At 43.7% G+C, this 103814-nt stretch overlaps 1 protein-coding gene and 1 long non-coding RNA gene across 2 annotated transcripts; both read left to right on the forward strand.

Moving 5' to 3' along the window:
* Nucleotides 1–7479: 7479 nt before the first annotated feature.
* Nucleotides 7480–79825, forward strand: WTIP (WT1 interacting protein). Its single transcript, XM_010213510.2, has 8 exons — nt 7480–8764; nt 36705–36806; nt 63258–63325; nt 73960–74022; nt 75762–75892; nt 76967–77018; nt 78084–78152; nt 79654–79825. Exons 1-8 carry the CDS (start codon nt 7480–7482, stop codon nt 79804–79806), a joined length of 1923 nt encoding a protein of 640 aa, XP_010211812.2. The 3' UTR covers nt 79807–79825.
* Nucleotides 79826–79863: 38 nt separating this feature from the next.
* LOC148591899 (uncharacterized) lies at nt 79864–81401 on the forward strand. Its single transcript, XR_015913985.1, has 2 exons — nt 79864–80126; nt 81236–81401. It is a non-coding gene; the product is annotated as an uncharacterized LOC148591899 (long non-coding RNA).
* Nucleotides 81402–103814: the final 22413 nt, after the last annotated feature.

A 103814-nucleotide genomic window follows, 5' to 3' on the forward strand; every position in this document is an offset into this window, starting at 1 on the left:
AGCACTCCATTTTGGCCTTAGAAAGCAGAGACAATGAGCAGATGAGATTTATTCTACTTTAGTTTGAAAAATGACTGAATTATTAATAATGGAAAAAAGAGGATTTAAAAGAATTATTTAGGTTTCAGTTCTGCAACTGGTTCTGTCTAGTACAAAGGCCACTTTTTAATTAGTATTAATTTGTCCACGAGGTGCAGAATTGGTGGATTCTAGAATGCAATTAACGTTTCATCTCTTCTTTTAGGTCATAATAGTCATATGCAGTGGCTTGTCTGGAGACATAAACTTCTCTGCTGTGAAACTGTAAAACCTTTTGAGTTAGTTGCTTCTTGGCCACCATCAGTGAAGACAGAGGTAAAGATGTAAATGAGAGGATTAAAAGTATTTTCAACATTATGGGGAGTTTTTATACTTTTCTCCCTAACTAATTAAAGCACTAGAATTTCATACATCTCAGATGTCACTAAAATGATAGGTTGAGATAATCTGGAAAATCAGTATTTTCTTTCAAGCTTTATTAGAAATTAAACTTTACTGGTTTATAAACCTAATTGTCAAATTGCTTGTTAGCTGTGTGGTAGAGGTTTGTCAGGTCACAGTGAGGAGCAGGTGCCATGTGTGACATGTCTGGAATTCGATCTCACTTACTACCTGACAGAATTCCCTGCTTGCACAGGGCTGCTTAAGGGAGTGCAGTTAAGGTAAAAGCTTTAATTCTGGTAACTTTATCAAATCAGTTTTACTGAAGTTGACAATTAAAGACTTGAAAGATGAATGAGATATGAGCTTCTTTCAAGCATTTTTTTACAATAACATGCAGCACCAACAAATTTGGCCGCGAAAAAGGTGAAGGATAAGAAGGGAAATTTTTATTCAGTCTTGCTGACTTCTCCTTAAATTGTATAGTGTTTCAATTGATGTGTAGTGTCAGTGTAAGATTACAGTTTCTCTAAGAATCTGGTGGTACTCTGGGGGCAGTTGACGAAGCCAGGTTGCACGGCTGCTGAGCAGTAACCACGCATTGTATCTTGGATGCGAGGGGCCACGGCAGGGCACTGATCAGTTAGATTAGATTTTCGAGCAGCACAGAATTTAAACTACGTGTCCTCTGGTTTGTAGCATAAAAGGTAGCCTAGAATTTAATTACATAAGGAAATACATATTGATGTACTTAGGAAATGTAATTGTGCTGCTCTTGTTTCTTTAGAAATACTCAAGATTGATATAAATGCTCCAAGATGCTTCCTGCAAAATATTTTGAAGTGAGACAGTTTTTAATACATTTCCTTTAAATAAGATGCTTCTATGGAGCATATGACAGGGGCTCACTTAATATCAGCTCTTTCTTTGGATTCTTACTAATTTGGTAATACTGAGTGCACCAGTAAAATGCAAACTACCTCTGCTAAATGAAAAGTTGCTTCTCCAAAAGTGATGGAAGTGTCAGGATCCTTAATTGCCTACTAGTCACCATTCAATTTACGCTTTCTCTTGTTCTGGGGTGCAGATTATAAATTAAACCACTTAATATAATTTTATTACTTGAAAGCTTATTATCTGTCTTTGTATGCTATTAGTTCAGTATGCCTTTTCTGCACTGGAGCATAGAAGGGAGTGTTGACCACAGCACAGCAGTTAGGTAGAGATTCCTGAAGTTTTTCTCACTTAAAATGAAGAAATTTGTGAGGACTTTCCAACAAACTTACTGTACATAAAAATAAACTTTGCACAGAAACACAACCTATCTGATCCTCGAAACAGGCCATCATCCAGGTACAGTATTTGTTCCTTCAAGATGCAATTAATAGCCATTGCAGTCAGGGGAAAAAGCTTTTGGGGCTATCATATTGCAGCTTTGTATCAGCCTATTTCTTAAAAAGCAACTGTAACCTGTAGCTATTGCTGTGATGCTTGTAGTAGAGCTTTGTGACATTTTAATTTTGCCTGTGAAACCATTGCAGCACGGAAGCACAGAGATGTGCATGCTTTCCTAGCCCGTTGGCTCCGACAGCTGGCAGGCAGCTTGATGTGCCGGTTCAAGTCGTGACCTTTACACAAAGACCTCTTGCTAAGCGTTTATTAGATCGCAGAAGGTAAAGCGAGGTTGTGTTCAGTTAGTATTTACCGCTCATAGTGTCTGTTTTGAGCCTTATCTCTACTACACGAAAGTTGTAAATGTGGATTAAAACACTGAACAAACAATGAACTATGGAAAATAAATAGGGGGCGAAGGGGGTTCCTCTTTATTCTGCTTTTCTGTTGGTCTGGGTGGAGATTTTTCTTTCTTCTCTTTGCAATTATAAGGAAAATGACTTTGGTTTTGAATATCTGAAGTACTCCTGAATATTCAAGAATGTGAAAACTGGGATGAAAGAAATGTAACAAATCTCATATAAGCCAGAAGTCTTGGTTTTATTGTTTGTCTGGTGTCTAAGCAGAATGATTACAGAGGTCACACACCTACAGAGAAAGGGAGAGGAGGAGGAGGCAGTCTAATGTCATGATGTGGAGCCTTGATGCTTCTTTAAGGGAGCAACAGAGTGTATAGATCTAGATGCAGCTTGATTGTAGTTTAACAACAGAATGTTGCTGTTTATAAATAACATCATTATGTTTGCCTTTCTCATCAGCATGCTACTTAATTAACATATGAGAGAAAAGTGAGACATTTTCACTATATTTTTCCTAAAGAAAAGATACGGATGGGATTGCTCTGCCAGTTCTTTCCAGCAGCATTCCAAGTTGAACACGTTTGTGATCTCAGAGCTACTGCTGCTGTCCAGGTAAACGTGGGCCCTGTGGGGAGCTTGGCCCGGCTGGGCTGTGCTCGCACCTGCTGGCAGCCGGTGCATCAGCCAAGCGAGCAGGGCAGGTAGCTGAGGGAGCAGGGAAAGAGGGTGCTAAGAGGCCTAGCAAAAAGCTTGGAAGTGCTAGGAGCTGTGGATAGTATAAAGGGAAGACTCAAGATAGACCTGGGAGAGAACTTAAGATGTTGTAGAGAAGGAGTTTTGCACACAGAAGGGAGGTGACAAGCCTGCTGAGGGAGTGGTGGAGGGAACCACTGCACATAGCAGCTGAGGGCTCGGCGGGCTATGGGCCCTGTAGCCATGGGGGAGCTCCAAGGGACAACCTTTAGCTCTGGAGAATATCTGGTTTTAAATATTCAAGTCTCTGAAATAAACTAAATTTATTTCCTGAAGAGGGCTAAGTGGGTGCACTGTTAAGTGAACTGGCTAACTTATGCAAATGTAGTAGCTAATATTAAGTTCATAGATCACTTGAATAAGCACTGATTATGTCCTGTGATTGCCAGGAAGACTAAGACCATGTGCTAAGTCTGGGCTAATAGGTTGCTTTGTTCAAAAGTGCTATTTGAAATATCTAAGGGTAGCAAAGATTGAAACCATAGAAGTAAGATCCAATGGTGCACTAGTCCTAAAAGCTTGGATGAACATTGTCAGTCTAACATAATGTGTTTACAAAGCGGCTGTTGTAACGGGAATTTTACGGGGTCTCTCCCTGGCTATATTCATGCAGCATGATAAATGGCTGCATTTGCAGTGAGCTATGAAGGGAATAAGAAGAATGTAAAAAATGTTAAATAGTGTTTTATTGCAGATTTAGCGTGAGAAATGATCTACAAGCTTACAGAACACTTAGTCAAAATATTTTAAATAGTTTTGCCTACTAGTCAAAAGGTAGCCATTCAAATACAATGTGTTCTTTCTACCAGAAGATGGTGCCCTAAAACACATTCAACTTTTAAGGTGTATCTGAAAATGAATATGATATCTGAAAATTGATATTTTTAAAAATATGTTAGAGCAAGGTGAAAGTCCCCAAAATTAAGTAGTGAAGTCTGGGATGCTTGAACTCTCATTTAGAGCCCAAAGTAATAGGATATAAGCAACACAACTTTTTTTTTTTTTTAATGTATTTGTTCAAAACAGACAAAGGAAAATGAATAACCATTAGAAGAAACATTAACAAGAAAGTAATCAAATTAAAAATATGAAAACTGAGGCTGTAAAATCCTAAATAATCTGAACTTTGAGGTATAATTTAATTGTTTTCTCAATGCTGGAGAGGAAAAGGAGGGAAGTTGGAAAAAAATCAGTTTCTAATGTGATAAGCAAATTGTAAAGTAGCTTCATGATGTTCCAGTCATAACATTGATAACAAATCTGCTGTGTATTGTGACAGTAAAAATAGGTATAATATAACATGCAGTATAAGAAGTCAGAGGGATTTTTGTCATTGCTTTCTATGGGAGCAAAGTTGCACCAGTGAATTATTTATTTTCAGATTCTCTGCTTTGTTGTTAATGAACTATTTGCAGCCCAGGGAGACACAATCCCCAGGCAGCCTGTCAATTCTCTGTACAAGTTGGCTCAGTCAGAGTTTCCTTGAAGGCTCTGGCAATTAGAAGAAATAGGAGTCCACTGACTGTGAGGCCCAGCCGGCTGATATTCACAGATCAATAACTCCACCTGGCTTTTTTGCTCCCTTTAAGTCTTAGACAAAGGAGTTTATTTAACAGAAGCAGCTGCCTTTCCTTAATATCTGATTTACTGATATAACTTCAAATCAGGCACAAGGATTAACACACCAAATTACGAAATGAAATTCAGCTTTTATAATACTGTCAGGTGGCTCTATGACAGCTATTGAAGAGGGGTTTCCTTTGTCTAAGAGGGAGTTTTTACAATACACATGCTTTGCTGCTGGTTGTTAAAATGAAGCAAATATATTTTAAATACTGTTGAAAGGAAAATATGTGGTATTGTCAAACTGTAATTGCTACTTTTATGTATATGTATATGCACATGGATATATCAGGAAGGAGAATGATGAGGGTACTTAAAGCAGCAACAGCAGTTTTAACTCTAAACTTCATGTTTGCACGGCCTGGTACATATGGTCCTTTATGAAAAATGCAGCGGTGCGCAAGTGTGTTAAGTACCACTGCAAACGTATTTATATTACCCACGTGGGCTACATCTGTGGCTATAGTGTGGATAAATGCTATGTTCATTATGTGCATGACAAAGCACGATTTACTGGTGAAGAGCTGGTTTGTAGTGTTGCTCCGATGGAGGGCTTAGACAGGAACACTGTGCAGGAACACACAGGCCCTGGGCTGCAGCGGGTTTGTCTGTGCCTTGCTTTGAGGATTTACTTACTGAGCATAAGCTTTCAACAGTAACAGTAAGGGATTCTTAATCATTTGATCCACATTGCTTACTAAAAGGGGCTGTTTCTTCAGATTCCCCAGATACTCTCGGTCCCCGGCATGTTTTTTTTTCCATGAGTTCATCCTAAAGAAAGCAGATTCTTTAACCACTTCTGTACCAAAAGGCTTAACATACAGACTTGCTACCTAGGCCTGAGCAGCAGCTCGCGAGCGTGCTTGGCAGGCCGTGCACCTGCACGGGGCGCCGCATGGGGCTCGGGGCGACTTCTGCAGCTCCCTGGCAGTAACCGGTGCTTGGTGCCATAACGCGGCACGTGTCGGCATTGCACAGCTGGCAGCAAAGCTCACGTCTTTGCTGAGGGTTTTACCAGAAAGTCCAAGGTTTGAGAGGGATGGGGAGTTGAACTGCCCCTTTGATCTGGGTCAGCCTTGCGGCATGTTTGCCAGGACACCTTTGCTGAGGACGCCTAGGGCCTGCATCGTGCTGGTCATTCGCAGTGAGCACGATGACACACAGCAGCAAGAGGCACTTCCAAGACTTGCAAGCTCGAGACGGAACCTAACCCATGGAGTGCTAATGTCCACACGTGCAAAGCAACTTAGGAGACCAGCAAAACTTGCAAGGAGAGCATTAGAGATGTAAAAACAGAGCAGAGCTTGACTTCAGAAGTGGCTGCATTTGCAAGCGCAGCTCCTTAGCAAAACACCTCACGTGGGTGAGGTGCCCCTGTGCTCACAGGTGTTCTTTGCGGGTCTTGTGGGTGCATTTAGATGTTTTTGGGGGCGGTTCTTAGCCTGCTCTCCTACCCCGCACACAGAAACAAAATAGATTGCCAATTGATTGCCCTCCAAAGCTGGGGACATTTTTAAGGACAGAGTTACTTTTAATGTTTAATTAGGTACGATAAAATGTTCTTGGCAGCGTGGCCCGCACTTCTCCCCTCGCGGGCTGCTGCGCTGCCCCGCTCAGGTAGCGGCAGCCAAGGCTACGTCAGCGCTGTGGTGGCAGCGCGGGCTGCGCGGAGCCGCGGCAGAGCTGGGACAGCCGTGGTGGCTGCAGTGTCACAGGAAAGGTCTCCCCTCAGTGACCGCCTCGGAGGTGTTTTCTGACATTATATACGCATCGGAAGGGCGAGCAGCACTGCACTTGCCTCAGGATTGCCCGATGGAGCCTTGGGGGGGCTGCACAAACAGCAGCCACTTCTCCTAACTCCCCTCAGCTCCGGGGCGCCTCTGGGCACGTTTGCTGTTTTCTAACGACCCCACCGCTGCGGTGGAGCGTGGCCGGGTCCCCGCAGCCCCTGGCCGGCAGGTGCCGGAGCCCGCTCTCCTCAGCGCCGCGCGGGCGGTTGAGCGGCAGCCGCTCAGGTGAGGCGACGGTTTAACGGTCGCGGGCGGGGCGTCCCGCGCCCTCCCCCCCCCCCCCGCGGAAAGTTCCAGCAGGGCGGGGGGGTCTGGCCGGGGTCCCGCAGCGGCTGCGCCCCCCGCTCGCCTCCCCGTCACGGCTGCCCAGAGGGAAGCCCCGCGGCCGCCGCCGCCCCGCGGATGCTCGCGCTGTCCCTGGGCCCCGCCGCCCAGCGCGGGGCCCGGCGAGCGCTGCGCGCGAGAGGCTGGTCCCCGCCGGAGGCGGCCCGGCCCCGGGAGGCGGGGGCGCGGCGGCGGGGGGCGGCCCGCTGGCGAGCAGCGCCTCGGCCGCCCGCTCCCGGCCTGACTCGGTGAGAATCATTGTTTGGCTCCGGCATTAGCTACATTCCAGCGGGACGCAGCGCCCCGTCTCCTTCCTCGCATTCCTGCCCCACACAAAGGAGTCCCCGCCGCGCCGCCCGCCCGGCCGCCGGGCCCGCCGCGCCGCCCGCCCGGCCGCCGGGCCCGCCCCGCCGCCGCCCGCCGCCTTCGCCCCCCGCCCGCGGGCGCCGGCCCGGCCGCGGCCCCGGCCCCTGCTCCGGCCCCGGCCCCAGCACGGGGCGGCCGGCCAGGGGCGGCGGGGGCAGGGAGCCGCCGAGCGCAAATTCCTCCGCGCAGCGCGCCATTGACTGGACCCAGCAACTTATTTAAGGCTGGAAAGTGACACGGGGGCTCCTCGTCTGCGCCCGCCTCGCCGCCGCGATGCCGCCGAGGTGACCGCGCGCTGCGCCGCCGGGGCCGCGAGAGAGCGAGCGAGGGACGGAGCCGTCCCGCCGAGGCCGCGCAAGGGGGCGCGGGGAGCGCTGTTTCTTTTTTTTCTTTTTTTTTTTTTTTGCCTTTTTTTTTTTTCCTCGCTTTACTTTTTGCTGGGGCGGCCGAGCATGGAGCAGTACGAGGAGGACGTGGCCCTACGCGCTGGGCGGCTCTTGGAGGACCTGTCCCTGTACGAGGCGTGCGCCGAGAGCGCGTTCGGCCGCGCCGCCCGCCGCGAGCCGCTGCCCGCCGAGCCCGAGGAGCCGCCGCGGGGCCGCAGGAGCAACGGCGCCGCGCCGCCCGCCGACGGCAGAGCGTACGCGGGGCCGCCGTGCTGCGACGAGGGGCTCTGCACGCGCTCCGAGGTGGCGCTGCCTTGCTACAGCGGCTTCGCCGACAAGGGCAAGCGCTACTCGGCCGAGGGCTACCGCTGCGGAGGCGCCTACGAGCCCGGCTACGTGGCCAAGGGCGGCGGGCGGGCGCCCGACGGCAAGTACGGCGCGGCCAGCCCGCGGGGCAGCCTGGCGGCCGCCGCGCCCGCCGCCGAGCACGGCAAGTTCCCCAGCCCGCGCTGCAGCCTGGGCGCCGCCGCGCCGCCCTACGACAAGTTCGGCAGCCCCCGCGCCAGCCTCGCCGTGCCCGGCCAGGACAAGTTCGGCAGCCCCCGCGGCAGCCTGGCGCAGTACGACGGCGCCGCGCTGAGCCCCCGCTCCAGCTACGCCAGCACGGCCAGCGACACAAGCAAGCACTCCAGTCCGCGCGCCAGCCTCACCAGCTACGACGGCGGCAGCAAGCCCAGCAGCAACCGCACGAGCGGCATCAGCATGGGCTACGACCAGCGGCACGCCAGCCCGCGCTCCAGCACGGCCAGCCAGTACTCGGGCACCGCCAGCCCGCGCTCCAGCTACTCGGACTGCAGGTACGGCCCGCCGGGCAGCGCCGAGCCGGACGGGGCGGGCGCCGCCGGGCTGCGCCTGGCCAGCCCGCGCTCCAGCGTGTGCGGCGCCGCCGTGGCCAGCCCGCGCTCCAGCATCTCCAGTCAGAGCTCGCGCAGCTCGCGGGGCTCCATGAGCGCCTACCCCGAGCTGCAGCTGCCCTCGCCCCGTGCCTCCCTGCTCGCGCCCGGCCTGCAGGACGACGGCGCCGCGCCGGAGCCGGCCGACGTCTACCACGGCATCCGCGGGCAGTCCCCGCCGCGGCCACAGCAGCACCCGGCCGCGCCGGGCCCTGACGCGGCTCCCCCCTACTCGTACAGCCCGACCAAAGGCTCCGCTTCGGCTCCAAAATTCAAGCTTCCCTGCCAGGTGACGCCGTGCCGGGAGAGCGGCCCCAGCCAGGCGGAGCGGCGGCTGGAAGCGCTGACGCTGGAGCTGGAGAAGGAGCTGGAGATGCACATGAAGAAGGAATATTTCGGTGAGTGGCGCTTGCGGGGCACACAGGCCCGGATGCTGAGCCGCTGCAGGAGGCTCTGGCTGTCAGTGGGGCAGCCACACTGCTGCAGGCTCTGCTCCTCACAACCGCTATCAGAGGTGTTTGCGCCAAGAGTCTTCCTTGGCATCTCTTTCTTCTGCCTGGTGCTTGCAGTTCGCTGTGATTTGTAGTGGTTCCCCTTCCAGGTGCAATAGGAAACTCGTCTGCAGCAAAACAGAGCCCGTTTGGGCTGGTAGAGGTCAGATAGTGCTTGCAAACTTCAGCCTGTCAGAGCCTCTGCAATAAGCTCTGGTATTTTCAAGGCTGTGGTGTTTTCTATGGTGTTTTCAGGCTAGCTCTAGTATTTTAATTTCTGTAGACAAGCTGGACTGGTAAAGCAATGTTCAGTGCCTAGTTCAGTGAAATCTTTGTCCTCGCTCAGAGCACTCGTGGGAGCCTGTGACATTGTTTCTGGCCTGTGGGGCCTTGCAGGGCTTCTCTTAGTTATCACATGAGTCTGGCAGAGCTTGGATTTCCCTCTGAAAAGGGAGAGGAGTTTGGGAGAGAGGACACCTCTGCCTGGCCCTGGTGAAGCTGAGTCAGCCTGTTGTTGGGGGAGTCTCCTTAACTTCCCTCTTGCTTCTTTGTAGAACAGTGAACACATTTTGTAGTTGCACCATTTAGATTAAGCTCTTTTGCCTTTTTTTCTTTTTCTTCCCCCTAATGGATAGATAAGGACAAGATGCCTGTTTTGGGAAGAATCCCTAAGCATGCAAACACTGTCCTATTCCTCATAGGTACTGGGACCTTCAGGGTACCTCTGTAGATAGCTAGGGCAGCAGTATTGTGGTGGCCTTCAGAATTGGCTTGTCTGCTTGAGCTAGGGAGGTGGGTTCTGGGAGCTCTGTGTGCAGCTCTTCATAGGAGGAGAGTAAGAATGGAAGGACAAGGAGATCCAGGGATGTGTCAGTCCCCTGCTCATCCCTGCTGTGACTCAGTGGTACAAAATGTGGCCTTGGGATGGGGAGTCAGTTATGGCTCCCAGCCTGTGTATGCTGAGAGGAGAGGCACCTCTCTGATGGACTGTGATCTTTGGCTGAGACAGGTATCTCAGAGAATGGAGATGCATGTGAACTTAATTTATTAAAGGATTTCATACCATTTTCAGTTCAGTATTAATGCGTCCTCCACGGAAGGGAAGTGTTGCAAGGCCCATTTCTGAACATCATCTGAGGCAGTTGAGCAAGTACTCTCTAGTACCAGGTAAACTTGTGTTGTTAACTGCATAGCATTGTGTCCAAAGGCAGCTGAATCCAGTGCCTGCTTAATGCCTGACTCTTATCTATCTTCTGGTTAATGTGGGGCTGAAGAATAAAGCTAATTGTCACCAGCTGTGTCTTCTGCAATGCCTAGCACCTGGCGAGAGGCTGTACGGAGCTGCAGGAACATAATCAGCTGTGGATAATAACAGATAACCCCCGAGTGTCTGCAGAAGCTGTTTGGGGGTGTTAATTAACATGTACCAAAAATGTGTGCCTCCTAAATGCCGGGGTGGGGGCACAGTGAAAGTTGGAGAATCAAGATACATTTAGAGCAAGAAGGGAGAATTATAGCTGCCTTACACCACTGGGAAGGGTGCACTAAGGGGGCCCGGGTGTGACTGGGGGCTCCAGGAGGAGCCTTACAAAGGTGTGTTGTGCATGGCAGTCCCCCCACCCCACTTTTATTATTTTTTAAGAATTTGCCTGTTGTGTTACTACCTGCAGGTATGTTCTCTGGTAACATGTTGCAACATGCCTTAAGCCTGGGCAGATGTGGTGTGTGTCAGATGAGCAGCAGTAAGTGCTTAGAGAGCCTGCGGAGCTGCCCTGGAGCTATTTGTTACTGTAGTGGCACAAAGAAGTGCTTCTGTGACTTCCCTGTAGCACTCCCAACCTAGAAGGCTGGAGTGCTCTAGAAGACAGGAATGATTTCTGTGAATTGCTGCTGTTTTAATGAGTCTTGATGAGCTTGATTCTGATTCAAGGCAGCTGCTGAGCAGAAGGATGAGCTTTGGCTACATAAGTGTGGCACGGTTTGGCCCAGTTTGACTGCATCTGAAGGGTTAAAGACAAGGAGAATGAGAAGAGAAGGGAGAGAAGTTTGCTTATGAATGAGACTAAAGCAGATTGACTGACTTTTCTGAGAGGGTCTTAGTACAGCCTTTGTAAAGGGAAGCCAGTAGAAATGTACTGGTTCATATCTCAGCCATGTGGCCCAGTCCCAGCCAAACTGGTGTTGTTCATATCTCAGTGTCACTGCTTGCCTGTTTGTTGCCTCCTTGGACACTTACCTGGCATGCTTAGAAGGCAGTTGAACAGTGTTGGGTTGGAGCTCAGATGCCTGCAATTCCCTTGGAAAACAAAAACACCGAGCCTAAGAGTCTAACAAAGTAGCATGAGCAGAGCAGATGTTTAATACTCCTTAATTAGATGAGATGAATTGTCTAGTGAGTAAATGCTCATATTGTGACACTGCTAATTTTACCATGCCCACTCCCAGCCCCAAACAATCCTGGCTTTGTCTGCTCGGAGGGAGGGCTGCTCTACATGGGGCTGTTCCATTATGCTGTCCACAGGCCACTCTATTTTGTCATATGTCCAAATGCAACTTTGAAAAATTGAACAGCGAATTATTTTGAATTTGAGGTCAAATGACTAATCAGTCCTCTTTGGAAGAGGAATAATTCTACTTTGCTTTCATTTTGTTTGTGGGTCTGTGTGTCTGGGTGTTCCCCCAACCACAGTAGTGCTGGCAGTCCCTGGCTGCTTTCCCATACTTTGCTATTCCACTTCAGAAGAAATCTCTAATCTGTGAAGAAAAAAGAAGAAAAAAGCCCATGGTGTTGCTGCTGCAGTTCTTGCCTTTCCGCTTTGCTTATGTGGGCTCCCTGAGGAAGTGTCCACAGCCCTCTTGGTGGGGGCGAGGGGTTGGGATTTCCTCATGCCACTTCCACTTGGAGAAGTCACCAAAATGTAGATGACCAGGGCATTAGAGCAAAGGAGAGGGGAGAAGAGGCACTCTGGATATGGCTTCTGCACTAAGTGAAGGCCCTGCTAAAAGTGCTCGCAGAGAAGAGGCAAGAGCTGGCTTTCTTGCAGTGCTTGCCAGGCAGTGGGAAGCGGGGACTGCCTCTAGGAGGGTGGACAGCCTTCCAGAAGGCACCTAGGAGCCCCGCAGGCACCCAGGGCCTCGTGGTAGATGGGATAGGTGCAGCAGTCAGGTCCTTGAAGGGGTCTCTGGGGGAGCCAGGGAGTGACAGATGCTGAGAAGAAATTAAGTATTAAAATATAATTTCATTCACTTTCATGTGTGTTCTCAGCTGTGCCTCTGTATGTGGTGGGCTAAGCTGTCCAAGCTGAGTTTCATGGATGTTTTCAATTGAATGTACATCCTAAGGTGTTAACAAGTTATTTGTGGGTGTTGGAGACTCACCGGCTCAGGCTCTACTCAAATTCTGTGTGCTCTGTGGAGCTCTTCAGTCTCATGTCCAGGCAAAAACGGATTTTTGGCATGCCCATTCAAATCCAAGCAGTGCTTTTGAGTCAGCCTGTAAACCTATTGCTCGTCATTTTACTGACCAGGGAAATGTCATACTGATGTGGTGGTTGTGTTAGTCCAAGACCTGCGTCCTGTGGCTCCCCAGCAGCACTGTCAAAATTGAGGGCGAATTGAGAGGGAGACTTAGACAGCAGTTACCTGCCTCTGTGCAGCCCCATGTGTCTTTGCAGCTGCCCATGCTGTGCTGCAGCTCTCATCCAAAGCCCTCATCCTCTTCTGCTTCCAGACAGGGTGCAGGGATACAGCACGAGAAGTGATTGAACTGTCTCACCATTTTGGCTTAGAGAGGAAATAAAAAAGACGTTGCGAAACTGGGGAGGTGGAAGAGAGGAAATTGTTTTAGTTTATGCAAACTCTTAAGAGAGGAAAGTGGTATTTGCATTTTTTCAGACATTAGTATGTTTGATGACATTAATACTGTGCAGCATTCCTTTAGTAAGAGTGTTTTTTTTTTTCCTCAGATTTGTTGGGCATCTAGAGCGTCGTCTTACCTCTTCCTGCTTGCTACTTTGTCCTTAGTATCTCGCTTTTTATCTCTGTGTAGAATATGGAAAGTGCTTAATAGTGAGAAATAGCTGATCCTGACACAACGAGCTGTCACCTTCCTTTGTCTTCCGAACGTACTTCCATGTGGGGCTCTGCCATTCTGAGGAAGATGGCTCCTTTCTCAATACCCAGTGAGAGGTCCCAGTAAGCAAAGCAGGGGGTCATTTGATGTCTCAGGATGAGATACAAAGTCCAAATTCTGTTAATTGTAGTAAACTGTCTAGTAAACAAGATTTCTCACTCAAGCGAGTAGCCTTGCATTTCTAGATATCCTGGATCTTTGCAGAAGGCCACCCAGTCATACTAGCAAACATTTTTGGAATGGAACCACCAGGAAACACTGCTGATACCGTCCTGTTGAAAAGCCCTTGGCCCGGTGTGTAGGTGAAGGGAGGAAGTAGATACCTAGACCCATCCAAACCCTTTGTGCACTTTATGTACATAGTCATCGATGCAAATGTGTGTCTTTGTATTGAGAAATTTTGCTGGCATGACAAGCTTGACTTTTGAGCCCTGGAATGTGCTTGCAAGTTCAGCGTTGTATGTTCACGTCTGTCTTGTGAGATCTCGCTCTTGAAGGCGATAGGCAGAGGGCAGGTCGCAGGATGTGGGTGCATGCGTGAGTGCACAGTGCTATCTGCATGATTGTAGAGCGCAGCCCAAGAGTGAGCAGAGGGCTAAAATAGTGGTGAAAAGTATGGTGCATGAGAAAGCTTGGACCTTGAGGATAATGCCGTGGGAGGAAGGAGTAGGAAGGTGTGGGGCGAGAGAGGCAGTGATGCTGATCCAAAAGTGCTACAAGTCAGCAGAGCACTGCTGCTGTTGGAAGAGAAATCTTACTGCTATCACATGGAAACGTGGGCGTAGCCCTAGATGGTTTCTTGAAATCCCTGCTAGCCGTAGGTACATTCCTGACTCTAGATGAAGCTGGAAGGAGCCAGACCATGCGGTAGGGGGAGGAGAGAGATGCAGGATGTAATAACTGTATTATTTTCAGTGTATATGCTAGTTGTGTAACATGCATTCAAATAACATGTATTAAATATAAAGTTGAGTGACTATCATTGTCTCAAAAACCCTTATTATGAGCAGACACAAACACTTTCCTCTTTTCAGCTGCAGGAAACTTGACTGTGAACAGAGTGATTATTTGATGGCTTAGCGCCTTTTTGTGTGTGTGTGTGTCTACTCCCATCCTCCCTTTCTCTAAAGTAGTACACGTTGTACATATTTACCTTTTCTTTCAGTCTGTGTTGTGATAAAATTCTGGATGTAAAGCATGATTATGATTCCAAAACAGAAAAACAACAACAGTTGTTGCTAACATAAGATTTTTGATGGAGATTTGGATGTACTATAGAGCTGGCATGAGTGTATGCACTGTCATAATATAACAGGTTTTATTTTAATCCTTAGCCTTTTCTGTCACAGTATGGTTTGGTACCTGTGTGTGTCCCTCTCTGAGTGTTGCAGCATTCCCCCTGCCCTTTATTTATTTATTATTTTTGCCATGGACTGATGCAGCCCATGTGTCAAGGGGGAGGGGAGGAACAAACCACACAGTTCCTCAGATCGGAAATAAAAGAGGTTGTTTACATTCAAAATGTATGTGGATAAGGAATTTACTTTTGCCTCTTTCAAAGAGTCTGTATCCTTGTGAAAAGGCTGTTGGTTTGTGAGTGCTGAGTGCAGCCCATGCCTTAGTTTGCTTTGGTTTGGAGTGTGCTGTGCAACTGGTAATTCCAAAGCCACAGGGCTTCTGTATAAAACACTAAGCAATTCATTGGATCTGCTCATTTTTTAGGATACAGTCACAAGTTCCAAGCCAGACTTGCATTGCATTCCTAAAGTAAGAGCTAGTCTAATTCCCAGCAGTAATATGAGGTTTTTATCCACCCCCTGCCCCGCCCCCCCCCAAAGCCACCCTAGCCAGGTACACCGTCTGGAGGGGTCCAGGAAACATCTGAAGCAATATTCAAAGTGAAAAGCTGTTTATCTGAGTTTAGCTTCTATTAGCAGCTGTTTGTTTAGCTTGTGTGCTTGACCCTCCACCAAGATTTATATGTGTGAATATCCCGTTTTGATGTTAAATCACACGCTCAAAATTCATAAGCAAAGGAGTGAATCATTTAATGGATTTGGTGATGCTCTGTTTGGAGGAGTAGAAGAAAGACTGGGTTTTGAAGGTTCAGACAAACATCAAAGTAGCTCTAGTTACGATGTGATCAAAGTTAACAGTTTTTAGTGGAAAGTTTCTTTCAAATGTAAAAGTTACCTAATTTGAGGGAATAGTCCTAGTGCCTTACATTCGGAATTTCTGTTCTGCTCTTGTGTTCCTTCTGCTGGTTTTGTGGCAGAAGCAGAGATACCAAGGATTTCAGCCTAGATGAGGTATCTATGATTAATAAAGTAGGAGATAAATGTCTCTGTTACAGCCATGTGGATATTGAATGTTTATAAAGCCTTCAAAGCAAGAGATTTTACCAAATACTAAAGTAATAATAATAAAAAAAAGCTTGACTGGAAAATGATTTTCAGATGTTTAAAAACGTTGTTCGGCAATGGAAGGGAAATAGCAATAAATGAAAGAAAAATCTAGCTTTGCATGAGTAAACAAAAAGCGCAGGTTTTGGCCCCCTACATACATGCCATGTGCGATGCCAGGCCATGGCAGGCAAGCGCGTGACAGCCCTGGGGCGCGTGTGCAGAGCGGCTCTCCAGCCCTGCGCGGGGCTTTCGCTGCTGGGCGCGGGGGCCGGGCTGGCGCTCCCCCCAGGGACAAGGCTCCCGGGCTCTGTCCTCCTGGGTCCCCTCACAGGAGGAGCCTGGGGGGTTGCTGGCGGAGGCCATGCAAAGTTGCTCTTAGAGCCTTTCAAAGTTCGTGTTCTGTCACAGCGCATAGCAGGGGGCAGCTCTGCTGTTGGAATTAGTTGTGTCCAAAAGTGTTGCCTAATTTGAGGCTGAAGAAACCGAGTGTCCCTTAGTGCGATGGAGTATGTGATTTATGCCAAACCTGGACAAAGTGCCTCTTTCCTGACAGCATTGGGAGTATATGATGTAAAGCAAGACTGAAGCAACCAAAGAAAAACAGGAATGTGCATGTTTGGTGTCTGCAAGCTTTATTACTAGCTTAGAAATGTTCTTGCTGTTTAATCATTTCGGAGCACTGCATTCAACTGCTTGTGGTGTTCAAGTTCTGACAGGAAATAGGTATCTGCAGCCTGTGTGATGTGGCATCCCTTGGAGATGCTCCAAGGGTGTGATCTGCTCCTGCTGAAGCTGGTAGCAGGATTCCTGTTAACTGAGCTGGGAGCAGAACCACTCTTCAACTCTTAACCAAATTAGGAGATGTGCTAATTGTTGACCAATAAATGTCAGTGTTTGGCTGAATTTTCATACGAATTTTTCACCATGTCTGTATGGATGGTATTTCTTGAGGTGGGATTTTTTCCTACACTGCTGCAGAGAAAACCCATACCACCAGAAAAATATATTTCTATTAACCTTACTATATCACTTTACCTATCAGTGTAGCCTTGTTTTAGATGCACTGTGAGACAGAGGAGCGCAAGAAAATGGCTAAGCAAGGCTTATTGCTTCCAGCTGGAGTATTTCACATTGTCTGAAAGTTCATTCCTTGTTTTTGGAAAAGTTTTCCTAAATCTTTACTGTCACATTTATGTATTCCAGCAAGCTTTTAAGAAAAGGCCTCTGACTCATTAAGGAAAAAGAAAAAGCTAAAAGCTCAATACATCAGAGCACAAACATTCATGTAGTGCTCAGCTGAGAACTACTGTTCATAAAACATGTAGGGACTTACCCAAACAGACTTGGATGGTGGTAAGGATTTACTGCTAGGGACACCTACTTCCAAACTTGAGATCTTGGAAAAAAAAAAAAAAAACTCTCTGCAGGTTTTGGGTGCCTAAAACTTGTAGGTGCTTGGGTGTAAACCTTTGTGTTGCCTACGCTGAAGTGAAAATTGTGCATGTGTGTACAAGCGCAGCTCATCCATTTTGCCGCACATGGCTTAGCTGAAAGCTTTGACCATTTTTATGTTTCTGGAAAAAAGAGGGCCGTGATGACAGCTACTAGCTGATTTGGAAGAAGAGATCTTGTTTGGTTGATTTAGTGCTTGTGGAAGAAGAGGCTTCCCCTGTGTGATAGGAGATGTTCTGAGCACCTGTGTCCTGCAGAATATGAGGTGTGCCTAAGTTACCAAGCTGAAATCCACCTTACAAGCCTTGGAGGACTCTGCTGTTAAGCACCTAAAATGATTCATATCCAGCAGTGACAGAGCTGCTTGGGGTCCTCCAAAGAAGCTATTGCTCTATACAGGTTGAGGAAGAGGTAAGTGACTTGGTTTCCACAGCCAGGGAGAGACAGCTCTGTGCTTGAGCTCGGCTTGTTGTGCTGGCAGGCCTGGTGCTGCTGAGACCATTGGCCCTGCTGGCTGGTGCTGCTGCCGCTCCCTGTGTGTGACTGGGGCAGTTGTGCTCCAGGTATCCCCTATGATTAGGTTTGGGGAGCATAGCTCCTTAGCAAAGATATTGTGGAAAATCCTCCAGGGCCAAAATGTCTATAAATCAAAGTAACCTGGATAGTTTATCCAGAGTCCTGTCTCTATAAGAAAAGTTAAGTGGAAGTCTAAAGGGCTGCTGGTGCTGACTTTGTATGGAAAAGGGTAGTGATGAGAAGTCAAATGATTTTGAGCAGGGATATGATCTGGTTGGAATAATAACACAAATATACTTAAGACTAGTTGGGTGAGAGAATAAATTCTAATGTCTCTAACTGCAAGCAGCAGCACTGAAATGAATTTAGCTTGTTGTGAGGATTCGTTCATGTATTTGTGAATACTTTGAGAACTACAGGGAAGGCAGTGTGCAAAGGTAAGGAGTATTAATACCATATATTATCATAAAATAGGGGGTGGATTGAATGAGCAATGAAGAATCATCGAGGTTGCACAGGGTCAGGTTTGGGTCCATATCGTTGTTGTTTTAAGTGTTTGCCTGAACAAGATGCCTTTAAAGTCAGAACATAAAGTTTTAGAGGATCTGCTGGGGATTCAGTCATGTTTTCATGTCCATCCCAACATTTGTTTAATTGGCTACTGGTTTTAGTTAAGACACCGCAGAACTTCTGGAAAGTGAAAACAAGATGTTTTCCCCCTTTTAATGTGACTGGCTTTAAACAAAAATAGAAATTTTAAAAGCAAGAGAAAAGAAAAGCTATTCTTAAATGCAGTTTGACATTCATGTGGATTTAGATACTTTTGCAGTTGCTCTAGCTCACTTGGATCATATTTCCTGTGATCCCTGGAGACCCTGTGGCCTATCCCAGTCATGGGAAATACCCTTTAGTTTTGGAGGTCATTGCATAAACTTTTCTCCTGTGCTTCAAACTCATCCCAAAGCGTACACAGTGGAGAGAATTGGGATCCCATGAGTAAAGCTCATGGGCCAGAAGTTCAGCAGTTCTGCTGGGCTCTTGATGTTCTTGAATACTACTTCTGTGATGAAAATCCCAGCCTGCAGGGCTTCAGGGAGCCTTAGACAAGGTTGGAGCAGGACATGTTGTTGGATTTAGAACACCTGGGCAGGTGATTGTTTTTGAATGTCCTGGATTAACCTGCTAGTAACTGGAGGTCCATTTGTGAGCAGTGAGGTCATGTGTGCCTTGGCTGTGTGTGTGCCAACCTGCAGCATGCAGGCAAGTTAAAAGCACATCCAGGGCTTTTGCAGATATTGGTAAGAGGAAGAGAATCTGTCCTTTCTAGGAAAGGAGGACAGGCTGCCCTTGGCATGGTGAGTGTTTGGTAATGTAAATCTTACTCTTTAAAGAACTATCATTTCTTTTAAAAAGGTCCTGTGGTTTATTTTGAAACTCACCTTGCAGTGTAGTCAGAATTTGATAAAGGAATGAGAAGAAGCAGTGGGTCAAATCTCACTTTCATTGTATTCCTGTGGTAGCAATGCGGCTGCGGTCATGTAACAGAGCAGAGCTTGGGCTGTTTGAAGTGACCAGATCGGAGCTTTATGTAATTGATCGGAAAGCTTTGCTGAAAAGAGAGATTTCGATGGAGAGAAGTGGGTTTGGTTGTATGTTTGGTTGTTTATTTATAACTATAATTAAGTGCTGACCTGACTGAATTGAGGCAGTATTGTTTCCCTGGAATTGTGGAATGTGCCGTTGCCTTCACTAGCAGTAGAGTGGGATTTTGGCTTTTGTGTCCTGTCTTTGCTTCTAACGTGAAATTCCTATGAAAATGCATTTGTTTGGGTCAGATGTTGAATGTGAGTGACTGACTGGAAAAGAATCACTGAGGGGACTGGCTCTGAGAAGTGGAGTAACAAATGAACTTTGTTCCTCATCTTAGATTCCTCTGCTCAAAAGAACTGTGCTTATTGACCTGGCTATCTGTTATTGGCAGCTTCCTTGCTAGTTTGCCATTGCTATGAATTACAGCAGGATTAGACCCATGATCTCCGTTGACTTTCTCACCTCTCTTCTTTCTATCTCCGCAAGACTAGATGGGTTCAAAGGGAACACTGGTGTTTCAAAATGAAGAAGCAGCGAAAGCCCAGCAAAATCAGCTGAGTCTCACAGAGCTGCCGATGGTACTAGGCAATGGGAAAGAGCTGTAATTTGTGAAAATGTTGGCGTGTCTGAGTCTTTAGTGTTTATCTGCATTGTGGCAGTTGCTGTGCTGTTAACCTTTAGTAGCCCAATCCTCAGATGTCGACAAGGGAAATAGGTAATTCCTTGGGGCAAGGGAAAAATTTTAATGAATGGCTAATACTACTGCAGCTCATCTTTTGCCAAGCAGTTATGTGAAAATTCTCTGTAATTGGTGGGCTGCCCATTTTTAATCAAAGCCATGTTTTTCAAGATCTAAATAGACAATATAAAACAGAGCTGTACAACAATCAAGTCCATTGGAGTCCTGATTTGGAGCTAGTCTGAGAAATGAGCGTGTAATTTTCTGAAGCATAGGTCAGTAGCTGGTATTTTTAGAAAGTATGTTGGCTTGTTCTACCTGTTCTTGGCTTGAGCAGGGCTGACCCTCAGTGCTACAACCCTGTAAATCACTTGCTGTGGAACCGCTCCTGGTTATCTTTGCACTGGAGGAAGAGCCTCCTGGGTGATGTGGAGGCCGCAGTGGCCTCACGCAGGGGGAATGTGGGAAGCAGGAGGTCGTGAGGCAAGAGGGGGGCTCCCATGACGGCCGCTCTGGCGCCGCAGCCTTGCCCTCAGCAGGCCGAGCGGGCAGCCTGGCTCGAGTGACCTGGGGCTCCGGGAGGAACGTACCCCCACTTTCCTCTGCATCTCCAAAGTTCCTTTCTTCAATAACCGTAATTACTCAGAGAGCAGTAACTTTGCTCTTCTGGCAGAACAGCATAAATTGCATTTTCATGTGTGTACATTTTTATTGTGCCCAGTCATCCACAGATTTTTTTTTTTTTTTTTAATCCTTGCATCAGCTCTATATTTCGGCAGATAATATATGAAGTGTTTGGAGGTTTTTGCAGTGGCACTTGAGGGAATTGTAGTTTTTCTTTGGACATTTTGAAGTGTTGGATTCAAACTTTGTGTAAGTAGTGCTAAATGTAAACTCTCAGATCACATTAAAATGTTGTAAAGGTGAAAAATTAACAATTAATTACATTTTAACACAGAAAAAGATGGTTACATTAGTCTCACCTAACAAGAATCTTGCTTGGAATTTCACTTAATGAAGTAAATTTGTCTCTCAAAATAAAAATATGTACCAGATAGTAACTAATTAATTAGTTACTTGGAAATTACAGTCCTGTTCTTATGCCATGGGGGCTTGCTTGACTTGCTTCTGTTAGCTTGGAATTGTCTTTAGCTCTTCTTTACTACAGGAGGAATAAGTATTTGTTTTACTATCGAGGAATAAATGTTTGTTTTGTTTTGTCCGCTCTGCCCTTTCCGCCCCTCCTCCTTTGCACCTTGCAAGATGTTTGCACTGTGCAGTGATTGGGTGGAAGGCTGCTTTGGTTTTAGTTGTGCTGTTTGCCTGAGAAGTTGACAGACACTTATTTTCTGCGGAATTATTACATAAATAACGAAGAGCAATGCAGTTTGTATGAACTGCAACAGTTCTTTTTTATGTAACTAAGTTAGCTATCAACGTTTAGTTTTCAAATCATTCTGTTGGCTTGCAGAAAATGCATTTATGGAAGACGAATTTGAATCCTAACAAAACTCCTCATTATGAAAGCTGGGATCATGCTGTCTAAGGTCACTAAAGGGTCACTTTGAAGAGACCAGATCCAGAGAGTGAATTTGACTCTTCTGCATGTGCATTTGGGAGGGCTGGGTGGACTGTGTTGCTGCGGCTGTGGCAGGCAGCTTCCCTGGGCAGTGGTAAAGATAAAGTTGGGAGGGCCACGAGTGCTGCCTTCTCCCTTCAACACCTGCGGTAGCTTCTATCTTCTGTTTCTTTGTGCATTCACTGAACAGGTTTGGCTACACTGGCTCCTGCTCCTTCCTAAAAGCAAGGATATTTTAAGCTGTGGTAGGTACCTTGTGTTTCCTCGTGGGCTGACTTTCTGCATCTCCATGGGCATGGAATTCAGTTCCCTTCTTTTAAAAAGGGTCCTCTTAGTCAAAGTCTTAGTCTAAGCTCTTGTTTCCTCTGTAGTGCTTTAAAGCAGTGTTTCTCCTCTTCCCAGCAAGAGTTTCTGTGTTTTTTTTGTTTTCCTTTCCCCCCCCCCTCCCTTTTTTTTTGTGCTCAGAATACAAGTTATATAAACCTGGGCAGGAGGTAAGGAGGAGACAGAAATGGGTTCTAGTGCTAATGGTACTTGTTGGTCTTCTGATCTGCAGATGATCATAGAGAGCCAGCTGATGCTGTGCTTACCAGCAATGTAATGCTTCCAAGTATTGCCATTCTTTTCTTTGACTGCCTTTTTATCAGCAAAATAATACAATTTTCCTGAGACTTTGGAGTTTATCAGGTATGGATTTAAACATTGTTTTATAAACAACTAGTGAAAAGCTCTTCATTTTTGTCTGACTTATGAACAGAATCTCTCAGTGTTATTTTTATATTCAGGTATTGAAAGAGTGATGGATGTTACTGCATAAGATCAGGGAATGCAGCTGTGCTGTGAGGAGTTGCTCAGGCCCCAAAAACTGAGCAGGGCTGCTTGGCAGCAGCACGAGCACCACCTGCAAAATTGGTCAGTGCCCAATTAGGAAAGAGAGAAAACGAGATCCATGGTGCTTGTCAGCTCTGTGTGATCACTGCGCAGGGCAGGTGGAAGCAAAGACTTGCCCCTTGCTGTAGTTTCTGGCATGAAGATATGGTACCGCGCTAGCCAAGTCCTGTGTATCCCTTGGAGCTTAATAGAGCTCTGCCTTTCCCTAATGTCTCTACTTGCCTCTCTGCAGGGACTTGGCTTCCTCTCGGGATTACTGGCAGGAAGGGTGCAGCAGCTCGGAGCTGTCTGTTTGCAGAAGTGGCTTCAGCAGAGGCTGAACACCCCTGCCTAGTCTGTGGCTATCTCGTTTATTTCTGTAGCTCATGGAAGGAAAAAAAAATACAGAAAACTCACAAGTTTAAGGCCTGGCTTGGACTCCTTCATGAGTAGAGCTTCCTTTTAAAATTATTGAGTGTTTGGCTTGAATAAAGACCTGCAGAACTAGGCAACACAGTGGGATGTCATTGCAGGTTCAGAGAAAGGTTGTGTCATAATATTCAAGAGGAATTTATTTTGATTTTCTGATAGAGTTCCCCATGAATAACAAGTATTTTGCTTAGAACCTTTTCATTTACGAACAGATCAGTCTGTTCAGGTGCCTGTACAGAGAATTTTTAACCCTGGTTTGTAGGGGAGCTGACAAGCTGAGGAATTGCAGAGGCCAGTCTGCCTGTGTGAGGACTGTGTGTGGAACTGCCTGACCTGACCTCACCTTTCTTAACAATGTTCTGGACCTTCATGTCTAGGGACTCTACACATGTGGCTAAATCCCATCCTCAGGACCTGGAAGTCAGCAGGCACATGACACCTGTAGGCTCTGGGCTATAGCTGAGAGTACAGAATTAAGCACTGGACGTGACTGGACGTGAATCCATAAATGTCAGAGTAACAACTCACACGGATTATAGTGTTTTTTCTCCCTCTCCATCTGAGTATTTTCTTTGCCCAGCTCCTCCACACCAGGCAGTTCCTGTGAACTTCCTGGCTTCATCTCACATTGCAGGGGGAGCATGATGTGCAGCAGCCGATGCAAATAGAGTTCCTTTCTTTTAATACTTTTTTTTCCCTTCTTTTCTTGCAGAACAGGGGGTAGGATTGAGCCTGTCTTATCTCCTATCGTCTTTCAAGCTGCAAATAAAAACGGCTAATGCAGAAGGGTTCATTCTTTTTTATCCTCTCTTCACCTGCCTCTTGTCAGGCAGGTGGGTTGCAGGATATTTGCATGTTCTTTGCCCTTTAGAAGCCTTCAAGCCCTGGTCTTTCCAAGGCGGTAGCTGCTGTAGTCCCTCAAGGCTGCTACTAATTTTTCTGAGTTACCTAAAGCTAGAGAGGAACATGCAGCAGTGTGGTGAGGGGAGCAGCTCTGCAGAGGATGCCTCAGTCTCCTTTTGTTTCCAGGTTCTAAGTAGCCTGCTGCAGCAGCGCCACTCTTGAGCCTGTTTGACAAGTGCATTTAAGGAGCTTTAAAATCAATCTCTCAAATGGGCATATCTTATGCAAGAGAATGTGTTTTTATTGTTTGTTTGTTTTTAAGCTTTTGCTATATCAAGGCATTGTTTGTCAGTCCAGAACTGCCAGCAACAGGCAGTAGTGCAAAGTGTGAGCTGAAGGTGAAAACAGGGGGTGCCAGGCCATAAAATCTGTTCACTTATATTTGTTTTAAAGTGAATTCGAACTGCAGCCAAACTGCAGTGAAATTGGTAGGAGTGTTTTCTTCAGTTTCAGGAGGCTTAGGTTAGACCTGCTTCCTGTAATAGTGGGAACTGGGAATCCTGGTGTTACCGTTTGCACTTAATACTGACATTAGAGCTGGCTTGCCTTTTTTTTTTTTTTTTTTTCCCTCCTTTCTTTCTCAAAAAAGAGTGGTAATTACACACAAATAATAAGCCTGAGTATGTCAAAATGTCCCCCTAAAGGTGGGTGTTCCATTTTTTGCAAATTATCTGTTTTTTAGGCATCATCAAGAATAAGGTGTCAAGTACATGGGAAACCTCACCTTAACCATCAGCAGTGACATCAGCCAGGATCTCTTCATGCTACTGTGGCAGAGTTGATTCTCAGCACACCTCACTTCATTCTGTAGCTGTTTTGAAAAAACTAATTATCAGCTATAAAAGTACTCATTAAGCCCACAAACAAATTGTTTACTGAGTATTTCAGAGCACACAGCTTGCAAAATTAGAATAAGACTGACTCCACGGTCAAATGCGACTATTTCATAACAAATAGTCTGATGTATGTTCTTATCTTGCAGCTCAGGGCCAGGGCACTGACTTTATGCTGAGCAGAAGAAAGTGAAGTCAGGCTTTTGTTCTGTACAGGCTGGAGCATAGGTGTGAACAGAGCATTGCACGTGCTTAATCCTAAAGAGAAATAAAATATTCTAAGGTTATTTTCTCCCTGCTGAAAACTCTAGGACCAGATCACTGAGAAAAACAGTAAGAGATAGTAAGATATTGGTTAATATTGTATGGAAGGAAAAGGGAATTTTGAGAAAGAACTTATGAAGTAAGTCATTATTTAAGGCATATAGCGTTTCCATTTTGAGGTGAAGATCTTTCTCCTGCCATTAGATACCTGGATCTTAATTATGTATCTTAGTAAAGAAAAGATAGTTATCTATCAGGATTTAAACCTAGTATTGAGAAAGGAAGCAGTGTTTTTTTTGTTTGTTTTTGTTTGTTTGTTTTCTTAAAGACAAGGTGTACATTTTGAAGGTGTGAAAGCTAGAGAAGGAAGCATGTTCAACCTGCATTCATCCTGCCAGAAACCCATGTGAGCCATTGCTCTCAGCCTGAGTCTTTGAAATCAGTGAAAGATAAAAAGCTAAGGCTTTCATCAGCAAAAACCAATTGCAAGCAACCGTCTGAACCCATCGCTTAGTTTTGCTTGCTTTGCTTTGCTTGAAGAGACTTCTTTTTTCATTTCTTTTTTTCTCTTCTCTCCCCTCTTCTTTGTCTCCTGGCTACATAAGGCAATGAGAGAAGACATTTTTGACAGACATAGATTGAAACTGAATCTGCCTAATGGCAGGTAAACAACAATTTGTTCTGTAAATTGGACAAATAGCTCCTCTCCAGGAATGATAAAATCTTTCATCAATGGGAGAAGCAGAAGCCGTGTGTAAGCACCAGCTCAGTGCATGCTCTGCACTTCAGTTAACCTTACAGAGACAGCACAGTAGAAAGATTCTTCATTGATATATTAAAAGGTGCCCTTATTTCCATGGATTTAATTACAGAAGAGGCTAGATTCATCTGGAGATAAAGGCTTCTCCAATTAAAAAAAAAAAAAAAAAAAAACTTTTAGCTAGCTTTCAACAGACAGGTTTTGTTTAATTAATAATGAGACATTTATAAATGTATTTTTTTGTGGATTAAGTGAAAGCAAAGATTTCAAAAGGATGTTGCTGCAGTAAAGGGGAAAGTTGCATTTGCTTGTGCTGCAGTGACGTAGAGAGTAAGAACTAAAATCCCACCTGAGTGATTTGCACATTGATCCTGAATGTTCTGATTAAAGGTCAGATTCACAAATGTGTTTATTCTTGTTGGCTGAAGAGAAATGTCTGTGAAGTTAAATCTCCAAACAGGAGTTATGTGAGTATCCATGTAGTTCTGGCCTTACCTGTTTTATTTGGGGCTTAATTTAGCATTAGGTAAAACTTTGCTTGAAGACTGAAACCCCCTCCTTAGCAGTACATACACTAGGGCCTGTGGACTGCTGTAGGGTGTTGCATCCAATCTCAGCACCTTTATAACAAAGGAGTTAGAAAGCAGAAGAGGGGACACAAAAGAGGTGTTTGTTTATTTATTTATTTTCTTCAAGGATCACAGGATCACCTTCTCTAGGCTCAAGAATGGTCCATGTTGCATATTGGAACATGCAAGAAGCCAAGCAAGAGTGGCAGGAGGCCCATGGGTGTGAACAGGGACCCTTTAATTAAGCTTAGTAGTAAAAAGGAAATCTGCAAGAGATGGTGGCAGGGGCAGGTGACCTTGGAGGAATATAAAAGCACTGTCTGGGCATGCAAAGTTGCAGCTAGAAAAGCCAAAGCCCACCTGGTGTTGATTCTTTTGAGCGATGTGAAGGGCAACAAGAGTAACTTGTATGGTTGCATGAACACAAAGGGAAGAGTAGAAAAAGTGCAAGTCCATGACTGAATGGTGCTGAGGGCCAAGAAGGGCCGAGGTACCAAGTGCTATTTCAGCCTCATTTTTTACTGGTAAGGTTTATCTTCAGAAATCTCAGAGCCTTTAAAGCAATAGGGAAAGTCTAGAGGCAGGAAGATGCTGTCAGTAGAGGAAGATCAAGTTGGGGAACAATTTTGACAAGCACAAGTGAGTGGGACCTGTTGAGATGCATTGAAGGAGCAGGTCGCACGCAAGCCGGCCATGTGCACTTGCAGCGAAGCAGCCCAGCAGCCTCTGCGCTGCAGTAGGAAACATGTGGCCAGCACGTCAAAGGAGGTGATTTTCCTGCTGGAGGAGGCCTGGAGCCTAGCAAAAGGCCACAAAGGTGTTTAAGCCACTGAAACATCTGAGAAGAGCCCCTATGGCCTGTGTCTAAGTGGGGGACCCCTGAGCTCCTCAGTGTTCCCAGTTCTGGCTGTGTGCCCTGGCTCTCTGTGCCCAGTCAGACAGAGCGGGTTGTGCTGTCCTGGTTCTGCTCGGCACAGGTATGTCTGTCAGGTGAGAGATGCACAACTTTCTAAGCAATCACCACGTGGAAAAATGCAGCCAGAGAACATCAGACACGCTGTGGCCTGAGCCTGCCCAGCAGCTCAGCATTACTGGGATCCAGTATTCCCAAAAGCAGCCTCTGAGCTGCCTGTTCCTCAGGTGGTCATTTTGAAACCCCAGGCCACTTAACTACTACCACATAGGTCATAAACAGATGTGAATTATCTTTTATTGCTTATGTCACGATCTAGACTCAAACCACTGCTTTAATATTAGAGAATTTTAGAGTATTTAGCACTAGCATAGCATGAGATTTTCCCTCCATGCTCTGTAAAGATGAACAGCACAAATGTGGTGGAAAAGGTTACCTCTGTTGCTTGTATTTTGTGTAGTGTTTTAATTAAAACCAGATAGAGGAAAATTATTCACAGTTTCCAGTCTTTGGTGTTTTCACCTGCTTTTGAAAATTGGATCAGGACATAATATTCAAGGGGTGATGTAAAATGGAATGAATGTTCCTTTTAGCTACTGTGAATAAAGGCTTCTCATAATTATAAAGTCAACATTTCATTGTTACTAGAGGAATTCTTGTTTCTGTTATTTTTTTTTTAGCTATTCCTCTAAGACATAAATTTTAACTAATATTTTACCATATTATGTAACCTTTCCAAACAGAAGGCAGGTTTGGATGATAAATTACATGAAATCACGTTTATTTGAAGATAATGTTTACAATAACTAACACAGTGGAAAATTACCTTCCTAGCCCTTTAGTCTTCTCTGTCCACTCATTTTCTCCCTAGTTTTATAGTTCTCAGTGATTTCTTGTGGCTTGTAGAAGGGTTTGAAATGAGTAATTGTCCCAGCTGTTTACTCCACGATGGTTTAGGAATATTTTTGAAAGTCTTGCTACAAATTTAGCCGCATCTTTTTTCCTATCTGGTGACTGTGGTTGCAGCTGATGAGTTACTCACTGGAATAAGAGCTACCTGGGAAGGGGTATGGTTGGAAGGAGTTAAGAGCTCTATGCAGCTCCAACAGAAATGGCAAGCAGATTTCAGAGTCCAGCTTAAAAAAAGGACGCTTTGGCTGTCTGGGCAGGGAGACAGCGAGTGGGATGGATGTGGAGAGCACGCCAGCTGCTCGGCTGGAAAGCAGCCCGCCCCGATGTGTGGCTGGGGCTCAGGGCTGAGGGCTAGTTGGCAGCCTCCAGCGTCTGTTTGTGAAGGCAGGGGATTCATTAGTCATTAAGACTGTCAGTTCCAGCTACACAAAGTGATAGTCTCTAAACATAAATCCTTTCCCCCCTCAAGCAAATAGGCTTCAACATTAGCCATCAAGACCTGAGTCTGTTTCTCTGTTTGTTTCTCCGTGCCAGACTGCTATCGCAGGACGTGTTCCTTAATAGGAGTAACTTAGCGCTTGGGACAAGTGGTCGCAGGTTTTCTGTAGAGATTATGGGCCGAGGGTTTGGCTGCAGGTACAGTGGGTAGGTTGTAAAAGTAGCAGATTATACCAAAATCCCATTATACATGGGGTATTCCTTTTGCTAGGTTCTTTCTGAGATGACTCAGTGATCAATGTCTCATAGTTGTTCCCCCCCGGCCCCGTTCTTGTGGAGGTGCCAAGCCCTCTAACATCAGTCAGTCCCTGTGGATGTAAAAGGCTGGCAGCAGAAAGCAAGTGTCTTTCTTGGCATGCAGGCTTCTAACCCTGGATGCCAGTTTATCACAAGCTGGGAAATGGTGCATGGCCGAGTGTATAAGCAGATAAACAAAGACCATGCAGACTTGAGTATTGCAACCTTGTCCATTTGCTGCTGTTTTCATTGGTGAAAGACAACTCTACTTTTTCTTGTTTTGTAGCTTTTTTCTCCCAGTTTGCATCAATATGAGTGAGGGAGTTGAGGACAAACCGGGGAAAAGGATGGTCCCAAGTGCGCGATTTGTGCATTCCCGAGTCCTTCAGCAATACTAATTGGATGTGGATCAAATACATGTTCACATTTCTGATGAATTAGCCAGACAATGTACCAGGCAGCTCGTGCCAATGTGGGAGGACAGACAATACCTGATCCAGCAGTAAGTCAAAGCAGCTCAGGCAGATGGTAGCTGATCTCACAGGCATCCTGCCAATGCAAAGTTAACGGTCAGTTCTTCAAGTTGTATGTCATCTTTTTTAATATGGTGGTAAGAGTTGTAAAGATGGATTTATTCTGTCACTGGAGCGTGGCCTCATCTACTGAGTTACAGCTGCCAGTCAGCAAAAGGGTCGCTGTGGAGGGAAAAGAGGTCTTAGCCCCCTTTTCTAAGGGTCTCGAGAGAGCTATCTGGCCACAGCTGCCTTGGAGAGCAAGTCAATGGAAAGGAAAATTGAGCTCAGGTATTTTCCCAATTGTGTAGAGCTCAGAGTTGTCCTCCACTGAGAACCACTGCAAACACTACAAAAACATGAAGCAACCGCTGCTTGTCTGTCTGCATTTCAGATCAGTCGAACACCCAGGACTGTCCAGATCTGTAGGGGCCTTGTTAGCCGTGTGTTTTTTTTTTTAAGGTTTTTTTTTATTTTTTTTCTTTAGTTGGCTACATAGGAAGGAAATGATCGTGCATATATAGCATTTAGCATTGCTGTTTCCTGGGGAGAGACTGGGCAAAATTGGAATATCCTGTTTACGTGTTGTTAGCGCTATATTTGACTAACTGTCCGAAGAGTTTTCATCTTTTTAGATCAGGATAAACTTTTCTTCTGGTGTGAGAGTCTGTCTGTCTGCTGAAAGACAGCAGTTTAACTGTTTGCACTAGAGCTGAGTGCCTCTCTAGTTTGGGCCCTACCACTCTAGAGAATATTGAGCTTCTTGCTGTGGCAGACTGTTGACATCTTTCATGAGTTGAAGAGCAGGGAAACCTATGCCAAATGACTCTGTGAACTTGTCTTTCTTTCAGGATATCCTTAAAGGAAGGTATACTCATTCTCCCTGTTCGGAAAACATCCTTGAATCACTTTACTCATAGTGATTCAAATAACCTGCATAGAGCATTGAAGTGACAGATTTTTTTAGGTCCTTTCCAGCTTTCTTTAAGTGAATAGTTCAGTCTTTCTAAATAGCTTGGTATACTACCTGCACACTTACATTTAGGCAAACCTATTTATATTTCTGTAAATAATACAGAAACCTCCTAATTAGACAGCCAGTAGCAGTGGCACCTTTCCAGACTAGGTGTTAGAAGTACAGGCCTGTTGTAGATGTGTGTTGCTTGGGTAGCACTTATGGAAGGAGCTGCTGAATTTATAACCAACTGTGGTTACGTAATGTCATGCCTTTTTCAGAATGTCATGCTCCTCTGGAAATAGCCCGTTATCTAAAAAAACAGGAAAGTGCACCTGGAAACTTTTAGACTAGACTCCCTGTTCAATCATGAACCCATTTTAAGTACATCAAGTAAGGGAGCTGTAATATATGACCTTTTTCTGCCATATATTAGATGGTGACTCATACATGTAGTGTCAGAAGAATGTAACGAAAAGTCTTTCATTCTTGACATATGTAGCTTTCATTTTCAGATCTGACATGCCATGTAGTTCAAGATATCTTGTTATCTCTTGTTATCCTGTTGCACAGATTTTCATAAATATGTGAATTGGTTCTGTATTTTTTTTCCTTTTATCTCAGTGTTTTCTGTGAAGACTTTGCACAGGAATCAGTAGCTCTTCTTTTCTTGTATAAAGCAGCCAAGACATAAATTAAATAGTTTGTTAAAGGTAACTAAGGAATTCAGAATTGGAAAAAGGAACTAGCATAACAGAGTTACTGGCTTACTAGATAGGTGTTCTGCTATAAAGCTATAGCAGCACAAAGGAAAAGTGATGAAAATATGAGTTTAAGATATTTAACTTATTATTTACTAATAACATTGTTTGAATATGCTCATACGAAAAGCCAAATAAACATAGCAGATCCATATGTTGACCTTCTTTATGCCAGTGTAAATCTAAAGTAGTGGCATGGACAACTGTCTCAATTCTGGGTTCACATGTTTTCTAGTTGGTGCAACCTGCCAAATGAACTTGTAGAAATTAAAGAATTAGTGTAATTACAGTATCAGTGCTAATTTATGTGTGAGTGCATTTGCAATCTGAAGCTTTTGGTGAAATTCCTTCTATCATTCGTGAACTCTGATTTCCTCCATTACCTTTTATATTCGAGTACACGTTGCAAAGAACTATTCTAGAAGTGACCACCCTTTTGCAAAATAGACTGAACTACCTGTGTGTTCCTGGCAAAATGAACCAAGTTGTTAAACAGTTTGAATTCAAAGGTCTGGATGACCTGCTGGCAGACTTGAGGGGGCAGCCTCCAGGATCCTGGAGGTGGGATCCCTGGTCAGAGGGTGGCGGCAAAAAGCAGGAGGGAGGTGTGAAATGGTACCCGCCTAGTCAGCATCAAGAGGGCTGTAAGGTGTTTGCAGCCTCAGTGAGACATCCAGATACTGGCAGTGGAGGGTGAGGAGAACAAGGAAGGAGCTTTATTCTTGTGTATCTTTCCCTCCTAGAATGATTCATTTCCAGTGGTGCTCTCCTTTGTCCTCAGCTATATAGGCCCCCTTGCTTTGATGATCTCAAAAATGCCAAGGTGGTTTTAGAAGTAGGACTTTCCTCTGTCTTCCTCTCTCTTCCCTCTCTCTTTTTTTTTTTTTTTTTTTTTTTTTTTTTGTCAATAATTCTTTGCCAAAGTACTTGCATAGTCCCCTCTCTTCCCATTCATAGCTGTAGCTGTCAATGTAGATATAGCAGTTGAGCTCTGAATCATAGACAAAGCAACTCAACATATCACAGATGATAGAGTAGCCCACAAGAGCTACTTGGTCTTCTCAGTTTATTGTCTAGATGGCAAAAGATTTTTTTTATATAAGCTCCATGAGAGGTGTGAATCATCCTGTAACTGCCATGCACTAGATCAAGAAGTAGAAAAATGAATATCTGCAAATGAAGCATCAGTGTAACTGAAACATGGCGCAGAACAGCAGGCCTGTAATGTGCCTTGTGCCGTGGTGAGGCGCCGCAGCAGGCTCAGATATGGACACACAAGGGAGCTCTGCAGAGGCTCGCTGGCTGTGGCCGGGGCAGAGCAAGTGCTGGGTAGTGTCAGTAATTTCATGGTTCAGAGCAGTAATTTCCCATAGTGTACTGAAGCAATAAGCATTTGCTGCACCAGCTTCAGGCTTTCACTTGTGTCATTGCATGGATCTCCTTTATTAACAAAAACCTTTCAGTTTCCAACAGCTGCTAATCAGAACTGATAACATCTCCCATGACATTTTCCACTCTGCTGTGTTGACCTATAGCTGTCACGGTTTAATGCACCAGCCTGGACATCCTCTGGGCTTGTAGCTGCTAAAATGCAGAGTCAGGGAGGGTGATGTTTCAGAGTCATTTCTACAGCCCCGTAGCTTTCAGAGCTCTCAACCATCATGGTTACTGTGTCTACATTTGAAACTGTGGAAACGTTCCAACAAAACAGAGCAGCCCATGTATTTAACAAAGCAAGTCAGAATAAGCTAAGGCCGAGCCTTGCTGATCTGCTGGTTAGACCGATTCCTTCATGTATGTAAGGTTCAACTCCTGTGTACTGATAAGAAAAGCCCTTCCTGGAACTAGTCCCAGCAACTCTCTTCATGGCCATGACCTCTCCCAGCAGCTTTGTCGACACAAGCCTCAGTCTTGTTAAGCAATACGCTGAGTGGAAGCGTTGAAAACTTTTCCAGAAGCTGGAGTTACAACATAGAGCTGGTTCAGGCTTCTGAGCAATGGAAAGTGAGTGTAAATTCATCCCCAACTTTAGTTTTCTCAGTAAGTTCTACATGCACACCCCTCCAGTAAACTAGTTGAGTAAAATCTCCTGTAATGGTAGAAATGGTACTGATGGGGATCCTGTCAAGTTAGCTAACAAATATCTCAAAGGTTTATGTAGCTTATTGCTGGGATGTTTACTATCTTTCCATTGTGAGAAAGGCAAGGGTAGGGGCAATCTCAATAAATTTTAGTAATGACAGTACAAAGTTTACTAGTACACAGCCTGGTTCTAGTCTTGACTTGCTTTAATGGTGACTTAAGCGTGGTGTTGGGGTGGCCTTTTTTTCTCCTCAAGTCATCAATCCAGGATGCCTGCACAGTAACCAGAAAAGATGTTATCAGCCAAGAGCTCAGTGTGGTGTGTGGATGCCTCTGGATTTACCCAACTTCTTGAGAAAATCTTTAAAGGTAGTAGTAACATCCTGTTTAAAACTTGTTCAGGTTTGAGATGCCAAGCTGTAGGCATTGCAGCTCATGGTTGGAGAACATCTAACATCCTTTAGCTGCACTATGTAGTACATTCTATTCACAGTCATTCTGTTTTCAGTGGTCAGTCTCTGTTGTCCCAACTAGTCTTCTCTGAGATGAGTTAAAGGTTCCTTCCTCCTTTATTCTTACTGCTTCATGGCCGTATATTTTCATTTCCCTGCTCCAACATCTTGACTAGGCTAAAGGTTTAAAAAAGTTAGTGTGCATATTTATGGAGTCAGTATTTCCTGATGTGAGAGAAGAAAGCAGGATTTTGTAATAGCCAGTGAGGTACACCCAGCTTTTCCCAACACTGCAACATGAACAGACCCACAGAGGCAGGGAACCATCTGTGCCACGTGTTAGCTCTTAATTCTAGCTGTACTGTAACTCATGACAACAGGGCATGGTTGTTTCCTACTGTATCAGCACGCAGCTGTTACCTGAGGGAGATTGCGGTGTGACGGTAAGACCGTCTCATCTCTGCGGCTCATCTCTGATGTGCAGCATGCTGTCAAATTGGAGAGAGGTGACCAGATTCGCCTTCTCATTTATACAGCTGCTTCTTGTTGAAGAGATCGTATGTTGCCTTGTATTTGTTCTAAGCTGTTGACTTCAGGTTAAGTGAGGGTGGCATCAGGCTCAGGCTGTTCTATGTGTGTCCGAGGACAATCGAAATACTTCTGCTAGCCCTTGAAATGCCTTGCTGAGAGCAGGGTGCTGGTACTGTACTAGCACATGTGCCATTTAACCCGAGCCTACTGCCTTTGTACTAAGTCTGAGGTACCAGAGGGAGTCAGTACAAAGTACTAGTCCGTAGCCTGCACTTGTGTGCCCAAAAGAGTTTTGGGAAGGCTTGCCAGGGTAAAGAGCACTCCGTGATTTGATGCTGAGGTCCCTGTGTGAACTTCTTCCAACGCATAGGCTATTCTAGGGAACTCTTACAGGTGTGATAGGACAAACTGAGCAAAAATCGTTTAGCTTTATCTTCCCTGTTGTTGGTGGTTGGTTGTTGGTACCTTGGCTCATTATACTGTATTTCCTTTTGTCTCAAGTTTGGATAAAAATATTGAATACATCAGAAAATATTGTCTGGGCTAATAACAATTTAGTGCTATTTTTCCTGCTGCTTAAATCGGCATCTTGCTAATGCATGTGCTACGCAGAGGTATGTATATTGTCTGCTTACAAGCTCCCTTTAGAGACCAGCAGCCCAAATCTTCACTGCTGCTGGGGCTACTTTGCACCACTCTGTCAGTACGGAGCAGCCCAAGGACTAGAGCTAGGTGCTCAGTGATACTTGTTTCCTGAGGGAGGGCTGCAGATCTAGGCTGTGCCCAGCCTGTGGGCCTGTGCACCTGCTTGCTTCTTAGGGAGGCTGTGAGAAAAGGCAACTACTTTAGTAAATCAGAGTAAATCCTTTGTTTCTGCAAAGGATTGTTGAGGCTAGAACCTAATGGACATCGTTCTGTTTCACCCAGAGACGTCAAGAAACTGCTGCACCTGCAGAAGATCCTGTCAAGATATCAAAAAGCTATCTTGAATTGAGGTGTTGGGAGAGGCAGAATGTTGTATAAAGACTTTAAAAGTCTCTTGGAGTGAGTTGTCATAAATGAGACATGGTTGCTCTGTAACAGAACATTCTCCATAGGCGATTTAACAAGAATTGGAATTAAAGCTGGGGTTGGGGGGGACGGGGACGAGGGCGGGGAGGTAATGTAGCTGCTATGCCAAAGCTTTCAGAAGCTTGCAGTGTGCAGTCTGGGCCCTGACTGTAATCAGTGCTTTTTCTAGGCGGGTATGAGCTCACACTATACTCGCACCACAGCTGCATATATGTTTTCCAAAATACACTTTTGAAATTATATATATGCCTTTTTAGAATACTAATCATCTCTGTGGTCATTCATTCCTGGAATTAATGCCCAGTCTTTTAGAGAAAATAAGTTAACAAACTGACAGCTGCTCATAGTGAGTCACTTGCTGGAGAGCCCTGTGCAAGTATAACATCCACCGTAAATCCTTCTTTTGCTTCTGATAGTCCAGTGAAGTGATGGCTGAAGAAATCGGGCAATAACTTCATCTGTCAAAGTGGTTCTTGGCTATATATTAGATTTATTTGGGAGACTTCATAGAGGAAAAAATGTCAGAAAATCCTGGGCTGTGGATTTCCACTATCATTTGAGTGAACTGAAGCAGGAATGGGAAAATGTAGCTCACTAAATGTAACCTCACAGTCAGACTATCAATAGTCATCAGTCCTGCATATCCAGATGGCAAGACAAGATGGGCCAAAAGGGTACCGATAGCTGGGGAACTCTTCTAGCTCCATTACCAAAATAAATTGAAATATCAAGGCTTTGGGCTAGAGTAACAGACTGCTCATTCCAAAAGCAAATGCCATGTTCTCTGCTGTGTGGGCAACCTATCTGCTCACAGAGCCCCAAGGGACCATGGTTGCTTTGGCTCTCATAGCATGTAATGAGGCAGAAAGCAGATTTATAGGTTGTTCTTGCTGTCCTAACAGTGGCTCTGCTGGGAGCTGCTACTGCACTAGCTGGCTGGGCTGGCTGCATTTTCAGATCAGAATGTCCACAGTAATCAATAACTATCTTTCATCAGCAATTAACCATTAACTTATGGCAAATAGCAGGACTTTTTTTCATAACCTTTGGTTACAAATAAACAAACAGACATAACATTTCAGGAACCTTGGATAAGGTAACAAATATTCTCAAATTTCAATTTCTTAGGTCAGAACTTGCCTAGTGACCAACATTTGCCGAATACTTTGTTTGCAGTGAACTGTTGGATTTATCTGGTATCTAGCTAGTAATACAGCTTAACTTGGGACATTGATATTTGATGACAATAAAGTGAGAATAGCACATTTAAACTGATCAAACTACACAGCACATAGAAGTGACTGTGAATGCTGAAACGTTGTTTTCAGAAATGGGTTCTAGAATATGTCTTGAACATTTAGGAGCCAGAGAGATTTGTGGGTCTCATGTTGTCTATAGCTGTTTTCTCATTGAAAGCCCAAGCTAAATCTCAGCAGTACTACAGCATATTGCTTTTTGGACAGCTTTACCAATGCCCTTACAATTACCTGTCAGAAACAAATGGCATTTCTTTCTCTATGGTGTGGCATTTCATGATAATTCACATACTAGGAATGTGTAAAATCAAACAAAAGCAAACTGAGGCATGAAATATTTAGCTTGCTTTCTTCTGTTAATAAAGTTGCTGTAAGTTCATAACATGCTAATTTTCCTTAAAGCAGTTTGTATTTTCTCTGCATTTGTCAATATAAAACTTTCAGAGTACAATAGGGGAAGGTCGTTGATGATTTAAGCATGATTTTGTAGTTCTTGAGTTTCTGCCTTCTCAGTGTATTAGGAGTTTTGTTGGTATTAATAATTAGTGCTAAGTTGTTTGTAGTAACAGCATTCAAACAGCGCATAGGTAGCCAGCCTCATTACAGGTTTGAGGCTTAGTGGCCGAGAGCTGTTTTTAGGACTTGCAGAAGATTCTAATGTTCTGTCTCTTTCTTCTTCCTAGGTATCTGTATAAAATGTGGAAAAGGGGTGTATGGAGCGAGCCAGGCTTGCCAAGCAATGGGCAACCTCTACCATACCAACTGCTTCACGTGCTGCTCTTGTGGTAAGTCAGATCTACCATAGCCTTGTTAAGCGGCTTCCTTCTGTAACATCTATATGCCTTTAGCATTTAGTGTGCAAAGTGAGACCTCATCTTGCTGGCTTCCTAAGGCAGAATTCCCACGCAAGGCTCCAGCCTCAATGGAGCCAAATGTTACTTTTTACTTGCCATCTGTAAGTGTTCAATGGTGTTTTCTTAAGCAAGAGCCTAGAAAAGTAGTATTTGGTTGTTTTAAGGGCTGTGTTGTCAAAATGGCTTCAAACTGGCCTTTATAAGCACTGCATATTTTAAATCAGCTAATGTTTGTGGAACTGTAATGTGCATTTATCATTTTTACAGAAAAACTATAAAACTTGTGCAGTCAGAAGCATTTCCTATGCACAAATGCAAGTCCAGTCCAGCATGTATGTTTGATATTTCTGTGTACACATAGCGCTCAAAAATTGTTTGTTTATGTTTGGATGTGATGAGAGCAAGTAGAATCTGCAAGTCAAAACACCTTAAAGGATTACAATATCTTGTTTTTGTAGAGGAGAACTTTGTAGGTAAATCACTGGCATTTCCTTGCTGCTCCCAGGATCTGCTTCAATTTCTATTTTAAATCTGAATGTATGTAAAAGTGATGTATTCCCTATGTGATTTGGGGGAAATCATGGCTTTGCCAGGGAAAACAGGGCTTGGAAAATTCAGGGCAGCACTTTAAGAAATGTTTGCAGTAAGTTAGACATTGTGAACTGAAGTTGGAAACCAATGACCTGCCTGTAAATTCTGAGGGTTCACAAATTTCCACCAAATTCAAGGCATCTATCAGAGCTTATTTTCAGAAGTCATATAACTTTTATTGCTATACATGTAGATATAGGTTCCTAATATACAAAAATACTGGCCAAGATGTTGAAAATCTTGCTGTGATATATACACACAGTAAAAGGTTTACTCTCAGCAGAATGTGCTGAGGCTAGATTGTTTATAAAAGGGATTAAATAAAGTTTAGAAAAAGAGTAAAAGATTATTGATGAAGAACAAGGTAACTTTCTAATGAAAAGACATTGTAAAATTCACCTGTGAAAGATGTGTATTTTTTTTCTCCTGTGCTTTGTACACATAGATAAATGTTTGGTGAAAGAAATCTACAACCTGAATATAGAATTATAAATCACTCTGAACCATTATCAGGCTCTAGAATAAACTTGTCTCAAATCTTATGGGGTCATTATCATGACTCTGCTCGAGTCTGTTGGTGAATGCGCAGCTATTTTCTTGGCTCCCAGAACAAATGAACTGCTCCAGCATCCTGCTTAGCAGAGAATTACAGATTATGTTATCGGATAGAATCTATCCACTCGTTGCCAACATTAACCCAGCCTAATTGCATGGGTGAATTACAGCTTCCTCTGTGGGGATTTCTTTTTTTTCTAAGTAGTCAGGATGCAAGTTTGTTACCACAAGGATCTGTATACAGGTCATTCTGCTCCTCAGAAGAATGTATAAAGGCCAAGGAATGTATTTTTTTCAGCAAAATACAATTCCAACTTAGTTATTCACAAGCACAACAAGCTTTTCTGACTGTCCTGGTGACATATGTGTGTGCAGTGTACATTTAGCAGAAGGTTACTTCAGGCATGTGCTTTCAAAATGTGTTTTTGCCCCATCTCATGGTGCTTGTGGAATTCCATTGCATTGCTCTCAGGCTGGAGAGCCCAGCTATCTTCTGTTAGCAGGTTTTGCAAGCAAAATGCCCTTGGACTTCCTTCTGTCTGCAACCTCTGATACAATCCCTTTAAAAGTAAGCCAGTTCTGTGTAGCCCAGGAATGTCTGCAATCTTTCTGTGTTAGGCACTGAAAAGGTGAATTGCAGAACATCTTGTGCAAGTAACTGAACACAAACTTCTCACAGCGCTTTGGTTTATGAATAGGCAGTTAATTTTATCTTCAATGTGACATTGGTTAGAAGTATGTCAGAATGTTGCGCTTTAGTTTTGGCTCAAAACAATGAGGAAAAACTGGAGAGAGTCTAAAATGAGTTATGTAGTTGACTAAAAGCTGGAAAAAAGCTTATCATAAGCCCAGTGTGTTTTGGGTATCAGAAGGAAAGGGGAGGAGAGAGGGAGCTTCACTAGAGCTCGAACACTTACTAGGAAGCGGTGTTAGAAAGTGGTGTTTTGTGTGCTGGAGACAAACAAGAAATCTGTTCTAGAGGCTGAAACTACACAACTCAGATGGGGGAATCAAAGTCAGTTTGTACACAATGAGGGCAAATAACTGCTGGAACAAGTAGCAAGAGAAGTGGTGGATTCTCCATTCCTCATTGTTTTAAAATTACAATCAAAGATCTCTCTGGATGATGTCTTAATCTGAGCCAAACTAGTTCTAGTACACAGGTAACCAGGTGAACCTGTTAATGCCTGGATTAGGCAACAGGTCACATTGCAGGAAGCAGTACTCCTCTGGACATGACACTCTGAATCTTGGACAGGAGAGCAGAGAAGTGCATTGCAGTTCTTAAGCACTGGCTGCATCTACTTAGAAATCTAAAATCAAGTAAGAAGAAAAGTTTATCCTTCTTTTTTTCCACCGCTTCTCTTTGAATAACAAGAATGATCCAAGTTCCTCTCTAGCAGATACCAGTCCCCATTTCAGTAAAACAGATGTAGGAAGTAAATGACAGTAATTAAAGAAGAAAAACTCGATACCTGGAGACATTTGTTTTAGATAAGTGCCCAATATTTAGCTAGCTACAATTGTATCTATAAATCAAACACTTGGGAAATACTGTGGTTTGGAGATCAGTGACTGAAATGCAATGATGAATAATAGTCCCCAAGGGCAGCATTTCAGCACTTGGTAGCATTTTCAACTCGTCAAAGTACAACTATGCAGAAAAAGGTGAAGAGACCCTCAGGAAAACATCCCCCTCAAGTAAGAATCCTCTCTTAGGCACCTGAAGCTTCACTTCTGTGTCAGTGCTCAGTACAATCTTATTGGGTGCTGTGGTTGAAAAAGTGTCTGCCTGGCGAAATGACATCTTGGGCCTTTCAGTGAACATACCAGCCCTTTCACCACTGCTGTCCTTTTTGACCCTTGTCAAAGCATATCAGAAGATTGCTTTGTGTTTTTCATAATTAGGAGCAAAATCTAAAATACACATATAAAGAGAGCCTCTGTGAGGACTCCAGCCTTGCTAGTATCAAAGTGTGAGGACTTAAGGACAGATTCTTGGAGCTTTTCACAGTATTAACAGTACTCAGTTATTTGAAAACATAACTACAAGAAGATAAGGAAATATTTCAGAGATACAGTAAATAAATAGGAAAGAAATGATGACTTCTGTCTCCTTTGGGCATCTTGGTCAAATAGTAAATCTGTTCATTGTCTTCCTAATTTCTAAGAGTTTGGGGGTAAACCTGGATACTGTATTGGTTCAGAATTGTATCGGATCTTCTCAGAACAAGAAATCTCACGGGTGAGATGGGATGAGAAGGATAGAAGGGAAATGTAAGTGACTTAGCACACAGAGATGTTTTGTATTAAAATATAATTTCTGTCTCTTTAATGACCTCAACGGTGTGAATATTTGAGCCTTGCTCACCAAGCCCTTGGGAACTGCTAATATTCTGCATCTCAGAACTTTACCTTTCAAGTAATTTTTGTTGTTTCGTGATGTAAACCCCAGTGTTTTATGTAAAAAGCCACAGTACTGAGGCCTTTTTTCATAGGTCAGATAACTCACTTCAGGTAATGCAAAAGCTAAAGCTCTGTGATTTCTCTGGAATCAAATGATTCCACATAGATCTTGAGGTATAATCTCTCAGAGGAAAAAAAAATGAAGCTTTTTAGGACTTTTTTTTTTTCAAAAAAAAAATGACAGTTCAAATCTTCACTCTAAAATCAGTGAAACCTCTGTTAGACCTTGATACAGCAAAACACTTAGACTTAAGTGCGTTAAATTACTCATATGTAAACGTGCTTTCCTGAATGAGGGTTTTAAATAACGGAATGATTAATTTAGCCAACAACATCCACTGTCCCTTCTGCTAAATGTAAAATTTTAGTTTTGGCAAGAGTTCAACTAGAGAATTTGCTTACAGAAGACAAGAACAGAAAAATGTCTACCCGAAAAGCTCATCTAATCCCTCTTGGTAGTATTTCAGAGAATGCAGGATTTCTGGAGGGATAATTGCAGTAATGCCCAATTCACTTGGGCACTCCAAGTGCAGGTGATGGGCAGCAGGAACTAATGGAATCTCTTTGATACTTGTTACAGAAAGTAATTTACTAAGTGCTTCCACGTTTCAGAGGTAGCACAGTGCTCAAATCATAATGCCATCCACAATATGTTTTCAGGATGAAAATCTGACATCAGTCACAGTCAGTATGAACTGCAATAAGATAAATCTTTACAATTGAAGAATAGCAATTTTTGCATTTATGTTACTTTTAGGATGGTAGTAGATGTGCAGAAAACGAACTTTCTAGAACAAGGTGTTTCACATGTCTGTGCTCTCAAACTGAGATGTGTTTTGCCATGAAACCCGGGACACATTCCGCCCTTTTACATGAAGGCCAGCGATGGAGCATTCCATTTTCCTTTAATCTGCGCTTTAGCCACTGGCTTTAGGCACAGGAAATCACTGCAGGATCAATCAGAAGCCTACAGCAAACTGTATAACCCCAAAGGTATGCAGCTCATTTCTTACCTCATAGCTATTGATCACACTGAATCCTCATGGATTTTCGCAACGCAGTTTCATTTAAGGGACAGCTCGCCAAGGTGTCACAGTTCAGTTGATTCCTGGCAGTGCTGTTGCTGCCTCAGCAGAAGTGGCAAACGGGACTGCAGGTTTAGCTGCAGCCTCCCTTTATGTTTGCATAGGATCTAGCAGGCAACAGCTCTCCTGACTGAAGCCATGGGGTACTGCTGTGCATAAATGTCTATTAATAAGAAATATGGTCATGTCTGTATGGAAAAGTTTCTTGTGTCACTTTTGCATATGTGCTCCCTGGGTTGAACCGTTGTTTGCTCTTGGTGGTAGTACGGCACATAATGTCTTCAGGAAGCTGTGTCCCCTTAGAGTATATTTATCAGCTGTTGGTGAGTTTTTAAAATACCGAAATTCCCAGTGGAAAGTTCGTTTTTAATTCATATTTGTTCCGTCCCCACAGTATATTTATAGGACTAGTATGAGTCACACTGCATCCAAATTGCACATTGCCAGTACTTGCCTCTCAGCCTTTAAGTAAATTCCATGGGAATGTGACATTTATGTAGAATAAAACAAAATTTAGTGTAAAATTTGTGAGTTCTTTATTGTGTCCACATATAGTATTAGCATTGGTTGGCGATCATAGTGATACATGTATTTGTTAACTTTTGACTCTTCAGTGCCTGGTTCCCGAGTTTTAGGTGATTCAGTTGCAGCTTCAGCCTCCGACTGTTCATCTGATGACCAGTGTTTTATGCAAACTATTCTGAGCACCATGGAGATGCAGTGAGAACATTTAAGGGCAAGGAACTAAAGAGCATTGCTTTCGGGGGCACGTTGAAGCGAAAGTCTATTGGGTAGCTGATGTCCTTGTGCACTTTCCCCTGTAGTTTTCCAACTATATGCCGTCAGTCCAGAGCAGCCTGGAATTTGGGGATTTTTGCTCCAAAATCCTGCCAGAGCCATTGGTTAAAACCTGGTGCTTAGGGCAGGCGGGTGGATGATTCAGTGTTGTGCGTGGGGGAAAGTTTCTTCCTGATCCCCATGGCCTGAGGCCCCATGCAGCGCTCAGGGCCCTGAGCCTCCCTAACGAACGTTGCTGTTCATCTCCGCTCCACCCCGCGCGCAGGCCGCGTCCCGGCCTCAGTGTCTGGTGCTTTCCAGGCTGTAACTGGAGCTGGCAGTAAATCCCGACGCGCTCTGAGGCAGTTATTTGGAGGTATTATTCATTGGAGAAGGCACGTGCTTTGAAGATGGACAAGTTCAGTTAGGAAGAGGGCGATAGGATTTACAAAGCAATAATCTTTCGAGGGTGGATATACTAAATGGCTGCAGTTGATGCAGGCTTGTAATTGAGATAACTTGCAGCATTGCTACGGGAGTGATGAATTTTGTCCGTGTTATTCAGCTTCTTGGAGCTAAGTTACAGCTCGTGCTTATCTCCCTGCTTTCAGTTTTAACATCTCTCAAGATATATGGCTATAAGCAGTTTCAGGTATTTTTGTAACTGAAATCCTAGATTTACCTGTTAATGCAAAACTTGCTTGCTTGAAAAAGAGGCATTAATATTGTAAAGGTGACAACTGCTTTCAGATGATTTTGGTTCACTTTGCACAAGGTTTTGAACCCATGAATAAGTGTCAGCAAAGGAATATAATCTTGTTTCCTGGTAATTAAAAGTCAAACTTGGATATCAGGTCTACTAAAGTCCCAAGTACCCTAGTGTACCTATTGGTGTACAAATGTTTCCTTCATCTTAATCCACTGTTAATTTGATAATGTTTCAGGTTCGGGAAAAATGAAAAGGATGGGAAAAGAGGAATGAGAAATGTTTGAGGGGACTGACACAAATGTTCCCCCAAATCTCCTTCATTTAGAATTTATTTAGCTTAAAAAATAGGATACATTTGTAAGTCTACTCTCTGATTGTATTGCTTTTTCTGTGATAGTTAAGTCTTAGTCCGGCCATACTTGACTTTAGATAAATAGGACAGTCCATTGGTTGTGTCTGTTTTTGAGGATGATACTGCTAGACCTTGTCATGCAAGGTTTTCAATTCTGTGATTACTTTAAATTGTGTTCAGAAATAGGACAGGGCCTGTTTTTTAAGGGTGACTCATCTTCCTAAGCCCTGACTTCTGAAGTCAGGGCCCAGGACTAGACCAGTCATGCATCTGAAGTGGTCAAAAAAAATCATGTGCTTAAAGTTGTTTGGTTAGGGATGTTAATACTTGGTATTTCTCGTTTTTGAGTTCTTAGCAACTAGCATGCACAGCTCTGAAGAGTGACCCCCAGGGAGAGGTGTATGTGCTAGGTAACCAGCCAACAGAGAAGTGGAAAACATTTCCATTCTCCATTTTTGGTTATCAGAAGGTATATGATGAAGAGCTGGCTGGTGGTTTCACTTTGTCTGTTTTGCTGAAAGGTATTAATTGTGTTCTGCTATTAATTATTTCAGCATTAAATGCCTGGCTTTTGATGGTTATTTTAATTGGTGGGGGTTGCTTGGCAACTAATGATGGAAACTTTTCTCTTGGTCGACTGACCCATAGATGTATTTCTCCCACAATATTTCCGTATTCATAATGTGGAACTGACAGTGGCTGTGATCCTTTCAGGGGTTGGAAAACATATAAAGTACAAAAATATACTCCACTTAACGGGGTTTTGGGTTCTTTATTTTAATATTATTATTGTTATTATTTCTAAGAACTCTGGTCATACCAGAACCTAATCATTTCCTTGCATAATTTTGTGTGTTTGGAATGCCATCTATGCTTTAGTGTAATAAGCTCTGCTAAAATCTCACCATTTCCTTCTCAGTATTTATTACCTGCAGGTCTTGATTATTTTTAAACCCACATGTCTCATAGTTTTTCTTTCTTTCCCTTCTGTTCTCTTGTACTCTTTCTTCCCTCCCTCTCCTCATTTAAATGTTTTCTTGGAACACATCTCAGTTTCTCCAAGAGAAAAGATTGCCTTGTGCTGCAGTTAAGTTCATGTCCCCAAGGGGAAGAAATCCAGATAATCCAGAGCAGAACGCAGACAAGTCACTTGACATTATCAGCAGATGTTTGTTTCCTATTTCCAGATTCTGCAATTTCAAGTTTTACCTAAAAACAAAGGGAAAAGTGGGCAGGGAAGAAGTAAAAAGTTTTTTGCGTAAAAAGTTTTTTGTTGTTGTTTTCTGTTTCTGTTTCCAGTCATTTCGAATGATCTAAGTTGGTGCTATATGTTGTCCCTATGTATTTTTCAAACGGCTAGTGAAAGCTTGAGTGATGTCCTTGGCTCATCTGAGAATCAGTCCTTAGAAGCTCCCTGAAACCATCCTTAATTTAATATACATCATTGTTCCCTCAACAATAAATCAACACTGTCTCCACATATACCCGTTAATCAATGCTGTCCTTCACTACTTCAACACTCAGTAAATCAGTTCTTCCTTCCATAACCAATTAACCACTTCTCTCCTGATGCCTATCCTAGCAAATTAGGTCCTTGCATACACATCTATGTACGCAAACATTTCCAAGCTAATGTGTTTGGCCTCCCCTCTAAATTTATTTCTGTTGAATATTTCTTTATCATCTGAGTCTCTGGCTTTCTTCTGTTTCCTCTTTTCCTTTGGATATATGGACATCACCTCACCATTATTGCTCTGGAATGCCCAAAAGTGATTTTATTTTTCTTATTTTCCTACTATGTTGGAGAGATTAGACTTTAGTTTCTCAGATGCGACTTCTGTGGAGACCAGTTTTCCATCTCCATTGATTTGTTCTTCGTCTTTCTGTCTGCCTGTGCTTCCTCTGGCTTTGCCACTGCGTGGACAATTTTTTGTTCTTCATTTCAATTGAAAGCTAGAAGCTTCTTCAATAAAGACTGTAAATTAATTGTGTCGTTTTCTCTAGAACACAACTAGTTTGTCCCCTTGACCTTGACACTGAACCTACAATGGTAATGGAAGCTTTTTGGTGTTCTGGCTTTGAGGCTTCTTTCTGGCAGAGTATTAGAAAGCTTAATAGAAATTTGTAGCTGGAAGAATTAATAGGTTGGTGATTAAGAAGGGGTAAGCCAGCCCAGTGACTCAGGAGGCCATAGCTGTATTTCAAACTCTGCTACAGACTTCCTGTGTAATCTTGGACAAAGCTCTCGATATCTGCCTTTGTCCATGCCAGAATAATTCTCACCTTCCTCACCTGGTTGTTGCTTTGCAAATTTCATTAGTATTTTGAAAGGAGCTTTGAGATCCTAGGATGGAAGTGCTAGAGAAGAGTATTAATTAATTATTGTTATATAATAAATAGATGCATTAGCTGAGGGGGATATTTGTAGTATTTGCCAGCCAAGCCACACAGCTGCTGCAGCACGCTACTGAAAATAACTGCTTGCTCCAATAATGTATATATACAGTTTATGAAGGACCATTTTGAGGATTATATGTCGTTAAGTACACAGTAATGTAATGTAAGACTGTAAAAGACTATTTTCCCAGCACTACTTCCCAGAGCTCTTAGTGCCTGGGCCACATGAATAACGTTCCCATTCCTCTGTCCAAGCTGAACGTTGTGTTTTTAATTTATTTTAAGTATCCAAGGAATGCTGTCTCCAGTATTCAGAGGACTCCAAATCGGATGTGAGACACAAATGCACCAGAGAAGCTTATCAGAGAAACGGGCTTGGCGCGAGGCCTACATAAACAACCATAAATTTTTTCTCATTTAAATGACGGGACTCTGGAGGATTGGCCAGTTATAGCTGCAGTGGGCTGTCCTTGGGCACCAGTGGAAGTGCTTCAGCTGACCCCTGGTATTTGACATGAGCTGAATGTTCTGCTGGCTTGTAAACTTACCGTTATAAAACGACCAACTTGGTTCTGGTAAACTGACTTCTGGAGGTCATGCTCCAGAGTTATTTACCAGCAAGAGATACTGTTGCTCATCTTTTGACTTCATGGAGAATTTTCACTTGGTTATAACCCAGTTAGGGAAGAATCTTTTGCTCCCACCATTTTTCTGTCTCTCTCCCTCAAAACATAGCACAGAAGAAACACAGTAAATCTGATCTTAGCCAGAAGGTCATGTGTCCCCCCACTATAAATCCATAAATATCTCATTTCCTGAAAATCCTACCTTTGACCAGAACTTCTACTGGGACTCAGATTTATCAGCACTAGTGGCCAAACCCAGTGTCAGTTAATTTCAAGCTGTTCTTGGCTTTGTGGGGAGCAATGTCAGGTCTTAGCTCAGCATCAGGAGCCTGATCTGATCATGGTGCCATTAATGGCTTTATGGTATTGCTGGCTCTACGTGAGCCTGTTCCCTGTGCTTGTATGAGAAGTAAGTAATTTTGCAATATAATTGTCTAATTTTGATTACACCAGAAGATTTATTTTGTGGTTTTACTGAGTAGCTCCTAGTACTTTACTTCAGGGAAGCCTCTGTGTAAGTGCCTTGTGTTGAACTGACACAAAATAAGAAGTCCTGCTTGCAAACTCAGTCCCGATTAGGTGCATTAAATGCCTACTAGAAAGAAACCTGAAGCAAAACTCCGTCACGGCCTCCTTCATGGCCAGCTTCTGCTCTGTGTTTGGTACCCTGCATTTATCAGATTGTTGGCTCCATCTGACAGTTAGCAGGGAATATATGATGCCATGTGGCCAGTGTGCATTGTCTCTTGGTGGCCATGTGAGACATGCTGTAGGATCCGTGCGGGTCTCGAAGCTGCCCTCCTTGCGTGCCTGTTCTCAGCAGCACAAGCGCACAAGGACTGGCTTCTCAGTGAACAGTGCTGAGCATTTGCCTGGTAGTTGGCCTCTTCTTCCTCTGGTGCAGGTGTTTAGTGCTCAAGGAGCAGGTCCAGTTCTTGAAGTCCTGGAAGTGAACTATCTCCCAACACCATTTTTGGTGGTCGTCAGGTCTGGGATGCTTTCCAGCCATATCATTCATGTTTCTTTTGCAATTAAACAGCTGTCTGTCCTGCACACTAAAATGCCAAAGAGCATTCCGGTTTCTTTGTGCCTCAGCTGGTCACACAAAGCACAATGATAAGTGAAGTTCTAGGTCAATATTCAGGTTGCCTGCAAGTTTAATTTGTGTGTGACATGACTAGGGAGACTTTGAAGCCTACGGGAGGCAGTAAAGTTTGCTTAAATGTGCCAAGTGGTCTTCTGCTGTGTGGTTTTACAAGCTTTCTTGTTCCCCTGTGCTGCCCAGGAAAATTGATTTTGGGAGAGCAAGATGTTAGGGGGAGGTTGTTGACAGAGTCATGCCCTCCAGGATGGGGCTCAAACCCTGTGGTAGACTGTTCATACGGTCACTGGGGTCTTGTGAAATCATTCCCCGCGTCCTCTGAGAGATCTGCTCTGCATTGTGGTGTGAGCAGAAGACTCAGGACAGCAAGTTTTAAGTTCCATAAGTATTTTCCTTTCCCACTGTCTGTATATCACATGAAGTAAAGATGGTACAGAGGCTCCAGAACTGGACATCCTAGGAAAGGTTTCCTCTCCAGCTGATTTACGCTCTATCCCACTCGGTTCTGCCTTCAGAAGCTCTTTTCCTCTGTATGCAAGAAAATCCTCTCCTCTTCAAGGCCTCATGTAACCCCAACCTCACCTACAAATGTGGTGTAACTGCCCCATCCTCTGTGACTCGCCTGGCAGATCCCCAGCCCTGTCCTGCCCTCCTGTCCCTGCTCCCTTGGCCTCGCTCCATGCCCGAAGCCAGGCAGTCTGCCTGTGCCTGGGAACAGGCTCTGGGCTGCAGAGTCACCTTGTTCTCCTCCTCCTCCTGATGCTTGCAGGGACTCGACCTTCTGTTTGTCTGCATGGGCCATGCTCCTGCTGCTGCTCTCCCTTCTCCACTTGTCTTTTCTTACCTAATACTGTCAGGATTTGACTCCTGTTTGCTACAATCCATGCGAGCATGTTTGGAATAATTAAAGTGAATAATGAGCTAGGCAACAAATAGGCAAAGAAGCAGATGGGAGAAACTTCTAAAATATCTGCTGTGCAAAGAAATAAGATGATTGTGATTCAAAAGCACTGTATGCGCATGCAGGATGAAGTCAATAGCAGGAAACGTGCCAGATAGTTTAATCGTACCTGCACAGAGTAGAAGGTGCCTGATTTAGTATGTATGTAAAAACAGGAATGGATTTTTCAGTGCCTTGCAATAATTTTTCATTACTGATAGCTATGTCCAAATGGTCATCTATCGATGTATTTTAAAGCACAAGTATTGCATGTTCCTAGTATTAAATTTGATGTGGTCTTATGACTTCAGCCACTTAATTCCGCTGGCTGCCTAGGTATCCTTTGCTGTCACACTTCCAAGTGAGTTCCCTGCAAAATTCTCCCTGGAAATGATTCAGATAATTTATTTGAGAAAGTGCATGGATTACTGACCTTAGGAAGCATAACTGTGTAAATTCAAACCTATGGAAACAATTTGCTGGATCAGTGTTAATAGCCCAGCAGTTTTCTAGAAGAAGAGAACAGAAACTTAAGGAGCACACAACCAGCAAGATCTTGTTTTGTGTTTCAATGAATTACATAACAAATAAGAATTTATACGCTTGAGGAGATGAGTGTAAACTCAAAAGAAGGCACATAGGTGACAGCCAGAGATCATGTTCTCCAAGTCTTGTCTTTCAGCAAGGAAAAGATAATGCTATTACCTTTTGGTAAAATATAAAGTAATTTTTATTACCCTTGTTAAATTCTAGGATCAAATCAGTCCTGGCTTTACAACTCCTCTTTCACAGGCTGTGCTGCACGGGGTGAACTCAAGCAGAGCGGGCAGTGGCTAACGTTTCAGGAACTGCAGCGTGCAGATAATAGAGGTGGAAATTTCATGTTAAATACAGAGGGGGCTCAGCACCGGTGCTGCGCGCTCCCAGCACATTAAAACCTTGGGCGGGTTTCAGCTCTATATGTACAGAGGTGAGAGTATAATGCACTAATGCACTTGATGTTTGTGCTGTATGCCTCATTTTTCAAGTTTGTTTCTTTTCCATCTAGCCCAAAGTGTTGGTCTTGTGAACAGGATATAAGAAAAGGGAAAAGTATGGAAGTCAAAATGAGGAGTAACCAACTTCGATGCAAGCATGGCTGAAGGCAGAGATTTTTGCTGTCTTAGTCACCACTGGCTGTAGTGGCAAGCTCATGTCTCATGGCGGGTAGGGAAGAGAGGAAGGAAGTGGATTTAGTGGAAAATTGATCGCATCTACTTGGGTTCTTTCCAGCTGAATCCTGAGTTAAGTACATTCATCCTGAACTAATCGTTGGAGAGAATTGGCCAAAATCTCACATACTTCTTAAAAGGAAAGCTAAGCATTAAAGGAACAATATCCTTATTGTACCCAAGTGCCAAGAGGAGTGAACGTGCTATCAGGAGTCCTACCTTTTCAGCTCTTTGTTTTGGAAGTTGCTGGTGCCTTTAGTTCTACTATGACCTTGTCCAGAAAGGTGCAGGAAGCTGATAGGTTGGTCTACCAGTATATCAAGGATTTAAGTGGCTGAGCAAGCCCGAATTTATTTCTGTTTTTCAGTAAAATTGTATTTTTCAGTTGTATTTTACCTAAAGCAAAACACATGCAAATATCACCCAAAACATATCAGAGATCATAGGTCAGGCTTTGCTCACAATTATTTTACGTCATTTATGAATGAAGCTGTTTACATTGATGCTAGGTAGCTCTTTTCCTTGAAAATAGCATATTTTGCATGTGTGTAGGCAAATACAGAAGCTTCTCTGAGATTTCAATAAACTCAGGGGTGTGAATGGGCACACTTTAAAAAAGCAATCCGAAATTAGCCACATTCTTCTGACTGGCAGTTCTGGAGTTTGTAGGTAGAACCCCTGTCCACATGGTGCTTCTCTTACTGCATAAGGAAAAAGTTTAAGTTACCAACTCTAGGCACTGTGAATCTCAACAGTCATTGTGTTTTTGCTGCTCAGATTTATTTTGAGAGAATGAGAGTTGAGCATTGTGAGCTTGATCTCACAAACAGATAGGTGCCACTGATGATGGCTGCTGAACGCTTTCTGGATGTAACTCAAATCAAGCTTTGCTGCTGTGCTGAGGTTCATCACCAGCAGCCTTTGAAGCTCTTCGCAGTGAGGTGCTGACGCATATGGTGCTACTGCAAGGAAGAAAGTAAGCTGTTCTTGTGCAAATCCGTTCTTGTTTTTTCTGAGGCAACTTAGAAGATAGTTTAGGGAAATTGCTCATCTCCCTTGAGGCTGTCTTGCATGTTTTCACAGGCCTGGGCTGTGTCCGCTCCTTTCGTTCAGCATACTTCTATACATAAAGCAGAGGAGAGAAAGTGATGTTGCAGCTCACCGTTCAGAGGTCTGTCGTGGTGGCACAGGCACATCTCTGGTGGTGTTCTTGGGAGCCCAGCTGAACCAGAATTTTCAGTTGAGACTGAGCTTGAGTGAGGAATGGATGATCACTTGAAAGAAAGAATTGGTAGCAGTGGTGGGGGATCTGCATTGCCGTCGGCTAAGAGCTGAACTTTAGTTTGTCAGGTAGAGGCTCTGGTGGATTCCTGCCGCACTCTGTGTGCTCAGGTAGCAGCAGGGATGGAATGTCTGTGTGTGTTTGTTTAGTTTTATGCAAAGATCCGTGTTTTTTTCTTTTGGACGTATTCCCACAGACATTATCTGCCATGTGGCTTATAGCAGTTCTGTCTTCACAAAAGCTGCTCATTGACTTCAGGTAGTGCAGAACTTGGTGACTTGCACATGTCTCCTGTAGGCACATCACGTGTGGACTTTGAGTCAGGGACTATCAGTTCTGTTCATACACGTGTCCAGCTCTGTCATACAACGAAGACCTGATCGGGGTTGCAAAGAACTATCAGAAAAACAAGCTAACAAAGAGCTGGGCCTGTTGTGAGCATCCTGTTCATCTCCAGGCATAGTTTGAGACCTTGGTGTTTCAGTCTTTGACTTACAAAGCTCTTGTCTTGCCTGGCTGTGATGGCTGTGGAGGCTGCCTCATTCTGCAGGAGGCAGCAGCTGAGATGAGTGGAGGTTTACATCAAACAAGGGAACACTTCGTGCAGCATGGAATTAAATTGCGGAACCCACTGCCATAGGGATGGTGTGGGGGTCAAAAGTATAAATGAGCTCTTAGAGGAATTAGACAAATTAGAGAAGGATTGGTCCAGCAAGGCTATTAAACATAATAGTTCTGATGAAAGCAGCAGTGCAGGATTCTTGAGAACACATCACCCTGTGCAAGCCTTTCTTCTAATGCTCTTTTCCATTAAGGTTTTACTCTTGGCCACAGTTGGAGATAGGACACAGAGCTATAGAGATGCTTTAAGTACCATTGTGGTTGTTTTTACTGAAGCTTAAATAAAAAAAAACACCATTCACATACACCTTAGCATGGTTTTGGGAGAAGCTTATGTCCTGTAGAGCTGGGAATACCTGGATTGGAATAGACTATAATTTCATGGTGGATATATCTGGTCATAGACTGGACTGGTGCTTGGACTCTGTGGCAGTGTGATAGGACAACTACTCTCTTAAGTGCAGGCTTACAGGCAGCAGCTGGAAAAGTCGAGTCCTTTGCTCTTGACAAGGATCTGTGCTGGGGCCACGTAAACTTCCCGCAGTGGAAGCTGCTTGGAGGAAAGAGCTACAGCCTCTTCCCTGCAGCCTGCTGAGGGCGAGGGGTGGGAAGGGCTCTCGTGGCTTTTACCCAGCGGTCCTGGTCCTTCATGCTTTTTGTATTTGCCCACAGAAGGAAATTCTAACTGAACTACTTCTGGAGCTTTATTCTGTGTTCTCCAGTATATACTGGAAAACTGTATATACTGTTATATCTGCTGCTGTTACATGTGGAAAGTATATACTGTTATTATATCTGCTTGCTAGCTTATAAAGAAGTATATTTTAAGATATATGTTAATATATATAGGCCTATAAATAGCTACTAGATCAGTGCAGGCTGTTGCGTTTCTGTTTTTTAAATGCATACTTGGCTTATGTTTTATGAACTCTTTTTCAACATCAGTTCTGTCAGAGCTCTGTGGAAATAATTTATGCCTTAACCCTTGAATTGATGGGTGGTATGAGATAGAATAAATACAGAAGTGAGAGAGAAAGGAAACATCTGCCCAGTTTTGCCTTTTGCAAATTATATGGAAGCTTGAAAGTGTCCACAAAGTTTATAATATGGTCTGCACAGGAAAGCTTTTCCTGTGTACTGAAGGTCAGAGATCTCCTCGTCTCCGCAGCGTTAAGTAACCTTTTGGTTAAATAACCTGACTGGAGAGTAGGAGAGAGAAAGGACGAGAGAATTCCACACTAGAGTAAACATGGCATGGAGATTATGGATACCCGGCCAAGAAAGGTGGGGGTTTCCAGCAAGGTAACAAAAGATTTTAGCTAGCTATCTACATAATCTGTCTGCAGAGCACCAGCTGAAAGCGCGCAGCGAGCTCGGGGCAGACACGCGCCCTCCCCGTCCCCCAGCCAGCCCCGCTCTGCAGAGCCGCGCGGCAGCTGGGCCGCGTCGCCTGCCTCGCTGCAAAGCGCAGGGCTGCCTGGCAGCAAAGGCCCCGTTTCTGGGCAGAAAGGGCTGTTCTCCAGTGTGATAGCTAGAACACAGTGCAGAATGCTAGAGAAGCTAATGAAGCTTTTCATTTTGCCACCATGGCAGCTTAAGGTAAACTACAGAGGAAAGTCTGAAGTTTACCTTGAGCTACAAACATGTCAGAATGACAAACTGCCTTGTTTTCACCTGGACTTTACTGCACGTCAGCTAGCACATAGCAAAGATGGACATTTTCTCTAGCGAAGATAATACCTTCGGGCGAGTCTGCCCTTCATATAAATTGTCATGAATTCAGTGATGCTGTGGTGATTTACAGCAGCTGCAAATTCAACTTAATGCAATATCTGCTGTGCAGTGGGAGGTACAGAGTACCCCTGTTCTGATGTGATAGCAGCTTGCACACTGTTTCACTGCTGGAAAGGCTGCTCGGAGCAGAGAGCAGCGCACAGGCTGATTAGCAGCCCATAAGTGGAATTGAATAATTGTATTAAACACGGGTGGACCTTTGTGAGTGCCGTAAGAAGAGCTTGGCAAACAATAATCAGAAAGAAAAATGTTTATCTACCATCTGCCTATCTAGGAAAGATCAACTTGAGGTAGAGATTGAGAAGGAAGTCCGATTTTGTAGCCACAATTAATTTTTCCTTTTTTTTTTTTTTTAATACATATACATTTTGGTATAAGAGCTTAAACTCTAGAGGAATTTTAAATTAAAATTTAAAAAATAATTAAATTAAAAATGTCACTCATTGTTATGCTTTCCATGCCTCAGTATATTTTAAAAGTAAATATCCTAATCTATTAAAGCTGTTAATTAATACAATAATATTTCTGCCTACTTGATAATAATATCTGATTAGAATTTGTTCACAGACTCTGAATACTTTTTCCTGAAAGAATCTATGTAAAGGGAGAAAACAATACACATCCTGTACTCCACCTTCATAGGCCTCTAGCATGCGATGCCACCTTTTGTTTGCAAGAGTTTAAATTTCAAATAAAATCCCAGCATTCTTTTGAAAAAAGGAAAGGGCCTCTCCCCTGCTTAGATTGTCAAATCCCAGACTAGGCCGGAATTGAATAGGCCAAGTCAGTGACCTCAGGCAGAAAGAATGTTGGTTATTTACGTAGGGCTTCTGCTATTTTAGCAGCAAACCTTTTCTTCTGAAAGGACAATGTATACTGTTTTGTGTTTATGGCCAAGTAAAAAGCTTGTACATTTGAGATTTGCATCGTAATAGCCTCGTAACTCAATATACAGCATCCTCAAAAATCTTTGCAAGACTGTGTTTTGTCTTAGCCAATGCAAGTCTTTTAAAGGCTTTTACAAATCCTTGAAAAAACCATGCTACAGATTCAGCTGCTTATACATTTGCTTTGTTGTTTGTGAGGGTTTTTTTTTAATTCAGAGTTTTGCCTTTTTTTGTGTTTTGAAAAACTAAAATTACACGTGGTTCTTTATTAGCTATCAGACCAGTGCTCAAAATATTTTGATACATCTCAAACCAAGCTGTGCCTGCAGCTTGAAACCAGAAAAATGTGCGAACGTGTGTGCGTAATTCACACACCGTGCACTTCTCCTGCAAGAATGAAGGATCTTTGCAGGCATTCTGGCCTGTTGGATGAGCCCACGATTCCAAATGGTTTTTAAAGTGTGCCTTTCTCAATAGATCGTAACCATGAGGAGCTATTGTGTGAGTAAAGCACACATTTAGGATCCAATCCTGCATTCCTTGAAGTCAATGGGAGTCTGAGCGTGAAAGGAATGCAGGATTGGGTCCTGGAGCAGGGGAGCAAAACTGTGTGCCAGATTGCTTTGAAAAGAAGAATACAGCACATCCACAGTAGCCACTTTTTAGTGTTTCAGATTTCAAACAGCTGAAGTCTGTGAAAAGTGGCTTCTGCCAACAGGCAGTATCATCTATTCAAAGGAATTTGGCATTGATATTTTTTCTATCTTAAACCCCTGAAAGCCCTAGAAATTCCACCCTCCTTTCACAAAGCTTCAGCAATGGTGCATTGTGAGGATGGGACGTGGAGCGGCCATGGGGGATGGAAATCCCCCCCACCAGCTATAGCGCATCCGCCCGGAGCGCCGCTTCCCGAGAAGCCGCTGCCCTGCACAAAGGGCTCCGGCCTCCGCTCCCTCTCTGGGGTCTGGGCTCCGGCTCCGGGAGAGGCTGCGCGCGGCCCGTTCAGCTCCCCTGGCGTGGGGGCTTCGGAGGAGCTGCGGGAAAGCCCTACGTCGCAGTCAGTCGCTCAGGGGCGAGCGCGGCCTCAGCGCTCCCCGTTTCCTCGCGGTGCGGTGGCAGGGCCCCCAAGCAGAAACGCAGCGCTAAGCTGGCTGCAGGGAGAGGGAACTGCAGGCCCGAAGCCGCATGCGAGCAAAGGAGAAATGACAATAAGTAAATGAGTAGTCCCGGCAGCTTTTGTTGTCTTCTGGCACTTCGCTAAGTGCTGGGCAGGCAAGTGCTCTCTGCACAGTGAGAGCAAATCCATCTCCTAGATGGAATCCAGCATCAGTTTAATCCTGAGATAACTGGACAGAGGAGGTAACAGCAATGAGTTCAGATTTTCAATGATTTCAATGATTTTCAATGATTTATTCCACATTTTCAAAACCTGGTATTTTCCTTGAAATATCAGCTCCTACAGTCATCTAATGACTTGAATTTTAGCTTCCCTATTTCAGAAATAGCATATATTCCAGCCCCAGGGTTTGCAGAGAACAGATCAAGTTCTGGATGTTTGTTTGCCTCTAGGTTTCTAAGTTATTTTTGTCCTTGCTTCTCAGCCATTAAAACATATACCTTTGTTTCTTAACCTGGCATTTTTGAATTGGGATGTCTGGCATTACTGGAAGGCAGAGAGGAGGCAGTTTGTGCAGAGGGGGGCACTTTGTGCTTTCAAGGAGCACACGGGTGCTCCTTGGCTGTCAGGCGGTGCCTTGCCCAGGCAGCAAGGCCACTGCAGCCACAGCGGGGACGCGAGGCCCTCGGCGCAGCGTAAGGTGCGACGGGGTGTCCACGTGGCCTGGGTTGTCCCAACTCTGCTCAGCCCAAGTCACGGCGTGTCTGCACCGTGCTTGTGCCAAACGCCAGGGCAGGCAATACCCAGGGATCTTCCTTCCCTAGTAGGGCGGCTGCAAAACGTTTGAGCCGATGTTGTACATTAATTCTGCATGCACGTTTACATGTCACTTTAGTCAGGACTCTTTGGGAGGCTGCCCACTTGGGATGCCGTCGTGAGGCCGGTAATGACGCTGTCGCATCAGTCATTGCAAAGATGGCATCTGAAGCTGTTAACAAGCAATTAGGTCCATGTTTGACATTGCTTAATAAAACAGATATGCAGAGTTCATCAGGCAGTCAGGCATGAAAAGGCAGAGGCTGCTGTGTGCAGAAAGCTGTGTGAGTCATGAACCAAAACTTCCAAAGGGCAGAAATTCTTTACTGAATGTCCCACTTAGCCTTAGATTTGTAAAAATCATAAAATAAAGCATGAAAAGGAGAAAAGGGGAAGAAATCTTAACCAAAAAAGCTAAGCTTTTTTTTCTGTCTGCACTTTAGGAGCAGCCGTTAGAAAGACTGCCAGGGTTATGTTGGTGCTATTCTTGAAGGAGAGGAGAGCCCTTGCAGTTTATGGGTGCACTTTCCAAAGTGCTGCCCTGGCATCCTCCGCTCCCCTTGACCCACCGCCGAGAGGGAGCGGAGCTGGGCAGCCCGGGCGCCCAAGGAGGTGCCAGGCGGGATTGCTGCACTCAGCAACTGCTGCGGGCTCCATCCCCAAGGGAAGGGAGGTGAGAGGGACCCTCCAGAGAAGCCCCCGCAGAGCTGAGTCTCTGCTGTGCGCTCAGACCTACCCGGCCTGTCTCCAAAGGACAGGAATGGCAGGTACTTGAGTGTGCTTCCCTGCTGATAACTTGGGCAGTTCCAGCCTTTAATTAGATCTGCTGGAACAAAGGAAGCTTCCCTATTCTCAGGAGTGATACCCACAGCTGAGCGCTTCTCTTGCATTTCGTACAGGGATCTTTTAATTACTTTTTCTGAGTAAAATGCTGGCCTGCTGCATACACAGCTGCAGCATTTGAAATAAAAGGATATTATTAGTCATCTTTTGCTTTGTTCCTAAATGCTGAGACGTTCGTGCATGAAGTTGTGAGAGGAGGCACATATCTCTAAAATACCAGGACGGCGATCAGGATGCTTGGGCAGCATGCTGGGTGTTTCCTGCACACGTGGCAGGCCCGGAGGTCAGGCTGAGCGCCCGGTGTTGTCCTTGTGCCACAGGGGAGCTCGTGTGAGCAGCCTCAGCCCATGAGACCCTGCAGGCTTCTCGCATGAACTTGCTTATGAACTACAATACTAGTAAGTCATGATTATTGCCCAACAGTTGCATGTTTTTAATCATCAAAGTACTTAAAATACTGTATTAACGCTTGGCACTTTTAAGCTTCAAAGCGCTCTGCAGGCAGTAATTAGGCCTAACAAGCATGCTGTGACAGCGAGACGTTGTTATCTCTTGCCTTACGAAGGAAAGCGTGAGTGTGTGCGCACAAGGCTGAGAGGCATCTGCTGGGTACCTACCAGTGGAGACTGGGACTCAGTAAACCCCATTCCCCAGGAAAAACCCCCATCGCTGGCAGCAGCAGCAGCCGTCTTCTTCTGGAAGGACTTTGAAGATGCTTTCACTGCTAGTAAAGGAGCAGGACATTTTGGTTACTGTTTTGGAGCACCTCCTTGAGATTATAAAAGCTGGTCTGATTCACATTTTGTTCCATGAGGCCTGGAGCAGCTTTTGAAACAGTATTGGAAAAAAATTTACCCCGTCTTGGCTTCCTGACTGGCTTGTTTTCACCACCCACTGAAGTGTTGTGGAGACTGGAGAGAATAACTGTGGACAGCCTGTGTCAACTGTGGGTCATTTTCCTTTTCCAAGGCAAATCCTTGACTTGCTGTCTGATGCCCAGTGGCATCAGACATCTTTGCTAAAGCTGTGTCATTCTGCTGTTCCTCACTTGTGCTTTGCTACACGTGGGATGTAGTTCTGCAGGAAATACAATTAGGCACGTTTTAAATATTAAACAGTCGCAAATTGGATAAAATCATTTTATAAAGTCAAAAGTTCCAAAACGTCTGATTTCCTTCAGATGTGTGTCTTGTTTGTGAACAGCACTTGTGGTCTTTTTCTGTGACAGTCATTTCTAGGTTACACTTTTTTACATGCAAGAAGATCTAATTGAAATGTCACACTTAGCTGAACATGTGCAAGGTCTCTGCCATCCCTAATGTCTCAGATCCCAATTACCCCTGAGGCTTTCCTACTTGATGAATTTGTTGATGTTGGCTGAGAAGTTTGGAAGTTAGTAGGAGGGCCTGTGCTGCCTCTGTGAGCACATAAGCTTTATTTTCTGTATTAAGGCTAGAAAGCACTCAGGCCAAAAAAAAAAATGTTTTTCTCATAAGCTGCAGGCTGGGAGGAGTTTTGTCCTGTCTTTGGGCCTTTACTGTGGTCTCCCCACGCGTTCTAGGCCAACCCGCTGCTCTTCTGGCCAGGTGCAAAGCTGAGGCTCTTGGCACTGCACAGAACTGGTCTGACGGGGCGGACGTGCCAAGGGGGGCATCCAGCTACAGGCAGAAAAGGAGGAAAGAAGCTGTGTGTGTGTGTGTGAAACCCCCTGTCTGTGAACTCTGTGGTAGACTGCTCATTATAGCTAACTGCTTATTATTATTCTAATGAGTGATCTGCAGGTTGTATCAAGTTTTGTCAGAAAGTCTGGGTTATGTTTCAATATTGTAGAAACTAGCCTGGCCTGGGATTTCCTCCTTCATTTAAAGGAAAGACAGGCAGCAGGTTCTTTGTACCACGGTGCAGGATGGCATTACCCTGTCTAGCTGGCTAAAGTGGTGTTTGACTGGCAGTCTCTGCGGGAGCGACGGTGACGGGTTACGCCCGCGCGGAAGAGGCCGCTGCTCCTCTGGTGCAGTTACCCCGGCACCTGAAGGAATGGAGCGGCAGCGGTGCCCGCGCAGCGCGCTGGGCCCTGGGCAGTTACACTGCCCGGCGGGACCTGGCCCTCGGCTCCGGCGCGAGGGGAGCCCTGGGACTGCAGCCCCGCGCTGCGCCCGGCAGCCCGGCTCTCCAGCTGTTTGCGTACCCGGGTCGGTGGCGATGGCTCGTGCTACCTTGGGAGAGACACGGGCACCCGTGCAGCTTGGTGTTCAACGTTGTTATTTAGCAAAATTCTCTGGAGGGCAAATAGAATATATGTTTTTCCTTTTATTTATAAAATTCAGTAGGTAGAAACCAGTATAGTGTAGTTCATGCTGTTTGTGCGGTAACTTGCTGTTGCTTGTTTATGAAATAATTATTGTATTATCCCTAAATGTAATTCCTCTAAGGTGAGAGGCCTGTCAATCTTATAAATTATTGCTAATAATGGTAATTATTACGCAAGTAAGCTGCTTGCTTGCTTTGTGAGTTTGGGCAAGTCAGGTTTTCTTATATGTATTATGGGGCAAATAGTGCTTTTCCTCAGTTCTGAAAGGTGTTCTTCTGTAAGTGTAATAAAAACTGTGGCTTTTCTACCATGTATGAAGGGAGGTTAGTTGCCTCTCTTGGCAGCAGGTTTGTAGAGGCCTGATCAGCAAATAGGGGCTCAGAGTTCATACAGTGGCTGAGACAGGGGCTTGCAGTTTCAGTGCACTTGAGTGAGTTGAGGTTTTTTCATGTTCTGAGGCAACTGGATGTCCATCAAATGTTTGCTGACAGCATCATTTGGCCTTACTTGCTTTGCGTCATGGAAAAATGAGACCTGATTGACTTCTCTAATGGTGGAGCAGAATTTGGGGCCTTTTCCTCATCATGAGCACTACCAGGCTCTGCAGTAAGCATTGAGCGCAGGACCCATGCACCATCACACACCTTGCGCAGTCCCTCAGGAGAAACTGCTGCCTGCCCTGACCTAAGGCATTCTCTTCCTGCAGGAATCCTTCCAGGGCCAGAGTTCAGGATTTGTCCCTAATTATCTCTGCTGCTCTTAACCATAATGGGGGCGTGGGGAGAGCAAGGGCTACAGATTTACCATCTGAAATGAGCAGGCAGGTTTTCTGCACTGAGCGAGCCAGGCCCTGTGAGTAATTTGGAAACGCTGCCTCAGCGCAGAGAAGACGAGTTCCTGGCCTGGGTGCGGCCATTTTATTTCCACCATCTGAAAGCAAAGCATGCGGCCTTGCCGGCTCTTGCAGAACCAACGTGTCATCTAAAAAGCCATTCTTGGCTCTTTCCTTTCCTCCTCCGGTTCTTTTTACATTCTTTTATTATTCACTCCTTTATTTCCATTTGAGTATAGATTGCATACACAGCCAGGGAGAGGACAGTGTTGTGTTTTGAGGGAATTTTCTTTCCTGGCCGCTGCCTCCTGCGCCTTCGCAGGATGGCCCAAGCTCGGTGTGTTCAGAGGACAGCAGAAATGACATCACCACCATGCAAACAACACTGAGCCAGCCCGAGTGACCCCAGCGGGACTTCCCTCTGGAAGCTTTCCTGGTGCCCTGATCGCAGTGACTCCATGACTTGGGAATAAAACCTGCAGCAGCATCTGTCAGGCAATCAAGGGCTTTAGTAGATGATTAAAGATGGATACGAGGCCAAAGCTTTTGTATTTCCCCAGGAACGATTTTTTGATTCCATAGTGTGCTTTGAGGGCTCTGGAGAGGGAATTTTGTGGGTGGATGCACGTTTCAGGCCCAGACTCTTTGGGAGAGTGACCTGTGTGCCCTTCTTGGGCAAAAAGCAGGCAGGCTGCAGGGGCCGCTGCAAGGTGCCAGTGAGATGGAGGCGGCTCCCCAAGGCTGGGAGAGGAGCTGTGGAGGATGGAGGTGAACGTGACAGCCACAGCTTGGAGCCCCAGGGCGGGATGGTTGTGCCTGGAGAGGACAGCCAGAAAAGACGTATCCTGAAGGCAGCCCTGCAGGCAGGGAGCAGAGGAGGCGAAGAGCTACTGTAGCTGAGCAGGACTCAGGAGGGACGGGGCATCCAGAGCCATATCCAGTAGCAACCTGAAACGGGCACCGCAGGCAAGAGCAGAGGAGCTAACGGGTGCCAGAGGACTCCTGAAAATGGCGGCAGCTTTGCCATTGGACAGGGGGCCGTGTCCTCCCTAGTCCTTTGCTAAATGCTGGTGGTGATGCACCGTGTTTGCTCTAAGTTCAATTTTGAACAAGTCCTCAAAAGAATCAGAGTTTGAAGGTCATTTTGAAGCAGATTTATAGTTCTGTAAAGGGCTCTGTTCTAAGAGTCGTGAGCCTGAAGATTTACAAGTGAGGCAGACAGGGGAATGACTTGTGCACCATGTTCGCAGGGGAAGGATATAAAAAAATTTACTGCTTCCCTGACAACTGCAGTTAGATATTAAGAATAGGACCCTGTACTCTTGCTAGAAGTGTAGCTAAGAACCAGGGCTGACTAATAAGGGAGGGCATGGATCTCTTCCACTGGTGAGTTTTAAGAACAGCTTGGATAAATAGTAGGGAAGATCTAGAGGTAGTTGCTCCTGTATCTCTCTTGAGAGGCCTCATGTCCTCCTAGCAGCTGTTCCAGCCCTGTGTCTTGTTTCTGTGATTGCCTTTCATGTAGAACTGGTCCATCCAGTGAGTCTCTGAGAGGAGGTGTGTATTCTCAGTGTATGCCCAGGGTAACAGGATCGTGGTCCCCAAGCAGCACTACCAGGCAATAAGAAAGACAAACAATAACTGACTCCACCTACCAGCAATATGGAGACAGCAGCTTGTGAGATCTGAGGTCCAAGAATGTGCACACAAAAGAAGCATTTCCCTCGACCACGACAGTAAAACCGCCAGACAACCACATACAGCATGTGATTTCCCAAAAGCGTCAGCCCAAATCCCAACTTCTTTGTGCCGTACATTGTTTCCCAGGATTAGATCGCAGTGGCAACGTGTAAAAGATGCTTTTTAGCAGTGAAAATTAATCATATTTTCCTCAACATTGGTTATGGAAACCATAGAGAGCACTTCTGCTCTCTGCCAGCTACTGGGAGCTCACCAGCCCTGAGATTTAAACTCCCAGCAAGGATAGGCAATGTCTGTGGTGGAGGTTCCCATCCCTTGGATGCTAGGGAGAAGTCCAAGCTTATTCTGTGGAGTGGATGTTTCAACACTGAACTGGAAGCGGGGTGCCCGATGTCCTGTAATAAGAGTCTTTTGTCCTCTCCCTGGGTCTGCCCTGCGATGATGCAGTTGCTATGCATTGCTGATGGCAGCTTCAATGTTGCTGTTAGGTGTTGTGCCATCTCCTTAGAAGGATTGCAGATGATTTGATGAGAACACCCAAATATTTGGAAACTTTAGCCAGAGAGGACCCTGGCAGGAACAGAGCTGAATTGGGCTGAGTCCAGTTACTCTTCTCCCTTGCTGGTTTTATGCTCACAATGTCATTGCCTTCAATGGACCTGCTCTGGTGTACAGAGAGATGCTTCTGATCATTCATATATAAAGAACTGTTGGATTTGGTATTCTTGGAATTCCTTTTGTTAACACTTTTTGTTGAGGCTTTCTGGAGTCTCATGTATTTCTTAACTGTAAAGGGAACCGTCAACTTCCGATGACCACATGCATAGTAAATACAAGCTCAGCCAGTTCCAGTGCAACAGCAAATATTCAAACTTGAAGATGAAATCTCTTGTTTTCAGTACTGTTTGGTGCTTCCTTGTGCTGGCTGCTACAGGTCTAGCTGTAGTAGCATTGATTAATGTATTAATATTTTGAAAAGTGACAGTTACATTAATATGCTGGTATTTCATGCTTGTTGTCCTTCAGAGCTAAATACACTGGATTCATCCCGAGTAAAGAAAATTGTCTCAATTTACAAATGGGTTTTTCCCACCAAAATAATTATCAGGGGTGGGGCAAATAGGTTTCAAATTTACCAGGAACTGGAATCATCTGGGTTCTGTAACCCATACGTAGGTCAAATTCAGCTGATAAGGAATTTGTTAATGTATGATGGAGACTAGAGCCTAATTCTCACCCAGGTATCTGGATGGACAGTCTGGTGAGAAAACAAGCTAGAGCACAGCAGATGAGCTTTTTATTTCTTGTCCTGAATGCCTAAGCTTGGGAACAGAGTGCAAAATTCTGACAGTAAAATATTTTAACAGGGAGAAGACTACGAGGAAAAGCATTCTACAATGTCAATGGTAAAGTGTACTGTGAAGAAGACTTCCTAGTAAGTAAGATTTCAGGCATTTTTTTCATTGTTTTTAAACCAAATTGTCGTTTTCTATCGGGTCGTTTGCTTTGAGGGACAATTCAGTCTTGTGGGGGCAACTTTTGCCTCTGTTGGAATTGCAAAGAATTTTACCATGAACTCCATGAAGACAGGATCAGGTCCTTAGTCTGAAGTGGTAGCTATGAAACCATGTACGTAACTGTCCATAAGCCATCACAAAGCGTAAATTATGAGAATAAACACTGGAACTGCCCGGGCTTTGGACTTGAAATGCAGCCACACAGCCTCGCTTGCCAAGCTAGCGCTCAGAGTCAAACATCTGGGGAACACCGATCATAACGGGGGTGAGACCTTCCTGACGGGAGCGCGACATCGCCGTGTACAGCGTTGCTTCGTTACAGGCAGTTCTAAGCACTGCTGTGCTAGGAGTGATGTGGAGCTGCATTGTGATTACCTAAAAACTGTTAGCCAGGCAGGAGCAACTGATTTTCTCTCCACGTAGCTAGAGCTTTTATAAATGCTGTGCTTTAATAGACACTGAGTCATGAAAAGAAAAATGAAGCATGTTGCTGAGCTGCGTTGTTCCAAAAATAAAGTATTTGTGCAATTAAGGGTGAGGATTTTGCAGTACTTTGAGAGATTTGATTACTGGCAGACCATTTATAATTACTAAGATTAAGAGGGCCATGTGACGGGGAATTGAAATCAGAGAGGAATTAGCTTATAGGATAAACTGGAGAGTCAATAAGTTGAATTCACAGCAGCTTTAATATAACATTCATTTAGAAGCCTGGGTCTTCAAGAATGACTTTCCATTTCTAACGAGTATATTGCCATCTTTTTTTTGCAAAGGAATTCCTCAAAATATTTCCCACAACAAAAATGTTACTGGCACTTCAGAGCGTGGAAATGTATTTCTCATCAATGCTATCCTTAAAATTCCTGGAAATTACTAAAATATTAGCCGTATTTGCCTTCGTGTGTTATATCTTTACTCTCAGCCTCCCACAGCTGGAGTCTGCTTGCAAGAGGCCCTTATCTGGTCTATAGCAATGTTGGGCACCTCTCGAAGAGCAGAGCTTGCCCTCCTTGGCTAAACTGCCCCTGTCAAGGCTCAGCACAGAGTTGGTGCCAGCCACTCACGAGTGTCTCCCATCAACTCTAAAGGCATTTGCTTTGCCATGGTCAAATGCTTTATGGTCACATTTTTAAGAGAACTTAGTTGTCGATTAAAGCATGGTGAGTGCCAAAGGGTTTTGTCTGTTTCAAAAAAATTAGTCTGTTACATGAGGAGCTCCTTGCATCAAGCATTTAAAATCTGGACTTCTTTTTAAGCGCTTTTGATTTCTGGACAAAAGGTATTACAGAAAACTTGATGTTATCTTTCATTATGAGCAATTTCCACTGCACAGCCATAAAGCTATCCAAAGCACAGATACACTCTTCAAAATCTTTGGCAATAGCTGCAAGGTACATTCTTCTAACAAATAGTTTTTCCACATGTTTGCTCTTACTGAGGGCGCAGATTATCTTTCTCTGAATCAGAAGGTTTATTTTGCTCATTCTTTCCAGGGAAGAAGTACTAGAAGTTTTTAGACCTTCTGATGGAATTGTATTTGGGAAAAGATGCCCAATGGAGCTGCCATGGTCATCCTTGCGAGAGTGGTGCCAGTCTTCTTGTGTGCAGGGCTGCAAATGAAAGCATTAGGGCTGATAAACCCTTAACGTATGAAAAGGATGTCACATTCCTCTTTATTTTTATCAGCCTCCCAATTCCAGCCCTAATCAGCTGTAAATTCTGTCAGTGCCTAAATCCAGACCATCTTGACTAGATGGAGTGCATAATCAGATTAAAAAACAAAAACCTGATACTTCCACTCCTGCCTAAGCATGGTGCGGGGTTGTGTAATCTCTGTGATTTTTACTAAAGGTATTTCAATATCAAGATTGGATATTATTGAATGGAAACAGTAAAAAAACACAGCAATTTTTCAATAACTTACTTTGGTTCTAGGGAAGTTATTCTCTTCCATGCCACCTTAAGGTAGCAAGGTGAGCACTATGACACTTTTGCCTTGGCCCTGTTGTGATAGTTATTTAATGAAAGGAAATAAAACAAATGACAGTTTAATCCTTCCCTGAAAGCTCTTAGGACATAGATGGGTAACTAGCCATAACAGGGACACTGTTCCGGGGAAGTGAGCAAAGCAGAAATGCCTTACTGCATAATAAATAATCCCAGTCAGATGTTCGTGTTCCATTTTTTTTTTTGATAAATTGCTGCATAATCATGGATGAAGGAAAAATAGCTCAGTAATTTTAATCTGTCTTTCCTTTTCAATGCTTAAATATCACGTAAAGAAGTTTAAAAGAAATTTCTGTTTTTCTTGGGGGAAAAAAGATTTAAATTTCACCACAGCAGCCTGAATCTTAGCTCCGTTATCTTTTTTTTTTTTTTTCTCTCCTTCTTTTTGCCAGGCTTTTCCTTTTTCTCTTGAGGCAATGAACATTATTGAGTGGGGGTCCAGTAGAGGTTAAGAAATGAGAGACTTTCCCTCCAGGGAGGAGATGAGAGTGAAAATGAACCTCATGTGACAGATGTTAGTTACACTGCTTAATGCTCTACTGGAAGACACTCAGAAGCTATGGAAATAACCTTTATAGAGAGCACAAGCTGCAGCACATAGTGTTGGGATCATCCAAAACTTCCTTTCTTTCACTGTCTTTTATCTTTGCCAGATTTAATCATTTAGGCTGAACTTCTCCACGCCAGGTCCTTGCCTCTGGCTAACTTCCTTGTCATTTATTGTTGAAAGTTTCATCTAAAATCTTTCAGCTATTTCCGTGAGGAAGATCTGTCACTCTCACCGTAAATTCTGAAAGGAAAATGCTCTAAAAACTTAATTTTGCTCATGCCAAAAGTGAGGAGAGCCTTGACACATCACAGGTATCCAGGAGGACTTCGGGTGTCCCGTGTCTGTCCTTGCCGTCCCGCAGCTCCTGTGGCTGCTGCCCCGGCTCCGCTCCCGGCGCCAGGCCGAGGCCTGGGCAGAGGGGAAGGCCAGGAGGCAGCAGCGCCTTCCCGAGCCTCGCGGAGCTTCCTGCCCTGCTACTAGACACTGGCTCGGGTGACCCTTCTCCTTGCCGCAGGCATCATCCCTCTGCTCTCTAGCTGGGCCTGCAGCACAGAAAGGGGTACCGGGGAACACGCAGGGCCTCATCTCTGACCCCCAGCTTAAGACTTCCAGCGACGTTAAAGACCAGAAAGGGTGAGGGTGCAGAAGACTGGAGGAGGCAGAAATCTGCCCTCCAGCCAGTCCCTCGTGGAGGGAGGGAGTAGGATATTAATGAAGGAACATTAGACGAGTGTCAGTTCATGAGAGCAGGGCTTGTATTTTCATATCCTGGAGCACAAAATGCAGTGAGACCCTTACTCTAATTTGGGCCCCTAGACATGGTTGTAATGTAAATAATAATAATAATGAGGCTGTTCTCAGTGTGTGCACATGCTGTTTTCTGAGTCTGGCAGTGCAGGAAAAGGCCCCTGCCTAGGAAGGGATGCTGGGCTCTAGGAAGATCGTTTATATTTGGTATAATTGAAGCTAGTGTCAGCTGGAGTCAGAGGTTGGGTTTTCTGTCTCGGAGTGTGTAAGTGTTTGTGGCTCTCACCTGGGATGTGAGCTCTGGGATTAGTGTGTTAGTCAGGGCCCATCATGGTTATAGGAGGCACTCTCAGAAAAAAGACTCCAGCTGAAAAGGTAAATCATTAAAGCTGCAGCCTGTGTCCATTTCATATCTAATGGTAATCACATAGCAAATACAGTTTTAGATAATTGTGAGAATGTTGTGTTTAGAAGATTTGCAATTTAAACTCATATTGCAGTCATTGAATAGGCAGATATAGGTGCTTATTCTAACAGAATAATGGAATCAAAGCTGAGAAGGGAATTTGTCACAATATTCCTGATACACAGCAGCCGAATGGATCTGTGAGCAGTTGGAGCCCCTGGCCATCACGCCAGGTTAGGAAAGAAGGTGCTTAGTGATACCACTAAGGAAACACGGACAGATTCGCAGCACATGCAGTGCAAAGAGCGATGGATGCCAAACATTGCTCTGCTCTCCAGTGCTGCCCGCAAAGGCAAACAGGTGATAGTGTGTGAGCTGCAACGTGTGCAGGAAGGGTCACGCTGGAGCCCGTGTGTGTGTCTCGCTCCAACCCTTCCCTGCCCTCGCCCTCCCCCCTCTAAAAGCAGCCGTATGAACTGCTGTACGTAGTACAGGTGTAGTGTGCCCATGCTCCTCGTTTAAACTGTGAAGTAAGGCTAATTTATTGGGATATTCTGATTTGAAGTGTTGCACCAAGCCTACAGATGAGCTTAAAATATAAATTTTGTCATCTCTAAGAAATACTCAAGTCTTTTGGCCTGCGCACTTTGGACTTGAACCTTAACCACCACAAGGAGTGGGCAGAGCTGGCAGTCGGATTCGCCTCTTAATGAGAACACGGTAGTGTCGCCTGTGTCAAGAAGCTACACGGCCATCGAAGCAGCGGGCAGAACTCCCGTTATTTGGGAGACTTTTGAGGGAGTCCTGGATTTTCTCCCAGGAATTCAACTCAGATTGAGGACAGATTTTTAAAGCAAGGTGCATATAAGAACTTCGGCACCATGGCTGAGAAACATGATGTTGAGCTCTGGCAAGCATTGCACACGTAGCAACTTGCAGGCCTGCTGACTGAGGAAATGGTTGTACTGAAATAAAAGATCAACAAAAAAATTCTCAAGTCTGTAAAAGCACAATACACAGTTAATAACATAAATGAACTTAATGGAATGTAGTAGAAATGTGAAAGGTCTGAATTCAGTAAGAGGAGCTCAGCATTCTGCAATTGGGTTAAGATGGTTAGGTGGCTCCCAGGAATCACTCTCCAAACATGACAAAATAGACAAGGAAACCAAAAGTCTTTGGGGTTTTGTTTTGTTTTTCTGAGATCTGTCACTGTGGACTACTTGCAATTATCCTGTACTTTACATTTGCTACTGGAATGTTTTGAGGTGTGTGTTGCAAAGTCCAGCTGATTTTATGCCAGGTAGTTGTTTCCCCTATTTCTTTTTGAGATGCTGATCCAGAAAGTCAGATTATCTTTCTTACATTGAAAGTAAGTTAAAATAACTGAAGCACACTTAAAAAAACTACAGCTCTTTCTAATTACCTATAACTCCTGCCAAATACTTGTAAGTAGACAACATTATTTTTTTTTCTATGGCAGACTTAGGGGAGGAAAAAAAAAGCGTGAGCAAGTGGCGTGTTTGCACTTCTGTAGTAAATGTTAGTATTAGTTACTGTATGTTTTGAATTGAAATCTGTCAGCACCTGTTTTGAATACAATCCAGATTTGTTTTTCAGGAAGATATGTCCTAACAGCTTCTTTCACAGTGTACATAATAGATGCTGGCAATGAGTAACCCCCAGCAAGAGTACAGTGCTGTGCAATATAATGTGCTGTACAGTGCAGGTGAAGTTAAGAGAGTGTGCGCTGTCTAATGCACAGCTGAGCTCAATTCATTACTATTTTTTTTTCCTTGATCATATCACTGCAAAACTTTCACAACAGTTTACCTGAGAAGATCTAAATAAGAAAATCATTATTTGGCTTTTAATTGGTGAAACAAAAAATATCTTTGGCAGATGTTGGCACATGGATCTCTCTAGGCTCTCTAGACAGCATGCAAGTATATGGTTATTGCCTTCGTAGAGGCTATAAAATGCCTGAATCTGAAGGCAAAATTAGCTGCCAGCATAATTCCTCATTTTCATCAGTTTTGTGCATGGCCTAACCAACTGTTACCTCTGTGCAGAACTTGAAGTCCCTCCTTGCCTTACCTATGTCCTCCAAGTATAAGGTGGGAAGCCAGGAGAAGCGAAGCCTCCTTAGGAGGTTCCTTAGGAGGAACTTTCCTCCTAAGTCATGTTGCCTCACTGACCACAAGACAAAGCAAAGCAACAGGATAAATTACAGGATTTCAGGGGAGATGAAGAATAGAGTTTGGGGCAATTCTGCTTTTGTTTAATCTCTGCCACCTGCCATGAGGCTCCCATATCTTTGAGCCTGAGGCAGCCCCGTTTTGTTCAGTATATTTTGATCATTGCATTTAAATCTGTGTGTGTGTAAAAAGCAAAGCAACAAGAACCCATCTGCATGAAACCATATTTGATATTCTCTCCCTCTCTTAATGTGATCCCATGAATTTCTTACATTGTTGTGTCCCATGTACTAAGGGTCCCATGCAGAGAGCAAACAATACAGCAGTGAGAAGACAGATGCTCTGCTAATGGGAAACCAAGGAGGAGAGAGTCTGTGAGGGATTACAGGCAGCCTGGGGTCGGAATACATTATTAGCGCAGCACCCAATTCAGAAATTAGTTTTCAGAATTAAATGGCTGAAGCATTTTGGCAAAAACTCCTGATCGTGCCTCTTAAGAGCCTTTAAAGCGCCAAAGAGCAGGAATCTCAATTCTAAGCTGACCTGCCCCATTCAGTGGCTCTGCAGTGCTCCCGCAGCGGCTGTGCTGCTTGCAGCCCCGCACCCTCGTGCAGCGGCCGCCGCCTCACCTACTGAGACGCGTAACCCGCTCGAGCCGTTACCATAAACCTGCAGCAGGTTTCACACGTCCCATCAAAGCAGCAAGTGGGTTTGAATGAGATTCCAGGGCCTGTTTCCAGGAGGAAGGTTTTGTCTGCTTGCGTGCAGAGCAGCAGGGAAGCGCAGCAGCCGCTCCCCGGCACGGCCAGGCGTGGGAGGGCGCGGAAGCGACGCATCTTTGCAAAGATCCGATGTTGCCTAAGGTAGAGACGTGGCTCCTGCAGCCTTTCTCAGGCATGCTGCTTTCTGAATGTTTTTGCTTTTGAGAACGGTGATGAGAACATGAAACTTTAAACGATCCTGGGTAGACAACCAAGATTGGTTAAAGGATTGAGGGCAGACAGGAGAAATTGTTTCTCATAGTAGTTGGTGGGATTATCTTCCATGCATAATTTGTTCATTATATGCTCAAAATTCATTGTTAATTTCTTTTGGATATATTGCGCATTTGACAGAAGAGTTCATAAACCCAAAGATTATCACAGGAGGACACTAACAGGCCCAAATATTCAGGACAGAGGGGGACTTGTTTTCTTCTTCCATTGAAACAAAGACTTCTGGAGAAAATCACTTGGGATTTTTTGCCTGTTTGATAATCAAAGTATAGTGGACAGCTAACAAAAGAAAAATTCAGCCAGCCAAGCCTTCTACTTTATTTTTACTCTTCTATTCTAACATAATTAACATATTTTTCAAGGCTTATTCAGCTTCTCAGGCTCTTACATTATATAGATATCATTGGGGATCTCGATTACGAAGTCTTGATTATTGCACATTAACTAAGATTTTTTTATCCTGGGAGAGGGATAAAGGACAAGAACATACATGAGAGAAAACACTTTTCAACAAAGTAAGGAATTGAGGAAAATAATATCAGTTTTTCAATATGCACTTGCCTTCTTTGTGTGTTGGTAACTAGCATCTTATTTCTATGTAAGTGAGAGTATAGGCTATTGTTTCATTTCGAGCTTTGATTTTCAAAGACGTCTCTTTTATAAGATCTTTTTTTCAATGTTTTTATAAATGTGTAATCAGAATCTAAAAATGAATATTTTTTAATGTTAAAAAATGCCGTCCTTATTTGTTGTGGTTACATATGGTCTGTAGCCTTGTGAAAATTTCTGCCTAGTTTGAGATTGGTCTGTATTTACATTTTCTTATTGGTCTGCCAACTAAATAGTTGTTAGGTTTGGTTTGGTTTTTAATGGCACCCACAAGAACCTTACAAAGTCAGGCCAGAATTAAACCTGGTTTTACTTATGCCCTCAGTGATAGTGTATGTATAAAATAATGTAACTCTGATTTGGTTTCTGCACTGGGATCCTACCTATCTACCCATGTTATTGCACCATTTCACCTCAATCTGGTTCTCATGTTTCTGGGCTGCGAAGCAGGCTGGTGGGCCCAAAACTTGTCCTCCCCTTCCGACTATGTCAGTAATGAAAGAGGTGACAAGTGCAGAACGCAGCCCTGCTTCCCTCGAGCCGACCCTGCTTGCTGACTCGGGCTCTGCTCCCGTGCGCCCCGGCCGCGCGGGAACCCGCCGCTGTGGCAGTTTGGGGGGCCCTTCTGCCTCTCTGCTGTCTGCAGCAATTGGCAGTTCTGTCTTGTTGCACACACAAGATTTGTGAAGCTTGATATATTAATGTAGTGCTTCAAAGACTGGGGTTGCCCATTTTAATTAGCATTTAAGACTTTTTTGGTAAGCTCTGCTTTTAAAATTGAAAACTTAGCACAACAACCAAATCTGAGTTCTCCAGTGAATAACAGAAGCAAACATAGTGAAGCTGAAGTTCACAGGTGAGATGCAAAAATGTGAAGAAAGTCATTTATTGATTACCTTTAAGCAGCAGTGATCACAGTGCTACGTCATGTAGAAAAGCAGTGCACCGAGATGCGGGACTGTAGCTCTTTTCCAGTCCAGACAGATTTAAAGGGTGAGCAGAGTCCAATCCAAATGTCAGCTCTTACTGAATCAGACAGGTTCACGTTTGGCCATATCAATGCTGTGATCAGAAGAGAGAACAGAGCAGTGGTAAAAGAGCTCCCTGAGCCCATGAAATATTTTATCACTGTTATTAGACTTGCTGCCATTTTACAAAATCTTAACTAGGTAATCCAGCTCTGGATGTGTTTGACAAATAACAATTCTCTTGTTAAAAACAAATCATGGTTTTAATTTAATAGGGTTAGTCATAAAGAGTGATTTTTTGTCAGCAAAACCTTTCTTTCTGACAGGCAGTGTAATTTATGACAATCTAGTTAGCACTAAATGACATAAATCTGACCACTAAGCCATTCTTTTCTTGGGGAATAATGTTCTTTCTAATCAATAACTGGGTAAATGGGCCTTTGCATTCCTTATCAAATGACAGCCAGATGGTACTGGTAAATTCATTCCAGCATGGATTTTGGAATTAGCTAGGTTTGTACTATTGTTAATCCTCTGCTGTCTGCTCTGCTAGGACCTTCCCACCTGTTTCCAGTAACCCCAGAGTTCACAACCTTGGGAAATAGTCTAGCCAGATGGTTACTCAGATATAGTGCTGCCAAGAAGCATCCCAAGGAGAGAGGCCTTTTTTCCTGCCTCAGTAAGAAGAAGAAAAGGCAAATACTTGGATACGAGTGCAGCTACCTGAAAGTGGAGAGGTGAACCCACCCAAACTTTTATGTCTAGACTTGCATGCCAGTTCCATTACACAGTTCAGGATAATATTTTGCAGAAACAGCCAGCTAAAATGGTCTGCCTACCTCTGCATTTGTTCCTGAACATCCTAGAATGTTAAAAGTTTCATAAAACTGAGCTGTGTTCTTTAGTGGGTAGCAACTGGGGAGCTGCGCCAGCTGCAGTAGCATCGTTTACTGACTCATGGATACAAGAAGGTGTCTTAGACCCATCTCTTCATAATCTCTTTTGTTGCATAGCAACCATAATTTGGCCTTCAACCTATGGATTTGAAATAACATATAATCCTCTACACCAATACAAAGGAAAACATATGGCAGCTTTAGGCTGTGAAGCAGTAGCTTTTGAAGCAAGGGGACAGTTAATCCCCACTAAATCAAGGGGGCAATGGCGCAAGGCATAGGCTCTGTAGGCTGAAGCTGCAAGGATGCATGAGATGCTCTAAACTCTGGCAGCAGAATCCAGTTGCCCCTGGCCTCCCATTCCATGTCTCTTCTCTTAGGTGACCACAGTACTTTTCAGATGAGCTTTGCTATGACCTTAATTGCTGAAGTTAAACATGACTGTGCAGTCCTGTGCAAATACCCAGGCACCCTTCCCTCTGGCAGGAAAGAATGCACATGCAGCAATTAGATTATATGGGACTGTAATGGGTAAGGGTAAAGTTCAGCCACTGCAAATACCAGTTTCAAAATTAAATAGCTGGAGTTCCTCAGGCCACTGCTACCCTGTGGGGTAGTTGTCCGGTAGGTCAGTCATCTGACCTGATAACCCTGATGTTGTCTCTTTTTTTTTTTTTTTCTAATGTGCCTCTAAACCTTGGGTTGAAAAAGGACTTTGATTTCTGAAACAGGACCTGCTTCAGGGACCCAAATCTGGAGCTGAGGTGTAAAACACTCAGGGGACTCGGAGCTTTGGAGCCAAGTGGACAGGGACATCTCCCTGCGGCCGTGTTCCTGTCGCTGAGCGCGGGGGGCTCTGCGGCCAGGCCTGTCCCGGCCCCTCTCCCCGCCGTGCAGCCCTGAGCACGCGCTCCTGGTTAGCTCTTGCTTTCCTGGGGAAGGTTACACTGGCCTGCATTGCAGAAGGAGCCTCAGCACCTAAAACGGGACTTTCAGCATCTCATCCACAAGGCAGTTAAGTCCCTGGCTCCTGGATTTGTGTCTTCCAAACCTATTGTATACTTACTATCATATACAGCATAGACTGAAAAATAGCACGGTGTTTATGTCAGAGGTATTTTCGGCAGCTAGAGGGGTCGCTTGATAATAATTCTTTCCCTTCTGTTATTTCAACAGTATTCAGGTTTTCAGCAAACAGCTGACAAGTGCTTTGTTTGTGGACACCTCATAATGGAAATGGTAAGAGCTCTAAATTCCTGATTGTGGGCTGTATTTCTTTTGCTGTATTTCAGATAGTGCACTTTGGCACACTGTGCTTTTTTTCTCTAGTCGAACTATTGTTATGTCGCCAATATTGCTAAGATACGTTTTTAAGCTCAGGAAGTGTCATAAATAAGCTATAAAGTTGTATTGCTATCAGATAGACTAAGTTGGGCCTTTCTTCCTCCTAAGATCATGGGAGGCTGCTGTTCTGCAATGTCAGGTTTTCCTATCAGTAAAAGGCAGCCAACTATAAATTTTAATACCAAAGAGGAAAATGCAGAACAGCTTCATAGCAGAACATGGTGAAGAAAAAGAAGAGGCTGCTCTCTAAGACATTGGACTAGTGAGCTCTCTAGCCAAGGGAGACGGGACAGACTTTTGAGGAGAGGGACATGTACTCGCAGTCCTGAGTTTCTTGCAGGTTCTGTGACTTGCTTTATTTACCTTCTGCCACTTGCTCCACTTCTGTATTTTTGCTTTCACACCTGTTAAAATGCACTAAGACCTCTGTCATTTGCAGGGAGCCAGTAGTTAGTTTATTTTATAATAAAAAGTAAGGGCTGTTGGTGGGCCAGATAGTTCTGGCATCATCTCGCTGGGTGAAAGTATGATGAGTTTAGATTGGTCTTTCTAAGCAGAAGAAATCCCAAAGTGGACTGCACACTGACGTGCAGCTCATGGTATATGTAGCATGAGCTGATCTATTATCATAATATATGGATGTTTTCCTCTTGCTTTAACATGTGCATGAGCATCAGCATGCCTAACAGAGGTAGCTATTGCGTTGTGAACATGGAGGTTCAGGAGAAGCTGGAAGAAAGACTTAACTAATGAGGATTCTGGCTCCTATCCTGGCACCACTGGTTGAACAAGTATATTGTTCGTTTTAGCCCAGGAGCGAATTTCTGGAGTTGTGTCATGCTGGGAGGGGAGGGTTTTTGACTTGGCGCGCTTTGAGGTGGCCCTTAATTGCAGGATCCCAGGCAGGGCTCCGTGGAAGCTGAGTGCTGTAGTGCAGTAGCTGCAAGTTTGACAGGTGCTCCCGGCCTTTCTCCCATCACTAAGCACGCTCCAGCACAAGGAAATAGCAGTGGGAGTGCCACGATTTCAGCTCTTATTTGGCTAATTCCTTCTTGGTCCTCCCCAGCAGTGAGCACACGAGAGCCGCGCCTGCCCCGCAGCGGTACCGGCGTGGCAGGGAGCAGAGCTGCGACGCCGCGGCCGGGCGCTGCTCAGCTGCTCCGGGAGCTGCTCTGTGCTCACTGCTGCAGAGCTTGTCCTAGCGCGGCCTGCACAGAAACGCGCAGAGAGGAGCAGTTTCTGAGCAGGAACAGGCTTGCAGCATCTCATGTCAGTAACTGAACAGAGAACTGTAGGGATTCATGAAGGGGGCGGGGGGAAGTGCTATTAATTTGGTTTCATACGTTTTTTTCCTAAGGAAGCCATTTTTAATATATTGGCTCTGTAGAACTAAGACTTGATTTTTAGCTTGATTTTTTTCACAGTTCTCTCTCTTTCTACTGAGAGTCTTTTATAAAACTATCGAAACAACAATTTACTAGTTTTAGAAGAGCCCCTGCTGATAGATTTGCAGAGTGGTAATTTTGTCCTAAGTGCATTTCTCACTCACCTAATAAGTGCATTATTAAGAATCGGACACAGCTGGGGAGCTCATGTAATTGTGCATCCACTCATTTTATTGTTTACCTCCTAAGATATTACAGGCCCTTGGAAAGTCGTACCATCCTGGCTGCTTCCGCTGCGTGGTATGTAACGAATGTTTGGATGGAGTCCCCTTCACGGTAGATGTGGAGAACAATATTTACTGTGTCAAAGACTATCACACGTAAGTACACAGATCCATTGCGTGTTTTGAAGAAAATGTTAATTATTGTTACAAGCCTTGCAGTAGTTTAAAAAGCGCCTGTTTGTTCTGATGTCCTATTTGTTCTAGAGTCCCACAGTGCTTTGTGTATTTGTAAGGTATATTGAAGCTGTATTATAGATCCTTTTGTTGGTCCAGAGTGACATAGATGTGTTCCAGTAAGGCTGCAAATCAAACTGTGTCGGAAGGGGTATTTTTCTGGTGGCTGCTTCTCTATTTATTTCACTAATCAAGCCAGGCTAGTTCTGTAAGTGATGGCAGGCTCTGCCGGCTGCTTCTAAGAGTCCAGACTGTGGCAGTGTGTGACCGTGGAGTATATGGTACGTTAACCTGTACAGGACAGTGGACACGTAATTAGCTAGTGGGATTTTAGCCTCACTTGGCAACACATTTTTGAGGTTTAAATGATTGCTCTTGGGCTCTTTTCTGCTCCCTCTCAAAGCTCATGTGAATTAGCTCCTATCAACCAATAATGCAGCTTATGCAGCAAGTGTAAATCACTCTGCGCTCGGCTGTACTGGTTTAATGGACCATGTGGCAAGAGCAGAGTGAATGTTGGCCCAGTGATCGTCATAAAACATAGCTGCGGGTAAAACCAGTTGATTTATTTGGTTTAATAAGTATATCCTAGCCAGTATCAGTCCCTTTTCTATTTAGCAGGGTCACGTCTTCTTGGTTGATGACCATCCCTAAGCCAGGAGCTGCTTTCAGGGAGTCTGTGGTAGAATGTGAATAGCTTTATGAATAAAGGAAAGAAAAAAGGCAGCACATGTAGAAAGCGTATTGGATTGGTTATGACTGGAGAGATCAGGAAGGCCTAAGCAATAAAAAGCTGGGGTAGATCAGCCTCTCTTCCGAATCTTCTTTCCTCAGATTTCAGTAAAATTTTAGAGATGTTTCAAATTGTTTGGTTCTCTACTTTTTGCTAAAAAGAAGACATGGCCTCTTTGGTTCTTTTTTTCTTTTTTCTTTTCTTTTTTTTTTTTTTGGAAGAAGCTTTGACTGTGATTTGAACACTTTCTTCTTGCATCATAGGGTTTTTGCACCAAAATGTGCTTCCTGTAACCAGCCGATTCTACCAGCACAGGTATGTTTTAACATGCACTGACTTGGTACCTCCCTCCTCTTCCTCTGCACAGAGCCAGAGTGTTCATTGCACAGCTTGCACCCTCCACCACTCTGCACATCATGTCATTATTAATTCTTTTACATGGCCAGGTCTCAGCTGCATTAAAAAAACTTCTGAAAGGTGAGCAAGAAATGTCTGCCCTGCTAAAGGGGAGTGAGGAGAAAGGCCCTATCTAAATTTCACTGGTTTTGTGTTTAACAAAGCTCCTTTTCTAAGTGTAGCTGTCCTAATGCTGACTCATCTGATAGTTCCGGGACAGTCTCTACCTCCTTTCCCAGGGAGGTTGTGTAGGTTGGTTCATGACTAGTAGTGCAGGTGCTAACTTGTCCGCAGCTTCACTCAGACACAGTGTACGTCATCTCTGATGCTCTAACCACACCTGGAACTGGAAACAGCGCAAGGAAAAAAATAATGAGCTCTGTCATGAGAGTGGCTCACAAAAGGAGTCTGTGAGGTTACAAGAAGGGTATGGGCTGCTTCTCAGGGGCTAGAACTCATCCAGGAATTACACAACTCCACTGCCCCACCACGCTGAGGCTTTGGCATGTGCACAGAGTGACCTGCCAGACTCGTATGTAAAGCCCTGTGGGGTGCATATGTGTGTGTGTGTGCGCGCGAGAGAGCTGTGCACCAGGATACACTCCTGGAAAGATCAGGCCAGGATGTCCATAAGAGGAAGTTGCCTGATCAGCAGGTCATAGTTCTTTGCTGCTAATTTCCTCAAATCCTGCAGGCCTTTGAGAAATGATTGGATTTCAAGAGAAATTTATTTTGGCCACACTTCCTAAAGGTGCTCGACAGCCCAGATAGGTCAGGTATCCAAGTGCTGCTGCATGCTGAAAACAGTGGTAGAGTGTTGTGTACTGTGGGGACAAAGCCCCGAGCTGTCACAGAGCTGCTCTGCAGAGGGACAGGAGTTTCTGCAGAGAAAGAGCTTCCAAAAGCCACAGGTTAGGCACTAAAAGAATATTGACAAACACAACTCACAAGCCCAGTCTTACACTCTCTGTGCTGTCCAAACAGGGCTCTGAGGAGACCATCCGAGTGGTCTCGATGGACAAAGACTACCACGTGGAGTGCTACCACTGCGAGGTGAGCGTCTGGCGTCTGTGGGAGCGCAGCCCGGGCGGCCCCTGCGCGTGCGCGGGCAGGAGCGGCCCTGCTGCGGGAGGCAGAGTGAATGGAGCAGCCACTTGTTAGCCGAGCTGCAAGTGGTGCTGTCATCTCCACTAGCATGAAATTGGTTTCTTTATTTCCAGTAAACTGATTTCAAAAGCTGGCTGCAGGACACTTACATATTTATGGGGGCAGAGAGACTAAGCTGTGGAATAAGTTTGTTTCAAAGGGAGAAGGGCTGAGTTCAGGCTTAGCTCTGTGTCAGGCAAACAACCTCTCTAATCTGAGATCAACCCCAAAATTCCTCTTTACTGTAGGTTTGTCTGATGCAAAATGCACCTATTGCCTTCCAGCTACCAGTGTGACTTTTGCTGGCTCCAGAAGCAAAAAATGAAGCAATCCTCCTTCCATGCATTCCCGCACAAAAGGACTTTATATAGAGAGTTTTGAAATGAGGAAGAATAGAGCAAAATTCAGGGAATCTTGAAATGTGCATGAACCCAAATGTGAGGAAGAGTCAGTCCACTCAGCTATCTCTTTCTAATGGAGGCAGCGCTTCATAATTTCCTATTAATTTTTAAGATAGTTTGGCAGAGAAAAATCTAAGTATTTTGAAGAGCTCGCTGTGCTTCCCTCCTCCTTCTTCCCCCATCTACTGCTTTGTACAAGCTTCACCTAAGATGACAGCTCCCTCCCCTTCTCTCTGAGTCTATTGACTTTATATTAGAATGTCCCAATGGGGGTTTATTTCTAGTTCTATTTCATTATTCAGCTCCCCATTCTCCTTCCAATTTGAGGCAAATCAAGCTGCCACCACATCTGCCCAGACTGGCAGCGTGCATTACATACAGAAATTAGGGGGTTGGCCATGTATTAAGAGGGGGAGATTGCTGCCTAGCAGCCTCAGATTAGGTTCTCAAACTGTACACACTGAGATACTGATACTTCCAAATACTGCTAGTTAAAGTTAGTGCCGCTATTTTGAGGTATTCAAACAGACACTTTACAAAGGCCCAATCTCGAAGACAACTTAACAGTTTCAGAAGTGGCTGTGTTAAGTTACCATCATCAACTGCTGGCCATGCAAAGCAAGTAATCATTATGGAAACTTTGCTGCTTCCCGTGTTTCTCTTTCTTTTGGGGCCTGTTACAAAGCTCAAGCCAGATAGCAAGTTAATGCTTGGTTGGCTTTTGTCTACTTTGCATCAGCCTTTTCTAGATGCAGAGACCAGAATAGGACTCAGTGAAAATAAATGCTTGACCCAGGCCAAGGTAATGCTATAGATTGTCCTGTTAGATTTCAGTGATGACAGTTTGCCCAATACTCTTAGACAGTCAATGTCCATCTACCACAAACGCTTGAGGTTGCTGCCTTTATAGGTATCAGGGGAAGCTCTCAGGATCATGCAAGACAGTTCAACACTGTTAGGATTTACCTAAACAACTCACTTATCTAGGATGTCTGTTTTCCTTCTAGGATTGTGGTTTGCAGCTCAATGATGAAGAAGGTCATCGTTGTTACCCATTAGAGGGCCACTTGCTCTGCCACAGCTGTCACATTAGGCGCCTTAATATTAAATTGCCATCACATCCACCTCCGAGCTACCCAATGCATGTCACAGAACTCTGAAGGACACTTTCCTTTACCACACGCCCTATAAAAGAGAAGACAGAGAAATCTTAAAAATGACTTTCACATTCCCTTAAAGATGAGATTCCTGTAATAACCATCTATACCAGCTATTTATTTTTTAAAATCAAAGGTGAGGGGTCCTATCTGATCTTGTACATATGCATTCTTTTATCTAGACATTTTCACCAAGACACTGTCTACTTGAACAAATAATATATCACTAAACTGTAATTGTAAATGGCAGCATTTCTAAAAACCCTGGTACAAAGGGCTGTTCTGCACTCCCTTCACGTCCCTTCAATGGAGGTTTTGCCCAGGTAAGCAGTGTAGAATTATTACCCAAAAGTTAGCACCTTATCATATCGCAGCAAGTCCGATAAGATAAATGCTAGCATTTTAGCTAGTTTCACTGCGTTCCGGTCTTAAAGAATAAAGTCTCTTTTTTTTTTTTTTTTTTTTTTTTTTTTAAAACTTAGATTCCCAGAGGTAGTAAATAGGAAAGTAAATTAGTAGTTTTAGCAATGACAATTTTCAGCATGGGTTAAATAGCAGAATTTTATGAATACGCTTCAAGCCAACTTTCCATCCTGCTTGGTTCCACAGTCATCCAAAGGCTATAGCTTGTTAAAGAAATATGGCAGGTATCTCAATATAGAAACTATATAATAGAAGAACATACCCATTTGAAGAGTTAAAAGATTGGTACACGGAGGGTTGTTACAGCTGAAGAAAGTTTCAGACCTCTGTTATTACCTGTCATGTACAAGAGTAGCTATGGTTTCAAAACATATTCATATTGACTTGATGATTTGGCACTTACTAAAAACATCATTTTTAAAACCTGTTCTTTTGTTAATAGGGCTAACAGCCCCTTTGGCTATGCAAAGTTCCACTTGTCTTTATGCTACTTGTTTTATACAAGACACCATTTGTTACCAACCGCTTTACAATTGTATGTTGAAACATAAAAAAGGGGGGGGCAGTGGTTTTGTATTATCTTTGCAGCTTTGTGTTCTTTTCTAGATGTACTTTTGAACGGATTACAGTGATTGTCTTCATTTGAAAACAAAGTACAAGTTAGGAGAAATAATAATTTAGAAAGACAATGGAAACATTGATATTTTATAACAAGTATTAGATGTACATAGAATGTACACACTTTCCTATTTCGCATAAGCTTTTACAGTAACCTCAGAGCTCTGGGGAAATATATGTCTTCCATATAGGAAGTTAGATGAATCTTTTTTATGGTTTGTTTTCTACCATGTGTTGATGATTTACATGCAAATCACACATCTGTATGTTTAAAAAATTCCTTGCATTCTCATGAGAATTGATTCAGCCTTCCTGAATTTATATTTTAAATAAATCCATCATTGCTGTTTTTAACTGTATCCAAAATCACAATAAAATTCTTCTGCTCTAGAGGAAGTGGAAATACGAGACCAGATTCTCAGCATGTGGAAATGGAGACAGTTCCACACCAGCTCACAACAAGTCGAGAATCTGAGGAATCAGTTCTGAAATGGTCACATGTTAAACTCAACACACAGACTGATGGGATGACTTGACGTATGTGGCAACGCCATTGCCATTTAGTTCCTATGTTCCATTGATTTTCTGAAAGCCATTTGTGGTGCTGTTGAAAAGTACAAAGGGCATCCAATAGACACTAATTCCTAAATGGAATAATTAACTCCCTTAACGGAACTGCCTGATAGTCTGGAATTTCCTTTTAGGGGGCAAAGGGAGGGACAGGAAAAAAATTCTCTTAAATATATTTTTTTATCTTAGGAAGAAACAAAGGGTGTATTTTCCTGAACTTTTGCCAGACTTCTTTTGGCCTAGATGCACCTGTCCTACTGAGCACTCCTTGGCAAGTTACATGCTCCTTTAAGCAGTCATTTTGTAATTAAATATACCAGTTTAATATATTTAATGCAAGAGCCATCTTTTGAAGGAGTTACAGTGCAACTCGTGTCGTGTTGCTGCAGTGCAGCCTAGGCTGCCTGGCCTGCAGCAGGGTGAGCACTGGGGGCCTGCCCGTGTTCTCTGAACTTGCCGAGGCTCAGAGTGCACGTGAGCCTCACATGTCCCAGCAGCAGATTCCAACGCAGGAAAGAAATGCCTTGAATTGTATTGTACGGATAGGTCAATTCGTTAAGGTTATTACATAAAAATATCAAATGGAAGGCGCCAGAGCTTCAAGATAAATTTTTAGCACCAGTTACAGTATAATATTTCTCGATTGAAGGAAGCTGCTTTGGAGCACCTCTAGCTTCAAGGCATTTTTACATGCTTGTCCTTCCAAAATATTTTAAGGAAGCCAATTTAAAAAAAAAAAAGTTAAAAGACACAGAGAAGGTTTGGGTCTGCGCCTCTGAGCAGTTCATCCCATGACAGAATTGATATTGAAAAATGCTTTGCTCAACCAGCATGGGAACAAAACCTGTGGAGTTGCAGGAGCCAGAGGTGACACGTTTACTGTGGCTTTCAGACAAGCCCTCTGTCATTCTCCCTTAGTACTTTGCCTCCCTCAGGGGGAAGGTTAGATCTCCACAGCAGCATTACTTTCCAGGGGACAGCACAGGATCTAACGTGTACATACAATACTTTTATTTTTGAAAATGATCATACTTAGAATATTTCATTTCACACGTTAATTTGTCTCTCTTTCTTGTAATTCTACTCAGTTCAAATGTGTTAAGTATCATCACAGGAAACTATTTAAAGCTCAATATGGAATAAGCAATTTGCTTAAAAACAGAAAGCAGCAGTTGTTCTCCCAGTACTTTTCTAGACAGGTGCATTCTGTTCCTGTATAATGAAGTACAGCTTTTCTTTTCCAGCCCTTAATATAGAAATTGGTGCCTGAGTGAAATTTGGCAGTTGTTAATCAAAGAACAGAGAAAAATAAACTAATCCAAAATGATGATGTACTGTGTAGGTTAGGGACAGTTTCTGTACATTTTACCTCCTGTCTGGAGAATTATGTAAATGAGAAAGCTTCTTTAAATGATTTTCTTAAGGCCTATTCTTACCTTAAATCAGTTCAACACAAAGGTAAACTTTCTAGTATTCATTTTATGATGTGATTAGTCAGGAGAAGCCTTGTCTGTGCCCTGAACTTTCCAAGTATTTCCATACAGTTACAGCAGTAAAACTGAGTCTCAGGTGCACAGGAATACACCCTTCCGTGGTGGTAAGGCAGCCTTAACCACCCCGCAGGACGTAGCTGTTCCAGGAGCTGCAGAGTCCCTAGTGCACTGGAGGACAGAGTTCCAAAGCGAGGACCAAAATAATAATTTGTAAACAAAAGAACATCGTGTTCAGATAATTCAGCATTCAAAAGGGGTTGTTTGGGTTTCTTTTCCTTTCATTTGTGCAGGCGCTTGTGTGTATGTGTGTGTGTGTGTGCTGTAAGGTGGTGCTTCAGAAGGAAAGCACGGCTAGAGGAGCTGTTTAAGACCAGGAATTCCAGAGTAGTTAAGTAAACCAAAGCTCTAAAGGAGACAAAAGCTGCTTTCTTGTGTTTCAAGAAAAGTTGAAAAGTTTGTGATTCATCCTGTAACTAATGCCGTAACTAGAGTATATAATTTGACTTAAATTAAGTTTTCATTTGAGAAATATTTTCATTTTCTTTAAAAGAATATAGTTTTCTTCCAAGAACTTGGACCAACATTGATTTCTATTTTGTAGGAAATATATAAATTCCCAGTTTGTATATCATGTAACTAGTTTACATGCTGCAAATATACATTAGTTTAACTATTTTTGTAAATATATCCTTGTAAAACCTTTCAATGTGCTTCTGTCATTTAGTCTTTAGAAATACTTGTGATTTTTGTGTTTCAGTGTTTGATTCCCTTGACTGTTGAAGAAAAAAATTGGGAAATGTAGATTTATTTATCTAAAGAAGCTACTTGCTATCATCCTAAGTTATTTAATATTAAAGTCAGAAGTTTCATTTAACCTTAGAGGCTATAATCTGCTTTTTTTTTTTTTCTCAATAAAGACTTTTTGTAGTTATGTTTGATTTTGCAGTTTGTTGTACATAAGTAAGTATTTTTTCCAGGTGGGCACTAAAGCATTTTCAGGACACCTTTGTTTTGCCTACAGACGTGCTATACTGATAGTAATTGACTGCAGCTGCATGCATTTTGGTCCTCCAGTGCAAGTGTTACTCATTAAGGTCTAAAATATGCCCACAGCTAATGTTTTGCAGCTGCACTTAGAAAAGGATTTAGCCACTCTGGCAATTTTTAATTAAGCTTTAACCAGTCTGGCTAATTCACATGTAGGACAGTCAGTATTGAGGAACACTTCCTTTTTCAGACTCCCATTACTTCTTGGAGCATTCTAGAAGAGAATTGCCTGGGCTATGTATTTGCACAGGGTTTAACACAAAGACCTTGGTCTGGGGAAGTTTGTCACATTTCTTCCCAAGTCACAGTAATTACAGAATCATTAAGTAACAGTGGCCAGAGCTCTGATAGAATAGAGAAGATGCTTTTTAAAGAAGAGAAAAACATATATATTTTACCTTTTTGAAGCTTGTTCCCTCTCTCTTGCATCCAACTTCATGGCACATCTGAGCAGATGGGAGCCTGATCCCATTTACCTTCATACAAGCGGTCCTGCAATAGTAGCTCTGTCAGGTAAGAGGTTTGGCCAGGCTGCTGTCTTTTCTCCAAGACGGTTGCCTAGGGAAGAGTTTCAGAAAAAGTTTCTTTCTGGCTCTCAGTTGTTCTTTAACCTTAAGTGGGTCAATGCCCCATCCCCACAGCTGCCATTTCCAGATGTTCCCAAGCTGACACTTCCATGCGATTCCTCCCTCTCCTCCAAAGGTGTCTGCTACAGCTAAACCACTGGCACTTTGCAAGGACTGGAGCGCAGGACCCATGTGGAAATGACGCTTACTCGTGGCTATCACACAGTGGCTATTTTGACAGATTCCTCAGTTGTGACTTCTCTTGCCTAGTTAGAAAAAGAATTGGACTGCCACAACTGTTTGAGGAACACAGTCTGCACTATTGTGCTTTAAAACAGCTGTACCCCAGTTCCATAAGGCCTTTAGATGCTTCAAATGCTATTTCCTTAGCCTCTTATTTTTTTTTTAAATTCATTCAAATGAGTAATTCATGTCTGCCATGGGAAGGGGAAAAAAAAAAAAAAAGAGCTCAGGTGGCCCTTGCTCTAGGAAAGGGCCACAGCTCATTTGTCCTAGTAGCAGCCCCCAACCCTCCCCTCCAAAAAACTCTCCCACATATCAACTTACTGTGTACATTTTATGTAACATTCTAAACTTACACAATAAATAAAAAAACAAATCCACTTTACAGTGTGAGCTGAAGGGCTGCTGTGCACCAAGAGCTCATTTTAAGCAGAAATAAACCACATGACACTCACTGATGAAGGATTACAATGTATTTTAGATGTATCCCAATATTGGAGGCAGGCAATACTGCTTGCACGCAGATAGGGATGTGTCACCACAATTCCCTATCTGGCAGGGTCCGTTATTCCTGCTCCCTCACCAGCTAAAAGTTAGTTACTAACTACCCCAGCTCACCGGTGAGGAGCCCCTCCTGGCTGGCGTGGCAGGTACTGCCCAAGGCCGCGCTCTGAGCCCTGCAGCTCAGGAGGCAGAACGGGCACCTGAGCTCTGCCTGGCACGCTGGGACTGCGGCCCGTGAGCCTGGGCCCGGCCCCTGCCACGCCGCTGCCCACCAGCCCTGCGGCCGCTGCCTGTCACTGCTGCACCAAGGCACGGGGCAAGGGGCAGCTGCCCAGATCCTGCCTGTTGGCTGCTCAGGTGAAAATGCTGCGTGTTGAGCTAAAATCAAGGCGAGCTGCCATGAGAGGGGTCCTGGAGCCGACCCTGTGCTCGCCAGCCTCATGCGCTCTGACAAGCGCAACAGCTCTGAAGGACATGGGAATGGCACCAGGGGGAGTTTTCCAGTGGAAATATCAGAGTTATTTCAAAACAGATGTTCTTGAGGAGCATATGCAAGTGCCTCCCCCCACAAGCACGAGGCCCGTTCCCAGAGTGCACTGACCCGGCAGGTGTGGCTCAGCCTGCGGAGGCCGGCACGGACACTGCGTGTGTCCCTATGCCAGGCAGGTCCCCCAGCTTGGATGGGGGAGGCTAGCACTGACACGGCACGTGTCCCTATGCCGGCCAGGTTCCCCGCTCCACCCCTGGCCACAGCGCTCACCAGCAGCTCCTGTACCAGGAGCACTTGCAGCGGGGATGCTCTGCTTGTGCCTGCGGCTGCAAAGAACCTGGGAGGGGGGGAGTGTGGCCAACTCCGTGGGAGCTGCTCCAGGTTTCCACTGTGTGACACTTGTTTCTCTCTCTCTCTCTTTTTTTTTTTCCCCTGTAGTAGAAGCTTCGGGAAGGCACTAAAAATAAACCTGTTTGGGTTTTTAGCCTAATCTAAAGACATTTGTGTTGTCTTTCAGGATGGCACTTCGCCCTTGTCCCTACTTGACAACAGATCTTTCAGCCATTAAGAATGTTCTGCATGCACAGAAATATCTCGGGTTATTTTTCCCATAATCAAAAGAAAACAAATCCCAGAGCAGGCCTGGCAGGCCGCTTCCGGCCAGCTCTGTTGCCCCCAGAGACCCATTGCCTTTTGCTGCTGACTTCAGAGGGCAAGCAAGAACATTTGCTTTTGATATAAAATTAGACACTAAAACAAACTGACTTTTTTCCCTCCAAAAAACAAACTCTTAGCCAACTACTTTTAAACACATTCTAAGTAATTTAGATGTAGGTGAGCAGCTTGGCTTGTGTAAGTCAGTATTGATGTTCTTCCCCCTCGTTGTGGGCTCTCAGCATTCCCGGCTAACGAGGCAGGTTGACATCGCGCTGCAGCACTGGAGACACAGCTCAAACGGGAGCACGAGGACCAGGAACCTCTTCCACTGCTGCCGGTTCACGTGCTTCCCGACAAGGACCCCTTGCTGAATGTAAGGTATTGCTGTTAGGAAGAGCCGTGCAGTTATCTACCTCCTTAGCCTATTTTTATCTCCTTAACACCCTCACTTGCTGTGAGAGCTAAATTAACTTTTCAGTTAGGAATAGTAGCACAGTATGGCTACTATTTGTATCCATCTATCTGGTCTCAAATTCTTACTTCTGAAGGCAAAAAGCCAAGATGACATTCCCGTGGACCTACAACTAGAAGGTTGCCAGTAAACACCACCAAATCTTTCAGTACCGCCAAAATCACAGTTTAATGCAATGGCTGTTCTGCCATCAGAAATATTCCTTACTAAAGCCTAACACCGAAAGTAATTAAAAAAAAAAAAAAAAGCAGGTCCTAGCAGCAACATCCCTGCGGTGGATTTGCTTTGCTAAGTATAAATGAAGAAGATTCACAACCAACTCGCACGAGTTCACCCAATTAATCTTCAGCATTTCCTGCCCAGTATGGATAATACTGGTGAGAGAATCGCCAGCCACGATCTGTGCGTGTGAGTAACACTTGTGAAATGCTTTGCATTCTGTGCGACGGAGCCTTCAGCGAGAGACCAGGAGCGGCACCTCTGGCCTTGGCTCTGCGAGGCCAGATGAGTCATTGCGGCGTCTCCTTTTCACGTTTGATCAAGTGTGCAAAACCCCCCGGGACAAACCTTCATGCACGTTACTGTTATTTCCTGGGGAATATCCATTCAAGAGCACTCAGAGAAAGCAGGCATGAAACAGGGCTGTCAAAGCGACATTGCATAAATGTTTAGGAAGGGATTTAGGAGAGAGGGAAAATGTTTGGGGCTCAAAACCAACCTTTCACCAATCATCTATGGCATCCCGCACAACGGAGACTTAATTTATTACTGAGGTCCCTAGGCTTTATGTCCTACTAAACCTTTTCATTTTACTCAGGTCTGCTGATTCATTGGATGTCATGTCCCACCTTCAGCAACTACAGTAACACTGAGCAGCCCAAGATCTCATCCTGAGGTAGATCTCCTCCTTTAAAAAGAGAGTATCATTGCATCAGATGTGCAGCCACTGGAAAAGAGTATTTTGTGCCATTACATTTTCCCAGTGCAGAGCTGCACAAACTACACTCCAGAGAGCTTCAGAGAAGTGGGAAGTAGCTCTGTTTACTATAAAATATTCAGGTGAAACTCAAAGACATAAAGGATCTAGGCTGCAAACAGCTCCTTCAATGCAAAGAAATAACCAGATGGACACCACAGAGCATCACTGAGTCACATCCTCATGGGGTTTTTACAAAGGCAGAGCTGCACCAGCTCCTATGCTGGGACTTTCTATCTCCCTTTAGGGTGAACCGAGTTCTCAGCGTGGCTCTCTGCTGCGAGTAAGATGAGCTTCCTGGGCCAGGGGCAGGGAGCCCAGCTGGGCGCCACTCCACAGGCCACGGTGTCTGCAGCCACTAATCAGCGTTCCAAAAAGAACCAACAAAATTCTTCGGTTTCCTACCATTAAAAGAAAAGAGTCATACTGAGAAATGTCTGGGAAAAAGCAGCAAATTTTCTGCTTTGAGCATGGTCTGTTCTTTAACTTCCTTTTGTGAACTCTCACAGACTGCTGCAGTCCTCCCTACAGCCACCTAGTGCCGGAAAAAAACCACATCCCTGCTTTTGTGACCATCCTCTGCAGTGCTAGAAGTACGTGGGCTTCAGACTAAGAGGCTGACAAGAAGGAATACTGGCCAAGACTCTGCAGAAGTCAAGACTGTGCCTGTCCTGTGCCCTGGTATGGGTAGCAGCAAGTCAGAGCAAAACAGCTGATCAGCTCTGCTCCACATGCAATACATTTTCTTAATCTGAATTCACTGAGGTAAAAACGCAAGACAACACAAAAGACATGGCTATGGGGGGTTCCTCAGAGACCATCACCATCGACCCGTCTCCTCTGTGCTGTGGGGCTAAGCAAAGTAGAGCAGGTCTGCTTGTTTTTAAGGTACCCCAGCAGCAGCCCCCCCACTCCTGGCCCACCCAGCCCATCTTCTCTCTTCTCCTGCCAGCGCAGGAACAGCCATCTGCCAGCCAGAGCCAGGTCTGCCGCCCTCACCTCTAATCAAGGTCACAAGGCACGAGGGGGATGCGCTCCTGCAGGTTGAATCTCTGGTTCCGTTTTGCTGCCAGTGGCAATGGGCACCATGCAGGGAGGCAGGTTAGGTAAAACTAATCCAGCAAGGAAGAGATGAAAAAACAAACAAACAAAAAACAAACAAAAAAACCCAAGGTGGTCATTACCCCGACCCGCCAGGGCTGCTCATAAACGGCCAACAGGAGCACGCAGTGCAGCCTGTGACAACTCCACCAGGGCACAATCCTGGTCAAAAGCATGTTAGGTACCCGACAAGGCTGTTGGGTTACCTTTGCTCAAGGCCGTTATTTTTCCAGGACTTTCTCAGCGTTGCCTGCGAGGCTGCAACATCACCCACGCTCAGGAAAGTGCATACTCTGGGTGTCTGCGTGGAATAACCAACTTCATTGCTTTTTCCCTTAAAATTTGAAAATATTCTGCCATCCAGTTAACTAACCAGGTCTTAGAAGAACCTTGTTTCTTGCTCTCTTGCTTATAAGGGAAACTTGAAACAAATTAAAATTATTCTGGCCTTGTACTAAAGGTCAGCGTTGTGGGAAGGGATGACTTGCCTGGAATTCAGTCAGGGAGTTTAAACACAAATAATCCAGCTTGAAGCTCTGTGAGAACAAGTTCCAGTCAAAAAAAAAAAAAAAAAAAAAAAAAAAAAAAGAAAAATGTGCTCATAGAACTAATTTAAGTACTAAATCTCTCCTTTGCTAGCATTTTTTTCCATCGATAAACCCAGAGGCTTTTAGAGCGGCCATGTGAACAACGATTTCACTGAGGTGTGAAAGATGCTATTTGTACCTTCCCAAGCACCAGGCCTTTAGCAGGAGACTGCAGCACAAATGAACAAGGAGAAGAAACAAAAGGTAGTGCTGGAAATTGCCATGACCATGTTGTGCAGAGGACCTCACCACTCCTTGTAAAGCACTAGGCTGTATCCATCTTCTTTTAGCGAAATATTCATGCCATAAAAAAGGAAGAACAGATTATACAATCCAACAGTTGATTTCAAATAAAAAAGTAACCCTACTATTAAGGAAACACCATACAGGTGTACAAATGCATGATCTATCTCTAAAGCAATGTTAGCCTCTCTGTAACCACAATCATTAATCGTCTTTGGAAGTGTTCATGAGTTAGGAAAGCCTAGGGAGACTAAGACATTCTGCTAGAAACAGTTATTAGAATTGATAAAGAAAAACAGACAGCCCAACTTCATGTTCTTTCTGGCCTTACAAAGATGTCTTCAGAAAGAATTAAGAGAAAGGCAATTATTTTTAGTGTGTGTACAGATGTAAAGATGTAGACATTTTAAATAAAGCTCTCAGAGGTTCACAAGATCTTTTCTGAAAAACTGCATCTTAGAGGAAGCTGAGGGCCCCAGTTCCTCACTTCTTTGCACACGTGGTAAGTGTGACCAAAGGCAGCAGCGCTGTCTCCAAGTGCAGAGCTGAGCACAGCTCCAGCGCCCGCACGGTCGGGACGGACTCCGCAGCTGCACACGCAGACCTGGCACCTTCCCACCACAGCACGAGGCCTTCAAACGCGTCTCGGTACCACAGAGCATTAACATCCACCCAAATGTGGCTGCTCACATCAAACAAGTTGCAACAAGGACTAAAAAAGCACCAAGGCCAAACATCTTCTCGTAGCAGTCAGATAATACAGCGAGCCCACATTGTCACGGTCAGCCATTGAACAGTTCTGCTACATTAGAAACGGTTGTGAATTAAGACGTCTGTATAGCCTGTAAAAGAACTTCAGTGCATTTCCAGAGCTGCTGTGCTAAAATAATAATAAATCATTTTTGAAAATCCTCTGTTATGCTTCAGATTCAGATATAGAAGTTGAAGTTAACAGGACAACCTGCCAGATACTATCAAAAAACAAAACAAAACAAACTACATGTTTCACGGATAAAAATAAATAACTTTTAGGAAAAGTTATTATGGCCTACATTTCACCTGAAACAATACACTTTGTAGAGTGAGCTTTTTTTTTTTTTTTTTTTTTTTAAGCATGATTCAACATTTAGTCTTTCGAAACATATTTCTGCCATGCTATCCAAACACTCAATTTTAGTTAATGAAGTTATCTACAATTGTGACTCGCTGCTGCCCTCTTTATTCCAGTATCCAGGGACTGGTGAAAACCTAAGAGCCAGAAATCCTTCTCCCACTTGGTGACTCAAGTCTGTTATTTGAGTATTTGTCCCCTCTCTCTACAGAAATAACCTGGAGAGTTACTCTTCATTCAGGAGAAAAGAAACAACCCAATGAGCTGCCCCATGCTCTGCCACCCAGGGTGCTCGGAACCAGGACATTTGGACGCAGCTTTTCCCGTCGGACTCGCGAACCACCAGCATGAGGGTGACATCTCCTTCCCCGCCGTTCCTGTCCGCCTCTGTGAGGCAGGTGCGGATCTGAGTGCAGGTCACAAAATGGATTTACATGTGACCAGTTTGTAAACTTGCCAGCAGTGGAGAGCTCCCGGCTGCCAAAAATCTGTGCTTTGCATCCTTGCTCAATGTTGTCTGTGTTTACAGAGATGGTTTCACTTCATTCGGTCCCTCAAGATAAAGAATCAGACGCATTTCAGAGCCACGCTAGACATTACAGTGCGTAAATGAAAATGTCAGTACCAATCTCCTCATTCCAACTGGTAAGAGAGAGATAGCACAAGTGTTCTCCCAGAGGAATTACAGCCTTTTCCTGATGTATTTTAGAGAGTTATTTCAGGGGGGAAAAGCTCAAATCTTCATTTCCTAGATATGGTTACACAATAAAGCATAACTGCAAACAATCAAGTCTCAAATAGGAGACACATTTTAAAATGTTTTTTGGAAAGTTAGTTCTCGAACTGCATTCATGAAAAAGAATCTTATAATCTTAAATGAGACTCCGTTTGGGAGCGGGAGAAGTGTCAGGAGACTTAAAGCCTCTTCCTGATCCATTAGGCAGCTGTGGCAAATCCAGCATCCCTCCTCCTCTGTGTTTGCCATTTGTAACTTGTCACAGCTAAAAGACAGTCCCAGGGAAGAGCAGAGTGATGTAAAGCAAGCAGAGGCCTGCAGTAATGTATAAACACTTTGACTGGGATTCCCTTCCTATTTGTCAAACCCTCTTTACTCACCAAACCAGAGTGAAGGCTCCCTGTAAGAACGGCAGCGTTTGGGATACTCAGTGCCATTATCTTTCTCTCATTCTTGTTGCCTCCAGTTAAACAAGGTGACAGTAGTGACACAGAGCAGCTGCCCCAGGAAGGTTACACACACGCTCCTTGGAGAGCCTGCTCTGTGTAACACCCTGCTCAATGTCACATTACCCCGCAGGCCACTCAGGGCGTTTAAAAGCCTCGAGAGCAGCGGTGGCAGCAAGCAACGAGGAAGGAGCAAACCTCCTTCCTCCACATAACTGTTGCAGTTTTGAGGGTATATTTTACCATAGAATAAAATAGATCAAAAGGTTTGTTTTCCCATCCTTCCCCAAATTACTGCCAAAGCCATGAATGCTTTATATGGCTTGTGCAGAATTTAAAAAAAAAAAAAAAGACACATTTCATCCCTCCACATCCTTTTTTGTTGTAGCCCCAAGCTCTGCAATGATACAAGGGAGTGGAAAGGAATTCACATGTATATAGCTATGGAATACTTGAATATGTAACCAGCCAAATACTGACTGCATATTCGAGAAGCCAGTTACACACACAAAAATTTCACATGCAAATTTGGGTCTTAGATGAGGTTGCAAGAGCTTCAAGAATTCGTGTTTGGGAGCCTACCCAATTTATTTATTTATTTATTTTTGTTACCACTTTGCCACACACTCCTGAATCAACGAAATAGCCTCACGCAAGCCATGGGTACATTCTGCAAGAGAGAGATGGACCAAGACGGCGTGCGTCGGGTGCCACATGCCAAATGAAAGCTTGTGGCACCTCTTCTAGCACATCTGGCACTTCTCGGCAAGGAGTAATCCATGGAATAGTGCTCACGTCACGCACCTGCTAGGGAAGTGCCAAATATTGAGAGCCAGACCCGCCAAGACCGCAGACGCTTTTCCAGAAGGTTTGTGGCTGACATTTGTCACTGCTTGCACATTTACATGGGTCCCCCCCCATCCCTAATCTCTCCCTCTCTGAGATTTGCACGCCATCCTCCCTGAGGGCACGTGGGAGCACCACAGCCTGCCTCACCGGCTAGGGCAGTACTTGATGAATTTCCATCAAGGAGAACCACTCCATCCATACACAAATGTTGCCCTCAAGATCATGGGACTACTTCCTGCACTAGCCCTACACATATGAGGTGCTGCTTGCTTTCTTTGATAGCAATTTAGAAAACAGCAAAAGTTTACATCCTCTGATGTGACTTTCCAGAGATGGGACATTCTGGCAATCTGGCAGAACAAAGCTGGGTATATCCTGGAGGAAAGCTCCATGCACATCTGCCACTTGGCTGTTCCCAGGAGCGTAGCATACGTACAGACTGCATGTGCACAACCCAGTGTATCCCACAGTAATTGCTGGCCTTCCCATATCTCAAGATAACTCAATACCCGATGAGAGCCTAGAAGTCATAACGAACTGCTCACCATGAAAGCATCACTTCAGGGGCATTTGTAAGCGGTTAAATCTTTTTCAATTGGAAGCACAGTAGCTAATTTCAGCAACATGAACAGTGTCTCCTGGAAGAGGCTATGCCTTTGTATTTTCCACTATAAAAACAAAGATTACTGAAATCCAGATAGTGATAAAGCCATTGAGCCTATAGACTATCCAGGTAACATTAAAACTACACATTTAATGAACAAAGAAGCACACAGGTAATGCAGACAGTGTGTTGCTTTCTTTCGGGACATTAATAGGTGCATAAATCTCAATGAAAGCTGCACAAAGATTTCTTCCTGATCCTTGTAGTCACTGTATGCAGATCTTCTGAAGTCCTTGCTAAACTCAGTGTGCTCAGCATAAACCTGTGAAAATGCTTTAGGCTACATCTTTATCTCAATACCCTTTAGCCACAGAGTAGTTCATTTCTCTCTGAACTAGCTTTCAAGGTACTCCCACATTGACCACCTTGCACGTGATGGAGCAGACAACATTTTGGATCAGAATGGTGGCAAGGATGAACCTTGACTTCCTGCGCTGCGGCTTTGGGCAGCGACGGGACCGCAGCCTTGCTGAGAATCTACCCAGGTAACTAAAGAAAATAATGGTGCCATCATCATCAGAGAACTGACTCTATCATTTATAATTACTTTACAACTCATCATAAGAAACTGAATAACCTAACAGCCTACAACCGTGAGTACATAATTAAATGGAAAAGAGAATTTATGGAAAATATTTACATACAGTAACCTAAAAAGCACTGCTGTGCCACAAGTGAGCATATAAAAACGATATTCTGAAATAAATTAAAGAAGTAACAGCAACTTTTAGGAATTGAAGTATTTATTATATGAAGAGCAGTAAGGCTCTTTCCCTTATTAAAAGGCCTCACATAATGTTACAGGACATGTTGACAAGACCTGTACACATTCTGAAAAAATTCTCTGCAATTTTATAATGGCTACAAACCAGCCGAAAGCAAACCTCGGAGCTGAAGAGAATCAACACACGGACAAAAAAAAAAAAAAAAAAGAAAAATCAAGAACCACATTTTGAAACTTGAGCCTCTCTCTAATTCTGTGCAGAACATATTTCCAAAATTGAGATTTTTAGAATGAGTAAGGCTCAAAGTGCAACGAGACATTTGTTTCGAAGTCTTTTAGCATATACAGTGGATATCTGGCCTTCTAACAGACTTCAAAGTTTTGAAGGGAGACAGTGCCACAGACAAGAGTGGTTTCCCATCAGATGAACAGATAGCTCATTTGTACAGCTCTGTCTGAAATATGAGTGCAAATCCCACTCTCTCCACTTCTGTTCCTGGTTCCTCTCACTGTCTTTTTTTGAACAATTTGCTTAATCCTCAGTAACCCATCTACAGAGCTGAAATAGCAGGCTCTGTCTCCCAGTAGTATCACAAGAAAATTTGTTAATGTCTGTGAGCTGTTTTGACTTTGTGGCGATGGACACCAGAGAAAGATTTAGAAACAGATGTCTGGGAGAAAAAAAAAATCAACAAAAATATTATGAATGTGTAAACATGTAATATTTAGTGCTTACATAAACCCAGCTCTGTATAACAGAGAACTTGTAGCTAGTAAACATAACTAAAGGACAATTGCTGAACAAACGGGACTAAAACACAAGCTCTTTATGCTGGTTTTTTGTTTTTTTTTTTACAGAATTCAAGCAAAACAAGTGTACTTTCGAGGAGAGTATTGACAAAACTTGTGAGACAACTGAGAGCATGTTTTGCACTAGATGTTTATTCCCTCCTAAGAACATAAATGAGATTAAAAGAAACAAGCCAGTCAAACTGACATAAGGACTGTACTTCAGGAAGTCGATAAACTTCGCATGAAGATTAACTGAAGTCAAGATCTCCATCCTCATTAGTGAAGAGCTGCTAAGCCTCATACACCATATGTGAGAACCACACATTTGATATTAGGGAGGAGGGATTTCTGATTCAAGTCAACGCAACGAGAATATGCTGAGCAAATGCTCGAAGTGAGACTCACAAGAAGCAAGTGCACTCAACTAGGCCTTGATCTGGGCTTGCTGTTGACAGTGGCATATTCCTGTTCCATGGAGAGAGCAGTGCCTCACAGAGATCAAATGATACTACAATAACCTGCAAACTGATTCACACTAACAAAAAGTATATCTTCCCACCTAAAATCCTAATCAAGCTTTGAAACTTAATCAATAAATAAATCAAATAAAAAAGCAAATAGTAAAAGCACTTCTGGAACAACTTTATGGAGAACCATATCTGCAAACTATTTGTATATACTGAAGATTTACTAGCAAAGCAACATGATAGTTTCCATAACTCATAGTTATCCAAAGCACTGGTTGTGCTGGGTGGGAGGGGTGAAGATAAAGACAGACATTGTGTGAGTTTTCAGCTATAACTGGAGGGTTGCAGACTATTTCAAACAGCAATGAAGAAAAGGACACTTACATGTACCTTACAGTATTTATGAACAATTGGGCCTAAATCTGCTTCTTTATGCAAACAGATACTTGACTATGCAAATCAGCACTTGTACAAACAGATTTGTATACGTACAAGCATAACCCCAACAAAGCTGCTCATTTTTTAACCCAATTCCGCTCCCATTCAAACCTATGGCACAATATCTTTTGGCAAGAAGAGAAACTCGAGCACTGAGACACTCATTTGCAAAGTTCTTAGTCTTTTTTATTGTTTTTTTTCGATAAGACTTATCTATGGCACTGTCCACCAACTTTAAGATCATTCAGCAATTGGAACAGACTTAAAGGAAATCACTTCCACAGTATTTCCTCAACACAAGTTCAGTAAGGCTTTCACAAGTAGTTATTTTTCGTAGTGTGTGCTTAGTCCTGCATTGCTTAGGCACCCAAAGGCCCCAGAAATTTTGTCTACAGCTTCATAAACACAGGAGTTCTTTTGCAGTTGGGAATTCCCTCACATTTTCATTTCAGAGGACAGACTGTCATGATTTAACTGTAAGAAATATCAGATATCCTACTTCTTTAAACAATTTGACAGAGTTGTGTTGTCAAACTGAAGTCCAAAAAGATAAAATCTACTTATTAATCACTGCTAGCTCTGCATAAGCTATACACATCAATACTTACTTGCCTATTTCTTTTCTTACACAATCATTTTTCTTTAATTTTTCAATCAACCAGCATGTTCTACTGGTGACTGAGCAGCATCCAGGAAAAGTGATCCAGAAAACGAAACAATGCAGTAGGTCTCCCATGGCTACACCCGTTATTAAAAGGTTAGTTCAAGTCTGTAGGCAGTGAAATCATAGCACCATTATCACTGCCTTGGGGGAGCAATAATTCTGGGTGGTCTGTAACACTACAACTCTTGGCCTCCAAGATAGTATGACAATATTGTCAAGAAGAGCCCATCTAGGAGCATGACTAGGCCGAGGCTTTTGACCTCACAGATAAATAGGTTTTGTTGAAAGCAGTTCTATTATTTTTCAGATTAGCTAGCGCTTGCACTTCGTTCAATTTCTGTTTTGGGGGTGGAAGAGACTTGAGATTTCTAATAAATGTTTATCCAGCTGCAGTAGCTTGATTCTTAAAGTATAACTGTCAACATATCTGTTCCCTCATGCAAATCTAAATTTGTAAACAACCCTAATAATTACTCCTCACTGCCATTCATTTTATTTGTGCATTCCTGGCTGAACAGCTACAGTACTTTATGCAACGACAGCAATGCTGGCAAATCAAGTGTCAACTATGGTGGAAAAAAAATGTCATACTAAAACCATAGGCTCCCAGAACAGATTGTTCAATGCTAACTTTAAATCTTAAAAAAAAAAGTGCCCATTTGACATCAGAGTGTTTTTTTTCATAATTTTTAAACAATCAAGAGTACTGTTGCTTTTTTAAAATGTTTGATTGAGCTCATGTTCCCTTGTGTAGAGCTTTCAAACACATTTTTTTTTAATTATGTAAACAGAACTGCACTTCACAGACATTTTTTTCTACCACCATAAGTCATAAAACAAAAGGTATTGCTTTATCTCATTTGCCCACAGTTTGTTTTTCCCTACCTATAGTATCCTTGAGCAAAGGACCAGTAAGTCCAATTAGGAAGGCTGTCCCCTCAATTCTTTTTGATCATGAATGAGCAGAATGCTATTTTTCTTCTCTAGCAATCCTGGAGGACATGGTCCACCATCACTGAAGCCGTTTCATTGCAGACACAGTAAAAAGTGCTTTCTAATATTTACGCATGTTTTACCAAAGGCCTTGGAAGTATTTATGCACAGGCTGAACCAGGAATAGCTTTGATGAAATTAATGAGCCTAATGAACTGCCAAGACTAGTCATGCACATAAACATTCATAGCACTAGGGATTAATTGCCTCAAAATTATTGAGACAATTTTCTCTAAATGTAACCCTCTTTAAGATCTGGTTGAGATGTTAAAACGAATAGCTCTCTGAGCAACGAAGTATTATGTTTATAGATTTTACATCTCAAGATTCAAGTCCTCAGAGGATTCTCTGCTAAATGCAGCTTTCTCCTCAAGAAGAGTCAACAAAGTTCTTTGCAAATTTCCCACATCCCTTCAAGAACACAGCACCTTTGAGATCCATGCATCTCCCAAAGTCAGCTAAAAGTTGACCCAAAGATTCCAAAGTTATACGGTGAATGGTAAAACAATGGCATAAAGCTCATTTCTGGCATGAATTCTTCAGGAAAAGAGTTAATAACAATACTAAAGTCTAAAACAAACTGCACTAACCTTACTGAATACACAGTCGTAAAAGACATGTCTAGTTTGTATATATTGAATTGGCAGATTACATGTTAAAAGAAAACAATAGTGTAAGCACAAGAAGTCAGTCCAAACTTAATTCTTTGCTTCCTATCTTTGGTTTTAATTCTCAACTTTGACACAGACTCAATATTACTTCTTAAATGCAAAGATTTAACTATGCATTTCCTCACTCTTCCTTAGCTTGCCAGCAATTGAAATGAATGCTTATACAAACATCACAATTTTGGTATCATTCCATATTTAATATGGAGCATACATTCACACCAACATCTGAATGAAGAGCCCTGTTGAATATCCTTAGCTCCCAGTGGTAAGTGAAATCCTTGAATATAGCTCCATATGTCATTTTTCCCATCATTTTTTCCCTCTCAAGATGGGATGCTGAGGCATTTTTTCTGAATTTCGTTCTTAATAGAAAATTTCCCTCTTTTCTCTTATCATCATAGCCTGCAGTCTTCCATATTTTCTATAGAGAAAACACTGCAAATTTTCTCTAGAAAAATGCTTATATTGGTCCAAAGGCCAAGCAAGCTTCTACTGCTATCAAGAGTCATAGAGGTTCTGGGCCTTCACATGGCTTCTTATATCTTCTCCTGTTGTGGACCTACTGAAATCTTAAGGCTGAGAGGTTCTCTAGGCTGGTATTCCCAAAACCTGCCATCTAGCTAAAACTGCACGGTCTAACACTGCATAAGGTGTTCGCACAGATGCCAGAATTAGGATATACCACTACTGACAGTCTCATTTCTTCTCTTTCTCTTGTAATTACTACTACTGTGCACCAGACCCGGAAAAACTTGGTCCCGATTCCCTAGACATGACATGGACAGCTCAGGCCTTGGAAAGAAGTCTCTTGGAAGGGTACTAAATCTCTTTTCATGGGCTGCCCTTCAGCATTCAGTAATATTAATGGACACAATATGAAAGAGATTCACCTCAACCTACCAGGTAGTACTACTCATGTCTGCACAACCCTAACAAGGACAGCACACATAGCCGAGGTCAGTTCTCGCACAGATGTTGCCCTGTGATCTGACCCCACTGCCATTTGCTGAAGGGGAAGCCCCACAGAGCAGCTACAGAAGGGCTTCACAAGCAAGGAAAGGATGATGTTACAGAGGTTGCTGCTTCTCAATGCCAAGTCTTTCAGAAAAGAAGCTGAAGCCAGGCCATTTTCCCCAATATTCAAATCCGGACCAGCCTTTCTGCCAAGAAGCATTTTAATGTCTTTTTCCCTAAATCTCCTTATTGTAATACAAATAGGAAAAGGAACAGAATTGAACTCTGTTGTGCAAAGCTTTCAGATGACTTTGCCCTGTTGGATCTTCACATTCTGTTGATCAGTCCTAATTTCCTGTCAATATTTGTCACTAGCCACCTGGCAAAACTCAGTGAGGGTGCAACATTCAAGTCATATTTATAAGACCTGATCAACGATGCTTACAACATTGTAAAAAGGCATTTAGAAATGCACAGAGCCTTGAAAGGCAACTTATGCACATCATCATTTTGCAGAGCCATTTTGGCAAGTATTAGATGCTTCTTTAGAGCTTGCTCCCCCACATATCTCCTTCAGCAGTAATATCTTCAAAGAATTCCATCAAGTCAGCGAGCCGTGACCTTCATTTCCTGACACTGTGGCAGCCAGCCGTAATCAAGCTGAGCTTTTCTAAGTAGTCTTCCATTTGATCTCTGAAAAAATGATTTCTAGGACTTTCCCTCCAACAGATGTCACTCTAGGTGGGCCGCGGCATGCTGGTGCTTTCCCGGGCGGCAAGAACAAAGCCATCTGCTCTCCTGGGAGCCTTGCCGAGGTGAACCACCTCGTCAGAAGCCCCTGCCTGTCCTCACACGCGTCCCTGCTCCTGGGCAAGGCTGCGTAGAGCCCCGTGCTGCCCAGCAAGGAACTGCTTGGCCGCTGTCCCATGTGTCGGGGAGTAGGCGGCTGCGCTCAGCAGGCTCACGAACATGGTGGGGCAGCAGCAGCCCAATACATCCCCACAGGCTTCACTGCATGTGCTGGCCTGCATCCTATTTGTGACTGCTTATTTAAAAAGAAACAAAACTAGCCTATCTAAGTGATACCTGGGCATCAGCTAATCTTCATTCTCCAGCCAAAGATAAGATAAATCCAAATTAAGGACTGGAGGTCTTATTCAGAAAAAGAACTCTTCCCACTTTCCAAAAACAAAACATACAAAAGCAGGTGCTCTAAATACCTTTGCTGTGTTTAATAATGGAGCTGCATAAAATTTTATTTCTAAATAAAATCTTGATGTCTTTTCAGCATGAAATATTTTTTTTTCAAGGTAAATGAAAAGGAAACTCTGGTTGAAGTTCAAGGTTTTCAGTCTTCTATTAGTTTTTTCTTATAAGATGCAATGTTACTAGCACAGCATAATATATAATATATTATATAACCAGCTTAAATACTCTTTAAAAAAAATTGAGGTCAAACATTTTTTGAAATTCTCTTGAAATTTGAAAATTAAATGATTTGTTTACAAAAAGTGTTAAATGCCTTTTCAGATAGAAATGAAAGTAATTTTGTTCAAAAAGTTTTTATTTACATTTTCATTAATTCTTATTTAAAATAGTTAAGAAATATGTTGCATTAGAACAGAATCTGATATGACCTCACTAGGAATTCCTCCTGTGAAGTAGTATAAGTTAAGTAACAAGAAAAAATAAATTCCTCAAAAGTAAAGTATTTTAAACAACTCAAAAGTTATTTATTTTCCTGAAAAAAAACTATTAAAATTCTTACAGAATGCAACACGTATATTTTTTTTCTATTCGTGAATAGATAAGTGAAATAAATCCCATGTTGAAAATAAGTTTGTACTGTCAAAGATGGACAGAGGTACTTAACATCATTCATTTCTTAAGAGAATTCTTATCTCCCTATCTGTGAATGCATTCCCCAGTTTTGATTATTTTTGAGCTTTGATTTTTTTTTTTTTTTTTTTTTTTTTTTTTTAATTAAAGCAACCAAGTTGATTTTCCCCTCCTAGGAAACTTCCTTAGGGTCTACCTTTTTTTGCTTTTTGTAACAAGCCATTTGATACAGAACAGATCATTCTGTTTCACATCAGACCCAAGAGGTCTAGCCTTGGCTTACACAGACCCACCTTTTCTTTGGTAAATGAAGAACGAACACAACTAGTACCAGGCCCAGCTGCCTCCGGCTCCTAAAGCAAGCAGACACCCTTTCACCGGATGACTCCACAGAGGTAAGATCCACTTATCCCAGAGCCAGGCTGGAACTACCTTGGCTGCTCCAGGAGAGCACTGACCTCACCTTATCTCCAAGTTTGTTCCAAGGTGGCTGCACTGCAAAGCTAACTGGAAAGTTTGCCAGGCAGTAGTTGTCCAGCCTGATCATGGAATTCATCACCTTGCAGGGCAACAGGCAAACTGGAACAACTATATATTGAATTAAGGCACAAACAGAAGAGATTTTGTTCACTTGTTTAATGTGAAGTTTCAAATTACTCTTGAGTCTGGGCTTCTTAAGAAAGAACAAAAAAATATTTAGGTGCCATTAGCTATGTTCTTCGCATTTTTCTGCCTGCAGAGAATTGAACAAAGAACAGAAGGATAAAGACAAGAAGAGGAGCCAGTGTAAAGTACCATTATAGATATTTTCTACATAGCTTCTTATCAAGCAGCTTCACTGCAATGCTCCCACTATATTAAAAAGTATATACTTGCCATACAACAAAGAAAAGCTATCTGGCTATGTTTATTCCTGGAAGAAAACAAAGAAAAAGAAAAAAAAGCTTCTCTTGTCCTATGAAGTTTTGTCCTTATACCTTCCCTTGCCTTTATTTTCATTATAATCTTTGTCTTTCTGCAATGTCTGAGATTTCTTTTTAATCTTTCAATTACTCCCCAATATCCATTGTCCCAACCTTCTACACTTCTGCTTTACATGCAACCCATGTCCTGCAAGCATATGAGGAGGCCAAATACCAGGCATCTTGGCACAAGCTAGCACTTTATACCTATTCACAAAGGGAAAACATTCTTTTTTTTTTTTTTTTTAAAAAAAAAAAAAGGAAGGGGGAGCAAAGTTCCACTGAGTACTCATAGCAAAGGGATGAAGTAATGTTTACTCTCACCCTTTCTAAAACATGTCTGGTCCTTTAATAATGACCTGTCAAAGCTGAAAATGAAGAACAACCTCTCGTATAGTGAATCTCCTATTATTACTGTGAATATCACAGCAATTTCCTGAGGTCCCATAACTGCCTCCATCACACGAGCTGCCATACACACACGCAGAACAAGAGGGACCCTGCTCCAGAGCGCTCTGTGCTTCCCAGGCGCTGCCGCAGCTCACAGATACGCACAGATCGTGCCCCCTGCTCCAGCCCAGCAGCCTGCCCGGGGCCACGCTTCCCTAGCAGCCTCCGAGCTTCCCCAGTGAGGTGCAGCACAGGGGAGTATGAGCTCCCGGGCCCCCTCGCACGGCCTGGAGGGCGGCACAGAGGCACCCAGGAGGCTCATGCCCTAGTCCAGAAGTTTACTACCAGGCCCAAACTATGTCTGGGCCAGTCAGGAGAACAAAGCAAAGCACAAAACATGAGCATTTTCCAAAAGTGAGACTTAGAAAAATATTAGAAGAGGTTGGGAACACTAGATAGTGGCTGTTGGCCTCAAATATCCGCCCTTAGACACCTACCACGTGAATGAGCAGAGCACCAGAGAAGCCCCCTGCAATCACTGCCATTACCACCATAGGCAAAGTTATGTTGGCAAGAGGGGGGCAGAAAGCTCAGCCCACAAATAGGCACTTTTTGTTTTCTGACTTGCATTTTGAACACAGACCAAATTCTTATCACCATCTTAATACTTTACTGTGGTCTTTAAGAACACATACCTAACACAGGGAGGTAAGTGCAGGCCTGGTGCTCCCTGGGTCACCTCCTGAGGACTCTGCCAGGGTTAGTTTATTGACCTACACAGCTGTCTCATGATGTTGTTCTCTAACATTATGGAAAATAATTTAGGAAGTGCAAAATTTCTTAGTTAGAAAACCTTTGGTAGAAATAATTTACCAGTGCCCAATTATTATTTTTCATCTCTGGATTTTGAGGTCATTATAACAACCAAAGTGAGGATATATCATATATTCTGCTTCTCTTAGAGCATAAGAGAGATTCAGTTTCTTGTTCAAAGAATTTACAGCATAATCATTAGTTACCTTTTTTCATTTCTAATATCACTGAAACACACGACAGTTATTTTTCGTCTGATCAGGGTAACATCCTATCAGAATTATCTCTTTTCACATCTTCTCACAAGAAGTCCACCCTCCCAACCCAACCTTGAAGGTATCATTCCCATGGACATTCAGACCTGCAGGACAGCAAGCTATTTTTAATAGAGACAAGACATACCTGGATAACCAGGAAAGGACGCGATCAGGTACTGCGCTGCCTGCCAGCAGCAAGAGCTGCCTGCTCTGTCAGGGAAGGCGAGCAGGGGCCTCATGAACATGGGGAC

Source organism: Tinamus guttatus, unplaced genomic scaffold (assembly GCF_059628265.1).
Source record: "Tinamus guttatus ecotype Peru unplaced genomic scaffold, ASM5962826v1 Tinamus_guttatus_pri_ptg000674l, whole genome shotgun sequence".
Lineage (NCBI taxonomy): Eukaryota > Metazoa > Chordata > Aves > Tinamiformes > Tinamidae > Tinamus > Tinamus guttatus.

What these genes read in the sequence shown, in the direction of transcription:
- WTIP (XM_010213510.2), top strand. Translation starts at nt 7,480, where the DNA reads ATGGAGCAGTACGAGGAGGACGTGGCCCTACGCGCTGGGCGGCTCTTG. An exon ending in TGTGTCAAAGACTATCACAC is followed by an intron (nt 75,893 to 76,966) that starts GTAAGTACACAG and finishes CTTGCATCATAG; the next exon opens with GGTTTTTGCACCAAAATGTG. An exon ending in AGCCGATTCTACCAGCACAG is followed by an intron (nt 77,019 to 78,083) that starts GTATGTTTTAAC and finishes CTGTCCAAACAG; the next exon opens with GGCTCTGAGGAGACCATCCG.